Below are 118038 nucleotides of genomic sequence, written 5' to 3'. Positions count from 1 at the left end.
CATTACTGAACCGAAAGCCACATGTTGCTGGTTATTAAATACTGCGAAAGAAAGAATCGACGTAAATGTTTAACATAATATATCGAGAACCAAATTTTACGAAAAAATGTTGAAAAATCTATATATTCATATATAATCAGTATCAAGATATGCATGTAAAAATACATAAAATATAGTTCTGTTTTAGGTAAACATGCAAATACAATTTCTTCGTTCTGGAGTGAAAGCAGTCCGGTGGACCGGCAAACGCAGCGAAGGATGTCCACCTTCAAGGTGAATAGACGAACTTATTAAGATCGCCTGTCCAAAGTAGTAGAAAGTAGTAGTATAACGTCGAATGATGCTGGATACATGCTGCTTCTAACCAAATCCATAAAAAATGTTTGTGAGACGCCGATATACGCCTATGTACACAAAACTAGAAATTAACTTCTAAGACATATATTTGTACTCGATATAAAACATAGTGAACCATACAAAGCAGTTTAATAACTGAAATTTTTGGCTTTTAGTAAAAACACAATGTATATTTTTAAATAATTAGATTACCGATTTATTTATTGAAATTATATTGGTAGGACGTTATACTCATTTTAAATTTTCTTTATGAATTTAAATATGTCTAATACAAGATTTGTGATTTAACTTTCCATCCTTGTTATCATAATTCTAGCCGTCGAATTGTAGATCCTTAAATTTCTACTACTTTTGATTTTGAAAACTTTTTTGACAGCTACAATTCTTTCGAAAAAGGAATCGGTTTGGATCAAACTGATGGTTAGTTTATAATTATAAAATTAGATTAAATGACTGTATTCGTGTTTGTAAAAGCCTCTCGAGTTTTAGTCAGTCAGTCAACATTTCTTTTAATATATTAAGAATTTGTTTGTGTACTCTCTAGTCTACATTAACAAAACGAAATTGCAAGCCAAATATTTGGTGACTAATAATAAAATGCCATATCAAAAGGTTCATTATTTAATGAAATTTTTTCATTTACTTATTACCATTAAGATAAAATAATTAGCTAAAATTTGTTTAATAAAAGATGTGCTTCAAATTTATAAAACATTTACTCTCGCTAATACATTGGCAGTAGTAAAAAATGATTACAATTATTATTTACAAATAACACCAACTTCTCGATAATAAAAACAACACAAACATGATTGAAGTCCCCGTTATTTTGAGGCTCATAGCGGAATTTTCACAGACTCTCTTCAAGGCGGACGTGGATAAATGTTTGATAGTAAATATATTGTGGATACTAGCAAGATCCTCAGATGTCAACTGGTTCTCATTCCTGGATAACACGACACTGTATAGCTGTGAGTGGGGTAATCGCATACAGAAGTTTAGCACTAGATGATTTTTAGCAACTTTTAATACTTGTATCACTCCACCGAAGAAACGATACATTTTGTCGACAGCTAGAAACAAAAACATGAAAGTATTATCAATTGATTTATCGTAATCCAGATCAATCTGACGCTATATTAACTAAACTAAAAAAACAAATACGCCTAAGTCACAATGCTTAAATTCACACCACACTGTGTTAGGATAGCTAACGAAAAAACATCTTGTAAAAACAATTGTCATTTTCTTTGTAAAATAACATTTTAAGACGACTCTCAACTATCGCATTAACTTACATCCATTAGGCACGTCCGTGGGCCAGAATCCTTTATGAGACGTATTGACCTTGATGTGGTACTCATCCCGCCAGAGTCCTTCGTTCCATTCGAGAACAAAATAACGGATACGATATTGCTCGGGGAGGCCGTAAGTTCGACTCACGTACGGGGAATTCGTTATCGGTAGATACGACGTAGGAGGAGTAGGCTGCAAACAAAAATAAAATCATAACTTATTACAGCAACCTTGACCGAGAATAAAAAAGTTTTGACTCGACTAAAAATTCTTGAAAAAAATTGTATAAAAAATATTAATTTGTGTAATCACAGTTTCTAAAATTATATCATTTAACATATATTAAGTTATATATTATTATTTATTATATGATAATGTTTATTATAATAATGTAATTTATTTTATTTGTACATACTAAGTTACGATTAATCAAACCTCCCGCTAAGTAGTCTTCAAACTTTCGAAAATGTACGATGGGGCAGTAAGGGTTTACTTCTGTAATCGTTTGAGAATCTTTATGAAAAATGTATTCTCGTAAATACCACATTCCCAAAAGCGTTTCTATATCGAAATCATGTATGGGTTTTAAATCAGGACAGTAATCAACATTTGTTCCGTCTACTGTTATTGTAAAAAGCAAAACATATGGAATGGTAATGAACTGCATTTGGAATATGTAATTGAAAGTACGTTAATACAAAGGTGAGCTCTTAATTTGTGTAGAAGTGGTTAAGACACAATGTCGCAATATTAATTAAGGCCGAGCCACCGCCTCGCTTATATGACAGATACTTTAAAACATTTTGACCCATTAATTGCACATTAATGACTCTACATCCTCTTGCAAATTGTTCGTAATATGCCTTATAATTTTGACATTTAATTTATAAACTAAAACTCATTTAAAATGTTATATTAAAAACTTAGTTAAACATTATTAGATCAAATTTTTATTTCTGTATTGAAAAACTACATTGTGGGATCATTAAATGAAAAATATTTTTTTTAAGAGAATTGATTTTTTTAAACCAAAAATGTAATGAACTAACAAGTTATAAAAAAAAATCATACCTGTATGTGCACTTCCCTTATGTCAATATGAAAACATTCTTTGGTGTGTTCAATTTTATATTCTCCTTTCGAGTGTGGAATCTTTTCAACGCCGTACCAAACTCCAGATATCTGATCTAAATCTATTTCGCCAAAATACGGAGATAAGTCGTCGCAATATTTGTGATTCTCGAAGTAATAGCTATTCTGACCGTAACACTGAATATACCCTAAACTTAATAAAATTAATATTATTTTCTCCTCCATCGGGATCCAAAGATAATCCGGATAAATGTGAAAAGATTCGGATAAAATGAACCGGGAATACTAGGCGACTATACCCGGCAGGAGATAGCGAACGGATTACTCCGGCAAACTGAATGCAAACGATCTCTGCTTTTGACACGTGGGCGGCCTTTCAAATGAGCCAGTCTCAATTGACAGTGCCACACTGCTCGTAATTTTCTCGTTACATGACAACACTTCCTTAATCACCAATATAATAAACCCCTCATGAGGGGACAACCAGTTTTTTTACTTTAACAACTTGTTCGAAAGAAAGTTGCTAAAAAAAGAAATAAACAGAATAAATCTACTAAAGAAGAATAAAATTGGATTTTCCCGAAATTTTCTTAAATTATACGCTTTTCTCGGCATACTTAGATGCTAGGAATTCAGAAGCGTCTGAAAGTAGTGCCCAGTGAGATCGATACAATATTGTGACGTCAAAGCCGAACTGCTTATTGATCGGAACACTAGCATGAAGGGGTCGTAGCGCCACAAACTGTACACTGTACAACTATAAAATTGTAGACGACCACGTGACATAGGCACGACTATTATTATTTTCACATGAAATTTTTAATTTTTATAACAATCAACTACAAACAGTTGCTGTTGTTATTGCATAGCATTATATTCTTCACCGCTGTACTGAAAATAGCTTTCAAAATCCTCTTTTGTACTATTTAAAATAATGGCGTGTTGACGTCATTCTCAGAATCTGATACGTAACGTATCCGTTTGAACTCGAGGTTAAATGTACTAAGTTATCAGAAATCGCAGGATGTCAACATAAAACACGTAGCAAAAGAAAACTGCTACGAATCTCCTTAAAGGTTATTATATATATTGGCTGCGCTAAATCTCCAAAGGTTGTTTTTAGTGAATGTTAAAATGTATATTATTTACTATTGCAATAGAATAAGCAAAGTTCGTTATTTTTATGTCTCTTAAATGCTTTTATTTTATGTTTTATAGTATACCAGTAAATACCGACATATTACTAAATGATAAATAGAGATATTCTAAATAAGCATAGCCAGTCAAGAAAATAATTTCTTATTTGGACAAATTCAATGATCTTTATAGATAACACTTTGGAATACTACCGCACAAGCTACGTTTGCGTCAATCAACACCATTGAAGCGCTGTTTTGAATTTGTCAAGTTAATAATATTTTTTCAATAACGTTTAAGTTGATGTAGAAGACTTTTGTTACATATGTATGCAGTATTACAACACCTATGATTTGTTTTTAATACTTCCTGATATAATTCAAGGCTCGCGCTCTTCATTCTTTTTTCAAATTCATATCAAGAAAATTATTTTCGGATAGTAAAAAAAAGAAGTTTAATGAACAAGAAAAAATATATTGATTAAAAATGTATCCCATTCAATGCATTTGAAATACTGAGAACCTGTAATTATTTGTTCAGCATGAACTTCTCATATGCAGCTACTTCAAAAAACATTCTCGTGTTTTCATTAAATGTGGCAATGATATGGAAACTATTATTATATGCTATCATATATTTAATGTTACAGATGTGCAGTAAAGACTAAAAGTGAATAAATAATAAGGTTATACAATGAAAATACGCAAATTCGTGGTTTTTCTACTCGTAGCGCCGTAGCACACACATTTTCAGATGTTTTCCACGATGACGTAACGCTTTAGCTACGAAAATGCCAAGGCAACAGAAATTGAAAAGGGTCGACGACGCTTAAAACTTAATACCAAACACGACGCAACGCGTCGCCCCGCGCAAGTTAGTGCAAGTCAATAGGGGAGCATGATAAAAAGAAGGTGACAATAGTTTCCCCCAACTATCGGCCGTGCAAGAACATTATTTTGATGACGTCGCGGCCGGAGAATTTGTGTGACTGATGTTTACTGCTAAACTCTTAAATCAAAATAAATCGTTTGTTTTATTAAAAATTATTTTTTTTACATTTGAAACAGCGTGTAATAAAATTTGCTTGCATTCTCCATAACTTTTTTTCTTAAAAATACTATAATGAATGCTCTAACATATCCCTATTTAAAATATTCAATATTAATTCAATAAAAAGTTCAGAGACTTAAATTTATACTTAAAGCGAACATTTACTGTAATTTTTTAAAAATAATGTCACTTATCAGTGATATATCATATATAATAAACAAATTTTGCATAGATAGCAATATACTAATGTAACAAGATAAAGTTAAAACAAATGTTTTTTTTAAATTGTTACATTTATTTATCCCAATACACCAACAATGTTGATTTAAATATTTTAATACCACTGAAATTTAGTAGGCTTCAACATAGTACTGGGTAATACTTATAGTATACTTACTGGAGGGAATTACGGGTCATTTGTCGGCAAACAAGCTCCTCGATTCTGTATAGCCCTAGTACAAAGGGTCGCAGACGTTGGCGCCATTTTGAGTACTTTTAGTATAGTTTAGGGGTGGTTGATTTCTATGAACCAAAAAAAAAACACAAATGAAGAAAATCCAAATCAATATTACTATTTTTAATTACTCTCTTTTTAATTTAAGACTATATATATAATAATATATGTCGTGTAATAATGTAATAATATATGTGTAGGTTATTAAACTGTTAATGCATTTTCCTAAGATGATTTAAAATTCTAGAGGGTTCTAGATATATAATAATCTAACAAGAATTTTAGAATCATATCGGTAGATGGTGTTCTATAAGTAAATTGGTATTAAATGTGATGAAATGTTATTAATGTTATCGCATAAAGTTTACCGAGAAGAATTAAATATAACGTGGTCAATATTTCTTGTAAGGTAAATATAAAAGAGACGAATATTCAGATTTTGTTCGAAAGTACCTTAAGTTTCAAAATTCACATCAATACATAAGTAAAAAGTTTTAGATTAATAATCTTGCAGAGATTCGGATATTTTGATACCATCACACAATTGATTACTAAATAGTGAACAACAATACAACGGTTATGTATAATCCTCGACCTATACAGTGCACTCCATTATATCTATAAAGTATAATAATACTAAAGCAAAGAATACAAAACAGATTTTTATACAAATTTACTATCATCATTGACATCATCGTGTAAGCCGATAGACGCCCATTACAAAGCATAAGTCTCTCTCCCAAAGATTGTCACGATAACCGGTTTTACGCTGACCACATCGTACACTAGTGGACCTGTTCGAGTGGGCCTCGAAAACGTTTGGGACAAAGCGGCTTATACAAAATTTTCTATTTTTATAATAAATGTAAAATACAGCCGAAATTAAAATTTTTACATGTCGTCGTCTTCTTTCTATGTAAGGCATGTAATTTCATTGTACCTGATTTTTTATTTATTTAATTATTCACAGTTTAATGGATTTCACTTCATCTAATTCATAAGTTAAACGAGAGGCTCCATGCCATTTTAACCGGATAGTTAATGGAAAATATCTTTTGTTGCCATTTTGAACAATAACATTCTCTACTTCATTATATTTTTTCATACAGTATAAGAAAAAGATCAAAACTTGACAATATCAAAACTTGGTATCTGGTTATTTACCTATCGCTAATATTAATGTTTTATAAATCTCAAACGAATCGTAAATTTAGACGACGAGTATATTACCAGATCGTTATCGTTGTCCTTTGATAACTCTGTTTTATTCATAAGTCGTCATCTGGTAGATAATCATTGGTGACCAATGAATATAAACACGATACTAATAACATATCATCATATGTGCTTTTTAAAATTTAATTCCTTACTTAATATATGATAATCGCCTTCGTAGCAGGGTCTACGTTGCTCTACGAATATGCATTCCTACTCGGATACCATTATTTATAGACTAAATACATATACTTTTGTTCCAAATATTAACAAAAATCTTAAACTGTTTAATGAAATTCATTTAAATGAGTAACGTTAAAATAATAACAAAAACTTTATCGTTTGAACTGTACCACAAAGTATGCTCATAAGAAATATATAAAGTTTAGAATTATACCATGCTAATATAATTAATAAAGGAATATTTATTTAGTTTTAAATAACTTTGTTGAGTATATATATGTCTACAATAATAGTATATATATGTCTAAAGTAAAGTCTAAATATAGTATATATATGTCTACAGTTTGTGCAATGGCAGAATATCAAATGTAGGAATGTCTTACTAGTATATCGATGCCCCAATCTACATCTATTTAAAGCTATCTCACTATAAACACGTACTATTATTGTGACCTATTGTTAAAATTTATCTTTATTAATTAAATACTTGTTTTACATCATAGGGCTTAAATAAAACTGAATAAAAAAAAATATTAAGTACCGATCATCGTGTAAAAAGTGCATACAATAAGTAGTATGCGGATATTACGCGTCTAACAAATATTGTGTTTTAGTTTATGGAAGCCATAGCCTTCCTTACACGGCATTTGAGACTCACATTGAAGCCCAAATCTATGACATAACACTCTTCTCTCTCAAGTCTAGTCTAAAAAATAATACTCAAAAAACCACAGAATGAAGCAAAATAAGTCTATTTGCCGATGCCCTTTGGCATTTATCCGTGACCTTTACAGAGGATAAGTCCGCCCGTAGGGGGTAACGAGACTGCCTCAGAGGTCGATTGTACTAGGATAACAGAATTTACAGAAGGTTTCTCGATATTCATTCGATACGAAACATATAAAAAGAACGGCACTTATTTTAAAGTAAAAGGGCGATAAAACGATAAAACTTATAAATAGATTGACTAGGTCCATCTGTTTGTTTATTCTATTTGCCATAGATATTTGAGAATATTTTACCTATGTAAAATATAGAAAATAAATAAATATAACTAAACCAACTGATTTATTTAAATCATATATGTTAAAAGCTAAAGGGTTAAAATCATGTTATAATCATAATAAATTGAGATATAACTAAAATATTACATATTGTTTTACACAAAAAGTAAGCATTACTCCATATACTCAAGCATGAAAATTATATTAACAAAATAACGTATAAATAACAACTCAAAAGGCCAAATTTTTAATCTTATATACCAGTATGTTTACATAGGTACAGGTAGTTTAAGATAGAAAAAAATACAGAATAAAAGATATTCCAGGCAAATATAATCACTGAATAGACTAAATTGATATTAGTTTTCTTTGTCTACACATTATTCCGTTGCTCAACTATCACTATAATGATAGCTTTATCCATATTTATACATGTATATAGATATATAGAGAACTATTAGCAAAATTGAGTTGTGTAACTGGACGGGATCTTTTAATATTTTTACCATAAAAAATTTACAAGCCCTTGATTTTGTTGCATTATTTTATTTTATATACAGTGTTATAAATTAAATTAAGGACAGATTTGACCAACTTTACTTGTCATATGCCTTCTCTTCAAAAGAAAATTAACATATTTTTAAACTACTTTAAATTACTTGAATGAAATATTGAAGAATTTACTTTAGATACAGATTCATTCCAAGTCAAAGTCTGTAAAAACAGGTCTGTTGCGCATGTCTTTTGCGAATAAAATGGTCTACAAAGCACATTTTCAAATAATTATTCGAGAAAGACGCTTTAAATTAAAATAAATGTAAAATCCAGATTATGCAATGAAACTTAAATATAAATAAATATAATTCACAGTGTGCAGACCATTATTTTGAATTGAGAATTGAGCTTTTAAAAACAAAATGAGATAGTTATTTTCTTTATTCGTTTTTACATAGTATTATTTTTTTTGGTTAAGACTACCTTTAACTAATTAATTTCAAATTCATATTGCATGAGATGTTTCTAATGGTAAATGTAATCCAGTGATTTTGTCTAAGTTACCGGGAATTATTTATAATCACTAGTAAACTTACACATTAAACTTGTCAACTGTCGATTGAAAATTGGTCTTGTTTGCTGTTTGATATTATAAGATTATCTTCGACAGGAAGAATGTAGTCGAACAAAAATAACTAACATAGCCTAGCGGATGGGCAAGCTGAAATGGTAGCGGGGGCCTTATGACTCCGTAATGGGAGACCGCGAATCGTCAAGCGCAGCGTACACGTACAAGGTAAATAGACGGCTTGTTAAGGTCGTCCGAAGACACTGAATGCAGACTACATCCTACCGATCTTATTGAAAATGACCTATTTAGTGAAACTATATGTCTTAAATGTTAAAGATGAAGATGGAATATGAATAAGTATGAACTTTACTTAAGAACAATATTTATATATAGGTTCATAAAATAAACGCCAAATTTTTGCATACTTTAAATATCTTCGAAAGATAAATTAATATTTTATTATAATCACCAAGATACGCACTACTACTGATCTGCCCTAGCCCGCCCAAGTGTCCCGTAGGGCGGCAACAATTTTCCACGGGCGTTTCCAGTACCAGGATACCATGAACGATAAGAAGTAACGTGTCTTCCTAACATACTACGTCAGCGTTATACCCAAATTTACGCATGCGCCGTTTTAGCCCCAATATGCAAAACTGTAACGTTTTATTAACAGTTTTATAAATATATTGATTTCAAACAAGACACGTTGCATTATTAAACAATAATAAGTTGACCTGTCTGACGTAGATTAGGGATTAGACATGCTAAAAGATACATTTTTCTTCTCCACGTGCTACCCGTGAAACATTCGGGTAAAAAGTAGCATTTATTTTTAAAACAATTGCTCTGTATTTCACGATTCCTACGAACGTTAATGCTGACGTCAATTTTCATACCTTTATATTTTATGTTACGTAACCCGCTCATAGCTGCCTCACGACATTTCACGAGATTTGGAGGGATGGGGTTTTGAGCCTCAAGAGGGCGGTGTACGACGTCGTAAGTCGTGACGCGACGATGACGTCACTCCAGGGTGGAGGGTGCGCAAAACAGGGGTAGTCTCTCCCCAGTGAAAGTCGGCGGCGTCAGTACGTTTTCAATCGCCATCGTTGTTACTTGCTTGGCACATAAATGTACTTACTACGCGAATAACCTACAACTGAGTTAATAATTTAAGTCCATTTGTGTACGTAGAAGATTTTAAATGGTTTCCGCTACAATTTAAGGTACTATGAATGAAATATATAACATAATTTTTGTCATTTTTTAATTAAATATTGAAAGAACTTTAAAGTATAAAATTCATTACGAGAGTTTTCATTTAAGTTTTTCAAATCATTTCACTTGCTGATCTAATCGTATGGTTTTTAATATATACTAAAGATTTTTTTATCATTAGCAACGTATTAAATGTAAAAAAAACATGTTTAATTAACAACTATTTACCAACAATGTACGAAGGAACAAATATAGCCGGTGAAACTATAATTCATTTTTTTAAATATCCATGGTTTAGAAAAATAAACCATAAAATCAGTGTCATAATCCTTATAAAAATTTGACCTGTATTAACAGGATTAACGAGGACTACGACTTCTATTAACCTAAGCTTTTATTTACAGTCTAATTTCAGCGCCGATGCACGAAAGCAACTAAAAATAACCGGGTTCCCGCGCTCGCGTTGGCCGCGACCGGCTCACATATTCACATACTAGTTACACTATTTCTGTCTGTAAAGCAATAAGATATCTTATATGCGAATAATTTTAAGTGAACAACTCTCGAGTGGACAATGAGAAAAGTTCGCAAAAAGAAACCGATTGTCGCGAAGCGACAGTGAACTACATGTTGAGTGTGTGATTTTTTTTTGTGCTACCGAATTACGTCGCAACTTCTTAAGGTAAGATTTTCCTTTAAACACTAGCGAATTGATTAATCCGGCAAATGTTACAAACAACACAATGTGTTAACTTCGTCGCCTGTTTCTATTGCAAACTTTTTAAGATTATATATTTTAAACCCAAACCTACGTCATACTGGTAGTTAGTACGTAATGAATACAAATAACTCGTGTTCCAAATATTGTAGTGCAAGTCAAGGCGACCATAAACCAATAACATGACAAACTACATATATATCATCACAAAACTATTTTATTTCAAAAACTAATAAACCATAAAAATTGTCTATACCTTATCAAGTTGTTTTAGATGTTTGTATAGAAAATTCATTTCAAAAAAGAGTAAAGACTGTCTATTACTTTTTTATATTTCCTGAGTTTATGTAGTACACATGTTGTATAAAACAGAATCGTTTTTTAATTATTTTTTATGTACTTATCATATTTATAAAAATCATTAGGATTCGTCACAAATGCTTTGCTATACCTGATCAGTCATTAAACATTATTCTTTATGTCAACAGCTTTCCAAATATGCTTGTTAATTTTTTAATTTTTTACGTAAGTTAACTAGGTGTAGATCATTCATTGATACTAACAATTGGTGTTGCCTTAAATGTAGCATTTATGCAACTTTGTTTCGATAAGAAAATATTAAACACAAAATGTTAAATGTGAAAAATGATATTGACAATTTCATATATTACACCTCCACCGGTGGTCGTCCTAACATATTTGGTTTTAAATTATAAAAACCTAGTTTGATATTTAATATGCGGAAAGTAGCACGAACAGTAACTTATTTGCGTTTCATGGATTCACCATGCTGATGTCGACTTTATCATGTTGTAGAGAGAACGGAATACGGTGCAGGGGACTGACAACCCGCAGAGCAGTTTTTACTGAGTTCATCATTACTGAGCCGACTCATCCCCTACCTAACAAAATTTTAATTGATCCTTTCGATGTTCCTTTAGGCACCCGAGAAATGAGATGTCATTGGCCTAAATCCTTTGGTTATAGATTTATTATTTTCCTTCGTACATGAAAAAATTACGAAATATTGAAACTCAAAGACGATTTCTGTTTCCCATTGAAAGTACGTTTTTCTTTCTATCTAAATATTCAATTAGAAACACTTTGCGGTATTTATACTACAATTGTAAAACTACAAATAAACTTTGTAATAAAAACACATTTACCCAAAAACAATTTTATTTCAACAAACATAGTCAAATATTTATAACAACCACTCTAATTTTAATTTTTTATCACATAAGTAAATACATCCATATATAAATTATACATATATATGTACATATACACATGTAAACATAAATATGTATAAATATTTATGTATAGTATATTAATATTAAATCTAAAGTATGTTGTACAAAATGCTGCAACTATTCATATAACATTTGTGATAAATTGTGCGTACTCCTAGTGTCCATTTTTATCTCTTTTTACTTTATTGGTTTCCATTATTACAAAAATATTAAAAATTACCCATAATTATTTAAGTACATAAGCCAAAGTAAAACATGAAAATATCTAAAACATGAATATCAACTTTTCCTACAACTACCAATTTTGACAAAAACAATACATACCAAAAATTAGGTAAGACATATTGTAACAATCATGAAATAATTAAGATAAAAGAATCTAATTTACATATTAAACAATAAAACTTATCTAATATTGCATAATGTGACTAGTTTGTGGACATTCTTTTAAATTTCAGTAATTCTTTATAATTACCGAGAAATTATAACCAGTTGCCAAAATAATATGTTACTGTTTCCTTTAACACCAATTTATTTTAACACAAATTGATGAACTTCACTAAAATGTATGAACAAAGAACCGATTTAGGTATATTCTTTTTAATATAACAACTCTTTTTCAAATATAAATATATATACTTTGGATAATAATGTGTAAAATAATAATGTTTTTTGGTAAATGTTTATAACATTTATAATCTTAAACAAAATTGGAACAGGGGAATGTTGATATTTTTATTGTATTAGGTATTAGTATAAGAAATGGTAACAAACAGTAATAAAAAATATGAAGACGAAAAGAAATTGATTAAAAATCTGTATTTTGATTAAAACACAAATAAGAATGCATGCAAAAAATACAAGAGATATCTAAAGATATTGGAAGACAATATTGCACTTTGACTTAGTAAGAACTACATATTTTATGGTTTTATTAAACATTTCTTTAAGAATTAAGTATTCAAAAACATCATCTAAAATTTACAACTACAACACATGAAAAAGGTTCTACAAAATATATATTCCTTATGACAAAACATTTGTAAATAAACAATAATTTTTGCTAAATTCTAACTCTTAAACATAGGATCTAAATATAAAGTTACCTTAGGCCATATTTCATCTGATGTGCTACCTTTAAATGTCTGTAATATCCCCTTATCTTTATAAAAATCAATTACTGGTTTAGTTTCTCTATTATAAATTTCCAATCGTTTCTGAACAGCTTCAGGCTTGTCATCTGGACGCTGAATTAACTCCTCGCCTGTTATATCATCTTTTCCCATAATTTTAGGAGTATTAAAACCAATATTATATACTCTTCCTGAAGGTAAATGAACCCAACGGTTCCTTACTCTATCTATGATAACTTCAAATGGTACTACTAAATTCAAAACTACATCTACTGGTTGCTGCTTCCACAAAGCATTTGCCTGTGTCACAGTTCTTGGGAATCCATCCAGTAACCACGACTGGGCACTGATTTTTTTTAATTCACTTGTCATAAATTTAATTATAACATCATCAGGTACGAGTTTCCCTTCATTTAAATATTTTTTTACCTCTATTCCAAAGGGCGTTTTCTGTTCTATATGATGTCTTAATTTATCTCCGCTAGAAATGTGTTCCACGTTGTATCTTTTAACAATTCGAGATGATATCGTCCCTTTTCCAGACGCCGGAGCTCCTAATATCAAAGCTTTCAATAATTTTGTCTTTACAGTCATCGTGTCTTTAGTTTTAAACTCTTAATATCAATGTAACCTTTGCCTACGTTACTAAATGTACTTTAGACTCCGCGTTTATACTACTTGTGCGAAATTAAATAACCTTCATGACTTTTAAAACTGATAATTTTTTGGTTTACGCAATAATCTGTTGAAGCTTATCTGACATAACGTAGTATTGGTCTGATACGATGATGTATTCGTCAATATTGTTGTATTACATTATCGTATTGAAGCTTTATTTTCTTATGATAGAACTAAACTTTTATCAAAAATATTAGCACTGCTTATTATTGTAACACAAACTGTCAAACGTGACGTAAATAGACACGTTCGTTTATTGAACGGCGTTCAGAAACTACAAACATTATGTAATTGCTAAGAATGAAGTATGGAATTGTCTTATCGTTTTATTATTTTACTGTTGAATTATTTTATTGTAGTTAATGACGAACGTCGTTAATGGCACATATTTTATGAAACAAAAATTTCCAAAATCTTAACCTGTCTTTAGAGTCGAAAACCTTATGATATTGTGTTAGAGATTATTTGGATCCAATGACATAAATTTCTCCTTTTGCTATTTTAACTAATAATATATTAAGTATATATTTTTCAAAAACTTAAGTCAGATATGCTAAGTCAATACCAACATATCGTTTATTTATTCTTTTCCATAGAATGGCGCTTGTAATGTTACCGTGTGACCTACCTTGGTGGACCTCTGTCCAGCGTCACTTAAAACATCTTCTTTTAGCTTCAGCACCTGTTAAACTAACGGCAAGCATGATGAAAATTCATGACATGTGCAAGTAAGTATTGTAGTAGACGTCCATTAAAATACTTAAATCTGACCTGCATTACGTAATAGTTAAAAGATAACAAAACCATAGGACCACAGATGATAAAAGATATCGTGATAGATCTACATTCAGCAGCGGTGAGGTACAGGTTGTTGAATTTGTGGATAACGATGATGATGTCGAACAACGACATAAAGAATTAACAAACATAATAAATAACCTATTATATCATTTATGTGAATTAAGTTGAAGTTTAACTTATTTAGTTCAACAATTTTCTGTGATAGTTTATTTCCTCCGTTCTTGCCCATTTGTTCACAAACTTTGTAACAATAAGTGCACTCAAAAACTTTTACTTAACAAAATAAAATTAAATTTTTTATATTTTTAACAGTATAGGCATTGATCCAGATGATGACATTAAAGACCCAGACCTTATGAAGGGATTAGAGCAATTTTTGGATGAAGAACTGACAGACGAAGAACGAAGAAATTTCTTGGATAATACTATCAGGATCATGGTTAACAGAGCATTGCATCTTAAAAGATGGCGTCCACCCAAAGGGTTAATGTTTAGCTTACAACAGCAGAGTTCGTATTGCTTCAATAACACAATATATTTGTTTGTTTGTAGAAAAATATATAAATAATATGAGTTATTTTTTCAGGCGAGGTTATAGAATTGGATTATAATTTTTTATCATCTCTAGTAGCTCATGCCTTTTTCTCTACTTTTCCGAAAAGAACGCTCAAAACACATCCGACTTTACAAGACTTCAATTTTACAAATTTTTTTAAAAATCTTCACAGGTAATTGAAACATTTCATGGTTTGTTAAGACTCTCAGGATAATATTTCACACTTGTTCCGCTCTTGCAGAAAACCACAAAGAAACAAATTAAAAAGTTTGCTGTATTATTTTGAATGCTTGGATAAAATTAGCAACGAAGGATCTGTTAAAATTAGTAGGCAGGTGAGAAATTTGATTCTTGTCATGTACAAGTTCATCTGTTTATTGATCATCTAATTGATGATCGTTTTACGATTTTTTATAGGTAATGACTGCCAAGGAATGGTTAACTATTGAAGATTGGTTAGAATGTACACTGCCATTGTGTAAACTGCTTGTAAGACATGAGGGTCGACCAGAACGATGTGAAAGCGATGACGCTCTGAGAATCTGTTTCGCAAGCAGTAGAGTCGGAGGAGACGTTCTTGCTGATGGAGATTCCCAGGTGAACTAATTAACTTTCCAGTAACAGTTTATCAATTTGGATCACAGTCTTTTGTCAGCTGTTTGCAATTTAATAACTCTAATATTAACAAAACTTTAAGAAAAAATATTTTTGTTTTTATATTACAGAAAGGTTCAAAAACGTAACTTCGCTACGGCTAACTTTTATACTATATCTAAGTTTTTCTATGCTGACTATTAATTTAGGTTAATTTTATATTTAATATAGCCTATATTGTTTTTCAGGAATCATTAGCGATGTTGATGATGCCGGAGCTATTGCCAGTTATGCTGTTCGTAGAAGCGCTTGAAGACAACGAAGTTGTTAAAGCAGAAGGCGTCAGATTATTTAGTCGAATAAGTGATAAAAAACAAAAACCGAACATTGAATATCTCCCCGAGCCTAAAACTGTAAGTATGTAAAACCCTTTAAAAATATTGCGATGTGTAGATTCACAGCAAACAGTTGGATAATCGTAAGCTATGGAACTCTTAGGCGAACAATAAACCTTAGGAAATATGCAAAACACAACGTACCAAATACAACGAAAGAAGACAACAAACTGCTAAGTTTAATAACATCAACATCTAGACGGGAAACACATTAAGTGAAAATAATGTGTTATAAAAATTATCATTGAATTTATAGGTAACTGTGTGTTTAATGGACGCCGAAGATTATAGCGCATTGCCTGTCGGTCAGTGGGAAGAAGATAACGTTCTGCGGGAACTAAACAAATGCCTACTAGCATTCCAGCAGTCACCCATGAAAAGTCGCGATGCTCCGCTAAGCCTAGAGAGAAGGCTCTCGCCGATTGGTAATAAATAATAATAATATTATATAATATCTAAAATACACATACGAATGCACAAATATTATTTAAGCTCAAGTAAGAACCAAATTAATTTAATTTTATTTAATATTCTTTAGTGTACACGCTAGGATACAGTTTAAATAGTATCATAATAATAATAAACAAAAGAGTACAAGGGGCGGTTTTATCACGAAAGGTAATCTCTTACAGACAACCATCATATGGAAAAGGTAGATTCATAAATAATGGGTAGACAACGTGTACAAAACATACATATATACTAATATACATACATATAACATGATTATATATATGTATTATATATACTTCTTTATAAATCGCATTTGCATATTTTATCAACGCAATATTTTAAACGATGTTAATAAAATCATGTAAACTGTAGGCAGTATTGAAACTAGAATTAAATATGTGTTCGAATACATCATAAATACAGTAGTATTTATAACACAGCTAATCTATAAACTCTGACATACCGCAGATAACAAAATTTCCTGCTATATAATAATAAGTCACACAAAATACTTTGCGACATTAAATGTTAACCCATCTCTCCAACAATATCAATCTGAAACTAAATTTATTGTAAAAAACAGAAGCCGCCTCAAAACTACTATATCAAACTTCAATGTTGTTAACTTAACAAAATTGTTTTTGTCAATTTGCATCGATTTAAATTTATTAAACTCATTACTTGTTCTAAATCATATTTTTTCACAAAGACGTGAAATATATGGTTATAGAAATTAGCCGTATCATTTTAATGACGAAAGGTCATTGTTTGTCATAATGGAATTAATAGTTTCAGCATATTGTAAGTAACAAAGGTTATTATAAGCGCAAACACTTGCGTGCAATTTAATCGGCTCAAGACGCCTGTAAGCCAAGCTTTTCTGTCACTGCCTTGCAGACAAACTCTGTACCCGTCACTGGACATAACTGAACTCTATTACTCGCCGTTTTAGTTGTCGTTGAGCTACGGTTAGCTTTGGACCTCTGACAGGCCGTTATGGAGTCAGGTTGGCTTCTCTTAGTCATCGTCTCACCGACCACTGACTAATGGCAATCAGAAGTGACATGGGCCGCCCATGGTTGAACGAGGGCTAGGTAGACCCGGTTGCCGATGTCGATTTAGCTGCAAGCGTCTGTAGTTAAGCTTGCTATTTGAAACTATTGACTATTTGCCATTTATGTTTAAGGTTGTGCAAAAAATTATATTGAATAGTATACTCCGCAGAATCAACTACAGGGCCATTTGAAATAAATAATAATGTTGTCAAAAGACATCGCAAACTTAAAAAAATTAACAATAAGAAATAAAAATTGATCCGATAAACATATCGATATAACGATTTTAGGTATCCATAATTACTGTAAAGGTCAAAGAAATTAGGCGACAAAGAAGCCTTCTTGTTTAAACGGATTAACTTGTACATTCACGAAATTAACGTACAAATTATCAAGTATTTAAGCTTGTTACTATGTTTTCTAAAATTAAACATGAAGACACATAACGTATTGTATAAAATACGTGGACGCTCACTCGCTAAGGAATTTAGATATGTTAACACTTGTGTCTGCTTGTACGTTTTACCGACAAGAGCATTTAAGACGACGTTTATCTGTCATGATTATAAAGCAAATTATTATATAATTAAAACGATATGATATTCTACAGATAAAATTTCAGTAGTATAACTTAACATGTGGTCTTCTTTCCAGTACTCTTTACAAACTTCGTTCAATGCAACTAAAACTTATTGCTAAACTGGAAACTATATGAAACGTGAGAATGTATTGGAATCAAAAGTAAATCTACTAATCCCACACAAAGATAACAATATTTTATTTCTACCCTGTATGTTTCCTTAATAATAATCTAACCTGATCTCTTGTTGATAATACTTGTACGTTATCTGCAGGGGAATCGACCAGTCACACCCCACCTGAAGTAGAAGCAACCGTGATGATAAAGCAAGCTTCATCATGCAGTACCATAAACAGTTATAACAGCAGAAGCCCTTCTCCACAAACCTATTGCGCCGCTACTCTTAATTTGAATGATCAAAGTAAGTTTTTTAAAAACAATATCCATAAATATACACCCGAAATTATTGATGGACAACGTTAAGATACAAAATTTCATTTCATGATTTGAATGCATCCGAAACATTAAAAAACTATCAAGCATAGGCATGATAATATTCTAATCCTTTTATATAATAATATAAAATTCATGAACATAAGTTATTACATTATCATTGTGGTCGACAATTGTCAGCGATGTAAAAACTTTAAACAAAGGAAACTTTTTATAAATTACCGTATTTTTTACATGTAATGAAAATTAGTGTACAATTTACTAAATAAATAAATAAAGTTCCATAATATCTATGGGCGATATGTAGCACCAAAAAACATTTGGTATTAATTATGTAAAATAACTTCAGTATTGATAATTAACACTGCTATGATTTTTATTACATGTGGATATTTTTAAAAAGGTAATATTTTTTTCTTTTAATAAAGTAAATTATTACGAACGAAACATCTGTATGTGTCGGAGTGTTTTATACCGGAAATAGGTGTCAATCCCTTATTAACATTTTGCGTATATGCGTATTGCATGTTCTTGCTATCAAAAGCACCTGCATCCATCTGAGCATACTTGTAGGAAGTACATTACGTCATCTTCAGTGACGCATCGAAAAGATAATACCACAAAAACATAATTCTTTTAATATATTTGTACCAATATCGGCGAAGCTCGAATGTATATGCACACATCTGCCTCGGCCTCTACCGGCATCTGCCGACCTACCGGCCCTAAGAAGAATTTCCCTTTTAGATGCGTCGCAGACGATGACGTAATATAGCTCCTACTTACTTTTTATTAAATTGATAATAATACATGTCATTAATGAATGTTACTTGATATTGATTCCTATTCCTTAAGTAACTAAAACGATCAGATTTAGTTCATTGGTACCTACTGGATTTCTGATTTCTTTCTGTTTACTTAGCTTACCTTAAATATCTATCGGATTTATGTCTTGTGATCGTGCACTGCAAAACTTGGACACCGATGTAGTATTATTAAAAATACAAAGCGTTAAAATTGCGACACAGTCCGCACTAAAATATATGTTTAATAATTAGCCGCTGTCATCAGCCCGTATTCTGCTAAGAGTAGCTATGCACGACCATGTAGCTGTAGCTTAATAATGGAATGCTAAGAGTATCTTTGTCCAAGACTATAATATTACGAGAATAGTATAACTCCTATACGGCGACAGAATCTTGACTCATTAATATTTTCCCCTAAGCGTCATTACTCCAATTTCGCAAGGTGTCGCGGCGATACTCCTGTACCAGCAATTTCAAGTCTTTTATTTGTTTAAGCGCTGTCACATGTCGATCTTCCTTTAAATTGTTTCGTAAGTCGGCAGAAATTAAAGTGCGGCTTCTTTGGTCTGCGATTTACTAGTCTCTTTTTAGTTATTACACTTTTATGTCTTTATTCTATAAATATTCTATACTCTTCAGTCTACCCGTATCACTTAAAATAGCGAAATCTCAGACGTGGACAAACGTAATATTTAATATAATATTTTAATTTATATAACTGTAACCATTTTCAAAATCTCTAAATCGTCATCATTAATAATATTCTAAGGTATCATACTACATAATATTCTTAATGATACATGTGACAGTTAATATTAGTACTTATTAATGTTTTTATTTTACTTACAGGCGTAGAACTATCGAAACGCAAATGCTGGTTGTCACCCGATGGAGGAACTTTAAACAATCGACGTGGACGGTTCATCGTGCTCGGTTCGTCGGGTGAATGTCTTCCTGTGACCAGGAGCCCGGGTGTCATTAATCTTGACACTCAAGAGGACAGCCTGTACTCCAGCTGTAATTCTAGCGACGACGAATATCATAGCGCCAATGACAGCTTTGACTACGGTTAGATTTAAAACAAAATTTTGTGTTTATTGCAATCCATAAATTAAATATAAATCTCAAATTAAGTTAAATTGTGAACATTTCAGGCGGTAGCGAAGACGAGGGAAGAGGCGAGAGTGCACGCCCAAATTCATTCCAATACTCTAAGGAATTATCAACGGAGGAGAGAAGACTAAGTTTTGCAGAGAGACTCCGTGACGCGTTACGCAGAGAAGCCGAAAACTCCTGCACAACCAGTACGACAGGTGACTGGTCCACGGATAGTTCGAGCTACGCGGCTGGAGTCAGCATACCTTGTGCAGAATCTAATGATAATAACGTTAGGTAAGTCCAAAAAAAACTTTTTTAGTACACACCTTTTTTCTACTAAATAATACGAAAAAAATGTAATGATTGCATTACTTGTGTACATTTGTAATCGTGATGTGTAACAGAATCTCTACATAATGTCCGATTAAAGTCAAAATTTCGATCAAAAAATTGTATTTCAGATATTATATACTTTCAAAAAACTATTTACAGGTTTTTTTTAAACTTTGTATATTAAATTTAACGGTTTTAACGCTAGCTAATATTCATCTCGATATGCAAAGGTTTTTATTGTTTTTGGAGATTTTTAATATTATTCTACACAGAGTAAAGCGTGGAAGTTCGGTCGGGTTCGTTCTGACTGACCAAGAGATCTTACACGGAAATTCATCCCTGAGCCGACCGCCCCTTGAAAGGAAAGAAACAGGCAATAGTTCAAAATACAGTTTTAGTACGGAATACACGTGAGTAATAACTTTAGTTTAACTTAGTAAAAAAACCTTGATATTTACTTTTTTAAAACCCATCAAATGCTTTTTCAATTCGTCTTCTGTATGTATAATCCATAACAATTTTAAAACAAATAATAAGTCTACTATTCCTCGTTTAAAATATTTTCTAAGCGATATTACTTTTGTTAGTCTGACAATAACAACCGATTAACCCGAGGTCCGCACCTCTCGGATACTCAAATAAAACGCTAAAAGCTTATTGACAATCCAGGCCCTGATTCCCTTTCTGGGGCCATTGGGCGTGGTCATTTTATGGAGCATCCGCTCAAGCGATAAAAGAGTACGGCGGCCCTCCAATCCGATGAAATATCTTTTTAACGACCCGTTCTGAAGTTCCCGGGGGAGCGCTTGACCTGAGTTTATAAATAGAAAGATTAGGCTAAATGTCTAATAAATCCGTGGAAACTAAAAGCAAATGTCAAAAAGCCAAAAAATGACTGAAAATCTCAAAAAAAAAACCGTAATAAAACCACTGTCTAATACTCCAAACACACTTACTTCTCTGTTAGAGCAGTACCTACCTGGATGACGTACCAAAAAAAATTATATCGTATATATTTTTATAACTGGTAGTAACTGAAAGTAAAACTAAAGCACTAATGCCATTACAGCTCTGAATTGGAAGAAGTATACGAACAATTCAATCATTGGCTAAACGATCCCATTGTCAATAATACGACAGAGGAGAATAAGTCCCGAGAACTGGACCCGCGGGACATGGCTGTGATAAGGTATTTCACAATTTTTATGTAATGTAGGACTCTTAAAGCTGGGAATATATTCAGTGCGTATCAAAAACTTAGATAGCAGAAAAGTATAATGTTATCGTAAGTCTCTTAACAATTGAAAAAATTTAATCGTTTTCGTTCTAATACTCTATACTCCAAATGCTTGTGATTCTTCACCTATCTGTTTTTTTTTAATAATTTTATGGCAATTCAAAAGACAACAATGAAGTTAGTAGCAATATAATTTAAGCTTTTGGTTTTTATTTTGTTCTTAACAGATACAGGAAATACGATTTTTTTAAAGATATGTACTTTTATCTTTACCTTGTAACTTCAAATTAGAGCAATTTTTCAACAAATCTGTATAGAGTACGCAATAGAAGCTCTAAAGTTAGTCTGAATCCTCACTCAAAAATTTATTTTAGGAGTAAAGAACCTTAGGAAAGGAGAGGCTCTCTATCCTAATTTAAATAAAAGGCTGTTGTATAAATTAACCGAATACTGATTCAATCATTCCGTCTGCTGGTATTGTCAAAGATACAGGGCTAAATAGGCATGTATAAATATACACTTGCGGGATTAATATCAAATAAAGCTCCCACAGTCGCGCGGCGTATAAGTTATAGACCTGTTGCACTTCAGCGTTTGCTATCGACGAAACATTGAAGTACGTCTTCTGTAAACGACACGATTACTTTGGCGTCTTTAGGGACGCGCGGGTAATCAAACAGCCCATAAAATATGAAGGTTCAAGTGACAGCCACAGCTATTATTAATCAGGCCGGAGCCGCTATATCGCATATTGGACAGTTGTTAATACTGATTTAATACAAAATCTTTTATTATATTTATGATAATGCGTTTCAGATTTGCCGGTTCATTGTTGAAACGCACGCTAAGTGAGTCCATGGCGAGTGGCGCGGCGGGCTCGGGCGCGGGCGCGGAGGCGGCCGAGCTGTACGGGCGCGACGGCCGCGAGCGCGCCACGCCGCGCCGCCTCGCCCTTGCCGCTCGTTCCCTGTCGCTAGAGCTCGCGCGACACCGCCATCGTCTCGCCGCACACTTGGTTAGTAAAATACTAACATCGTCATACCAGCAGATAGACACTTTCTGTAAAGCACAGCCCTCCCCCAAAAGTCGCCACAATGACCGGTCTTACGCTACTCGCTTCCAGCCACTTCGGCGACTATGGCTTGACTATGCCGTCGGTCTACCTAGTAGGGGCCTACCCACGTCACGTCTATCGACAAAATAAGAATTTAGCCAAGTCTTGACACGTTGTACTGAATATGTAATAACTAATTAAGTTATAACAAATAACAGTCACTGAGCTTCTTGAAATATCATCTGCCCACATTGAAAGATGAAGTCAAGTTAATATTTCAGTTTTTCACTATCGTAAGCAGATAAATTTTCGTGGACCCCCAGTTACAACGTGAACCCCTCATTTTTGTCATGTCAATGTAGACTTTGTTGAGTCTCCCATGTACACTTGGGAGTCCGCCTGAACCACATTGTGAACATTGTTTTAGACTGTTTCTGTTGATGTCCGTGCTGTTAATCTAAAGAACTTATAATTTAATCGAACTTGAGCATGCGTAATCGCATTCCATAAGCTATACTGTACCGGAAGAGAAGCTTTTGAAACCGTACATAAAATGTTATCTCTTATTGACTACTTTTAGGTTTTTCTAAATATTTTTCATTTTAAATTTTACTTTATTTAATTGTTACTTTATTGTACATATTATACACATAAAATATTTTTTTATTACCATATAAAAATATATTGGCGGTCTTATTGAATTACTCAATTTCTTATCAAACAACCTTTAAATGAATTGCTTACTAAAATTGTTTCATTTTTTTTTGCAATTATAACCAGGTGCTTTAGTATTATATTTGATTTTAATTTGCATGGTATCTTTGATAAATTAAATTGGAGTTGTATTTATAACTAATTCTTTGGTAGTTACCAATTATGATATTATAACGGATGATTTATAACGCTTTCCGAGGTACTCGTATTTCAATGTAAAGGCTTGTGATCTAACTTTACCATAATTCTACCAATATTTGTAAAAGGTCTGCCCCGTTTAATTTTACAAAAATAAATTCACCAGAGATTTGTGTGCAATGATTAAGTATTTTTATCCTACAAGTAGCCATATTGGATAAGCACAACCTATTCAAGAAATTCATGATTTACTATTTTGACAGAGACGTAAAGTAAAAGAGTCGATACCGGAGGAAATATTAGAGAGCACGCGGGAGGCAAATACGAATAGCGACAGTAACACAGACTCAAACAAATCTACACCTCTCGGCTCTTCCAGAGAGACGGCTTCAAGACAATTGTCCGACCCTAATTTAAAAAAGAAAAAGCTAAATTGGGTAGTAAACATGATAGTAGAAACAATAGAAGAGACAATCGAATGCGAACCCGTTACTCTTGCTATAAAGAAAACGAAGGTTAGAATTGCGTCTGTCTGTCGCTAATACTGAAATACTTAACGTGTTTTGTTACTAACTAGTACTTATTAAGCACTCTTTCCTGAACAGCTTAGTTGATTAAGCTAGTGTACTGTACTTTATTGGAACTTTGTAACAAGGAATGTATACACACATTTTAAAACCGACAATGTTTTAAACTTTTTTTAATTCTTAAAAGCTTCAACAAATAATATTTATCATTTCGAATAGCTAAACAATCCTTGTTATTATAATTTCAACTTATTGGCTAGATATTATCATGTAACACGATTTACGGAAGGTGTGTTTTTGTTTAATGTCTTTTAAACAATCCATGTATTACGGTTTGCAATTTTCTTTAGTATCTATTTAACCATAAGTATAATTACATAAAAAAAACTTTTTATAAATATTTATGTTAATTGGGTCATGTAGAAGGTCGTTGTACTTGGACAACTACGTTACCCAAATTAGAAGGACAAGAACATTGTATGAGGCGACTTTTTAAGCATAATATTTACCAAAATCCACAAACTCCGTTATCATATCACAATGATTCCGTTCAGTTTAAATTCATGCAATGCATTGCATTTACATGCTTCGTTTATCCACCATGCATATTACATATTATATCATATTTGTGCGTGGCAAACACACCTCGGCTTTAGTTATTGGATGTAAGTTTTCTAAACCGCCATATTATTTACCGTGCTCGTTAGCGGTAAACGCTTGTATGTTGGACAAACAATCGGTCATTTGGAAATAAAACCAATATTACACACATGTTCATATCTTTTAAAGTAACTATTTCTCACGCCATTTCGTCACCTTTTTGTTAACATAAACAGTTCCACAATTCTGGTTAAGTAATTAAACTATACATTTATTTCCAGTTAAACGAATTAGCTCACAAAATTGTGTCTGGCGACTCGTGCAGGCCAGTTGCGACCGGCAACTGGGGCTGTGGACGTCGCCAACTTGGACATCCACAACTTAAGCTGTTACTTCAGTGGCTAGCAGCAAGCGTCGCTGGAGTGCCAGCATTAATATATTACACCTTTGGAAACGAGAAACTATTTAAGGTACCTTTGAAAATATTTTAAAAACATAATTGGTAACATGATTTGACTAAACTTTCCTCAGACATTTGTTTACTGGATATTCAGGTTTTCTTATTTTATCGCATTCTTACCGTTTAGTGGTCTTTTTCTACATAGATCGAGCTAATCATAAGCAAAATCGCAATAATCTCGTTTCAGCATCTTAAAAATAAATATCATGCAAACTTGCAACAATTCAACAGGGAAGTGACAAAAATAATTATACACCTTGCTACTTATCTAAAATAAATGCTCAGATTTCACAATGATCGTAGAGATTCAGTCTTTGGAAAAGAGAGCCCACCTTTGTTTATATGTGAAAATTTTATAAAATATTCATAAAAAAACACAGTAAAACCAAATCACAGTAAAGGTATTCCAGTATCAGGAATTATTAACGACCTAACACTGTTTATTGGAGATATGTAAGTAAAGTCTTGCCTTGTCTCTGCGGGTTGGTTTCTACAACCAAGCGGCACTGTGCTTATTTTGGGTCGGGGATAGTCTTACTCAAACCAACTCAATCACACGGAACCCAATCCCAGCAGAATCTTAATGTCGCTGACGATCACAGTGGGCACCTGAGTACTCCCAGATGGATAGCCTGTACGGTACTACCACCGTACTCCAAAGTAATATGCGGGCAGCAGTCTCGACTTCTTCCAGGCAAGCTCTACATTGAGGCCTATCCGTAACACGTAAAGTAAACAAATGTTTGTTAAGAAGACCACGACCAGTTAAGAATCCTGCTACCTGACGCAGTCAGGGCCGCGATAGCCGGAACAGAGTATTGGAGAGCCGGCAGCTTATGGTAGCCATCGCCTCTTTCTTCTATTTTTTCGATTTGATCTGATATAAATAAACTTATTTGTTGTAATAAAAACATTTTTTTTACAGTTAGATACTTTAGTTCGTGTGCTAGTGGATAGAAAATGGACGGTGGGACAGCTAACACGAGCAGTCTTGAAATTTTCTCGTCAAGTCCTTCAAGAGCCCCACGTCATCCCCGAGAACCATTCTCTGTTCGATGAATTAATCGGGATCGAGAAAATGCCCCATGATTTTTAACACTACTTTATTATAAGCTGCTTTAACGACATTAGGTTAAGCAATGACCGCGACGCCCAGCTGTTGCTAATGAAATAAAATATTTATAATTCACATTAAATTCTGAACGTTTGTAGAAACTTTTTAAAGGTCAATCTGATTTACAACGGTTCTATACTAATAGTTCTTAAAACAATTTTTACATTAGAGAGAATATTTTTTTTTCTCAAATGGCCCAAAATTTACAATTGCATTTAAAAGTCTCTACATTAATTAAAGATCAAACAACTACAATTGACTAATATTCGAACTGAATATTTATGCATTTAATACTCCAAATATACATAGGTATTCATATATAGTAATCATTATAAACACAATGTTACTTATATTTGTATGGAATGTGATTTTGGCAGCTGTGTCTTATTTACTGAACTATATATTAGAGCAATTTTAAATAGTGTTTATAATAAAAGCAATATTATAATTCGAAGTATAATGAAACGGACTTGATAAAATATTTTTGTACAAATTATCAATACAAGTGTAATAAAATTATTATAATGTAGGATTTTTATAAGGTCAATATAATAATATACCTGTTAAGGGAAATTTACACGTTAGAAGCAATTATAACTTCTACCTATTTCAATACTCATGTAACGAACTTTTTAACGTTTTCTTATTTAGGATAAACACTACGTACAGGCCTTAAACCTTTGACAAATAACGATGGCGCGAATTGACAACCAAATAAAAAAGATAAAGTAGTCTATGGTTTCTTAGAAGCTGTCTGTATAATCAACAACAATTGAACAATAGTACATATTGTTTTATATAATTGACTTTTTTACTTTGTGTGTTTTAGTATAGCAAAGAACTCGTTTGCAACATAGCTCTACCATGCATTTCTTCTATACACACATGTATTTTGTAATCTATGGACACGTCGCCGTGTTGCGTAACATGAATGTCAAAATTCCAATGTAACCTAAATGTTCTACACGTACAAAGTCTTCCATAGATCGAATCTCAACGTGTCCAAAGTTTTGTTAATTTTTGTGATTATACGAATCTACTAAACCATGAATAATAAATGATTGCGTCTTAGTTATTTTTTTGCATACCTCAAAATATCCTGTATCCCTATTCCACTCTTACTGTGTACAGAACTCCATGAACTCTAGGCTTTTTACTTTAAGCATTTTATGATTATTATTTGTGTAATCATATTGAAACCAGGCAGATACTGCATTTTTATTATAAAGGAAATTGGTTATTGAGTCATAAATGAAAATTGACGATTTATCTTCGCAATTGCCTCTGTTTATCGGATTTGTAAAATAAATTCACAGTACACGTATTGGTCTAGGCCACAAAAACATAATATTTTCAAGAAATGAAAATGCATTTTCTCTGATTATATAATTTAATAAGTGGTTTTGATACTTTAACTAACAAACCATATCACAAGATACATCCGAGCACAATACAATCAAGTCACATAATCTATACTTTAACTGAGGTACCAGTAAAAAATGTTGCAAAAGCCAAGAGTTTATTGTAAAAAAACCATGTAATTTTCTCAAAATTAAAGTATTCACTTTTTTTAATGTTGTGGCAACCAAAGAACATTAATGTTTCTATTGCATATAATGTAATAAATTTATCTTGTGATTCCGGTTGCTGTTTTTAAAAACATGATGAATTGTGTATAAAATGCTGCAGAATTTAACTCACAATTCTTCATATGCTAGGTTTGTGTAGGTTAGAAGGGTCATCTTCATCACAGGGATCCATCTTCATAATCATACACACACAGTTCTTCTGTATTGATAAACATTAATTTTAAATTTACAATGGCCTGTTTTTAAGAATGGAATCCATATTAATACAGATCTGTTGATGTTGCGATGTGATTGTCTTCACAGATAATCTTTATTGACTTACACATTCATATAATCATGTCATTAAATAGAGAAAAAGAGCTTTCCAATGCAATTGATGTTTTATTACTAAAATGTTCATACCTTAATATTCCTTTACACTCTATAGTTTTATAAAATGTATTTTACTGGCCCATAATAGTGACCACTCTAAAAGAAAAGTCCTCGCATTCTACGACCCATGCCTTGTCTATCATACAAGATGTTAAATCTATTTACTAATTGATTAATTGCATTACAGCCTTTTGTGATCGTACCCAGGTAAGTCATGAGGGCTACGTCGTTGCATTGCTGAAAATATAATTACAAAGTGAGTAAGATGTAGGAACATAAAATATTTAGACATAACATAATTAATGTTGTATTTATGAATACCAATATTAGGTGGAAATTGTACTAAATTTAGCATTTAATTGTCTGCAAGTCAGTTGAATGCTAAATTATGATAATTATTTAAAACAATTGAAAAATAAAGTATTCCAAATTTTTACTGCATTGCTCACTAAAAATAAAAATATTAATAATGTAGGATATATTGTAAATACTCACATTATAAAAGTGTGTGCGAAATTGTTGTGAAGTTAGCAGTGGCAGGCGATTGGCTAATGCCCTCGCTTCCCGCAACAACGCTGGTCGGGGTGGCAATGTACCGTCACGTATGGCCCGGACGGTTGCCAGTACAGCACGGACACGTGACACTAGCATCTTAATGGCTGACCTCTGTGCGGTCAAATGTTCAGCCACTGGAAAAATTGAAAAATCAATTTTTCATACCATAATTATAACAGAAGAAATGAATAACAACCTGTTAGTAATTGACAGCCATATCCATTACAACATTATTGCTAATGTAATACGTATGCAAAACAAGACAGCTGGTACAAATAAACTAATATGCTTATCAAAAGCTTCTCTATATCAACATGGGTATTAGCAATGTAAGTGTAAATTATCTTGGCATTAGCCTTTTCGAATTTCCTATATGACATCAAATTATTAACAATTTATTTCAAGAATATCTTATTATATAAAATGTATTATTGTATGAATTATAAAATAAAAGGCTAGGTGCTACAATTACACACATGCTTACCTAAACTGTTCAGTGCAGCTTCACCTGATGACACCCTTGCTACATGATCTACTCCTATTCTTTCTGCTTCTTCTGCAGCTAAGGTGTATGTAAGTGGAGCAAGTAGCATAGTAGCTCGACCATTTACAACATCTATTACTGATTCATACAGCACCACTGGCAGTTGCTGTAAAGTTGTTTATGTATTATAATACACAAATATTTATATGGTCATGCTTTTTTTGATTTAATATAAATGAAACAAAATTACACTTCCATATGTAGTTGCTATATTACAATCTTTTACATTCAGAGTTTGATTTATATTGTGACAATTGTTATTCATTAGTTATAATTTTATATCATGTGTTGTCTGTTGGTACCTTATTTTTAAAACAAAAGTATCACAACACCTTGAGGTACTGTAATACCTGGTGTAAAGATATGATGACGAAAAGTTTATTTAAGAAACCATACAAATTCTTAAATTCCCACCACAACCCTGCTCAAATTTTACTAAACAAGACATTAAAAAATTAAAGGTTAAGTGGATGTGCCTATCTAAATTCATTTTATTTATGTATAACATAAGTTAGTGGCATTTTTTTAAAACTGAGATACCTGCAACATGGCCTCTTGAGGCATGTACAAAAAAAAATTACTCTCATGCCTCATGGAGCTATACACACTACTCTTAGGTAAATTCTGTATACATGTAAAGTTGTATGTTCTTAAAAACTTTGTTTTTCAAAGAGAATTGCGAATGTCCTGAATGGAAAGTGCAGCAAGAGTTGTACACACCACATGGCACAGAACATTGTTGAATGATCGCCATTAACATATTAAGTAGTCATTGTACTTACTTCACCATTTCTGCCAGCAGGATTAAGCATAAGCATAACAGGACATTCATTTATATCACAAATCTGTCTATGAACAGCAATATCTCTCTCTGTTGGTGACTCACCAGTTGTATACCATCCCAAGAAATCCATATCCGAAAACACTTGTTTAACTAGAAAAAGTAAAGTTATAAATTCGTTTTTTTTTTAACAAAAAATTAAAATGCATTTATTCTAACATATGACATAATGTCTTAAAAATAATTAATCATGTAACCGCAAGGAAATTGGAGAAAAAAATCAACAACTTTTAACATTTTTATGTTTCTAATTTTGACAAAGGTTAATAGAATAATTTTTTGATCTTTACTGTATTAACTTATTGTCACAATAACTACATCAATGAAGAAAATAAAAAACTATTTACTTACATTGTTCTTCCTTTAAATTGTAATAATCTCTATCAATAATAATATCACCATCAATTGCACTAAATACCAATTCAAAGGAATTCATAACCTCGATATTGCGTCCTTTTTGTTTTCCAATCAATGCACCAACCACTAAAAAAGTATCTGGTTATAATTCATATTGACAACCAAAAATTTAAAATTAATTATTAAAACCAAATACAATTAGTTCTTGAAATGTTTATAACTTCAATAGGTTTAAATTATTTTTTATAGAAAATTATTAGATAATGTTTAATCAGTTGTTTGAATTAATGCCTATTTAAATTATTCAAATAACTAATTATGTAAATAGGCATCAATCATACCTATATATATATATATATATATACACATATATATATACATGTATATATACATATACGAAGTATACATATATACATATATAAGGGCATGATTTGCTTTGACGATTTACATTTATAAACCAACCGGTTTGCGGTGAACCTTCCTGAGCACGCAAGCGTGTCCAATGTTCTGAGACATTCATGATCACTAATGGATGTAAAGACACTGTGACAGAACCAGCAGTAGCAGTTGTAACAACACTTTTGTTGCCGCCAGGTGTGGCAGGAGCAGGAGATGCTGGGTTAGGCACATCTACCGGAGGTCCTGACGATGCACTCTCAACTTCTACCTCCATTTCAAAATCTATCCTATCGGCGCTAGTCATTTCGCCAAACCTGATGTTTACAAACTTTATTATATACTGGCTAAAAAAATATTGATAACTTAAACAGTAACCACTGCTTTAAAAAATGTAAATTACGTATACGTTCGATTCGATATTGAAAAGTAAAGAAAACCGATTATTTTCCCAAATGTCAGATCATCTGTCAAAACTAGCTCAGGAATAAATAAATGTTAGAATATTCTGTACCAAAGAGTTGCCACAAAACAATTTAAGCCCTAATTTTTTTTTTGCCTATACATATTTTCTTACAGCAAAGTAATTAGTGAAAGCTGTTTTAATAAATAACTTTTTCGCTATAATTATGAACCGCCAACCACCGACAACAAGTTCTAGGTAGAAATATTATCTTGTTTCGACTATCGCTGAAACCAGTTGGCCAAAGGTCCCTAAGTTAGCATGAAGCGTGTGGTAGGTCAGAGGCCAAAGATTAACAGTTGTGGTGTAGACGTGTAGCTTATATTATAGTTGTAGTTATACTTATACTTGAAATTCGAAGAGAAATGAAACAGTGTTGCTTGTTAATGAAATTAGTCACAAACAATGTGCACTAAACTTTAAGCAAATGTATTCCAAATTTTTATGTTATCTGTTGAATGAATTGTTTTATCATGTTATGTACGTCATGTCGTATATTTCGTAAATTGACGCTTCCAAGATTAAAGGTTAAAATCTTTTAGTCTATTCGTAACAAATGATAGTGTTGTTGTTTGTTTTTACTTACATAATAAGAAATAAAATTTTCATTTTAAGTATAACTCTGGCGAATAAAGAGCGAAGTTATGACTCATAACCTACGACGTCTCGTGTTATAAAGAAACTTGCTACAGGTCAGCAGATATTTGTCCTCTTTCATACATTTCTAGTGTAGTTTTTATCATGACATCGGCAGTAACTAAAGCTATCGGTGTAGTTAAAGATGTTTCTCCAATGTATTATAGAATCTTATCCAAATTTCCACAAAACTTTACGTTTTGTTTTGCCTACGGATCAGCCGTTAAACCGCAGATAGGTAATCAAAAAAAACATAATATGATTGATCTGATTTACTGCGTTGAAAACTCGTACAGGTGGCATGGTACTAACATTGAAATGAATCCATCCCATTATTCAGCTCTTCGGTTTCTTGGGAAAGGTTTTATTGCAAGATTTCAAGAAAATTGGGGAGCAAGAGTATACTTCAATACATTGGTGGAAATAAAAGAAGAGGATGTGACCATTAAATATGGTGTTGTGTCACAAAAAGATTTAATAGCAGATTTACTTGACTGGAGTTATCTTTACTTAGCTGGTCGCCTGCATAAGCCTGTGGAAATCATAAAACAGACTAACAGCTCTCAACTACAAGATGCTTTGCAATCAAATTTGAGATCTGCTGTACATACTGCCTTACTCATTTTGCCTGAAACTTTTTCTGAATATGACTTCTACTTTGCCATTTCTAATTTAAGCTATGCTGGTGATTTTAGAATGACTTTTGGTGAAAATAAAAACAAAGTTCGAAACATTGTACAACCCCAGTTATTGAATTTTCGAGAACTTTACAGGCCAATCTTACAGCAGTTCCATGTATATGTTGATTTTTCAACTAATGATTCTCAATGTCATCAAGATATTCACCCAGAAACTAAGTTACATCACCTAATGCAACTACCAATGATTCCCCAACAAAGAATTGTTAAATTTTGGAACCATGGTGGAATCCAACAAGATATGGAAGATGTATTGCGTGCAGTTGCTTATGATATAGATTGTCCTGTTATCCTAAGGCAAATTCTCAAAGATATTGTTTGGCAGTCCAGTGTGAGGCAATCTGTGAAGGGCATACCAACAGCAGGGCTATTGAAATCTATACGTTATAGTGCTAAAAAGATTGCAAAAATGTTTTAACTTTATTTAGATCAATATAATTTTGTTATTAATATAATAATTAAAAAAACTGTTGTAAATTATATGCAATAAATGTAATTAGTAAATAGAATAATTTTGTTATTTCTAAACCTACATTAGTTAAAACCAATTTCTGTTTTTAGGTCCTATAATGCTATCTGATGAATCAAGCAGTGACTCAGAAACTGGGCGCTTTAAATGTCGAACAAAAACTCAAGATGAAAAGGCACCAGTTTCTAAAACAAGAGATAGTGCCACTCACACAATTGATAATTTAAGATCTTTCGGACAAAGAAGATATGAAAGAGAAAGATTTAACAGGGATTTTGAAAGCAGAAGAGGTGAAAGAGTTTTTGATACCCATGCAAAGGATCGACATAAGTATTCCAGGTATTCACCTGCACGAAGAAGAAGTTCACATGAAAGGAGTAGACATGGAGAACCATCTGAAAGACGTCGGCGTGATGGAAATTCTAGAGAGAGATCAAAAAATTATAGAAGCGACAGTAGAGATAGAAGACGTAGATCAAACTCAAAAACACATAGATCTCCTAGTTACACCAAAAACTTAAAAGAAATAGAGAAAAATGACATAGCAGATATAAAACCAAGGGAAATAAGATCATCATCAAGTGAAAATAAGAGAAAAAAATCTCAAGTGTTTAAACCAGGCTCTGTTGAGCAACCTGTTATTAATACTAAGAGTTCTGTTGTTGATGAAGCAGGTAACAGTGATGCCTCTGAAGATGTAAAACCAGGATCATATTACAGTATGATCCCTGCAATTGTAAAAGAGAAATCAGAAGAATCAAGTGAAATAGACTCTTCTGATGATGAAAGACTCCGAGCAAAACTTTTAAACTTAGAGAAAGAAATAAATAAAACAAAAAAGAAAAAACATAAGAGGAAACATAAAAAAAAGACAAGTAAATCCAACAAGGAAAAAACTCTAGAAAACACAACTTCAGTTGAAGTAAGTAGCACTACTGATATTCAAGATGAAATCATCATTAGTAAAACGAGTGGATCTGAAACTGCAGAAGTTACTTCAACACAAAAAAGTGGCCAGAAAGAAAGTAGTGAGGAAGGTGAAATTTTAAGTGATGATGAACCAGAAAGTCCTTTAAATATTGATCCTAATGATTTAAGGCATAAATTAAAAAGATCAAGTACATCTGCCAGTCACTCAGACGTCTGCGGACCGGCCTTACCTCCACACTTAACAAAAAAAAATAACAAAAGTTCCTCTCCAGATATAGAAGGCCCAGTATTACCTCCGCATCTAATGAAAAATCGCCGCTTAGGTATTGTACATTTGTACATTTCTATACTAGATTTAACCATGTAATAAGTATTGTCTTAACATTAAAAAAAATTTGAGGTTTCAGAACAATTATAACCCTGTGTACTTCTGTATATAATAACCTGTGATTTCATCATTTTGTGGAATTTTGTTACATTAATAAAATGATCAAACTGTTTTTTTGTTGAAGGTCCATCAATACCACATGATATGAGAAAGGTGCTTGAGGACAAGAGTCAAGAAATAATAAAATTTGATAGTTCAGATGATGATGTTAGTGTTGTTGGTCCATTACCAGTAGGCTCTGAAGAAAAATGGACAAAAGCGCATCAACGCCTAGAAGAGAGAGCTTTGGATATTAAAATAAAAAAAATTGATGGACTTTCATTGAATAAAGTTGATGTTAAATCCAGAGAAAAATGGATGTTAGAATTACCTGAAGGTAAAACAAAGTATTTGGGATTAGAAGCACGAACATTTAGGACCAAAGAAGGCCCTGATATGAGTGACAGGTAAGGATTTTTTATTAGAAGTAAACAATGTTTACAAACATATGCACATTAGATAGTTTTTACAATTAAAAATTCTTACAGAATTTTAAAAGCTTATCTAACTTTTACTTTCGGTATGGGGGTAATCTTCTCAATTGACACAAGTTACTCTGCTCTCTGGGAGAAGGACAGGGTTATAAGGATCTCTTAAGGAACTCGCAGATACCCCTCAGTACTGTACCAAGACATGTCCTGGGAGGGAGCTGTGGCTTCCCCGGTATCCTCACTGTACTGCAGCAATATGAGGCCATGCAAATGTTGCTGCCCTTCTCGGGTTCGCATTGAGTGGACTATGAAGGTCCCCTCCGTCAACGACCGGAACTTTATGCCCTTTTAGTCGTCAGTTACGACAGACAGGGAATATCTTAGCCCTATTCTAGTGAGCTTAGGCTAAGGTGTAGTAGTAGCCGCCGACCGAGATCGGCCCTCTCCCGAGCCCGCTCGGCGGCGCCCTTTTGCGGCATAAAGCTCTCGCAGAAGGCATCCAGTGCTCCTACCTTACCTAATAACCACCCCAAATGTGATAAAGCATAATTAAATTATACTTTAAAAAATTTTTTCCCTTTCAGTATAAACAGTTTAGTATTTTAATTAATTTTGATGGTTTATACAGATCAAGTTGGACTGACACTCCAGACGAAAAAGCTCGTAAAGCAGCTGGAATTACAAAAGACGAGGATGCAGATGCATCTTTACAGAGGGAAGTCCGACATAAGGAAATTGCTAAAAGAGATGAAGAACAGGATAAGGCTATAAAGTACGAAAAATTAACCATTAAGTATTTAAAATTAGCAATATTTATGCCACTTTTATAGATACCTTGAGAAATAATAGACATCTATGTTAATAAATTTTTTGACCAGGGGTATTGTGAAATATGGAAAACAGTACCATAATCTCAGTCAGCAATTCATGATCTATCATAATCAATGTATTAAGTATTCTGATTGGTCTGTTGGGTCTCTATGCTAGGCATATAATTAGAGCTGGCAACTCTTTTGCAAGAGACTTGAAAGAACACTGCAGCAAGTCTTTGTGGATGACACTGTATAAGTAAACATTTAAGTTTTAAGATATCTTTAATGATTCATTACTTAGCCAAATTAAAATAATGTAAAAAAATTATTACCAATAAATTTTGTCATTAAGCATTCATTTCATACACATAAAAAGCTATTTTCGATCTGCCATCCTGCCCACCTCCAATGCCTAGTAGATGGGAGAATGCAGATCTAGGCCGCTTCTCACCAATCTTATTGGAAATCTTATGGATTCATGTCAAGCAGTGGATGTTCTATAGTTGAAATAATGATGATGAAATAAACTTAACTCGCACTAGAATTTGGAGTGAATTTGTTAGCAGCTACCACAATAACTCAACAGTCTAGTGAAAATTATTACACAAGATTTTCTGGACAATGTTTATATAGGCAATAGTTTGTCGTTTTATAAATCTGTAACAATCACTATGAATATTATCTGTATGGATGTATAGTGATTTTACATAATACTTCCTTTATGATTCCAGAAAACATAAAAAAAAGCACAAAAGAGATGAAAGCCTACTTGAGATGCATCAAAAGAAATTAAAGAAAAAGAAAAAGGTAAATATAGCATTTGTTATTTTAAAATAACCAACATTAATATAAGATTTAAAGCTCCAGTTCAATATAAGACATATTTGCTTAAAAGTATATTACAATAATAATATTATATGCTTGTCAAAGGTATAATTTGGATAGCGAATAACAATTCTTGCTAAAAATAATGTAAAATTAAAGACTAATTCAGTAAAGAAGAATTCGTAGTTTTTTATTTCTCTAATTGAATCTAATGTCGAAAGTTATTTTATTCCATACACACACAACTAAGCTACACATAATAATATCTTTAATTACAGAAAGACGAAAAAGAAGCCGAGAAGCCAGAACGCAGACCATTCAGCCGAGATGTAGATTTACAGGTTAATCGCTTTGATGAAGCACAAAAAAAGTCCATCATCAAGAAAGCACAAGCTCTGGACACAAGGTTCTCACGCGGAGAAGCTAAATATTTATAATGGAGTTCAATTGTAAGCAATATTGTATGATTAGATAACCATTGTAATAAGAAACAATGTTGGCAGTAAAATTTTAAAGTTAAGTTTTTTACATGCAAATTATTTAAATAATCTGTAGCATCAAATTGACACTGTATAATATTGTATTCATTAGTTTAAGCCTTCTCTTATAATTATTGAAGGTAAGACTAAGAACTGTTCTAAATTCTTGAGAATGGCATGGTACTTATTGAAAGAGAAACACATTTTATATTCATCCATAAAAACTATTGCGTGAAACAGCTGATGTGATTACAGTCAGGATTCGACATGTAACTTTTTTAAATTTCAATCCATCTAATAGTTTTTCTTTGTATAAATGTCATGACATTATTATAACATTTATTTTTATTTGTGTACCTGTCTAAAATTTACATTAGGCAATCACATTAGTGAATAGAAAAATGTCTTGATTGATTATTACATAAAAATTTTGATAGATTAAATTTACATACATTCTCAACACATCTGAAAGTCTCATCTACATTTATTATAAATCTTAAATGCGGATAGGTATCATATGTGATGGATAGTAGTCACAAATATTCTTACTGCTAATGAGACTTTATTGTATGATCACGGCTTGGTGTGTCTTCTCCTCCTAAGACAACAATGGTTTCTTTTGAAAAACCTCATCGGTTCCCATGTTGTAAAACTTATAGGTAATTTCTTAATGAACTATGTTAGTGAGCGGTTCCTCCTTCTGGAAGCCATCTAAGTATCACTGCAGCACCTTCTTGTTGGAAAACAAAGTTCTAAAGGGTACTTTTCCGTTAATCGAACGCAAAAATTACAGGCGGATTTACTTAATGACAGATTCATCATTACTTGTTACATTTTTTGCCAACAAATCCATCTTGAAAAAAACTGCATCTTTTTTTATTTCTAGCTTAATAAAAATTATTCTGCGCATATTGATAGAAGTTAAGACTCAAGAAAAAATTGTGCTTAATATATTATTTGTCGATATTCATACGGTCGATATTCATGCTTAATATATTATTTGTCGATATTCATACGGCTAACGGTAAAAGTAACTCTTTAAGTAGGGTAGATTGCTGTTCGTGCATGCAATCACCATTTTCATTTTGTCAGTTCAATACATTCGTAAAATGAATCACCGCGCCGTGCTTTCTTTGCTTAAACCGATCAATTTTATTGGGTGTCTGACCGCGTGCGGGGGACGCCCCGTACTCGTTTACCGATTTGCCGATTAAAATAAACCTATAAAATGTTCGGATTTGAGGATGCCGCAGATTATTACTGGGCTAATAAGGCGTATGTCATGTATTAGGGTGTGTGTAGATGTTTAGTACTAAACAGAAAATTGTATTACAAACATTTTTAACACGTATTGTTACGGGCGAGCCGTACGTTACGTGAACGCTCTATTCATGTAATTATTAACTGGTACAACAATTAGAGCACAAAAAGACGAGAGTTTAATAATAAAACTTAATAATGTAAAGCGAATTTTGTGTTTTGTTAACAATATAATTTTCATAGCCATATTTGGTGATATATGAAATATGGCCTGGGAAATTATATTCAAACATTACTTCCAAAAATGCATATACTATCTTATATAATCATATTTGTAGTAACAAATTTTCTCGATCTCAATTTCCCTACACAGAAGTTCCTTACCCGATATCTTTTGCTATTAACAATGTTTAATAGTCCCTATGATTTTTTTTTCATTTTTATCTGAAATTTCAATAAATAGTTACAGTTATGTAACTTAATGTATTTTTAAATTCGTTGTATGAATGAAAATTTTATTTTGTTTTAAAATTTCGTACAAATATTTTTAATGTAATGTCTTGAATTTTCGTCTAAAAACCGTTAACGCAAAATTGCATGGAATTAAAATATACAATTCAATAAATGATGTCGTTTTTATTCAAAACATATTAAAATAATACCAATATTTTAAAGGTTTAGAGTATATGCTAAAGGTGTTTGTTTTTTTAGTAAGAGAATAGAAGGTAAAGAAAGTGAATAATTTTATGGCAGTTTCTCTTCATTCACATGACTGTTTTAACATCGACTTGAACTGTTGTGCTCTCCTTTTGGGCGGAGGCACAGGTTTTGATTTTTTCGTTTTCACAGCACAATGGTTCTTCTGCTGTCATGTCTGCGTACAACCATGGATTGTCGCAGACTTTGAAAAAGGCCGATAACTGAAAGTAATCATTAGAAAAACATTTTGAGTTGTATTGAATAGTGTATTTTGTTTTGATTACACATAAGCAACCATGGTTTCTAAACGGTATATTAAAAGAGATTGAATAGAATTTCCATTTCTGTTATTAATTTTCATAAGGAAAAGACTTCAGTTTACAATAGCCGCCTTATAACGCTAGCAGCAACAACGGACATGAGTTGTGGGACCTGGAGGCCTTACCGTGTCAATAGCTAAATAAAAACGTTATCAAATACCTTCAGCTCATCAGCGTCCTTGAGTCTTTTACATAAAATTTCTGGGCCTTTAGCTTTAGTAACATTAGCAAGAGCGACACAAAGATTTTTGCACGCCGTCTCTCCCTCCTCGTTACATTTTACCATTAAACCTGGCGACTGAGCTAACAATGGCACATTTTCCGAAGTAATTGTAGCCGTGGAAAAACCACCGCATGTACAGTTTCCTTTTTCTTCAATACTAGACCCGCTGGAAAAAAAAGTAAAATTATTTTTGAAACCTTATAAACTTAACCTTTTTTGCTCTTAATATATCGTTTAGCGCTGTTTAAATTGCAATTACCTTTTTAAAATATCTTCGCCAGAAACTGTGAGTACTAGCATCAACGTAACAAATAAAAATTGATTAAATGAAGTCGTTGCAGCCATTTTGAATGTAGCGCCGAAACTTGACTGGCAGTGATAGCTCCTGAGGCTATTTTATATGCGAAACGTTTTGTGGGACAACCATGCTGCTGGCGGGATAAAACTTACTTAAATATTTTTTTTTAAACTATTTTAAATACCATAATCAGAAGATAAGTTTTTTAATTTTCCATTTAGTTCCATAAGAAATGTTAACAGGATTCGCTTGAAGCACATACATTTTATAATTGGTATAAATATATTTACAGATGCGTCTTTTACGTCCATTTAAAATATCATCGTGTAATAAAATTTTCCAAGACAAAACTCACCATATTCATTTTTAATTTTAATTTGACTAAGCGTAATACAATAGCATTTCTATTTTAGTAAATACATTCAAAATAAATGTCTTCGTAAAAAATAAAATATGGATACCGTTCAGTAATGTTTTGATTGAAAAAATGTTTTGATTAACAAGATATTGTTTAGGTAGCGCTACTTATACAATAAGTCGTTACCCTGATGATGTTTTAATGCTACTTTTGTTCAAACGGACATTCGAGCTACTCTGTAATTGCATGTTACAGAAACTGTAAAATCGAAAAGGTGATATAAATGTAGAAGATATATTACACATGCACTAAATCACAGGATGAAATGAATGATGAAATACCATGAAATGTAAAAAGCATTAATTTTTGCAGATTTTTATGAATTTTGAGTTATTATCTGGTGAGGTACTTATTAACTTTTAAATAAAAAAAATTCTTTGAAAAAAACGCAATCAAAATTCAGCACATTAAATGGATTAATTTGTTCTTTTTATACAAGTTGTCGTTTCAGCCCATAGACGCTCACTGTAAGGTATAGGCCTCCCCCAAAGATATCTATGGAGGGATATACTATAATCGCCTAGTTTGGCAGGAGGGTTTCCGATCGCAGTATGGCATTAAGGTACACAGAGGACGCCGCTGCCTATCCTCTGGAAGCTTGTTTGTGAGCAGTGGCAATTCAATATATTTAATGCACAAATTGTAAATTATATAAGATTATATCCCGGGAATAAAACCCGCGACCTATGATCACAAGTCTCAGTCCTCTACCATTGGGCTACTACGGATCAACTTATATTACACAAATCATTTTATTTTTAATCGTTTCTATTGTTTCTGAAGATGTTAATGCTGTTAGCCCTAAGGCTTTTACAGCTTCATCGGTACTGAGTTCACGGAGCGGAAGGGTCCGTGTACTAGATTAATCGTTTCTCATAAGTAATACTAAATTTATACATAATATCACGCTAACTAGTTTGGATTGCTATTATCCTGTCAACTGCCTATTGACACATCTGTCCGAACTCTCCGGGTACGTTCGGGTCAGATCTTCACGAAATAAGGTAGGCTACATTATACCGAATCTGCTTAAAAATACAGTTTAAAATCCCTTGCTTCGGATTTTCTACAGACCATAGGATTATAAACAATATTTCATTTAACATTTTATCAAATTTTATTCCCGGTACTGACAGGCGCCATGTTGCGGCACACGAAGGGTTATGTCCTTATGCTATAAAAATACATTAGTAATTTCTTCCTTGTTTAGAGCGTTTCTTCAGTTAAGAATACAAAGTACCAAGCTTCTATGGACTACCGCTCCTTTACAAGAAAGAAAAATCCGGCGCCTACCATTATAAAATAGTGGATCATACCATTTTTATGACTGTCTACTATGTATTAATATTAAAAAAAAATCTGTATCTTTCTCTCCAATCATACCATGAAATAAGACATTGGAAGAGCTGTCGCTGACTACAAAATTTGATTTCGAGCACGGAACAACTTTTATGCCTTTGCGGTGCACCGGGCAATTTTTTTGATTGAAAATTGATACACATGAATAAATTTTATCTAACCGTATAGAGACATTACGTAACGACTTGTCTTATTTGAACCCGCTGCCACCTTCACGAAATGCGTTCACTAAGAGCGCGGTACCAACCAGTTAAGAACCTATGATTTTGAAGGAATTCATGATGTGAAAGCTATTAGATGGAAGAGATTTACGTCCACTTTAAGATACTCCTCAGCCACAATTTTTTCCTCGATCATACATCTTTACCTAGAGCTTTGTTCATGGCACACAGAATAACGTATCGCTCTCACTAAACAGAGATAGATGCTTATTAAGGAATCCATTATTGATGAGATCAGAGAAGGAAAAGTTTTCTACGTAACTCATTAAATATTTCATCTTATTGAAATAAAATGTAAATGATAGGTAAAACTAAAACATCTTGATTCTGCAAATCCTGCCGTGTGATGGTGATTTACAGGTGTGATTTAAAAAAAAATCACTTAAAACGCTCTTCGCTGAAATTCTATAAGGTGTTAAAATACAGAAAAATGGAGAAGTGCTACAAAATATTACCGACAGTATATTTAATTATGATGTAATATTATAATCACAAATTTTATGTCATTGCATTTATTTCTAAGCATATAAACATTATTCTAAATTGGAACCCAAGTCTCGATGACGACTTGGGTTCCAATCTTGAAAACATTAACATAAAGGCTTCACAAGATATGTCCGAATATATACTTTAGCTTGGTTCAATTCTAGATAAATATCTCGGATTATACGAAAAAACCTCCTTAAACATTTAAACAAAAATAAATTACCTGTTTGTTCTTTCGATACTTTGAAAAATCTTCTAATCTCCAAAAAAATCAAAACTTTACTATACGATTGTCCATTATTTCCAGAGAAGTTTCCTTCTCCTCCGAAAATAGTTTTTATTGCACTTTCCAGGAGGGCGTGTCTTGGTTTGAAAGGAAGGGTCCATATTTCATGTTACTAACCACTTCGCGTTAGTTTTTTTATGGTTAAAAATCTGTTAAAGCTATAAATATTTTTTCGAATTTTTGAGTTATTTTTAATATAAATTCCATACATACATACAAAAACTTAGTTATTTTAATGTATATTGCATACAAAAATTATTTTTCTTGGAAAAAATATTAATGTTAAGTTACCCCTATACAAAATTGTATTTAAATTTTTCATTTGTGTTGAATTACAAAATGCACATAGCCAGCTAATTTTCGCCAGCTGTGTTTACTTTTATCCGATGATTAATTACTAAATATTGAATAATGTAGATAAGTAGACATAGGACAACAGGTAAAAATAAAAATCATCACATATATTGCTACTGTATTAAAAATGCTACAGAATTGCATTTTTTTTCTTAAAAACAGCCAGTCAATTTTGAACATATCATTTACAATTAATTTTATTTGTATCAGTTATCAAGTACTTATAAAATTAGTAACTCTTTTGAGGGCAAACACAGTACACTTCTCATGTCATCTCTAAATCTTATATATAACTTGTCAAAAAAGTTTGGGAATGAACTGTTTCTGTATTATAGTAAAATCTGTAATGTAGAAGTGACCATAAAAACTGTCTAAGTTTGCTATGAGCTGTAAGATTAGGAGGGTTATAAAGTGAGCCCATTCAGACTATAATTTCTATTAAACTGGGCTCTTCTGGTATTCTTTTCATCAAGTACACTAGTGGTCACTGTAAATAATCCTATATCTTATACAAATGAGTAAACAAAGTATATCAAACAATATGCAGTTTAATAGACAGCAAAATAGTCAAAGCCCAATGTGGCAAAAGATCAATACCATATACAGATTTTTTGTATGACTACAGTAAAGATTTTAATTCTGGAGTTAAATTTTTCAGTTTCAACTCAAAAAAGAGTATATCATGGTGAATATTTTAACTAATACTTTAGAATAGATTTTCCAATATAGAGCAGATTGAGATACACTGTCTTATTGATACTGTTTTGTGGACAAACCTGCATTGTTTTTCTTGGTTTTGTCAATTTCATTAACACAGTTAATTACACACAATTCAGTAAATTAAGTTCCATTTAGAATTCTGAAGAATCTTTTTATAATTTAAATAAAGCCATATTCCAAAGACATACTTGGTATTAAAGCAATAATTATTGACTTTTATTTTTGTACAACTAAGGTAAATTTTCTTATGATTATTGTTGTGTACACAAAACACCAAAAATATTTTTCTTTCCTTATAATAAAAAATTAACACAAAAAGGACCCTCAGTTCACCAGTAAAACATATACAGTGTTCTTTTCCTAGTTTTTATGAAAGAACTGATCTATTTATGTAGTATAGATTTTATTGGTATCATATAATACTGTTACCATTAGATAATATTATCTTTGGGGCGCTGGCTTTGGTTTAGGCATCTTTCCCAAGAGTATTTGAATTTCTTTCTTTTCATCATAGCTTTTCCACATTTCATACAAGTTTATAACAGACCTCACTATTTCTTGGATCTGTAATGCAAAAAAGAAATTAAAAATATTGATAGATATTATAATTAGTTATGTATAAGATGTCTCTTAAATAAAAGTCAAACTGAAATCGGGCGATTGGTGACTAACTGCAGAAAATTGTTCAAAAGATCTGTCACATATTGTTTAAAATTTATGTAGAAAGAGGCAAAAAGCTATTTTATACAAATAAATAAAAAGAAAGATTTGTTATCGGTAATAAATTCACAGGGTATATAAAATACATTCACATTCTTTAATGACTTTAAATTTATAAATGTGTGATAAAGATAATATTAATTAATTTGTTTAGATTAGCCACTACACCCTGTCATCTAATTTCAGCTTAATTTTATGAGTCACAAAACACTTTCTACAATATAAAAAGTACTCATCAGTAGATTTGTAATAAACACACTGTTACAAATCTTCAAAGTTTTTATTGTCACTGAGTGTATTGTTGTAAGGTTAATTTTTTTCGTACAGTTTGGAAGATGTCAACACTAGTATTTTTACAACTAAAATGTGTTTGATCCAACCAAAGTAATAATACAAAGAACTGAGGGTGGTATTGAATTGTATCTCCAAATTATTACAAGGTAAACTATAATTCAACTGCATTACATAGTATTATTGCAAATATAAATAAAATTATACTTTTCCTAACCAATTAATGCTTTTTTTGGGATTTGGTTCATTAGATTCAGGTACAGATCTAATGTTCCATGCACAATTAAAAAGTAATATATTCACCTAAGCAACACCCTCAAGGGAGCTTTTAATCTGATTTACTGTAAATCTGGTCACACTAAAATAAACTCAAGAATGCAAATATACTAAATAAATTAAGAGATAAAATACCTATTAATATTAAAAATGGACAACATAGTTTATAATGAAAAAAAATATTAATAAAAGCTTTAAAATGGTCATTATGCTTATAAGTGTTTAAAATAGTTATGTTATGTAGTGAACAATACTTTAAATAACTAATAAATGATAAAGTTAGAGAGTGCCTTATACCTTATCCATGTCAACATTCAATTCAGCAAACCAAGGTTTTAGATTTTCTTTACCAAGCATCACACATGCTATGTGCAAGGCCCCTATTGCAATCTGTAAACACAAGTAAGTATATTTACAATCAACATGAAAATACAATATGCCAAATGCCAAGAGAAAAATAACCTTTTCCAAATGTTATATTAATAAAATAAAACTTTTTATTATGAAAACATAGCTTCATACATTTAAGGAATCTTAAGATCAACAAGATATTCAACAACTCTAAATATAAGATCATATTACCTGATAAGGAGGATAAAGTAAACTGACATCAGTTCTCAAAGAATCATTAACAATTCTCCATGCATATGTAAGCAGCTGCTCATCTTGTCCTATGTCTTGTACAAACAATAAAAGAGGTCTGTAAGGCTGGTAAACAATAAGGCAGCAATCGAGATTTTCTAAAAGGTAAAATTCACATTCCAAAATATGATTTGTCCTATATGGAAACTCCTGTTGTCCGTATGCATAGCTAAATTTATTTTTTATTACTGTTTGACAAGTAGTTATTAGCCTGGAATTAGAAATAACACCGAACTCTTCAACTTTTGATGCAAGGAAGACGCAAGTAGGAGCTAGTAGCAATGGATCTATACATTTCAAGGAGTTCCTTGCGTAAAATCTTTTGAAATAAACTGTTGCTGTTGCAATGACTTGTTGTCTTAATTTAAGTTGCTCTCCTAGAACCTGTATTATACTAGCAAAGAAGTTAAATATTTTCTGATATTCCTCTTCTGTCAATATATTTAAATCGTGCTGCCGATCTCGTACTAAATCTTGCTTATCTAGAATCCATTGCTGATGATGTGAACTTTGCCAAAAATTCCCAGCCATTGTGTAAAATGAAATGAGTATTTGCTAGAACATACTCAAGCAAAATTATAATGATACTCTATTGGCGCTATTCCTAACAACTCGAACGTAATTTGACAATGACATCTCTTTGTCAATGTCAGTGTCATGTTAAATATTTTTTCGTCTTACCCATAGAGAAATAAGTAATTTTTTCATTCACTACGTCGGTATAGCCCGAAACAATAGTTCTAGAAAATATCATTTCGCACCCAGCAAAGGCGCTCCCTACCAAGCCCCTTTATAGACTGCCTTCTATCCTTTCTTCAATGCCTATTATCTATTCGTAGTTACTCTATCTCTCTCACAACGAACCCGCCCGCCTTTCCGACGGTATAACTTGGACTATGAATGCCATTTTCATTTTTGCAAATCTGATTTGGGCATGTTTAAGATAATTTCAATTAATTTATTTTTTATGGTGGACCTGTGCGTATCAAATCAAATAAAAATAATAAAAAATTAAAATTATTATTATCAGAATTTAAAATAAATATGGTAATTAATATAATTAATATTACAATACATTTTATTATATTATAAAAAATATTACACGTTTTCTCTAAAATAGTATATAAAACAATAATCATAAAAAACAAAACAGGAAAATCATAACATAGCATTAGTAATTGTCATTAACATTTAAAAAGGTTCAGATGGTTTACACATATCCGAAATGTCGAAATACAAAGGCTATTCGGATAATATAATAATAACAATCATTTATGTCCAAATTAAATTACTTACATTCATCAAATAAACTTGTTGAAACAACTGTTCACAAACATCACTGTAAAATCGATTTCCATGATAGTTTAATATAGCGCGTAATAGGGTATAAAATGGAAATAGTACCTGAAATTGAAAATAGTGTAAATACTTGTTTTTGTTCAAATAGTGTAGTAACGATTTGGCAAATCTGTTGTTGTGTTGTTGTGCAAATAACTAAAATTTTCTCAGTTTCTATTTGCAATAAATAACTTATGTTACTGTCAATTTCAAACATTTCACTAGGAAAATAATAAATAATAAATTTGCATAATATTCAAGCGTTTAAAATACAAATGCAAGAAATATTTAAAACATTTTATTGCAATGTTTACATGTCTTTAAGAAAACTACAACACGAAAGTGTAAAAGCCGTGTCACTATACTGTTGCTAATGTAATTGAATGTTATAACGTTATAAATTTTTAAACAAAACTACAATTTTTTCTTAAACTATGCATTAAATTACAGTTGTCGCATAATCCTGACCTCCCCTAAGAGGTAGGATATCTTGAACATCCGGACGATTTCCCCCGAATCCAAAAAGAAAGCTATTTTTTATACTTGAAAATAAAAACACCCTGCTTGTGGTCGTCTTTTGCGTTATAGTTTAGGTGTAGACATGATTCTTATCCTAATTGAAGTGTGAAGTATACTGTATGGCTGTTCCATACAGAATACTTCTACGAATTGCTTATATTGTATGAATAAATTCGGATGAAGTCGGTGCTGTTAGTCTTGTGGCTTTTATAGCTTCATTTGATGCGAGCTTGCGGAACCGGGGTTTGTCTTATACTGGCAAAATTATATATGTAATTAAACACCCGCTGAAATATGATCATCAAGAGCCCTATCAGACGCGCAGCGTATGAATGTCGCGTTGTGACAACGCAATGTTCAGTTGCGGCAGCTTTATTCGAAGCGCAGGTTTCGCGGCTGAATAACTGTGTGATTGTATAGTCTCTAGTACGGCAGCTGCAATAGCATTGCAACGTCAGTCATCATGTTAACAGACTCCATAACCGTTCATTACTTACTCTTAACAAAATACTGTACCTGTAAAAATTATACTGTGACTGTTTACAGTCACCTATGAAATGGTTTTAAAAAGCCAACAACGTTAACAACTTAAATTAGTACATAATTAAAAACCTGGATTTCATTGTACTTAATCTTAATATAACGAAATACTAAACATAGATAATATAAATACTTATACTGAATCTACAGTTATTAAATAGGCAAATCGAAGCAATAAAAGTCCGATACGTCAATAACAATACTACGTATCATGTTTAATCTGAGCACGAAATCAATTTAATGTAACTAATAACTTTAAAATCACAGCATACTAAAAAACCGTGAAATTTCTATTCATATATTAAAGCGCAGCACATAATTATGGCTACTCTATCCACACGAACGAAACCTTTACAATGAAGGCGTTGCTTTTATATTGTGTCCTTGCTTACGTAAACGCAGATGCAGACCTTGGGCAATTGCGTAAGTAATATGTGAAAAATATAATTTAATTATTTCACCTTAAGTTACTCATGCAGTGTAAAACTAGTAAAGCTTGAATGAAAGAAAGCGTACAGTGAGAATGAAGACTATAATATAGATATAGTTAAAATAACGGGAAATAGTCACAATATATAACGGTTGTCAAATATCTCCCTTCCGCTTTTTTGCTCTTTATTCAATGCTTTATAAAAAGTGTTACAGTGATCGGATTTAGTTCAAATATGCGCCGTTTTGTTCGATAATCTGTTTCCATCTAGACGGCAACTTCATAATACCTCCCTCGTAGAAGCCCCCCTCCTTATTTGCGAAGAACTCGGACAGCCACTTTTCACAAACCTCCTTTGAGTTCAACTTTACACCACCAAGGGCGTTCGCCATGGACAGGAACAGGTGGTAATCACTTGGCGCTATGTCCGGGCTATATGGTGGATGGGATAAAACCTCCCATCCGAGCTCCCGTAGCTTCTGACGAGTCATCAACGAAGTGTGTGGTCTGGCGTTGTCCTGGTGGAACACTACACCCTTCCTGTTGGCCAATTCTGGACGCTTCTGGTCGATCGCCTGCTTCAAGCGGTCCAGTTGTTCGCAGTAGATGGTAGAATTAAGCGTCTGGCCATATGGGAGCAGCTCATAGTGGATGATTCCCTTCCAATCCCACCAAACACACAGCAAAACCTTCCTGGCCGTCAATCCCGGCTTGGCCACTGTTTGGGACGATTCACCGGCCTTCGACCACGACCGTTTTCGCTTGATATTGTCGTATGTGATCCATTTTTCGTCGCCAGTCACCATCCGCTTCAAGAATGGGTCGAGTTCGTTCCGTTTCAGCAGCATATCGCAGGCGTTGATTCGGTCCAGAAGGTTTTTTTGCGTCAAATCATGCGGCACCCAAACATCAAGCTTTTTTTTGTATCCAGCCTTCTGCAGATGGTTTAAAATGGTTTGGTGACTAACTCCCATCTCCTGGGCGATGTCACGAGATGCCACATGCCGGTCTAACTCGATGTAGTCCATGATTTGATCGATATTTGTCGTCAGAGGTCTTCCGCCGGCTGGCTTATCCATGGTGTCGTTTTCGCCGGCTCTGAATCGTCGACACCATTCCTCTGCGGTTCGAAATGATAGAGTACCATCCCCCAAAACACCAATAATCTCACGGAACGTCTCTCTAGCGGATTTGCCTTTAACGAAGGAAAACTTTAAAATAGCGCGAATTTCGGCGTTAGTGAACTCCATGTTTACACGTCTATAACTGATGAACGCAATATCCAAACTAATCATGCATAGCGTCGTTTTGTAGGTTATGTCAAGACCTTTCAAATTATGTATAGTATTGCCAGATACGAGCTCTGTAGCGCTTTGTACATAGCCGCGAAATTCAAAAGACAAAAAGGCGGAAGGGAGATATTTGACAACCTATTATAATAAAGTTGCTGGGGAAACTATTGCTTGGCTAATAGCAAGCTATCTAATCCCCTTGGCTTTTTAAAAATTTACATACCGTGCGCAGCAGATGTATCTTTTCCTCCTCCTCGCGTCGTAACACTCAATGCTGAGGATCGTCACCTCCCCGTAGGAAAAGTTTTCTTAGGAAATTATCAATTGGTTGGTTCTCGCGTCTATCTATTATAAGATTTTTAGAGACATTTAGCTCCCCCTCGTAGCCGCCTTGTGCTTTAAATAACGTTGAACTATTTTACGCCAAAGTTCTACCTGTCCAACCATCATACTTTTGCATCTGGGCATTGAATTATCACGAAGAATATTGTCCTATTAGTCGGCTTAAACGACATCCCAAGAAGAGCGGAAGTGGTGATATTCTACATGATAGACTCGAACACTACACGTGTTAATCTTTTACGGCATATTTAAACACATTTACCAGAATTAATGAAACACATAACATGTAAAAGTGGTTGTTGCGCGAGAAAAAGTAACTAAATCAACTTGAAAAAACGAATTTAAATTTTATCGTCTTCATTAATTAATTATTCTTTTCATTTTCAACAGTGAGCGGTGCCCTCTTACATTTAGGTCCTTATGATGCTGTGGTCAAGATTGGAAACCTTTCAAGGTCTTATCAAAAATTGGAAAGTAATGATCTACTTGCGAGCAGAAGTGCACATCAATTAATCGAAGAGGCAAGAAGGATGTTTAAAGAGGGCTTTTATACTTTGCCGCCTTTAGATCCGTATTTTAAGCAAAATCTACCTCCGTTTTACCTCGAGAGTAACGATCTTGTTGATTTATCGTAAGATATACGTTAATTTTATCAACATATCTGTTAGATATTGATCAGTGTTTGGTTATGAGTAATTCATATTAGTTTATATTAATTATTACGCTATATTTCCTTATTTTGGTATGTATTTTGCAGAGGAACAGTGCATATAGAAAATCTTTATGTCAAGGGCTTGTCAAAGTTTCATTTACAATTGATAGAGATACGTCTTAGAACTGGAAGAGTAGATTTACAATTCACAGTCCCGAATCTCAACATTGATGGTAATTCCTACAGTATTCTATATATCATTCTTAAAATATTATATAATCCACGGTTTACAATAATAACAAATTAATAAAAAAATTAAATAATCAAACTGACTCAATACCTCTCCAAAATAATGACACGTCCCACGTACTATGTTATTGGAGTTCGTCTATAATGGAGTTCAGAGAATACATAGATTCGTATTTGTTTTAAAACAGTGACGTTGATGTGTCATAAATAAATTTAAATATTTATTCATGTTTTTTAATTACATTGCATTGTTTTACGAGAAACATACCGAGTCACAGATTAAAAAGAAATCAATTAAGAGTATGCGTAACTACAGCTCTAATGGATATCAGTACCAAAAAAATATAAATACAATAAAGTTTGAAATGTATCAAAGTAATGTATATTATTAGACTATTCTTTTAAAATCTAATTAAAAAGATCCAGTCTCAAAGTTTATACTTTTTAGCTGATCTTCAAGCTGAAATACTTGTGGCTGATATTATTCCCGTACATCTTCAAGGTCATTTGAGGTAATATTTTTCTTTTTTTTATCATATTTACCAACCATTTCGATTTTTTTTGTGCTTTAATTTATTTTTTAAGAAAATATGATTCAGAAATGAAAATATTTCTGTCAATAATTTTAATTGCTCCGACTACGTACAGTGGAAATTAATTTGTTTGATATACGGATGTTATATCTTTGGAGAAGAATTTTTATAGTACATATTGTAATGCAGCTTTACAAAATTATTTTTAAAGTCTATTTACTAACGCGCCATATAGTTTCTAAAGCATTTAGATCGTGGTGTTTCCGCATTCTAATGAAATTTGAGTTTATTCTTTAAGTTTATATTTAAAGAAAAAAACTTTAACATTTATACTTAAATAATATTTAAAAAAGTCACTCTATCAGCCGCAAGACTAAAACTGAAAAGTAAAGGTTTGGTCAGCTCGAACTTTTTTTTGAAGGTGTTATGCTATTATACTTTGCTGTAGTTTCATATAATTTATTTGTTGGGTATTCTTTATCCTTAGGTTTTCAAAAAACAATTATTTTATCAGAATAAAAATTGATATTACACATATTCCACACCTTGTCGAATAATTAAATATTATTTCATTTTAATTCGTTATTTAATTTCGCTTACAGTTTAGTACTCAAAGATGTGTCTATAATAGCAGCTGCCCAGATCGAACCTACAGAAGTTCGTAAAGAAGTTGTTTATCAAATTGTAGCTCAACATAGTCTCTTGCACATTGGAGACGTAGCGGTAAGATCATATTTTCTTTATGTTTTATTTCAGTGAGTGTGTATTCGCGCATTTGTGTGAATTAAAAAAACTACAATTTATAAGCTTTTAATTTATGCTAGTATCCCATAACTTAATTTTTATTGTGAAGTGTTAATATTAATTGGGCTGGCAAAAGATCTATTTTATATGTTCTGCCAAACAGTTTCTGTGAACTCGCCGTAGAATGACAAATTATTTCACTTAAGCATTATATCTCATAACGCCTTGAGGTGAGTACATTGCAAGGAAAAAAATGTGTTGTTCTAAACTGTTATTCGCAGGTTGTTTCATTTACTACCAAGTGATACTAGTTCAATACTGGTTGATCCTAGCTATAAAAAATGCATATACCTTATGTCAAATTGCAACTTTTTTTCAGTATTCTTAATATAAATGTTTTTAAGTGATGTAGACAACGCTATCCTCGGCCATTTTTCATAAACAATAGTTAGTTCACATTTTTTACTTATAACCAGAAGTCAATTTATTCAAACTTTATGTCTAATTAAAACTCGCAAAGTCAAATGTTATAAATCATATTATTTCATAAATTAATTTTTATCATTGTTTCAGTTTCAATTCAAAGGTACTGAATTGGATGCAGGCATTAAACAAATTGGACCTGATTCCGTATCATCTTCTGAAGCCTTAAGCATGCTTAAAAATTCTGTAGATAGATATATAGCTTCTCTTGCTTTGAAACAAGCTAATGAAGTTTTGACTGGAGCAACTGTGAATCAAGTTTTAGCTTACCTGTTACCAGAAAATGTCACCAGATAAATCTCAAGCCTATACAATAAACTTCTGCAATGTAACATAACTATTAAATATAACATACAATCATGCATGTACTGTTTTTATCATTTAAATGGTTAAGTTTCATAAGACCTTAATTTAATTTATAATAAAAATAGCAAGCAGTGAAATTGTGTTTCGCATGTTTAACTTAATTCGGGATTACAATATATTATTATCTACGCAGTATAACATAATAATTTTCAAACATTATTAAGCTAATATAGGCGAGCTATTATTTCACGTTAGCTCGACTATCTATTGTTTTCTTTTTTTGTAGTCAAGTATGAAAATTTTCGATTCATTTTAATTTAGAAAATTTATGTCAAGATTTGTGTATAAATATATTATTTATTTATTTTATATAAATATTTAATTTCCTGTAGCTCAAAATCTTTCTTGACAAATAATTTTGCAATGAACACTCTAAAATATCAAAATAAATAATAATATAACAGTTTTCTACAGTATAAGTCGATTAAGAATTACAGTTCTTTCCGTGGCTGCTGGAATTCTTGTCAATGTCATAATTAAAAATCTTGTCATCTGTCAAAATACTGTAAATACATTTTGCAGCAATCGTTAGACGTTCTTTGTAATGTGAGCAAATGCCTGGGACATGAGGTGACCTAATCTTAAAATAGAAGCAGTCTATAAGAGAATCTCCGTGACATTTTCTACATTTTAAAACCAATTTACAAATTAAAAAATGGGAAGCCGGAGCAAGTTGCAAGATATATCGATTGGTTTAAAAAAAATTACAAGCATTTCATATTTGAAAACGTTGATTCTGGACCCGGCAAAGATACCGGTCACGGCATTTATCGTGATTTTTGCCGAATTAATACTGAACATATTGATTGTTGAAAAAGTACCATACACAGAAATTGACTGGAGAGCATATATGCAAGAATGTGAAGGTTTTTTAAACGGTACATTCGACTATAGTAAACTTCGTGGGGATACGGGTCCACTTGTTTACCCCGCTGGTTTTGTATACATTTATTCAATATTTTATTACTTAACAAGTCAGGGTCAAAATATTAAACTTGCTCAATACATATTTATAGGAATCTATTTGTTACAATTATTAGCCTCGCTTCGAATATATATCAAGACTAAGAAAGTGCCTCCATATGTGTTATTAATTACAATTTTAACTTCATACAGAATCCACTCAATTCATGTTTTGAGATTGTTTAATGATCCAATTGCTGTTCTGTTTCTATACATAGCACTAAACTTCTTTATGGAATCTAAATGGTATTTGGGAAGTATTTTCTATAGTTTAGGAGTTTCTGTTAAAATGAATATACTTCTGTATGCACCAGCATTATTCTTTTTTTATTTAGTGAACTTGGGTTTGAAAGGAACAATTGTACAAATTATTTTATGTGGCTTAATACAAATTGTTTTAGGTTTACCCTTTTTGTTGGTTGCACCTATTTCTTATTTGAAAGGAAGTTTTGATATTGGTCGAGTTTTTAATCACACTTGGACAGTAAATTATAGATTTCTTGATATTAAAGTATTTGAAAACTTTTATTTTCATATTACTCTCTTGGCAATCCACATTGTATTGTTGATAATATTTTTACCGATGTGTATCAAATATTTCAAAAGTTATTGTAGACTCAGATATGTACAAAAGCAAGTACAACCACAAATTGATGCTAAAAATATTGAAATTAAAAAGAGGAGTAAAGGCAAGAAAGAGAAGAAATTCAATGAAGGTAGTAAAGAAAAACTAACAAAAGATCAAGAGACATTTTTAAAATCTTTTGAAACAATGCTACAACAAACAACAAACCAAAATGGGAAAAGGAAGAAAATAGTGGAAAAGTCCGATGATGAGCACTATAGTATTAATTTTGATGTTATATCACAACTGTTTATTTTGCCAATGTTCTTGATAAACTTTATTGGAATAGTTTGTGCCAGAAGTCTTCATTACCAGTTTTATTCATGGTATTTTCACAGCCTGCCTTATCTTTTGTGGTCTACCAATCTCTCAATTATTGTTAGATTTCTTATCCTAGCCTTAATTGAATTTTGTTGGAATACTTATCCAAGTACTCATGCTACAAGTATCATTTTGCATGTTTGTCATGTTACCATTCTCTACAAAATTTACAAAAAGACTTCAATTGAAATGAGAATGGCTTCGAAAATAGAATGATAGATGAACTATTTTATAAGATACATAAAGCAATTGTCATAAATTACTTTCAAATCTAAATCATATTTAAAATATGATTAACTTTGTATATGTAAGAATTTTCATTATACATTATTCTAACTAAAATTTTTTGAGCTGTATTTGAAATACTTTTTTTGCATGTTACTATGATTTGTTTAGCCTATTTCATTATTTGGCTATAAATTTTGCCAGAGAAGGCTACAATTAAGTAAGGAATTTGGTCAGAGTTAGAAAACTAGTTTGCTATATTCACCTCTGAACAAAAACAATACATATGTCTTGGACAGATTGTTATATATGATAAGTATTGTAATCACATTTATTATTTCTATGAAACACTTGTAAGTTAATAATATTTTAATGTACAATTTTTCTGTTTCTTATTTGTATTGATGCTTTATTTTGTTTGTTAATATAATTTTGTTATTATTGGTTGTTTGTATTATTTTAAATTGTTCTCTGCAAATTGGTAAGTCACAAGCATATAATATCAGTCAGCTCATCTCATGTTTAGTGCTTATCCCTTGCTATTAGGTGGTCGTATTTATTTCCTTTTCTAAACTTATAATGTTTTAAACATTTGCAGTTTTCCAAGTCGACCATTAAAGCAATCTTGTTGACTTGACATGTCTCGAATGGATGTTGTAACCCAACACAATGAATACTTCATATGTCTCTTATTCAGTATACTTTTAAATTTTGTATGTGCAGTAATTCAAGTTCGAGGTAATCATGCATGCTGATATTGAAAAGTATTAAGAACTCATTATATAAAATCTGTAATATGTTGATTGCATACTATATATTAAAATAATAATGTTTGCCATATTATTATAACTAAAACAACAATTTAAGCATTTTGAAGATTATTTATTATGAATCAATACAACTACTATTTAAAGTAATGAAATCTAATTATAATCTTAATTTAGAGATAGAGGCGCATAATACTTCCTCTGATATCACAATATCCACCATTACTCTACGTCTCGCCCTCAATCTCCATTACAAAATGTAGCTTGAATACCCATTGTATTATTTCAGGCAACATATCCAATATGTAACAAAGGTACCAAAATATAGAAACAGTTATCCATTATAATATTTTGACACAGTAAGGAATAAATAAATACAAAATAATAAAAAATAACAAAGAAGTAAAAGTAAAGAGCAATTTAAATGCTGTTTGCTATATTTTTAATGATCTAAACAAAACTAATTTCAATATTTAGTACAAGCATGGTATTCAGATTGCATACAGATCTTTATATTTAAAATAGAATAAAAAATTGTGTGGAACTTATTACTGAACTGAACACATTTATACTGTTAAAATTTGTTGTTTTCAGTTATCTAGAACAAGAGTTGAACTATAAAACATAATTATTATTAATTGCTACAAACTTGTGCAGGACCTCTACTTGGGCCAAACTGTGTTATTATAATTCAAACAATTTTGAATATGTGGCACACAGTCAATAATTACCTAATATTAAAATTGTTTAGACAAAGATTCATTATGAGAATATGAGACATACACTAGTGTACGGATACTACCAAATATGTGATACATGACCTATTATTATCACATCATAATATTAAACAATAGATCCTTTCACCTAACATGGAGAATACAACGGCAGCCTTACATGACTGGATTTAGACCTAAAATACATAAAGTTGGTGGCGAGATGGTGTCTACACGAAGCCGAAATTTTTAGTTTTGATAGCAAGCAATAGTTTATGTTTTAAAACATGGCGAGACGAGTATAATGGGATATATAACCGAGAGATACAAGTATTGGCGGTGGGCAAGTGAGCGTCGTCCGCAGGTCTGATGGTCACTGAAGGCATTGGTTGAAAACCTTCTTCCGAGGCAGGCAGTGCTGGTGATCCGGTCCAAAAGTACACCTAAAACAGATATTGTTAATTTTTCCACGCATTTTAAGATTATAATCGTGGCCATTACAAAATATTGACAATTTTTAAAAATTATTAATTACTAGTGATTAAAAATCATGCTCAAATGAATATAAAAACTTACTAGATCCTGTCTTTCAAGATGAGTCATCTTATCAACTATAGCCCAGAGCCAACGTTTAAATCGGACAAGTCGCTCTGGTGGCTCGCCGCTTTCGTCATTAAAGCTTGTGTATGAAACTAGAGCGGCAACATTTATATCACCGACGCCATTCAATAGGAGCCTCAAGTCCTCAGCTGTTAAGCCTTCAAGAGCAGATTCGGGTAAGACATCAAGCACTCCCACACGTATAGCCTAAAAGTAACAGTAAAAACAACAGTTAAAAACATATTAAGTATTTGTTCTGATAAAATTGGTTCATTATTAATACATTCACACACATTCTCAGTCAAAGACACTACACTGTATAGTTGTCATCTCTTATTAGCCCCTTGTCATGCCATGAGGACCCTGAGACATCGTGTATTATATGTGCTGTGGCAAAAGGAAGTCCCAGAGACCTTTCCAACAAACACAAAGCAATTCAATATTATTGCATTACCTGTTGATGCTTTTGTATCAACACTATTTTTTCTATAATGGTCTACCATGCTGTTTCCCTCCCAGACAAACACATAAACAGAAAGTCATGTGATGTAGTGTAAGTGGTACTAAGAGATGTATCACACATTAGAAAAGTATTCAATTATTATTTCATAGTATTACTTAATAATTTATATTATATAAAACTGTTAATACCAATATATATCTGAAAGTACACCCTGTTTCGAGCCTTCACAGGAGTGCTCACTATTGAGCCAAATTAAATGGTGTTCTACAGAAAGTCAACAAGCATACTAATATGCTATTGACTCGTCTGCAGAACAAGGTAGGTCAAAGGATTAATTGGGGAAAAAATCTAAAGAACACTGGCTCCTCAGATCAAAGATTATGATAAATTGTTTTTTGCAGAGACTTCTTATTGAGAAAAACTTTCTAAGAATGATTATAAAAGATTAACTATGAGTTGCTCAAGACTAACAATCAGTACAATACCTTAAGCGAATTATTAAGGGTATAACTAAACATTGAAATAAAATTCCTCCAAATCAAATATTAAAAAATGATTGTACCTCTAGAGCTTTTTCTTGAGAGTGCAACATACGATGTTGTGCGTATTTTCGTACATAGTCGTACACATTGAGAGCTGTCACTTCAATTTCACGCCCACCTGGTACTAGTTCAACACAACCACCTCCTTCTTCTTCACACATTTCCAAACTATAAAAATAAAATTGTAAACAACATTCATTTAGAATTCATTCATTTTTAATTTAAATAATTATCACTTTATTACCATTTCCATTATTATATATAAACTAATCTTTTAATTACTAATTTAATTTTTTTGTGTAATCATTTAATACAAATAATTCATAAAAAATTAATTAACTTTTTCTGGACAATATGTTTGATATGCTAAAAACATAATTACCCAAAGTTGAGATCAAGAGCTGCAAATAATGAGTGTGAGTCGCCTGTTTCAGCATCCACGACGAGTTGCCGTAGGCTTTCATAGACGACAGGGTCGAAGAAAGCGAGATCATGGAATCTTATGGGTCGGGCAAGTATGTATTTCAAAACATGCCTATTTAGGAACATTGGGCATAGTTCATTTTGAAGAAGACACAGCCCAATGATTCTGTAACAACAATATTTTTATATTATTCCAGTTATTCTGTTCATAACAATTATCAAAAATGGAAAGCAAATTTTCAGCAACTCCCTGTAGGGTATTACAGTAATATGAGACACCTCTGCTGCTACAAAAGTCGCCGATTGTCGCCCGATTTTTGTCATATTGCGCAAGAACAGTTATCATAGTGACCTTTGAGGGAGGCCAATGCCAATGCGTGGCAGTGAACGTCTATCGGCGGTCTTATGATCACAATTGCAAGGTATAATGAGCTAATAAAGAAATGAGACCATGAATGAAGACAAACCTGCCGACATTCCTGAAGGCGTTGATACGTTCGGAGGTGGCGCGTCCCTGCCGTGGCGAATAGTAGCCGCGCTTGCCCGGTGAGTAGAAGAGCGGCGCCGCGTCGTCCGCCGCCGCGCCAGACGGCCCCGCGCCCATCGCCGCGCCGCCGCCGCGCTCTGACAGCGAGAACACGTCTAGGTCTGCGGACGCATTCGGTATTGCCGACTAAGTTATAGTTACTAGCACTGATCGCGAGCTCGGTAAACAACGGCGGACGTGGCGAACAATGTCGACGAGGACGCTGAAGATCAGTACCAGTATCCATAACATTCCACATTTTTTCATAAACTAAGTTCAAAGTACATTTAATATCACCTTTGCTAATTTTCCTTCATATAACGTAAAAATTAACAAAAATGTAACATCTTACCTAGTATTGCTTCTGAAGGATGCATGACTATAAGGTCCATAGCCTCTCGTACCTTCTGCCTTAGAGCATCTTCACTCGCAAGTAACACCAATAGTTGTGCTGGTGTTAGTTCTAACAGCATACCGGTAATTTTACCAGCAAAGGTTGGGTGAAGAGAATGCACCTAATTGAAAGACACATTTTAATATGATTTCAAGACACCATACTACTATTAAAATGTAAAATTCTCACCCTTGGATAAAGTCTTTCGCCGAGTTGTGCTTGATGAAGAGTGAGATGTTCATTATGTCCACCGGGTCGATCCCCACTATATCCAGCTCCCTCAGTTCCAGGTGCAGCCTGAAACAAAATTAGAAACATACTATAAACATTAAGCATGGTCACTGACAAACTGACTGATGATAAAGTATTTTGCTAAAGGCATTCTAAATAAATACCATCATAACACCTGTCTGTCGTCAAAGCTAAGAAGTCTAGATCAAAATGTGTTCTTGGAAGTGACATGATATTTATCATAGCCTCGGCCAGCTTTATCCTAAATTATTCACAAACGCGATTTTACCTGTGGAGAGTAGGGTCTCGCATCAACACTTAACACACGTCGAGGTTCGCGTGCAGCAGGAGGACGCGGCGCTGCTCTGCCTGGCGCCCGTCGAGCTGTATCTTTTGCACGGGCCCTTCCAGCTCCGCTACTGGAAATGACAAACATTTTATTAAAAATTCTTCAACTAAAATTTAACAAATATGCATAAGTGTATTATTAACTGTAGTGCACAATTTTTTCTTGTACGTTATACGCTATATGTTAAATTGAGCAAAGAATCTACATGTCCAATGTCAAATTTAAACAGGTCTCAAAACTATATCAATTATCTTCTTTATCCTTATACTTTCTTTACTTTTCTAGTAAAATTGTGCAAATTTTGGGCTTAACGCATTGTAAGTAATTTATTTATTTGTCGTAATACGATATTTTATTTTTGCACAAAAGGCAAAAAATATTTTAGTGGCAAATAACTTAAAAAATAATCATACAATTATTAAGAAATTTACTGTTGATCCAAAATATTTCATGTTTAAAAATCTTCAATATAATTACCGTGTGCCACTATTACTGCTTGCTCCGCTGGCATTTGCACCACTAGAACCAGAAGTTCCATTAGCAGAACTGCTGTTAATCCCGCTGCCCGATGTCGGCTCCAAAGGAGGAAGCTTCTCATTAGCTAATAATGCCTGCCAAAAAAATTGTAATTGGTTAATAAAATAACAATTATTTACCAGTAATCCTAATCTTAAATTGTTCTATAGTAAAATCCATAGTAACACATAGTAAATGTCAATAAATTAACTAAAAATTAATATGACATGTCAATGTACCTCAGCAACACTAGTGTAAAAAGAGCGTGCAACACCGCTGCCTTCGCCAGGCTCGTCCCGGAACGTCACCTTGACACGGTTGACAGCTAACGGTGGTTGGGCACTATGTGCTCGTCGGTTTTGTCCTGCAAACGCACTATTCAGCTCTGCGAACGTCTGCTGTAGTAACTTTGAACGATCACGCTCCATCTATAGAACAAAAGTACAAATTGGGAAAATAATATTCACTCCAACGCACATCATTTTCATTCAATAACGTAATTTATCGATAGTTACTAAATAATTATAGAACTAATGTGCTTGTTTTCACTAGTTACCTATCAGCAATAGATTTACAGAGATGAATAACTATATATAAAATAATATACATGCTTAGATAAAGAAACAAAGTTATTGATTGAATAACTAACACATTAAAATAAATAAACATTATTTTTCATCTGCTTCTAAAAATGTTTAAGTAAAAATTGCATTCAATCATATGAAATTATATGGTTTAGACTGTTTTAAAACAAGAAATTGAAAATATCTACAGTAAGTTCCAGATGAATCCAGTATATTGAAACATTATTAGCTAAGTAGCAAGTAAGCAGACACAAAAGTGCTTAAGGAAACTTCCAGTAAATGTATTATTAATTATTACCTTATGTAAAGTTAAATCCTTTTGTTGTGAGTTGCGTAATTTTTCCATGTCACGTCTGAATTTGACCTCCTTCACAGGGAAACCTCCCAGCTCAGCTACGACGGAACCGGATTCGAGGCCAACATCTTCGGTGAAAACGCGACCAAACAAGTCTAGCGAGAGTCGCCATCGCCCGAGTAACAAATCGTGTGATACAGATGCCCCGAGAGATGGGCAAGTGCGACTAAAAAATAATTTACTTTAGTTTTATGGAAAGTGTATTTGATTTCATTTATCAGGAATACATACACATAGCTGAATAAATTTAGCAAAGTCAATTTATTTAAAAAATTAAATATTTTTTGAAACAGATGTTATTATCGAGATGAACTTAACACAGTTAATAATACGTACGCTTGAGCAGGGGCGTTAAGTACTTGAGGTGGCAATAAAGGAGCCGATGTTAAGCCCGTTGTTTCAACAGTGACATGTGCGGAAATTTCTTGAGACTCCAGTGGGTCTGCTACACTTAATAATTCACCCTGTAAAATGTAATAAGTGAATGAAATAACACAAAGGTGTAACAAAATATTCTATTTCACTGATAACAACTAATTTATATGTATCACAAGAATAAGTACCTACTATAATTTCATAAACATGAAATAAAATTATTACTATTTTTCTATTTTGGTATTAAATTTTATTAAAAAAATAAGCAGTTATGCTTTTTTTTAGAAAAACTTGCTAAATTAGTATACAAGTTTCTAGTCTTTTTATAGAATTTTATTTTATTCCCCATTCAAATCAAAATATCTTACATCTCTAAAATCCGTTTAATAAAAAAATATACAGCAGCTAAACATATTAAAAACTTGTAAAGTAAAAAGATTAGTCCAATTGAAGGTTAAGGTAAAATTTTGATTAAGAAAAAGTCCCCCAAATAAGTGGAGTGACTTACAGCACGTACAATAACAGTCTTGCCGGGGCTGCGTGAGGAAGATGAACGTGGTTCTTGCGCCATTCCACTTGACCCACTAGGTCCTGCCAAATTAACATCATCACGTCTACATAAAATAGAAACACCTTAAATTCCTAGAGAAATAATAAATGCGACGTTGATTAAAAAAAAAAAAAAAAAACAAAAAATTATAATGGCTATAAAAAGGCAACAAGGAAAATAATTTAAATATTTTTATACATCGATTAGAAATCTACTTACCAGGCTTTGGCGAAATAATAGTTTGTTGATGAGGGGCTTCAATAATAGAGCATGCAGTGTCCACGAGCGTATGGAATTCGGACGGTTGGGTGTTCGATTCTTGACGAGAACTACTGCCTGATGTTGACGCATGAGGATGTCTAAGAAATATTTTATTTTAGGATAAGTAAAGCTTTAGCATTTGGAGCTAAAAAGAGTTGGACTTAGGTCTGAATTATCCTAAAGAGATTTTTAAAAAATTCGCGTCACCCACCTATGATGCTTCTTCCTTTGAATCTGTCTGGCTTCGTTCGAATCCGAATCCGATATATATTCGCCATCAGTGTCGATATCCATTTTTGTAACATTGTCTTTAGCACAGGACAAATCCTAGGAAAGAAATCATTTCTTTTAAACACATTCATCAAATTACAAACGGCTCCATAAACCATTCCCTAAGGAATTCCCTAAGGAATGGTTTATGGAGCTCACGTGACTGCAGATTTTGGTTAAATACTTTAATTTCTAAGCCTTTTATAATGACTTTTCATGCCGAATTACAGTACCAAACTCAAATTACAAGATTAGTAACTGCATTTTAACTGGTTCCAATAAAATATTTGAGTTATGTATCAAACACACGAAGAAAAACAAATGAGAAGAATATTTTTTTAATTAACACTTTTTATCCAGTGTTAAGTGATTCAGTAAATGTATTGGCGAACGTATATGGCGAAGGTTAAAAAACTTTTTTTTTAAAATTTAGTTCATATTGCGCACCTGTGGTTCATCCCGAGTCATAGTGTGTGTATGCGTGGGCGGCGCGGACGCAGGCCGGGCCGGCGGTGACCATCCACGGTCTGTACCGCGCGAAGAAAGTCCAAGTCGACGAGGCACCACTTTAAACAGGCAGAAAACTTTAAGCTTTTATCATAAGTTGACTCAATTTCTTTTAGGCCGGCTGCTCACCTTTGATGGACTTCGTGATAAATGTTGTTGTTGTCATAATAAATGCTACAATGCTATTATTATGATGTTATTTATATATTTGTACATATAAGTTATTAAATATATTTTTAGTTAAATTATATACAGATCTTAAAATATTGTAACAACCATGCGGGTGTCTTTACATATAATCGTACTTTTTTTTTTTGTGAAACCGATTATAAATTCTTGCCCTAATAAGTTACGTGAAATAATGTGTCACAAAATAAGTTAAGGCGAGATGCCTTAACCATATAATTTTTTATCGATTTAACTTCTGCTGCTTGTTCAATATGTTTAAAAATAAAAATAAATAATTTATAATATATATATTGCGAATTTTAGGGCAAGTTGGGGTCATTGTTAATTTTTTCTGAACAATATTACATTTCATCAATTTAATTGAACAAATAAAAATTATGTAAATAAAATGATGTTTTTATGACTGTCGTTAGCTGAACATTCACTGTTCTCTTGATTTTTGAATTAGTACTTCAAAAAGGTTTTTTTTTTGGTCTGTCCGCAAGTTTGAAAGGGAAGAGCGTACGCGCTTAGATTGCTCTTGTACCTTGGTTTACTTTACAACTTTGGCTTAGGCCGTTACATTACGTTCAATATTTATCACCATCATATCAGTCGATAAACGCCCGCCGCAATGCATAGGTCTCTTACATAAAACGCCACAATAGCCAGTCTTACCCTACCTGCGTCCAGCGACTTTCCGCGAACTTAGTGGGGACAACATAGCTATTACAATATTACCAGTTCAGTATTAAATGTGTGCTTCTTTTCAATAGCGATGCAATTTTTTTCTTTACTTTGTGTAATTAATATAAACTGTTTTCACTTATAAAAATGAAACATTCATAAGGACTTTTTGCATTGATTTTAGTGAAAAAAGTTGATTCTTCAAATAATATGATTTAATGGCCATGGAAAATATTCCATTCTTATTTACGGAATACATAAAAGTTATAGTAAATCTGGTAAAAGTTCATAATATTTTTTTAAATATCTATGATATTTAAGAAATTATTAATGAGCTATTAGATTAGGATTATCATTACTCAAAAATTTAAATTAATGACATTATTATCTATTACTGTCGCAATCAATGACATGATGTATAATGATAAATACCTTCTAAAGGATTGTTTACTCCTGGTGTGGAATCAGTAGAGGCAGGGACGGTTACGGGCTGGCGCGGCATGCCGAATAATTCCTCCCGACGCGCGTTCGGTTGAAGAAGTTGTGGTTGGTCAGCAAGTGGCAGAGCGTCTTGCATGGTCACTGTTCATTAAAATATATTAATTCCCTTGCACACATTTGGGTAATAACAATTTAAATAAATTAACAATATTTTAAGCGTACGGATAAGAGAATTTCATGCTACCTAATCAATAACAATTTGGCAAAACTTTAATGCATTACAGCGAATTTGAAAAAACGTTTAAGTTGAAAAAAGAGTTTCAGTTGAAAAAAATATCATTTCAAACAAAAATTTGTCATGTGTGACTTACTATTGAAGGGGTCAGGTGGCGGACATCCTAAACACAGAGTAGAGTCTGAACGCTGAAAGAAGGCATGAGTTCGACCGCGTGCGTTCTCGCCTTCTCCATCGGACTCGTTGGTCCCCCCGCCGCCCACGACCATCTCTTCATCGCCTTCTTCGTTCTCATTCTCGTCCTATTATTGAATATATTATGTCCTTATGAATATAAATAATGCAATAATAAAGTCAAATAAATGTTTAATTTATAACAAAGTTCAAGAAGTAAAAGACAATCGACTTATGAAGCAAACTGCATACCTTAAATGAAAATTTGTATTGATTTTAACCCTTTGGGCTCTATGAACTCATATATGCGTTTGGCATGTTCCCCGTTGTGGACGAACGATGCTGATATGTTTTTAATATACGTCATCAGCGTGAACTAGCGGCGCACACAGCGTCTGTCGATTTTTCAATCAATATACAGTGTTTTTCAAAAATAATACCGGAAAATTCGTTAGTATGTTTCATTCTTTGGGTAGCGGTCTAGCATCATTAGTCAGAAAAAAAACAGAAATTCCAGCTTAGATTATACTGTTCCATCAATTAGATATGAAACTGCCGATTGTCTCTTCCCAAAGGTCGATGTGCAATATTTATCGCCGGGTACTGGTACTCGAAATGACTCAGTCAACAGTATTGTTTGGTGGATGTATGTATGTAAACGCCTTAAATATTCAGTAAAATGTAGCTTAAAAGTATTCCTCACTAGCGACTGTCAACATTAGCCGCGCGCTTTTCCTGTAAACCGTTTTCGGCAGCTAGTATTTAGATCCCAAAAGGATCACTTTTAGCCCAAGATATTAAACTTATGTTTAATTGCAATAATTATTATTCGATATATACAATAAATATTTATCTAATATATATCAAGTAGTAAAAAAGAATGCCATGAAAGCGAAAGAAAATGGGAAGGATGTAAGTTTTTATTAGGTGAAAGCGCACGCGGGGACGGAGGGGAAAAAGAGGGCAAATTAATTGGCCAAAGACGTGGCCCTGAAGTTTAAAAGAAGACCAGAGTATGAGAAATGCCACATCTCATTCGTCAAACGACAGCTTGTACTGGCTTGGAACACTTGACGAATGGAATAGGAGGTATATAGAAGGAACAACGGCATCGACAACGCGGAAATTCTTCCCAGACGCCATCGGGGCCTATAGCGCGCTCCACAGCATAATGGTGGACGCGGTCTTGGTCCAGCTCTGCACGGGGCACGGGGGATTCTCCGAGTACCTACATAGGTATATAGGCTCAAGGATTCGTGATTCTGTGAACCGGAATGCCCTGTATTTGGAGGGCTTCGCTTCGAAACCGAATGCCGCATAGAAAAAAGTATAGAGGAGGCCACTATCGCCTCCATTTTGATAGAGAATCTGAATCCTCATCCTCAAATTCTGCACGACAGTAGCCAAAACAGTAATAAATAGGAACACATGATAAGATAAATAGTGCAATAAAAAAATGTTTATAAGAATTAATTATAATAGAAATAAATTAAATATGTAAATACAAATATTGAAAATAAGAGGACTGTGATACAAATAAATTAAACTGCAATAATTGAGAATGGATGAAAGGATATTAGAGCAGAAGAAAAAAATAGACTGAATTATGTAATGAAGAACAGAATGATAGAGATTGTGAAGAATGGAAGAAGAGTATGAAAATAATAAATAGGAAGTGAAAAATTTCATAAAGAAAGTAAAACCCTGTTCCCAACAAAATAGTGGGTGGAACAAATAACAAAAATTATTTATCTAACTCACCGGAGTCCACAGGTGTTGGTGATGATGAGGCTGCGGCTGTGCGGCACGCATGTAATAGACGAGAGCGTCGAGGACGTAAGCAACGTGCTTGAGCGCGGCTACGTCAAGGACAGGAAGCTGTTCTGCGTGCTCAGCGCTGTGTGCACGTAACAGAGACAGGCAGTACGCCAAAAACTCGCGTCGTGCGCTACCTGCTTCTACACCTATTAGCAAATTAAAAATACTTATTTAATGAGTTAATAATAAATTACACTATCTACTATTTGCAATAGGCATGATTCTAGGTAACACTCTGAGGTAGACCTTTTCATCATCATAACCGCCAATACAAGGTCGCCACGATGACAGGTCTTGCGCTGTCCGTATCGAACAACTTCCTGTGAGTTTGACTAAGTAGTCGCGCCATCTATTGAGAGCCCCAACGACCGTCGATTACACGAGTGTTACGCCCCGCCTACTGCCACTTCAGACGAGTAACGTCTTCGTAGACGGACGTCGGAGACCTTAGTTCTTCTGCAGATATTTTCATCTCTGATTCGGTCTCGTAGCGAAACTCCGAGCATAACTCTCTCCGTTGTTTTTTGGGGGACCTTGAGCCCTTTTATAAGAACCATCATAAACAGCAAGTTCTGGATCTATATGTCACCACTGGCAAGAAACACGTCAAAGTCACCTTCTTATCCAGACATTTCGGTATTATTGATGAGACAATTATAAGTTAATAATAATAAGTTTTCTTCATTAAGTAGGTAGGGTAAATGGTAAAATTTTAATCCAACTAATTTCTACCAATTTAACCACATCGAAATTGTAGTCAACACTTGTTTAATTAATTGATTGGTTCAAATAATTACAAAAAAATATTCAGTATTTTTTTGGCTGTGCAAGAAAGAAAAGCACGACTTGTATACCTTGTTCTCTGTCCCTGGCCCGTGGACCCTCGGAGAACCCGATAATTCGAGTTGCCGGCGAGGTGAACGAAGTAGTACGACGAGTAGTTGTCGCGTTCGTTCGGTTGGTTTCCGCATTTACATTACCCGCGTTGTTTGAAGTTAAAGAAGCTCCGAATCTGTAAATTAATGACAGATCTTAATTTAGCTCAATTTAATCAATGTATGAAAACATATTCGAGAATCAACAATTAACACAGTTGAAAGATTAAGACATTACCAATAATTAGTATTTGTTATTATTATAGTAATGTTTTCTTTTTCCATAACGTTAGCTTGTCATAAATTGACTTCTTTGATAAAAATCGCAGTTTTGTTTACTATTTATATTACTTAAGAATACAAGGTGTATATGGACATTCAAAACTAGAACAGCTTTTTTTTTTTAAGCAGTCAGCAAAATTGTATTTATAGATTCGGTATAGTAAATTACGGTGAATTGTTGAGAGGCAGAACTTTACTTGATTGCATTGTTATGAATTATTACCAAACTGTCGAAAAAAATTCTTGTCACTGTGTTCACCTAATAAAATGTTTTCATCTAGAACAAAAGCATTTCTTAGGTAGTAAAAATAAAATATTTTGAAATAGTTTCCAAAGTTTATAACGATTTTGTTATTTTCTTAGTTAAGTTATATATTGCAAATACTTATATATTATTTTATATTTTATATACTACAAAACTCATACAAAAATGTCTAGGATTATTAGATTATAGTTAAAAATAATTATTTTACTATACTTAGAATATACAGTAATTACCTCAACTGAGCTTCAGTGGCATCCATAACGGTAACTAGCCAATCCCATGTAGGCTTGAGTTGACGTTCGAGGTAACACTGCAAGCGTAGTGCCTCCCGGTATGCCAGCGGTACCATTCGTGGCATCGGTAATGTTATACGCTCATACTCCCACAGCAGATCCGCAATTTGACGGATTACAATACCTTAAATGTTTAACATTACTTATTAAAATAATATTTAAAAGGTAAATACGTTTTCATACGCTTCAACATCGAACGATTTTTTCTATTTTTCTATATCTTTAAACAGAATATCTTACTTATTGTTAAGCAATATTTCCTTGACTTACTAATGATGGAAGGCTAAGTTCAGATACTACATTTAATAAGCTATACACAATAATGTACATATAACCTTATTTAATCAGTAAACATAAACATACTAATTTAATTAGTATTCAAAACATATTTATTACACCATAACACGTCATTATGAAATTTTTAATAGTAAATGGACACACTCCCTGTGCATAACTGTATTGTATTTAGCATTACCAAAGCCTACAACACCCATCACTTGTGTCTCAAATATAAGATGCAAGATTTTAATTCCTATAGTTTACTTGTCACAGCATCAACTAGAACTCTTTAATGTTTGCATGCCTCTGTTTAGTTAGCTAAATGAGCTACGTCACCCACTTACCGAAAGCTCGCGCTAGGAAAGATGAAGTGGTGGAGGTAGAATGTGGGTCGTGTGCCCCCGCAGCAGCCGCTGCAGCGGAGCGGCGAAGAGACGCAGGGTCGATGAAGACCAGCGAAGAGCTGCCTGTCAACCGTACGCCGCCCGTGCTGCTCGTTGTACCGCGCGTCGGTTCGCGAGATCTAATTAGATCATTAACACAATATGTTCAAAGGCTTTTTTATTAACCATGTATACAAAATGCTTACTACTTTTTTCCAAGACTTTTTCAGACTACTATCAAAATTAAGCTGGTTGCAGTAGACCCCCTACCTCCAACTACATTTCCACATTCCAAAATTTCGACAAAAATATGAAGATTATATCTAAATATGGATCTAAATTTCGTTGCAGACAAGATATTAATACCTAAAATATTATCTGCCTACATTGACAAGTCAAGTCAAACTAACAATTTGGTTCTTCACTATCAGAGACATATTTTCATGGAAAAACATTACAAATTGTAAATCTTTGTATTTCTGTCACGCCATCGTAAACCTTGGGAACAAATGCTATAAATATACCAAAACATCCAAAAACGCCCATAAGTTTTTTAAAAATTACCGTATGGCCCACTGCATGGAATGCGGTGCGAGGTTCGGCCTGGCGGGAGGCGCGGCACGGCGCTCCAGCGGTTCCCCGTCGTGCAGCGGTGGCTCCGCCTCGCCATCCTGCTCGTCTGTCTCGCCGGCCTCGGAGTCCTCGTCCTCTGGCTGCGTTGAGTCGCCGCTCTCGTCCTCTGGATACATTAGCAGCGATGCTATACCTGTTGCGGCGTTGTGTTACTTTAACATTTCTAACGACGTGTCCGGTTATATAGACCCCGATTTGTTGGCGATGCGTCGTTCAGCGTCGTAGCTTCAGGTCCTACCGTATCTTGATCCTTTAGTTGCTCATCCTTCGTCGAAATTTAATGTTGTCTTTCGTTTAAAATAGATGTTTACATATTTTTGTGCAAAAAAAAAAACTGAACTTAAGAATCAAACAAAAAAAGGGGAATAACTATGGGTTAAATGGACATTGTGCGTGTAAATAAGAATTAACCTACATACCAGCATCTGAACCTTGTGTAGCACCGGTCTGGACGCTGCGTTGTGCTGATTCGGCATTATCTTGATCATCAGAATCACTTTCTGTCTCCACCTCGGCAAGTAAGTCTAGTTCACTTTCACTCTCACCTCCCTCGGCACGTTCTGTTCCATTTTCCACGACTACGTGCTGTTCTTGCCCTCTGTAAGCAAAAGCAAATTGAAAAAAAAAGTGTACTTTCAATTAGCTGTGATTTACCTTGGAAGCAAAATAATCAATTCGACAATATTATTATCTTATCAAGGATATATAAATCGCACAAATTATACTCTAAGCGTTATTATTAGAATATAATTAAAAACAAAATCTGGTTACATGATGGTAACTCAGCGAAATTGTCCCTGTATGTACCTTTCACCCATTGTATCGTCATGTTGGGCATCAGGGGCAGGTACCGGTGCCGGTAATGTGGGCTCATCTGTTTCAGAGGCGTCATCGTCTCCTCCAAGTGCTTCTCCCGCAACATCGTCAGCGTATTCTGTTGCTACGGGAGTTGAAGATCTATCAGGAGCTAGTGTGGAGCTGCCCATGGATGCTCCACTCGTAGTTGCTCCGCGTCCTCCTCCCGTATTGGATTCTCTGTTGACAAAAATTAGCCCAAAAAATGTATAAACATTACTCTATCTAAGCGGAAGGTATTTTCAAAATGTTTAAAGCAACGGAAATTCAGCAGAAATTCAAAATTTTGAGTTGTGAGTATAATTTCTCTACATAAAAAATTGAAGGTGGTTTGTTATGTACTACTATTTTATAATCATAAAAAACAAAATGACACAAAAATACTTATACCCAAAAAATAAAGATACCTGCGGGTGTGCCCAAGTCTCGTGTGTCCGGTGGAAAGAGGTTCTACCCCGAATAAATCTTCGCTGCCATTAACTAGATCGACGTAAGTAGTAGCGAGAGGAAAGGGTGCAGTAGGTCGTACAACGCCAAGGCGAACTGGAGCAAGTAGGGCGTCCGCAGCCTCAACAAGTTCCTCTACTGCAAGGGCTACCAGAGCAGCAAATACACGACGGCAACGAACTAAAGACGATGTTATGGATAAGGGCCTGCAAGAAACGAAGAAAAGTTTTTAAAGGCATTATTTTAGTTATTAAACATAGAAGTAAACAAAATACCCATTGACTTAAATTTGTTCGTCATTATACTCACCCTTTTTTTTTAGCAGCACCGGGTGCCATTTCAACGCTGAAAATAACGAAAATTCTAGCTACGGAACGCACAAACCGACGTGCCACCTCTCGAGCACGTTCAGCACGTCCCGGTACAGAATCGTTTTGTTGTTCTCTTATCAATGTGTGCAATAGTGTATCGAGCATCTGCAAAACAAACATCGAACATTTTTATATTTTTAATGTTGTACTTCAATTCATCTTATTCATATAGTAATAATAGTAGTTTCTCACATCATTGGTGCACTTGACGATGAGTGCATGGGTAAACTTATCAAGCAGCGTGGTTCCCGACTGATTGAGCGAGGGACTTCCGGGTCGGTTATCGCCGTCACTACACGTAGCACCGCACATAACTGCTGCTTCTACAGCAGCCCAGTCACCTAATACACATGAAAACAATATAATTAAACATGAAATGTAAATTTACATCAGATGTAAAAAATAACTGCATGCTCGCCACATATGATGTCTGCAATTAATTTCATAAGATAAATGTAAACGACGTTCATTAGTTTTAACATTTCTTTACATAAAAATAGTACGTATAAATCATGGGATTCCAAAAACAGAAGTACAGCAAGTAGTATCCTCATTTAAAAAAACAGTAAACATATTTTACCTAGTAAATGTAAAAGTGCACGCCTAGCAAAACGCGGTGGCTCGAGGTCGTGGTCGGGCGCGTCGACTTCGGCATCGGAGCCCGGCTGCTTGCGTGGTCCACGACCTCGCCCACCGCCCGCGCGGAACTGACGCTGCTCTACCGCTTGTCGACCAACTGTCTGCACTAGGAACAGCAATATCGATTCTCCCCTAAAAATAACCAACATATATAAAAATCATTCAAGATAGGTTTTTACGCCAGTATAGATTTAAGTATTGTAAGCGTGTAGTTTTGAATATCAACGATTAAATAAATACTTTTGAGGTATGTGAATACAAGACTATAGACCGTGTTGCACCTGGTGATAGACTGCCCCACATTTGAAGGACTTCAGTCTATCTGTGTGAAAGAGCTAAGAGAAAGAATTAAGGTGAGTAACATCGCCTTCTTGGTGAGCGACGGTGAATATGGCGATATGGGGCGCCGTATTCCTAATTTTTAGGACAAGAGGACAAAGTGCAATACATAGTAACACGATTTAGTTACGTAAGACAGGGTGGGATAAGACCGGAATACTGTGATTCATAAATAAAAACAGATAAAATGTGTAATTAATATAGGTGTTTAGTGACAGAGTGACAGGTATTTTGAAGAAAGATGATGAACGAAAGAATATATGAAGCAAAAAGAACAAAATCAAATAAAAATCCAAACTGAAAAAATCATATACTCTTATAAAAAAAAGTCTGTATCCCATGTGTACGGGTGTAAGAGAATTCCCTGAAAACAGGGGCATTAAAAAAATATCACTATAACGATACCTGGAGTTGAAATGTGTAGCCAATTGAGTGTCTCTGGCTAGCCTTGCCAATAAGTCACACCGTGCAGCCCAATTCCCTCCAACAAGAGCTTTGCATCGACATTTTTCCCAACAGTCGCAATAAGCTGTAGGCGAAGTCCGTTTCAATTTACAGTCATGCCCTTTATGGCAAACCTATTTAAGAAATAAAATAAAATATTGTTTATTTTTTATCAGAAATAATTAAGAATTATGTATAATTACCAACCTTGGCACATTCAGTACAACAACAAAGAGATCCTGTGAGTCCACATGTCTTACACTCAAATATGTCCTAGAATCAATAAAAAAAGGTCAATGCATATTATTTTAAACACAAAACATGTCACAATGTCAATATATTTTATAGTATACCTGATTAATGTGTTCTTGGCCAGTCCATGTAAAACTGCATGTATCATTGCAGCATAGTACTAGAAGTGGGGAATGATCAGGATGTGCATTTGGTGGGAAAATGGCAGCTGACCGTTGGTTCTCATCAGCGTCCGTACAAGATCGAATAGCATCCAAAAGCACGAGAGCAGCACGATAGGCTCGTTCCGCCACAGCAGCCATTAGCGGAGTTTGACCCATTCCATCTCTACACAATTTAAATTTAAGTTTAATATAGTTAATGCAGGATGCACTTCACTAGGAAACACCTACTTACTTAGCGACCAGTAGCTGCATAAGATAGGGTTGTAGAACAGAGCTTTCACACAACGAACGCAACGCAGCCAAAGCGTTACCGCGCCGCTCAGCTGGATCAGCGCTCACGGCGCCAGCTCCGTTTGCTCCGCCACCGGATATTTTGCTGCAAAAAAGCGACGTTTAAACAAATCTACATTATTGAAACTGCATGACCCAGAGTGCAATTAACCTGTAGTATAACATCAGAGAATTAAAATGAATATTTTTTTAGCTGTAGACATTTTATTGCAAAAATAAATGACTCATGTACATACATTGGACAGCCCTAGTTGATCTATTTTGTTAACGACAAGTTCAAATATAGATACAAAAACCTAATACAAGAAGGAATTTTACTTATGTAACAACTTTACATACAAACTTACCTATTATTTGTAAGTCCCATTAGACTATCTTCATCACCGGAAGCCTCAAAAGTTTCTGGGGGCCAAGAAATAGCTGGTACAGCTTCTTCAGCATTGGCTCCACTACCACTAGTACCACTGGGTATATTCGGCATTGAAGAATTTTCTACTATATCAAAAATAAAGATGTTAAAAAAGCCTTCATGCATGTTCTAAGATGTTGTAATCCGTATGATTGAACAGTGGTTAAATGGTTGCCATAAGTTATCTTAATATTTTATCTGGCCACAAGAGATGCTTGTGAAAATAACTGGTCAAGATTCATACCAATCTGCTTTCAAAATTCTATATGTACATACATACATACATATATACACGACAAAGATGTTTGGAAATGAATTTCTCTGTTTAAAGTTTGAAATTTTTAATACAATGATTAAAAAATGACAAACCCTACTGAGTTCCTTATTAGTTCTCCTCAGTGAGCGACAATACACAAATAATTTTTGAATTTGAATATATAAATATGTTAATTCATCCATTATCTTAAAACGATTTGCTTATTGCAGTTATGATTTACTTAAAACATTATTGGTTTCTTTTACTTCAGTATATTCTATGCAGTACTAGAATTAGGTATCTTAAAACAATTGAACGTGTAAATAACCTAACTAAAACTATATACTAATGATAATACAATAAGAATTTGTTATTTTGCTTCACTTTGTTGGTTACTAAATTTACTTGTGACCTAAAACATAAAAAGATTATATCCAACCCACATTTTAAATATAATCATAACACACTCTTCATATTTCCATCTGATGCAAATGGGTTAACAATTTACATAAGCAAGTTAGGTAATAAAGCATTTAAGGTGGTGGAAACAATAATTATCTATTTCTTGGCATACAATTTTGTCTAACTACTTAAGTTATCTTTAAAAAATATATTATTTTGTAAAATATCGAATAACTTGTGTTAATTTAAATAAAATAATTAATAAGGTGACATATGAATGTACCAAAACCATATCATAATAAGAGGTCTTGCTTAAGAAAATTTACCTATATCTGGTTCCTTATTTGAAGTTGGTGCACACATATGCACACAAGCATGTAGTATGTTCCTATTTCCATCACAGCGTTCTTGTAGTATAGAAAGTATCTGTTGTTCTGTCGGAAAAATAAAACAAATAAAATTCAACATTTTAAAAATAATATAATATACAATATAATATATATATATATAAATATATATGTACATATATATATATATATCTTTTTTCAAAGTATAAATATATGATTATTAATAAAAACTACCATACTCACTATTATTATCAGCTTCAAGTAAATGCAACAGTTGTCGCACACCATCAAGATCACACCGCAACACACGTGGCATCATAAGTTGAGGCTCCGGTACTATTATTATAAGTGCAACCTACAAACAATTGTAATAGTTATTTATTGAAATCAATAAAAATAAGAAAGCCCTATTATTCATTTTTTCGCAACTCATTTATATATATTCTTAATTCAATCAAATATATTTATAAATAGTTTTTCTAAATTACAGCAAGTTTGTAATAAATATCCCTGGCTGAATACAAAATAAATTTGGATATCACTCCACTAACCTTTAATCATTTTAGATTGATTGTTCATAAATTCAAAATATTTTTATTAAATTGCCATTTACATTACTTTCAAATAATCGATTATTTTTAGATTCAATTATAATCTTAATATACTTTGTTATTTATTGAGCTACTAATCAGCACGGAATTCTGATCTGCTGGAAAGAGCTGATCAGAAACTGAACTGTAGCTCTTTTAAAATAAAATTTATCAATGTTTGATGTAAACATTACAATATGAACCATATAAATAAATGAGTCAACCAAATTCCACACATTTTGTACTATTGAAAACTCTTGAATACCAGAATAGATGATAATATTTAATAATATACTTTTAATTTTAGATTTTGAAACTAAGAAAAGGAAATTCATAAGCATGTTGTAGAATTTTTTTATTAACAAGTACACTGCATATATAAGGTGTTCGAAAAATTATAATAATTGATTTTGTAGTAAGTAACCCCTTCGCTACGTTAGTGTGCTCCGACGAATTGAAGGCGCCGAACGATGATCGTATACTCAATGGTTAAAAATTAATACATCGCGGAGCTCATGGTCAAGTTCTATCACTGACGTCGTTTATAGGCGACGTTCGCAGACGCAGATGGCGTGGATTTCGTCTACAGGCGAAGCTCGAAGTATAAGGGTTAATAACATATACGTACTTGCGACTTGAGCGTGGCATGGTGTGAATGCGCCGAGCCGTGTGGATGCAACGGTAACGCATGCGCGGCGAGGGCGCGTGCAGGCGGTAAGTTAAGCGGTGGCGGCTCGCGCACCATACCCACGCAATCGCGCGCAATCGGATACAGAGCGCCATTCCCGTCTGCCATCATCACCACCGCCTCGCTGCCCTGTTGCAACAAGTTACATACATGGTTGATTGCACAACACTTTTTGAAGCTATTACTAATCTGGTAATCTCTACTTGACAGATTCCATGTTCATTTAGCATCTAGATTTTTATCACGGTTTCTTTATACTAACTTCTTGTTGTTTTTTCATTTCGTATCACAAACTGTCACTGCTTCACAAATAACTCTCAAGAGCTTCTTGTAACCAACCACAAGGAGTCAAAATAAGACTGTCTAAACATATCGTAATAATTTTTCAAAAGCATTGTTTTTCTATTTTATTTAGGAATTTTTACAATAAGTTTTGGGGTGAACATGTTTCATTAGGGCACCTAATACTCTCGGACATGGCAGTATATTCATATAAAAGAAAGTAAGAGACACCAGCAAGCTTTTTCTCCAACAAGGAGTTTCAAGATGGACATGGTCTACACCAGTGTTTCCTAACCTTTTTTGTGCCATGCCCCTCCTCTTAACCCTTTTTAAAATTCTTACGCCCCCCTGTGTAACATATATAATTTCTATATTAAAGCAAAAGGATTAAAATCCATTTTCGAATTGACCCATTTAACAATCAAATTGCCCCCCCCCCCCCTGTGGGCTTGGGCCCCACGTTGGGAAACACTGGTCTACACTAACGAGGAGACAATGGACAATAAATAAGATATTTCAGCATAATTCTTAAACAAAAACTGATGATCATTAAAAGATATTATACAGCTATAAACAATCCCATCTCTTGAACTATTCAATTCAATTGATACTATTCATGTAAGAATCAATACAATCGTGTTAAATCACAAAAAACTTCGAAAGTAGTACCTCTCTACCTTTTCTCATTTCGAAAAAATTCAAGTTAACTTTTTTCAAAATGTAATCAATTCCAACACAAGAAACTGGTTTAATTTTACTAAAATAAAAAAATAATTATTACAAATTAGTTACAAGCTAATCTGACTATTAATACGTAAAACAATAAAAAAATACCTCGGCTGCAGTGGCCAGTTGTATGCCATGTCCATTAGAATGTCCAAGCAATGCAGTGTGGTCCGTAGGGAAAGTGCTATCGGTTAGTGCACGAGTAGCACCTACAGCATACACTGCGTAAGCTAGCGCGCCTCCAGGACGTCGGACGACAGCGTGAACACCACGGCTATCCACCTAAAAAGATAATTTAGTTTTAATAACACAAAAATTTTTAATTTTGTTATTTAACTGTTAATGGTTGCGGTTTAAATTATCAATAAACACTATGTTTATTACAACAACATAATAACTCACAACAGGTAAAAGTATATTAATTATCGAAAAATAAGAATAAACTTACAGCTATAGTTATAACTTGCAACTCTGGTGGCAATGCAACTTTTCTTGGGGAGCGTTGCAGGCAATCCGGTCCGCGAGAACCGGAGCCGCTACCCGCACCCCACTTTACGGCAACTAAATCATCTTTCCGTACTAAACGACAATCTTGGAGCAAAGTCGTCCAGTCATCAGGAGTAGTAGGTGTTATCTCTTTGCCATCTTTGCCCACAGTCGGAAAACGTACAGCAGCATAGGCTCCATCAACCTTCAGCACACGACCCAGAGGCACGCTTTTAACATCCTCGAGAAAAACTACTTCTTTAAGTGGCCACTCTTCTTCGTCACGTTTGGAACCATCATTTGATGAACCCTCTTCCCCGCGAACGGTTACACGTTTAGCGCGTTCTGTAACATTTTATAATAAATTATCTTTTTCACTTTAAAAGATGAAATATATCAACTATGTGCACAAATTATGTTAATATTATGTACATGGTCTCTAGTATTCTTTGTTCCTGGGAAAGTCAAACAGATTTTTGAAATGGACACCTGCAATTTGTAAACACATTTAGGTACTTACGTGTTAACGCCACGCAGCTACAAGTTTTTAAATGCCACTAATGTACACTTTAAATTTTTTCGACTAACCGAACTTAAAAAATTGCATCCAAATTCAACAAGGATTCCATAACCTAACTGCATACGCATATGAGCAACAAAAATGCTTTTTGTTGGCGCAAAAGAGCAACTTTTGCTGCAAAGGCATTAATACGTAAGTATATTACGTATGTAAGTTGCATATGCACTGTAACTCCAAGTGCATATTTTTTTTAAAACTCATGATTCATCATTTAACTTTAATAGGTGTCAAGTGCTATTTTTATTGGTTTCAATTTACGACAAAAAAATCATAAAAAAATTGCACTTACTGTGGGAAGTGCTGGTATCACTACAAGTAGATGAGGCAGGACTGGGCGGAGGTGGCATATCCAAACGATCCGCCATATCCTTGTTGCTATCTTTACTGCCATCTTTGTTACCTCCCGACGAAGATGCTTTTACCGATGACACGGTAAGAGGAGATTGATTCTAACAAATAAACATATTGTATTTTGTTATTGCCAGATCATCCACAATCAGCCACATTAACTCGTTAGATATTTCGACGTTTTACTTACTTATTTATATTTAGCAAAAGTTAGGATATCATTGAGCATTTTAAAATAAATATGTATCTATGCTTAACAATGATTTATTTATAGCAAGTGAATAAGCTTCATTGTACCTATTACTATTTTCCAAAATACTTTTTATTAGAAATAAATATTTGTTATTATATGTATATGCTATATAGATATAGGTCTTTAAGTTTTACAATTATAAGCAATATGAGATGGTAAATTTCGAACATAAATCTTTCATATTTATCATAAATATGTTGCATAACCTCCAATATTTTAATTTTCTTTACATTTTGTCTGTCTACCAGACATTGAAAATTTTCTATGTAAGTGATATACTGTCCATAACAATAAGGTGATCCAAACGTAAAATTAATGGTACTATACTAACACCATACATACTTGTATTCATCTAAGTCTTGAGATTGTAAGTTGTTATACTCATGCCTGGCGTATTAATGCTTAACGGAATCGTCTGCATCTTAATCAGTGTTATCTTATAACATCAGTTATGATTTAATTAATGTATACCTGGATATCTCTCTTGTCTTTATCAGAGATAGACCGATCCAACTGAGGCGGCGGCAGCAGTTTGAAGCGACACATGTCAGATAAATTCCAGGCAGCATTTTGTAAAACGCCTACTTTTGGTACGCCCGAAGACATGTTGAATCCTGTCAGACAGTCAAATGATTAGTTTTTTGTTTTCACATTACTGTTTCGCAACTAAAAACAAAACTAACCAATAATATCTGCCTAAATTTCTTAGTAAGTAGTTCTTAATCAATAAAAGAAATAAAAATTTATCACAAAGAATTAGACAATAACAAAGAGTGCCTAACTTTTATTTTTATTAAATTATTTTATTATATTGATTACATTTTCTGTTATAAAAAGCTAAGATTTTTTTAATATAACATAAGACAATGGATGAATTCACTGGTTTTTTTTTTTTAATAGTAGGTACAAACCAATGGCACCAGGCTGGTACATAGGAGCGTTCTTCATTGTGACGTTTTGGCCTGCTTGCAAGTCTTGTGGAGCAGTCGACGAATGTCCGCGCTGTTGCTTACGGGATCGAGCGCGATGCTTCTCCCACAACCTGGCACGCTGACCCAAAGGTAGGACACCCCTGAGGAATTTGTTATCAAATTACAATATAATAAACTCCAACATATAGTGATTATGTTATTTTCTATCAAAATTCTTCATGTAAACTTCAGTGCAATAAATCAACAATATTTTATTCATTACTGGTTGTCCATCATTTGTGTGGTAGGCACTGCTTTTTGTAAATGTTAAATATGAAAAAAAAAATTGTATTAAGTTTCATCATACCTATGAGTTATACTTTGATAATATGCATTTTTTAATGAATGTCCCCTCAACTTAAGGCTGATAAAATTTCATAAAATCCATTCTTAGCTGATCTTTACTCGGCAAAAAGAATATTCTTACTACATTCAAGTGTTACAGAAATATTATGATACCTAATAAATAATTAAACATTCAATACATACCACCAGTACAGTGCTCCTGATTCCAACCTGGCTACAGTATACAATGAGCAGGCGTGTAATGATATAGCTTTGTCATTACCAAACTCTGAGAATGTCTGTAAAGGATGCTCTAAACGAGGAGCTCCCGGTGCATGTGCTGTAAATACAAAATAATTATATGCATTGTGTGGAGTTGCCTGATACAGTACAGCATTTAAAAAAAAATCTTCATTTACTATTTCGTTATTGCATTATTATCTATGCTAGTACATTTATATTCTGAAGATTGTCAGTTTTACAGTTTATAATATATAAGATATCAAAAACCATGGATTAAGATTTTTGTATGTATAATATAAAATTTTGTAAAGTGAATCTAATTCGTAATTTCCTCAGAGGTGTATCCAAAGTTATAAACACATGGTTATGACTAAAAAGGACTATAAACCAACAGTTAAATTGTTCGTAAAAGCTACACGTGAATTATACAATAGTGATTTACCAATAGATTCATCTAAGAAGGTTGCAATTCTGCCATGGTCAGTCAAGACGGAAACACGAATTCCTGCAGCACTAATATTAATGATACGCTCGCCAGACATCATTCCAAGCCAATGTCCACGGGGATGATACAAACTGTTAGAACTAGAACACTGCAACATAAACATTAAGCATATTAACTTACAATAGTTAAGATCTTTAAAATGATGAAATTTTAAATCTCTTACAAAATGTATTTACAATAATAAGTTTTTTCTTTTTTGTAGGTAATATATAAGACGCCACCAATTCAAAAAAAACTTACGTCATTACGCTGGTATGGATGGGAGTCAGCCCAACGCCACTGATGCAATTGACCATTAGTGGATATAGCAATAAGTTCGCTGTATGTAGCAGCAATGTGAGTGAAACGGATGTTACTGTCCCAGTATTCCAACTCTTCCGACACCCACAGCGGCGACGCTGCCATTGCTGAATCTTTTTTCTTATTCTCAACTATAAAATAGAAAGAAATATGTTTACAAAATTCTGATTATTCATATTAATATGTACTGGATCATAAGTCCACATAAAAATATAATTGTTATACACAATGCAACTTAATGACCTAAGCAGTCAAATTATTTAGCTAATAAGAAAAAAGATGATCACATCTTACGTCTCATTCAAGATATCAAGCATAGGACATGGCACTAGACCAGATGAGATATTTCAAATGACCTAGATGATACTTTACAGCCAAGGTATATGCATTTTATACAGTTTGAGTGTCAAAAAACCCATCAGTTAAATATTCCTATTGCTGCGACGTAACCTTCACTCAAAGAAACCCTCTCTAGAAGGCCCGATGTACATGGGAGAATGCCACATATCTATCAGGTTTGTAATCCTAAGATATGCCTGTTCTGACATGATCTTCCTTTACCACTGTAATATAAGTTGCTTACCTAATATCCGTTAGATAAACGTAAATAAATACAAGTTAGTATTATATGAAACGTGTGTAAATAACATAAAGAAATTTCTTAGACATAAATATAGATATTTAATGGAATCATAAGTACAGATTTGGATGTTAAGAAATAAATTACAAGAAAAAAATAAATTACAATTATTACCGCCGTCCTTATCCCATGATGTGTCTCGAAGTGCTGATTCAAGCCATCTACGCGGCCCGAAGTACTGCCGTTCGCGCCACCTACTGAATTCCGAAGGTCGTTCTTGAGCCGAACTGCTGCTCTCACGGCTGGCTCCAGCGCGACCACCACTCCCACTGCCGCCGCCTCCATTACGACTGAATGATTGATCATTTTATAGTAACGGCCTATGGCTGATATTTTTTTTATATGTCCAGATATCAAGCACACTTTATCCGTTCCTAAGTTTAATTTCAGTATAAGTGTAACAGTTGACTAGTTAAATTTCCAGAAAAATGTCATCTAAGGTGCTGGTTACAGCTGGACATATAAACTAACAAAAACTACTAAACAAAAACAACACCCAATCACAAAATGAAAAAAAAAAAAAACAAAAAAAAAACGAGAAACTGCGTAAGCTTGTCGGCGTGCTAGAGATTGGAGTTGAGGGCTACATCTAAGGGCGGAGGAAAAGAGGCCGAGGAGCGTAGCATAACAGTTGTACCTTCTGATAGCCGCGTACCCGAAGATGTCCTCGGAGAACATCGCGTCGGCATCGATGATGACAGATTGGTCCTGCTGAGTGGCGTGAAAACCGCTGTCCAGAAGAGAAATAAGATCCTCGGGCACATAGCCGTCGCCGCCTTCTCCGCCCTCCGGTTCTTCGCCTTCTTCGTCATCGCGAGACAGCAAGTTGTTTACCGCCAGATTCACGTCCAAATTCGTTCGCTGTGTATTATTACTACATTTATGTGTATGCCCATGTTTTCTGAGGTTAAAAACTAGCAGTTAAATGAATACTTTTATAATTGACATGAATGAAATTACATATTTCAATTATTATTAGTCATTTAAAAAACAAATAGTTAACTACATTTGACCAAAATGATATTGTTCTATCTTTTTTATAGAGTGTATAAATAGTAAAAGATTCAAACATGCCTGCAACTCTCTTATAATGAGACTGCGACTTTTGCCTTGAAGTACAACTTGAGCTTGTGTTACCAAATCTTCAGGAACGAAAGGTGCTGGAACGGACACCACTCGCCCAGAACTTGATGCACCAATTATAACGCCAGTAGCTCGACTGGTTGATCCTAAAAAAAATCATATAGTTATAGACATTTTGTGGATGGAAACGAAAAGAACAGCGTTTTTTTATAAAAGTGGTCGATAAAAAATATACCTTGTGAGCTAGGTGCAGCACGAATCGAGTTTCTCATTATACGAGCTCTAGTGCGCGGCTGTTGCCTAGAGCCACAGCCGCTACTGCTACCTCCCTGTTTTCCTCCACTTGTTCCTCCTCCACCACTGCCTCCTCCTCCATTTCCCCCATTCTTGCTGGCGTCGGCCTTACTTAGATCAAGTCTATCGGGAATGATGGAGAAAGCAGCGCGACATACTGTCCCGTCGTCAAGTAAACAAGCAATATGAGCGGGGCCTGCAGTCACAGCCCGCACACCTCTGAGTGTGCTAAGTGCTGACGACCCAGCCCCTGTCCCATATCTATTCCATCGTTCAGAAACTTCTTTTAACCTGTAATAGAGTATAACACAATTCTAACAACTGGAATAAATTGATTATAATGGAATAGATTATACTGGCTACAAAGTTGTTATACTAATAAAGTATTAAAACTACTTAAGTAATAGATGAAAAACCTTTTCTTGGAAATTAACTAAGTAATTAAACAGGTTATTTGTTTTGCCTTTTAAATCTTTTTATTGACACAGGCCCCTTACTAACAAAGATATTTCATCAAGAAACTCAGTGCTGATTGATAGATGTCTTTTGATAATAATAATAAAAATAACTAAAACTGTAAATATAACCACACATTTAATATTGTATTAGAAAAAGAAGGAATAAAAGTAATGATAGTGTAGTATTTTATTTATAAGTGCATTATTCTGAACAGAATAGTATGGTGAGTTTCCACACAATAATTTTCTTTGCCTTTTTTGAGGTCTTAAATTTTACCTCACAATAAGGGTATTTCTCATTTTTCACAAACATTCCCGTTCACCATTAATAGTCCTTTAGACAATTAATAGTCCTTAACCATTACAATAACAAAACTCTGATGCAGATTGATGGTCTAATTATAAAAGCTTGATTTTCAAGAAATAAAAGTGATGAGATATCTCATTAAAATTAATGAATCATCAACATAACTTAAATATTAGTAATATAGTTTCATTTATTGTTATAAATTTCTTAAAACATGGAATATTTTATCCTACTCCAAGGCATGTTATTGACAATGTTAATATTGATAATAATAAAATGTTAACAATTTAAAAAAGCGTACGAGTGTTGAAACCCATTTGTATAGGGATCTCCCAAAGATCGCCATGATGTTCCATTGAGCTGACAACATTCAAAAACCTTGACTATGTTGTTGGACCACCTAATGCTGCACTGTCTATCAGTTGATATGATGATAATGATTAAGCGTACACATAAAAAAAAGCCTTAATGCATAGCTTATTCGGCAGCTTTTATACCTATTTCCAATCACCTGTATAAAATGATCACTATTATCTCTATTAGAATTTGGTAGGCTAACAACTTCAGGCAGTTTAAAGTCTACAGAGACAAATAGTAAACAACAATGAATTCTTATGTGTAGAATTTTCATTTATTATTTCTGAAACCATTGATTTTTTAAGTTAGGGTAGTACTTACAAATAAGCTTTACATTTGACCCTCTTAAGCTTTTAAACCTATACTCAATGTCCCTGTTATACTATTGTTGTTAAACCATTTTCATTTAAATATGCAATATTATTCAAAGACTGAATGGTGTTGCCACTATTTTTACAATCATTATTTATGTATATGTCACAATACAAGTACTTTGGCTATAATACAGTAAAAATCACTGCAATAACATTTTTCATAATCTTTGTAGTATGAATAATATGTAAAATAAATATGTAATATGTAATAAAAAATGTAATGTGAATAAGAACTTATTCACATTATAAATAGTAATTTTACATTCCTAGTCATAGCCTCAAATGAAATAGTTTTTTTGACTGTTAATCTGTTTGTAAAATGGTCTGGGTCTGTAGTCAAATGGTTATGTAGGAGATTATTGACAGATATAATCAAATTGTTTGACAAAAGGTTATCAAAGAATAAAAAGATATCTTGTCCAGAAATTGAAGATTGTTTTGTTTAATGTATTTTATATTTATACATAAACAAAGAAAATGACTGAATTACAGGAAATGCATAATCTTTTAACACCATAACCAAAAATAGAAATAAACCAAAACTAACCATCTATAGTGGATTGTTTTAGAGTAAATTCTCTTCTTTAAAAAAATTGTGCATTTCATTGAATCATAACTCTACCCAAAATATAAACTGTGTTAATATAAATTCATTATTATTATCAGTTTTCTCGAACTCTGACTTAAGTTTTATTTGCAATATTATTAGGATTAATCAAATTACTTTAGTTTCAAATACATCTCTGACAATTGAAAGTCTCACTACTTGGGTCATTTACCAGGTGCTTATCAAGAATACTTAAATTTTATAATAAGATTTTTAACAGACTATAATTTCTTCTTCCCCCACTTTTGTGTTCTGGAGACAATAATAATCACTCTGTGCTATTAGTACAAAAAACAATTGTTTTCAAAATTACCGTTTAAATCAATTAGTTGAAATTTATAAATAAATTATGAATTACTTATATATATACAACAAAATTGACTCATTGGGCACTTCTTCAATTGTTGAGAGTAACATGAAAAAAATAAGCAATAAAAGAAAAAAAATAAAAAATATTCAATTTATGGGAAACCATCATGACATATAGGAAATTTTATATTGAATAACCAAGAAATTCACATTTTTTTAATAAGTAGATGATTAATGAGAAGGACAATCAAAAATAAATTTATTTGATATTCAACAAAATAATGTACACCAAGCACAGCAACAGTGTGACTGTTGATATATTCCAAACCTCCATGGAATAATAGAAGCCAATAAAATTAAAAAAGTAATAATAAAACATAATTTGAAATAAGGCAATGTTTTTTTTTCTTTTAAAAAGTCCTTAATTAACTATACCTATCTTACTACATTATTATAATATACACTGTCTTTTTATGTTATGAAATACAACATAAAGCTTTTTACAACATCTCACACAGAAATTTTATGTAAACTAAAAAAAGAAAGACACTTTTGCAATCCTGGGAAACAGTTATTATAGATCTCATACACCATATATGCCTCTGACTTATGATTAAAAGGTGAGATCAAATTGAACATTAGACAATAAATGTCACAAATAATTTGAAAAAAAAATGTTTTTTTTAATTTGTTACTGTAACATTCAATATGAGATTCATACAAAACCAAAAATAATATTGATTATTTTATTTTCCATACCAACTTCCCTATGTAATTATAACACAGTTCAATTTACACTTGATATTATTGGCGATACTGATTGATACATTGCTAAATATAGAATCAGCAGTAAAATTATAATATGGAAATTTTTTTTTATACAATATAGCTTTATAGAGATTTTTTTTACCACTTTATACCTCTAATACTATAAATAAATATTGAACCACAAAGCACAAATCATATGTGGTGCAATATGCAGGCCATTCACCGAACCCATACATTAAAGTACCTTCCTAAAATAATAAAGCAGAAACATGTTAAGTAATTACATTGCCTAAAAATATTTATCAACATTACAATCAAGCACACAGTAATTACACTTTAAACATATAAAAATATAGACTTCCTGTTAGTATTTATAACTTTACTGGGTTTTGTATTGCAGAGTGAAGCCAATTAGCCTAAACCTTTTTACTAAGCTCAGCAAACTAAGCTTGAGGTTCCCTAGGAGCCTTGGCCATGTTTACGACAACTTAACTGGAATGAGAGGCCATAAAGTAATGTTACACTAAAAAGACCAGAATATGTTATAAAATATTTTGAATAACTGTAATGGATCAAGATTTATTTATTTAAGACCTAAAATTATGTTAAATACAATATTTTACCTGTCTTAAAATGGTTACTATACATATAAAAGTCTCACAAATTATTTTATTAAGAAGCAGTGATTCTTTATAGATTTTTTTTCTATAAATGTTTCATTTCCCTGAACATAAATATTTACATATAAAATCTTTTAGTAAATTTCAAACCAAACCAGAAAAATGTATAATATATCAGGTGAAAAATTACTTATAGTAAATATTTTGTGAAATAAAATACAAAAGCTATGATCACAAAATATTATATAAACTAACATTAATAGTTTAGGTAACATATGTTTGAAAGCCTACATTAACAATGATCAAGAAGTAAGGATGTTACAATTTGATAAGAATATCAAACTAATATAGATTTCTAGTTCTGTAATTGGGGTTCGCAAATTGATCGCGACATCGTGTCAAGTCAATACAGATTACGCCATTAGAGATCCCAATAAAGTAATGTATATACATATATATCTTTAAAATGTTTAAAGAATAAGTCTATATTACAAGCGAAATAAGATATTTCTAGAAAAGTATAATTTTGTTCTAGAAACGTGGAGATAGGTAAAATTGTTAAAATCAGTGATCAATCTTTGTGTTACTCATCGATTATGGATATAATGGTTAATTTTTAAAGCCATTTTATTAAACATAGATAAATGTTGGAAATATTAGGCGTACCTGTCTATTAACTGATCCTCTGTTCCAGGCAAAGGATGAACCACAAAATGCATAGAAGACATTTCCGTAAGACGATTTGTCTTGTATTCAGTAAAGTACACTCAACATTAGAAATCAACACAATTTATTGGAACAAAAGAACACCACCATCTAAAAACTTCCTGCAACCACCATATTTTATTTCTTGCAATTCCACTCGTTATCGTTTTTCGTTCTCAAATACATGTGAGTCGGTACATGACGAAAAAAGAAAGAAAATATCAACATGGCTTCTGAGACTAAAATGTTGGCAACTCAAAATAATTTGAAGTTATTTTCAGGATTACCAATATAAGAATCCTATTAAATGGACAACGAAACAATCGATTTATTGTAAGATCTGTCTAATGGTGTTTGTGAAATATAAATTTCATTTGCAACAAAATTTATTTGTATTTATTAAAATCATAGCTAAATGAAGCCCCAACCAATATTTACTATATTCGTTTATAATAAAGTATTCCCAAATCCGATAATTTATTGAGAAATAATTTAATTCCCACAGAATTCGCGTCTAAGACAATCGTTGGTGATATTATAAGCACTTTGTTTAAATTATATTTTAACTATTATTGACCTTTTAAGTACTTTATGTAAAGTGAAAAATATCACGTTTCTTAAAGTTTATTTTAAAGTATTTTTAACCTGTTGTACAAAGAAGCATAGATAAATTTAAAAAGAATATTCTAGTATATCTTTAAAGCAAATTAACACTAGATTGAAGGTACTCTTTTAAAACAATACAAATTATATAATATCTTTATTATAAAATTAGGCATAAATTGCAAAGTCTATGCCTATTCATATAGGGACTAAATGGAAAAACAATGTCAAAAATGGCGGCCAAGTCAAAGAAGCGGCTGTCTAAAATTGAAAATAAATTGGAGAAATTAGAAAAATTAGAACTGAATGATATTGTTTGTTCCATTTGCCATTCCATACTTATAGAACCTGTTACATTGCCATGTTATCATGACTTTTGTCAACGTTGTTTCAATGGTAGCATAGAAAATAATTCTTTGTGTTGTCCTCTATGCCGTTTACGCATCGGATCTTGGCTAAGATCAGCTACAAAACAAAAGAACTTAGTAAATTTACAGCTTTGGGATTATATTCAAAATAAATTTTCGAACGAAATTGAATTAAAAATAAAAGGAGAAGACTTAGATTTACCAGAAGGTAAGGAGAAATTTTAAAATATTCACAATGTATACAATAACAATATCTATAACTATTTCACGTCTGGATTATTTGTTTATAATTCAATTGGGTAAACATATTTTTTTAATTATTTACAGAAACACCAATACCTCGCTTAAGTGCCCCTGGTGAAATTAAATTAGAATATGAAGCAGAACTTAAAAGATTAAGATCTGAACGCCTGAGGCTTGAGCAGAAACATTTAGCTGAAACAGAGCTACTAATAAAGTAAGTTGTAATTTCCAATACATTTTCAATATTAAGTAGATATCAATTGATATTATTTTGAAGAATATATAAAACATCATCTAAAAAGCATGTATAAATTTCTACCATACTAAAGTTGCCAGCCCAGAAGCTTGTGTCTCTTGTACCATAAGTAGGAGGTGGGATGTTATTATATTATTAAATATTATTTGAGAAATAATTTAATGTAAATATGTTTTCCTTTAAACATTAATAGACACAATAAACAAACTATTACATTCACATTATACTTATGTAATTTACTAATATATTTTACTAAACATCAAATGTTATACCCCCTGGTATGATATCATTATTGCACATTACTTTGTATTAGCACCTAATGCTACTATTAGACTAGCAAATAGCTAAGGTAATAGGTAATTTGTAATATTTATGTACATTAATTTCCAACCTCCTTTATCACTATGACCACCCACTTTATTTTTTTTTTATTAATGAGGTTAATGTAATGGTGGTCTGGAATATATCATCATTTGTGATTAGACTACCTTTGTATTAGTTGTTTCGATTTTTTAGCTGATTTCTTTCCATTTCCTGTGTTAATGTACAATAGTGAATAAAATAGGATTTATGTAATTTTTTCAATGGTTAACAAATATATACTTCACATTACTTTTTTACATTTCATATAGGAAACTGCAGACCGAAGAAGAGGAAGCACACAAAAAGTATTTAGAATATGTACAACAAGATGAAATTTTAGCAAAAGAAATTCAAGAATCCAATATTAAAGTTCCAGAACCTGACCGTATTACTAATAAATGCTCCAAAGATAAAACAAAGTCAACTCACATAAAACCGAGGCTTAAGGCAAGAAGAATTGATGCCTATTTGACCAAGTTACAAACACCAGTTAAGGAGTGAGTGTGTTCACAGTAGCTATAAATGAAGTTTACTGTTTTCTGATGGGGATCAATTTTTGTCTAATATTTTATGTAAAGTCATATAATATTATATACTATATAGCATTACATTGTCCACATTTGATAATTTATTTCTGACCATGTTACTGTTGGCAAGCTACATAACTTAAATTATTTATGATAAATAGATTTGGCTATGTCTCTGTAATTTGCAAATATAAATAAAGGATATCATACATTTTTCTCATAACATTAATTTTTTTGTTGGAAATTACAGAAGTCCACTATTAGCCAATGATAAAACAAGTCATGAAGGAACTAGTACAAGAAATTCATCAATTAAATCAAGCAATAGACACTCTCCAGAAATTCTTCCTAACTATGGAAAGTTGCTAAAATATTTCTTAGATAATAAAGCCAAAAATGGTATTGGGGTTTGGAATAAAGAAAATGGTGATAGTGCTACTAAGGTATTTCAATTAAAGCTATACTATTAATATTTTTATTACTAATTTTGTACTTTACGTAATGACGGCTATTATATTTTCTTTCAGACCATACCAGTTGAAGGCCCCAGTAATAATAAGGAATTTGACATTCCACCAGATAAAAGTACAGCAAAATCAAAAAGTATGATGCAATCATTATTGGTATCTCTTCCTTTGCCATATACTGGAATATTACAACATAAAAATAGTACTGTTGAAAATAGGAATTTAGAAACTGGCAGTGTTGATTCCATGCAACAAGAATTGTGTTATTTTAAACCTATTGATGGTTCAACACCCACCAGGTTTGCAGCTTCATGTTTTAGTTACACACATTTTTGTTCATATTTTAACTCTAAATATTTTATAACTGAATATATAATAGCATATCATACAATGTATGTCATTTACATTACATATGTTTCATTTAAATGTTTACTTTAATACACTTAACATTGTTAATTTGCGCAACCCCTTTGAGAGTACAATTCATCAAACCTCTTTCAAATTAGATTTAAATTTTGTCATGGAGAAAAAAGTCAGTGGTCTTTTCTGGTATTTTCATAGCCTTAGTACCTGTGCCTATGATATACTGAAGAAAATTGTATTTGTGGTCTTTATTTAATATCTATTGGAGAAATTTATACTTAAAGTAAATCATCATGTCACTATATTTATAAATGTACCTGTATTTTGCCATCAAAAATAATTTTACACCATATTTTTTAACATTTCGCAATATAAAAATTGTTTGGCGTTTTTTTTATATTATGAACAAGGCACAATCTCTTTCAGTTAGGCAGGTTAAAATGGTCTCTGTATAACTATATTTGTATGTATGTATGCACTGTGAGCCGTAACTTACAGATAATAAAAAAATAAATCAAGATTAACATTCATTTGTAATGATTTTTATATAACATTTTCAGTTCCAATAAAACTTTTCCATTGCGAGTGCCCAGTATTCGAGCAGAACAAGAAAAAACTCCTTCACAGCAGAAAACTCCTAGCCGTGACCAATATGTAGAGAGTTTGTGTAGATTACGGAACCTGTCTTTAGGACAAAAATTGCCCTCTGCTTTTGTCATTGCACTCAGTATTTTGCGTGTTAAAAAGGTTAGTCACAAAATTTTATTAAAATACAGTTGATAAATAAAAACATCTTACTTCTGAAACAAACATTGTTACTACTCTAAGCATGACCACATAAAATAGCTGTTGCTGAATTTTCTTTTCATATTTGTTTGAATCCTCTGGAACACAAGACCATACATGTTAAGCTTTGCATTGCAAAGACAGAAATAATGGTATCCAAAGGAACATTTAATATAAGTAATTTTGCTTAAATTTTAAAGAAAATTATTTTGTTCAAGGAAACACCAAGGAAAACTATAACAAGGTCCCAAAATAGAAAAAATGCAGTAAGTCCTAGCATAACACCAGAAGAATTTTCTGTGAAAAAAAATGTTCTAAATAGACATAAACATTCAAATCATGTAGATGGAATAAGCACATTAAACACGGAGAAATATTTAAGGCGCACTAGATCTATGGGGAGTATATCGAAAGATGAAAATGAAGTTACACCAAAAAAGAAAATTAAGGATAGGAAGGTGTCTTCTGAAAGGAAAGTGTATTTGAGAAGCTATTCAAAAAAACCAAATACAAAACGCGAGATTGATAGCCCACCTCTAGTTACGGAAACTGTAATAAATAATAATAAATTAAATTTAGCTGTAAAGAATTTGTCTAGTCCATTGGAGAATTGTGATGTTAAGAATATACTACGAGAACAACTAAGGATTGAAAAATTAATTGAACAAGAGAAAAGTGATTTTGAATTAGCACAAAAGATGGATGCAGAGTGGAATGGACGCAGGCAGTTGCGGAGGGCGGCGGCCAAACGACAGGTGTCCCTGAATTATGCATTGAGGCCCGCTAAAAAACTCAAGGTTTAGTTTTAATTTAAAATTCCGAAAATTGGTAACGATTAAGTTGAAATTTAAGTGTTGTAGGTATACCTTAACAGATTATTATTTTAAAGTAATTAATTGTGAACTACAAATTCCTGCCGATTAAATACATTATATACTTTTTATATATGTAAACCATTTTGTTAAAAGATAATGTTGTTTGTAATAAAACAGTATTCACAATTTTTAGCTAAAGAATCTCACAGCATGCATCAATAAAAGAACAGACTGTAAATAAATCATATGAAATAGAAAACAAAATAGTGCATACTTTAGCAATTCAGAAAAAAAAACTGTTTTCTCTTATCCTCTGTAAAGTTAATTAATACAGTAGGTTAAAAATACATGCATGAAAGGTATATGTTAATTGGTATCAATTGTTAATTGGTTAAAATGTAATATACTAATGTACTACATATAGGTACTCTCCTGACACATTCAAACCTTTCAAGACACTGAATGTTAAATTATGTATGATATTCATTTTGATAAAAATGTGGAACTATATTTATTTTCCATTCATTTATCAGTGTTGAACTGCTTTATGGTCAATACTTAATAATTTTATTTGTATTTAAATCTACATATTTTTGGTGTCATTCTGGAAAAAAATTAGGTCTAAAAAGCAACTAGAAGTTGCATATTTGGCAGAAGAGTAAATAAATTTCTAGCGAAATGTATCGTACTTTGTTATAGTACCCATGCCACTCTCTATAGACACAAAATATCACAATAAATTGTTATTAAATGCCTTAAATGCCAAAAGTAGCAAAAATACCTTCATTACATATTTCAATAAAAGTAATAATTCAAAAATCTAAATATTACTACACAAACTTTCAAACTACAATATCAACAATATATTAATCAAAATATTTGTACTGAACTATTTCTTTTGGTTTTATTATTTACTTTTAACATTCCGTTGTCTCTACATTCAAGAAAGTTATTGATTCAAATAATAATAGTTATTAAACAGTTATCAACGTTATATGTACATTGTAAGCCACTAAGTGACAAGAACAGGCCTTTTACCTGAATTTCGCTAACAGAAATAAAATGTTACTTGTACCTACTTTAAAAATTAAATGTACATCTGTAATCTGCTACATGGTGACTATGTTTAATATCAGAGCCAGATACAGTACAATATATTATAACCGCGCGTTTAATGTAACTAGCTCTAGAGAAGCATGTATAACATTTAATTGGTATCCAAATATTTCTGTAACTTGATTGCATACCACTCAGTAAGTATGCGCCTAAACTGCTACATGAATATTTTTGTGATAATTCTACTTAAAGTATGCCCTTATTTAGCTTTAAAATTGTGTCTCCAATCGTTCTCATAAATATCAATGTTATAACAAAAATAAATTTGCCATACTAAATTTAGTCTACTGTTTTGTCAGTAGAATAGAATTAACAGTATACACTTGTTGTAATGTGAAAAAATACTTGATATAATTATTTTTATAAATGCTTGCTGTGATATGCCACAAGTGAAATTACTAATTACATTTTTTACCATCATAGTTATTGATTTTATTTCATACTTGTGGCAACCGAATTTAGTTGTGATTTATTTCAGTAGTAAAACAATTATGCATGTAAATAAAAATTTTATTCAATGAAAACATTTTGGATTGATTATTTTGTACAGAAATTTTTTGTTGAAAGATGATCCTTGGACCAGTTTTCCACCATTGTCTCAACTAAGCCTCACCCATGTTTCGCCTTACCTGAAAATATTAATTTATAAGAAATTACATTGATAATGTGATGCTAGTTATACACTTGTTCTATTTTTAATCTTGTTTGACTAAATTTAATGTATATTCAATTTGGTCTAAGTAACAAGCTATTAAGTCATTGTTAATGAAGCAGTACTGTTATGTTCGAAATTTTGTAATGTTTCTTGTCTAAAGTTTCATGTAATTAAAAAGCCGATATAAAAATCTCTCATATACGCAATACAAAAGCAGTGCCTTAATATCTTAAAATTTCTAGTAAAATCTGGTTGTACACGGTTTGTCTAGCAAGTTTAGATAACATTACTTTAAAAACAGAAAACACAAACAGTTTTCAGTAAATTATCCACTGTCAAAAATGTTTTTTTCTCTGTGTTTATACATGATTAGTATAGTGACTAAAGACATGTTTTGTTTGGAGCATACGTCAGGATGGGTTGTTTCCAGCAAAGCCACTCCCTTTTCACAGAGCTACATTAATTCAGCTTCAGGATGTCATGCCTCTTCAGTCACTTGGCATAATTAGCAGATGTAAGAATTTAGGCAGCTAGCTGGTTTGGATGGTTAAAGAAAGCTGTTGTTGGTAGGACTTAGCCAAAACTCTGATCTTTTTTTTTGTACCATGGGAAATAGGATATTTTTTTAACCATCAAATTCTGCATGTATTGGATAATAGAGATATTGGAATTGCTGTTCACTCCCAGGGACTGAATCCCATACTGCCCTACATTTTATATATTAATAACTTATAGTTTATAGACAACTTGGTGTTTCTACTCAGTAACGATACCATACTTTGTTATGTTCTTTGTTATATCTTGTTTTCATGTTAGCCTTTATCTGTGAGGTAAAACTATGCGGCAGGCATTTCTTCATTTTATACATGAGTCCTTTGTGCCACACCCTGTCAAAAGGCTGTAGAATATTAAGGAATGTCACAAAGCAATATTCCTTATTTTCAGGGGTCTCTATAACTCTGTCCATCATTATATGACCTGTTCAACTGTTGAATATAGCAACAAAAACTAAATTGAAGATCAGGTATTATATTGTTTTGACTCAAGATAAGCAATATCCTATGCAGTTTAATTTTTTCATAGATTTTTGACAGAATTGGCAGGAGGCCACTTCAGTTGCCATTTTGCTAACCGTTTTACTGGTCTTATAGATCATGTTAATACTCTTAGCTGTTACAGAGGATAGTAAGGTACAATATAGCTTTATGGGGTAGATAAGACCTCTTTGGTAACAAGGCCAAAAAGCCAGGTGCTTTTTTGTTTTTAATTGTTTTCCATACCTCAGATACAGTAGCTGGCTTCAGTGGAAATGTCATCTGATAAGATTGGCTCAGTTCTTGGTCAATGTCACATTCTTTTTGGTTATTACCTGATGTGTTGATTGTGAATACTGTGGCCAAGTGATTAGCAAAGGCGTTTTCGTTTTTTAGAGCAAATGTAGCTCAGCTATTGTTCCTGATCCTCAGGGTCGATTCAAATTTTGGTGGTCTATTGTAGTACTTCCAGAGAGAATGTTGTGTGAATGACTTTGGTGTTAGTGATTCTAATTTGGTAGCAAGAATATCATCACGCCTTTCATTTAATTTTGATCTCAACTTCTGTAATAGCCTTATTGTCCTCTTGTCTTCCTCATCTTTTAATTTATTAATCTATATATTAATTGAGTATTTGTATGTGGGCAAAGATAAATTCTCCCTCTACCAACAATTGATACAATTCAAGCAAAAAACAAAGATTGGTCAGTATTGATCAAAATAAAGAATACATTTTTTAATATAGATACCAGATTGCACATATAATATTTAAATATGAATAAATTATAATAAAAAGTGTAGAAAATGTTTTTCCTAAGCTATCATATTAGTTTCCCTTTAGCCTAAGTGCATTTGATAAAGAATTGAACTATTTTTTTAATGTCACTCATGGAGTCTTATATTAATGCTGAAATAGGAATTTTTTGTAACTAAGGTGTAAAAATGAATACAGTCATATATCAAAACACAATTTTTACATACCCCATGGAACCCTTTTCTCCTAATATGTTCAATACCAAACACTGGCTATTCCAGATATATACTACACTAGTCTATAGAATTGAAAAGGCACTAGTAAGTGCCACTTTAAATTGATTTTCTCATTGACAAAGACTAGACTCCCAGAATCAAAATGTTTTTAATTATAAAATATGTAACATATGGTAAAAAGCCCAGTTCAAAGCCACATCATAATTTAGAGTCCAGACATCCTAAAATCTAAAAAACAGCTGCACTTATTGTTATGGATTTTCTATATACTGCTATAGATTACTAAAGTAAGTAAAAGTTAAAGGCTTGTATACATAATTGCTATGGTAATTTCCAATGAATTTAACTCTTTTAGTGCCGGCTACACTGGTGAGAAATGTCAGAACCGATACATCGACCCGCGCCTCGTAGTGCAAATGAATTTGTAATATGTAAATGATTTATTTAATTATGAGAGAATTGAAAAATATAGTTTTACATTTTAACTCTGTGGAAGACGACCGAATATGGAAGTACCGAAATCTAACATCTCTGTGGCGTTATTTGTGTGGCTTTGGGCCATTATCGAACCTTTTCGAGTTATACTTCATAATAATTGGTTTATACAAAATTATGATGAAAAGGTGACTTTTTGTATATGCAAATATGCTGTTTTCATGAAATTTTATATCCTTTCCATTTAAATAATTTTTAATGAGTATATCAATGTTTTATTCTTTACTTCATCCAAAGTACACTGCTCTTTGAATCATGTAAATATTGTTTCTCTTAGGTTTTTATGCACATTTTCCCAAACCCTTGTGAAACTGTGAAATTTAGCCAGTTATTCTTGCATAGGCACATCTTTTTCACCCAGCACTAAAGGAGTTAATAAACAAAATCTATATTGTCTTTTGGTGCATAAATGGTGACTGTAAAAAATTATGTTTTAATTAATTCACTATAAAAATATGCCATTCAAGTAATAAATTGTATGCAATGTATGTTCTCCCGTGGATTGAAATAGTAATTATAATTCTTTTAATATGTTAAAGTATACCTACCCATATCTTCATCTTTAAACCTGAATTACATTCAAGGTTTAATTATTTTTTGGTTCACCTCTTGCAATAATAACAAGCACCTGCAACATGGATAGACTATATGTACAAGTTAGTTTTTATTCAACATTTAAATAAACAATAAAATCCACACTAAAATATTTTTAGTTGTAAGTTCAAATTGACATCACCATAGACAGATCATACTAAATCACACTCACCACATTGAAGCCACTGCATGGTTATTATACACAGCATTCTTCATTCATAGATGATGGTAAGTGGCAGCGTTGTCTTGCGCTTCACTCACACTGTACACAAGGGTCTCTTCATCCTTTTCTATTAAAGATTAGGCCTTCATTCAAGCTAACAAAAGTTAACATCCATACCCAATATCCCAAAGTGGAAAAATTAAAACTTACTTTCAGACTTTAAGGATAAATTGTGCAGTAATGTATTTCTTTCAACTATACTATCATACTTCCAGATGACAAATATGATGCTCCTACCCAAACTCATCAGAATTAAAACATCCATCGCATTTTACATACATCTTTATTTATCTAAGGTCCCTCATCATACCACATTGCAATATAACACACAGAGCAATTAGACTATGTTACAGAGAAGTTTCAATAATTAAACATTCAAAAAGTTCATAAATGTAAGATATCACTGTGATAAAGCTATCACTATACACAGCTAAGATATTTTAATTAGTCTTAAATTACACCTCTCCTAACACACATCTTCTGGACTAGGGAACTTGCCTTAGGTAAGTCTCACCTCATGTCTGGGTCTTATTGTTGTTACTCCACCCGCTGTTGGAACTGCCTGGACCAGACCCTCCCCCACCATTACCGCCCCAATTGCCAGGTCCACTTGACCAATTTCCTTGGTTCCAGTTGCCTTTACCATTCCAACCTTGACCACCACCTTGATTCCATGCCGATGGTGGACCATTTTGACCCCAGTTAGGGTTGCCATTCCAATTTTTGCCTGAATTGCCTTGGGGAGGCCCTCCCTGCCAGTTATTTGGTCCAGAATTACCAGGACCTCCTAAAAATCCACCCCATCCAGCTTGATTAAGGGCCGCAGCAACAAGACTTATTGGTAAATTAAAATTAGCTGGTGGCCCTCCACCATTAGGATTGATCCCCAAATTTTGCATGTTAAGAGAATCTATGTTACTATTACCTCCATTACTAGAGCCTCCTGAAGGGCCTGATCGATTTCCATCCCAATTTGGCCCATAACTGTCATCTTTCCAATTTTGGTTAGATTTACTTTTGATTTTTGGTGCTGCACTGGAAACTGACACTGAGGCACCTTTAATAACATGATCTTCACCACATAAACTTTGAGCAACTTCAGGGTCTAAGAAAGTTACGAATCCAAAAGCTCTAAAAGGACGAGGTACAAAAACATCTGTTACTTCACCAAACTTTGAAAAGTATTCTCTGAGATGATCTGCTGTCATGTCTTCAGTACATCTGCCAACAAATACCTTACATGGCATTTGGGGAACTACACCTTCTTTCGAATTCGGAATTCGCACATCAACCCAGCGACCGTCAATATTATGCCTTTGAGCCAATGCTCTCATTTGCGATGCATATGTAGCGAAACGTATAAAACCGAAACCTTTAAATGAGCCGTTTTTGTCTCTTTTCAGCTGAACCATTACAACCTCACCAAACTGTTCGAAATATTGTTTTATAGAATCTTCTGTCGATTTCCACGGCAGGCCGAGACAAATTAAATCAGAACAAGTTAATTTCTTTTCTAAACGTTTTGTTTTTGCTGCAGAGTTTTCCGATGACACATCTTCCATTTTCCGTTTGTTTTCTTTGGGAAATACACATATATACAAATTTTTGCCCCAACCGGCCTCACTTGGAGGATGTAGTTTGCCATCGCTTAATCTGATACCTCTAATAGATTTCGTTTCACTGTGTCGATACTTAAGTCCACATGTTCCAGGAAACTGCGCTACGAGCGTGGAAAGAAGGAGAGTTCCATCATGTTCGCAAGGTATTTCTACAGCGTTTGCGTCATCTTCATCTTCGCTTACTTTTATATAATCAAATATATCGTCATTATAGTTTTCATTTCTGTTATTCATATTTGATTATTAGTGATTATTTCGACTTCTTTTGTTACAAACGACAGCCAACAAAATGGCTCCAATAAGAAATACTAATTCTACCAGTTTATTATTATATGCGTTCTGGCAACTTCGGTTTTCTTTATGGTTTTACAATGTGACCAGAACTACATACAATCTACTCTTACTTCGATTAGTACTGCACTTATTAATTAAAGGACATAAATCTGAACATTGTTTTTAAGGAGGCGAGCAAAAATATTTATACACGCTAAAAATATTTTTCTATTAAAATAGAATATTTTTTCTTTTTCTCATGTTATTAATAATGTATATAATATTATTTAAGCATTGTTAAATTTTTAACTTTCTATAACTAATATCATTAACATTAAATGTTGAGGTTGAGGTTGAGGTTGATAGTGACAATCGACTCTATTATAAATTCATGCTCCACTGAATATTGTATATAGTATATAGAATATTATATATAGTGTATATAGTAATAGAAAAAATTATATCAAATCGTGTTCTATATACATGTTTATTTAACTAATAATCATAACAATAACAATTTGATTATATTTTTGCACTACGTTAGAAATAACTGTAACAAAAAGATTTATTTAGAGTTAAAATTTGTCTATAATCGATTTCATCTGGTAACAATCACAAGACATTACAGTGACAGAAAATTATTAAAGTTGACTGAACAAATAACATTATATTTAACTTACATTTAGGCGCGTATATTAATATTGAGACAAAGTCTTTCTAAAACGAACCGGATGTCGCGTTACTAGCTCACCTTGAATTTTGACTTTTAAATATACTAAATTAAAGCCAATCTTGACATATAGCATGATCTTTATTGAGATATCGAGATAGCTTGGACTACAAAAATAACTTTTGATTCTTTATTTCTTGTTGTATACTTGTCGTAATCAACGTCGTAATAAACCGTATTTTTAAACTATTCATCATTCTGATCGTACCGCTGTCATTATTTTTAATACTTTTTTAATATTTTCAATTGCTTTGTTAATTTTAAAAACCATTTTTAACAGCAAGAAAGCGCTTTTTTTTTAAAATATGGTCTGTTAAAATTATCTTTTTTTTATAAAAATTAAGGCACTTGTATTTATAATCCCGCCATATAGTACGTTTTAATGCAATGTAAAAGTAAACTGAAGTACAGAACATTAGATAGAACTCTCTAATTACATATTAAAATAGAATAATGAAATGAAAAGTTATTTTTCCTTACTCTTGCAAACACTACTAACAATATTTTACAATATGAAACTCATTTTCCTTGTATAAATGTTGTGAAATGTGGTTTTGAATAAATCTACTTTTTAACGTTGTCCTCTATTGGATATACGTACGATATATGTAACTCATTCTAGAGTTACAGCAAGTTCTTTTCATAATTATTAATATAACCAAATATTCTTAAAAACTTATATCATTTATGCTAACAAGTTTGCACCAAAATGCCACAGTGTGAACTTTCAATCTCGACGGCTAACCGGTAACAGGTTTTGCGGGTCGCTCAGTATTTCGCAAATTGCTTAACGTTGTACCTACTCACTTGCCTCCTTTGAATATTATAAATACCCTAACCTTTTGTTTCGAAAATGGCAATAAAATATATTCCTTAACTCATTTATTATAGATATATTATCTTTTTATATAGGTATACTGTCACAATATATCTCTTCGATTAAGTTCTCGTGATGTCAAAACGCAAAGGTTTATTAGCGGTAGTTTTATTACTAATGGATGTGCCTTATGAAATCCACATGACTCATGAAGCATATTATAATTCCGTAAAATAGTATTTTGTAGTGGTCCGTGCTGAGGCTCCCTCGAAAGCTTCAAGCTTTGTAACCTTAAAAGAAGTTTTTGGCTAGGCGCTCTATGCGCTCTGTTACTGCAAACCCAAAATGCCATTTAAACTGCAGTGACAGTCCGGTCCGAAAAAATGAGCATTATTAGCCCTTTGATGGCGGTTACGAATAGTTATAGAACGTAGTGCCTACTATGAATGCACGATGATACACTACAAATCAGAAGGTTAATAATGCCTTTGTGCTTGCTTCTATATCAGTAGAGGAGTCAAGGGTTTACGATGGGTCATACTCTCTACCGTCCATGAATCTGCAGACTAGTACTATAGGTTTAGCGGTATAGGCGTTGAAGAGGAAGAAAATTAAGTAAAGTACGAGCTGAGCAGGACTACTCTCGTTTCCTTGGTTCCATATCAGAAGTTGCCAGGGGGCCACGGATCCTTTTTTAGTTACTGCTTAAAGAACTTCGTATGTGTACTAAAGCGTTTTCCTGGTTTAACTATAAAACATTAGGTACATTTTTTGGACAGTTTTAGAAGCCTATAGTCTGAATATTCACTTTCACGCGCCTTCGAGGACTATTAAAAAAGACATTTCCCTCGCGTAAAACATTAAGTTGTGCCATGATGGCGCTGGTCATTTACGTAATTTGCTAATTATATCGCTATTAAAACAGCAGTAAAATTAGGTTAAACATCGTATTATGTCGTACATCATTAATATATCACATTTTTTGTATATTAGTACATAATTAAAATATGTCTACTACACAGTTTTTATATGTTTAAATATCGCTTAATCTTACTAAAGAATTTTTAGAACAGACTAACCAAGGTTGAGTGCTTTTCCTATTGAAGGTCATACACCAGTTCCGCAACATTTCTATCTCGATATTGAACAAAGATTGCAGACCGTGAGCGTTCCCTTCACTAGCGCTCGCCCAGCACAGCTTATGCTGTGTCAAGTTGACAGGAAGCATGACCAAGGCGAACGTGCTACGTTGCACCAATTTATATGAATTATTCATAGGTTTCATACGTTACCTGCATCTTATATTCAAAACAATTAAACGGTTGTAGCCGTATCAAGAGAAATTTGTTTTTAATTTATATGTAACTATCTCAGTCTGTTAGCACGGAAATTTTTACAAATGTTTACTGGAATGAAGATGGAAGAATAATTCACAAATAAACCGCAAAGCAAAGTAAAATTGATCAATATAAAGAGGAAGCAATATCGTCAACCTACAAGGGTTAGGGACACCTAACAGATTCGCATTCGTAATTTATTTGACTAAAAGTTAACTAAATCTCAAACACGCTTGAGTGTGAAAAACAGTTTGTTTACTTGATGATAAAGATTCATCTAACTCATTACAGTGTTATTCAAGTATTTCCTCAAAAATTAGAGGATTTATCCTAGCATAAAAATTGTATTGCTGTTTGATAGAATTTATTCTAAAGAATAGTTTAATAAAAATGTGTAAATTATATAAATAAAATATTTTTATTAGATTAAATTGTGAACCTAAACATTATTTTTATGCATAATAAATAAAATTTACGTCTTAAAAACCGTCGGTAGTAGTAACAATGGTTTTTAAGCGTTAACAGTTTGCTTCAGTTGCTATTTTGGAATGATTATTTTTGTCAGTAAAGATTATAAAAGATTGTTTCAAATCAAATTTATTAATTTATTAAAGTACTATTAATAGGTTAAGAGGGAAGATTACAAATGGCGTAACTATAGAACTACGTTATTGTAAAACCGTAAAATTGTCCAGAGATCAAAATACTTTTAATTAACAATACAAAGAACATTTTAACTCTAAGTTATTACAGAATAGATAAGTTGAACGTGATGACGTCTGTAACTATACAATATGGATATTGAATTCTTGAAGATTTAAAGGACCACAACGGATTTTACAATTAACTTTCATTTTAATTCTGGGCGCATCTTTGATGCATAACTTTTTCCGCTTTCTTTGATATATTATACTACTGTCTATAACCTCGTAAAAGGTCGAGTGGCTCACGATTGTCAGGTATATAGATGTTTCTTTATTCCCACGAAGATGAACTAAAATAGTAATCACGAAAGGCCATTGTATTTATCGAGGTTCGTGATTTTAATTTAGATGAGAAGAGAGAAATATCTATTCGGAAAATATTGGATTCGAATGTTAGCAATCATGAACCTCGCGGACAAAACAAGGAAACAAATGTTTATTTTTCGAATGGGATTTGTTAAGCATTTTCGAAAAGTTAAGGCATTATACAACGTAGGTTTAAATATGCATTTATGCATAGACTGCTGCCAGGTTCGGAATGTTGATTCTATCGAGAAGAACCTGGCAAAAAGCTCAATAATTACACTTTTAATGCTAATTTTACAATTTGTTCCTGTTAAATCGCGAAACTCCGTAGAAACGAAACGCTAACCCGAAGCTGTGTAACGGTATTCGTGGCTAATGTAAGTCAAAAATTGTCTTCGACCGAGATATATTTGTCTTTTTTTAAATTGCATTTCATTGTTATTCTTAAGTAATTTCTAAGATAAATTACAAATATGAACACTTTATAATTAACTTAATGAGCATATACTTAGTTGTTGAATATACTGGAACAATTTAAAGTTCGGTTACACTTATTGTTATGCTGCGAGTGTGCCGCCGGCCGGAGAATTTTCGCCGCTGTCGCCCCACTGGCGTGTCGCCGACTCTGTATTAACTATATGTATTATTTAGTTTTCTTACAAAAATAAAGAACTTACCTAAAACCAATTGTAAGGCATTGTTTCGTATTGTTGACATCTTCACAAATATGAATCATATTTTAATTTTTCATCGAATGGTTTATTCGTTTTATCTCTTATTTATAATATTAGAAACTGATGAAACGGGACAGTTACTAGATAGCATGTGATACTGCCATTTCGTAATAGTGGCTGTGAAACATTTTGTAATGTATAATCCTCTGTAAGACTATAATTTAAGTCAGGATTTACTCCGAACATAGCTACGCTTTGATCTCCGTAGGATTAGACGTAAATCTTATCTTAACAAAAATATGAAAAAAATATCTGAGTTAGTTGAGCTATTTTCGAGTTTTGAGCAAAGTAATTGGCATTTATTTTTTTATAAGATATTTTGGCGATCTATTTTTATATCATAAACCTAATTTTATATATATACTATATACATAAACTCATTTCATGTTTAAAATGAAATTTTTCTGCATAATGATTCGTTTATATACGAAGACATTAATGGAATTAATTAATATATATACGTCTATTTTTTAACGGTGTAACGGTGGTAAATGTTATGGAATTAGTTGATCAGTAAATTTTTTCAGTTCATTTCTTATGTAATGATGTAATGCGTTGCATGAATTGGTTGAGAGAATATTATATGACTTTAAAAAATCAACAGATTGTTTCGAGTCTTTAGTGTGTCATTTTTACCATTGCGGCCGTAGGACGTCCACAGTTGGACATAGGCCTTCCTCATATATTTCCAACAGGACCGGTTTGAAATAGCCTGCATTCAGTGTTTTTCGTCGATCATCGAATCATTTCTATGTGGTCTTAATTCCAAAATTTTAAGGCACCAGCGGCCAACTGTTTTGCGCGCTACGTGATCTGCCCACTACCACTTCAAAATTCTTATCCACTAGGACACTTGCGTCGTTCTATAGATCTCCCCATTCCTTATTCTATTTAGTAGAGATTTCTCTATATCTCTCCTAAGCATACTTCTCACCTTTAGGGTGTATGGGCAATTTTTACATTTTTTTTTATTTGAAAATTGCAAATACGCATCAAATTCTGCGATGGTTTGTTTTTGAGTAAACTTGATTGTGTATGTGAACAACATTTTTATTCGAATGAAATTTATTTAACATGTGAATTTAGTCATTAAACGTTAACATAAATATTTCAAAATGTTTTTGTTTCTTTAAAAAAAATAATTGCGTATATCTATTTCGATAAACAAATGGAGAACGATAATAAAGAGAAGAGACGAGGAATGATTTTAACATTAACAAAATAATTTAGCAAATTTTAAATCCTAATTAATTTATTAAAAAAGTTATTTCGACAAAAATTATCGTACATGTACAACTGAGAAGATATCTGTCTAGATCGACGCTTATGAAAAATATACCGTTTGGTATTTGTAATGGCGTAAGGTGAAATATTTAAGTGCTAGCTGCATGCGTTAAGATACTAAACTTTAAAATAATATTTCGCAAAGTAATAGGCAACAGTTGTTACTTTCGTTTGTGTCTTAACTCGTTAATGTGTATGAAGCAAGTAAACGAAGCAATGCGGTAAAAATAATTAACTAACTACCTAACTACTGTTTTGCAGAAAAAGATTGCATACAATATAAGTTGAATTTATTAGAAGCAAAATTTGTGGCGGTAAAAATCATAAAAAATATTTTTAAATGTCCAAGATGGAAACGATAATAAATGTCATAATATATATATATATATATATATATATATTTAATTTCATATCACTCGAAAGGTTTTTAAAGTAGTTGTACTTAAGACATTCTTGTATATAAGAAGTTACTACAGATGATTGCGTTGTGTCGGCTTGGCCAGTGACCGCTAGTGACCGATGCAGCCAGCTAACTTTGTGTTACATACCAACGTACGAAATATATTTGGCAAGTAAAGTATTTAAATGAGTAAAAATAATATCTCACAATGGACAATTCACTGTACAGGATATTTTGATTTAAAATGCGTATTGGAAATAAAAAAATTAAATTTAAGGGATTTAAAAAACGGTTTTCATACGGTTACACTTTTACAATGTATATCAATTAAAATAAAATACCTTTTAACTATAATGTTTCGACGAAATTCTAGTATATGTTTATAATATCGAGAGTTTTGGATTAGCCTTGCAGTATACATACGTACACATATGTAACACGTTTGAATAAAAAGAGTGAAGAGTACCTTTGTCGTTCCTTTGTTTTGTGCATTTCAAACTTTAGAATTTATTTGTTTTGGTTTATCAATTAATTGTCATATTTTGCTATCTTTACAATACAGTAAGTGTTTTTTCCATTAAACGATAACATTATATTTACAAAACCTTTTTCGTCGTAGATAAATCCGCTTATTTTTATACCTCATTGTTATACGTCTTTTATCCTTATAATTATAGGTTGATAAATGGCGTTAAAATTGTTTTTTTTTTTATTTTACGTCTTGATTTATTTTTACATTTTCAATCTTGCATCTATAAAAAAATATTTATTAGTTGAAAATGGTAAAAACATGTGTTACATATTTTTGGCATAGTTTTTTTTTTACATTTCATATTTAACTCAATATAAACCTAATTATCCAAAAATTTGATAAAAAAGCATGGAAGACAATGAACAAATCTTGAATAAGTTTGTGTAAGTCAGGGCAACGGTCTCGCATACACCCACATCTGTGTGTTGGTATTACACACCGTCTGTCGGAATACATGCCTCTCTCTGTTTCACAACACGACCCAGTTCATGGCTAACACACACCACTCCCGCCAAGTGCCGACACCTCTCGTTGCCAGACTGTTTTCTGTACCTACATACGTTCTATTCGAACTGCAATTGATGTATTGGGTAACACAATGTCTACAAATACTAAACTTTCAGTCACGCCAATTGTGAAATAACCCATGTCAAAGTTTCAAAATCAAAATTATGACGAGGTTAAGTCAATTTTGATAAAAAAAGTAATAACTTGTTAATTATTGTTTAATACTAAATGTGGAATAAATATTTTAAAACAAAAATAGAGTTTTTTTAGCAAATTCCATTTATGCTTTCGCATCTGAAAAGGATAGATTCATAACAAATTTTTACGAAATCAAGATAACCTGCAATTATATATTATAATTTTAATAACATTTCTAATTTATTAAAGAAAGTGAATTAAGAAGTATTAATAAGCTATTGGTTTCTATTACATGTAACTTTCTTTCTCTATTTAAGATAGTGTCTAGGGTTCCAGATGGGTCCAAGGTTCCAGTGCAGCAAATTGTTTTTTTTTACTATATAATTATATTTAATAAATATAATTTAAAACATGTAGCGTGTACGTTACAATCAGATTTTCGATATAATCTAATCATTACCAGTATCGCTGTGTTTTGGAAAACATCATACTACATATTGTACTTATTACGATGCGTATAAAACCGTATATTATAGGGAAAACACAAATCGTGATATTTTTCAATTTGATTAAAGTCTAAAAATTATGATTCATTGAATTGTACTTTGCCAAATGGATTATCATGAATTGCGAGAATTTTGACAAGCATAGAATTAAAAAAAAACAAATGTTTTCATCATTTGTTCGTAATCTCGGAACGATTTAAATATTCAATAAACAAATTAAATTATTTTATCATCATGATTTCAGCCGCAGGACATTCACTACTCGACATACGTTTCCTCATAGATACCAATAGGACGACACTAAAAAAGTTGATAGTCCACCTTATGAGTGGACGTTCTACGCTTCGCTTGCCGGTCCGTGGTCTTCACTCCATAACCTTAAGGCCCAATAAGCCATCTTAATTATAACAACTCATATCAAGCGAATAATTATCATTGAGTGAATACTTGGTAAGGATTTGCCCTAATCTGTGATAAAAATCAATCGGGTAAGAATTTAAAAAATCTTCGCATATTCGTTGTGAAGTAGCATAGATGGCGAAGCTAAATAAATATCATCATATCTTATCTATGACAAAGAATCGGTGGATATTCTTTTATCGCCAAAGGTACGTCTGATTGTCGCGAGTACTAAGAAGTGCTTTGATCTTGAAACTTTATCAGATCAAAGCACTTGATAAAAGGTAAATTGAAAAATACTACTTAAGTAGATTTACTTGTTAATACATAAACCGTTTAAGAAATATATATTAGTGATATCATCACCAAATTATACTTTTAACTAAAATCATTCTTCGTGTTCAGTGGTATTTAAATAAAAATAAATTATTTTTTTCCATTATATTCATAATAGTGAACACTATAGGCAAAATTTAACCTAAAGGTCGACTTCGTAAGTGGAAATATGTAGGTACTATCAATACTTCCTCTTTAACTTTTGCTCTAATTTGCATGGCGTATTATTGACAGATATAAACAAAAATACAGTAAATACTTATTTATTAATTTCTATTATTACAGAATGACTGTAGATTTTTTTTATAAAATTAACTAAACATGCACCTAACACATAATAATATATATATTTTATTTATAAACTAGGCATAGTTTCGACAGAGTCCGATTGTTTTATAAAGATGGTGGTAAAAATTTTAAGTAATGTACTCTTATAACAATTTTGTAATTTCATTATACCTAAGAGTTACAATCGAATAGGTTGTTGAAATTTACTTCAGACTGGTCAAAGAGCTTGACTGGAGTAATTTTACCACGTTGACCGATAGACGCACTCGAATCAGCTGGGCGGCGTTTCCGAAATTCAACCATATCCTTTCCGTGCGTCTACCAAGTGCCTAAAGACAAAGGTATTTTTCTTGTTTATCCTCTCTTTTGGTAAGGCTCACGAATTAAGAGTCACACAGCAAGCAATAGAATATGTCATCTAGGGGAATAAAGTCTTTGTGTAGGACATATGTATAAAACCCTTCCTTTCTAATGTATCATCAACGTTAGAACAGCGAACAGAAGTACGCGGATGGGGAAAGCAAGGGACCGCTTAGGGTGTAATGCCTATGGTCTTTGGTTAGTACCAATGTCCAACAGCGGATGTTCGTAATCTGATAATGATGATCACTCTAAAGATGCTATTACGCATTATTCGGTAAAGTCCCTTTATTGTTCAGAGTGGTCGTAGTATGACAATGATATATAAGATTATATGAAGTATGTACTTTACTGTGATTATCTACCGTTAATAATTATAGCAAAATTTTAAGAGGTACGCGGTGATTTCAAACAATCGAACCCATATTTCTGCTTTATATTCTTAACTCAAGTGTAAACAATCCAACCCATGAATAATAAACTTTATTACTAACGTAGATACTTACTAGAGTATTAACACATTTTAATATTCTCGTTCTAAAAATAAGGGAATTCATAAAAATAACGCTATTTTAATTATTTTTTACATTTCCGTGTTAAATATTATACACAGTAAATGCAACATTTTAACTGATGAAAATTAGGTATTTCCATTAATAAAATTCTCCTTAAAAGCATATACATTAATTGTGTCAAATTCCAATATCTTCATTCCACCATGAAATACCAGCTGAAAAGTCACTTTTAATGTCATAGGGTCGTGCACTTTATATTTGAAATTTTAAACTATTCGCAAATTTAAAATAACTTTGTTGTGGCCTTTGTCCAGAGTCACGTAGTCATGACCTTTTAAAATTCATCTATTATAAATATTTAATTCGTCCTGGCTCTTTATTAGCTCACAACCAGTTTACACGTTTGAAGGTGAAATAACAGAATCCACAAGCACTTATACACATTCGAAATATACGTTGCTTTCCGGATATTTTCGTTTTAAATAAATGTCGTTTGTAGTATTAAAGAGCACCATTTGTCAACGACTGATCAAAATTATTTCTTTATTCTATTTTATAAAATTTTTGCGTATTTCTGATAGTCGAATTTCCACTATTTTTTTAAAAATACCCTGCAGTGTTTTTTTAAAGTCATTATGAAAATATAACATATTAATTTAAAATTAAATATATGTTAATAATGAAAATAAGTTGGGGTAGTTCCTATTAGCAGAAAAATCCCCAATGAACATTCTTGAAGGTGCCAGTAAACATCGTTAACATTTTGAATATTATTGTTATAACGGTCCGTGGGAACTCTATATGAATATCGGTTTTCATTCCTATTAATACCATTTAAAAATTATTGTCAAACAAAAAAATACGTACACCAAAGTTTACTTTAACGAAATTGATATGAGAAAGTAATTAACAAATAAATTTAATTTTTTAAGATTAATCTTCAATTTTTACACAGTGTATTTATGTGATTAGGGTTTAAAAAAAGGTTTAATGTCGCTGAAAGTTAGAAGCTTCCGAGATCGTCCCGGTGGAATCTGTTATTATAAAATTACTGAACTAATTATATAATACCTTTATCTGTTTTAAGGTAGCTAGCGCAAACAAACAGTAAAGCAATTTTTAATGAAGGATGGATAGATGAATGGAAGGGTAGGGACCAACATGTGAAAATCTTAATTTAAATGGCACAATTACTTGCTTCAGATAAATTTGTTGTCAATTTCGAAAAAGAAATATTTAGTTTTGTTTAGTAATTTCTTTATGGACAAATGATGTTTGAGTCGCCAATAATACAGAGATTGGAGGAAGAGACCTTTATGAATAGACACTACGAAGACATTGTGGCTTTCTAAATTGAAAATTTCTAGATCGATTTTCTATCGGAGATAAGAGACGAGAGTAATTTTGCTATCTGACGGTACGGATGGTATGGCAAATAATTCGTAAATCGAGTATAATCAAAGATAAAATGGAAATGGAGTAATATTACACCGAATATTCGGTACGGTTAATGTATGACTACAGCCGACAATCACATTTATTACCGTCTGTAAATACGCTGTGTTTCTCCTACTAGTGAGTATGCATGCAGAAAATAAGCAATTGTTTTTCTCGAAGATAGGTACAAATTCGCTTCAAGTAAAGCGGTAGCGTCCAAGGTAAAATGAAATAATATCTCATTATAAATTTCATGATATTTTAACAATTAGTGTTAATGTTTTAATTGACCTATAAAGTAATTGATGTATTGCTACATAGTTTAGTAATTAACATGTTTTATGAACATAGTTGTTTTATAGTGTAGTTGTATGACCTTTTTAATAGTATTTTGTTCTATTTTATTTACTAACTTTCACTGTGTAGCAAACATTATTGATTAATTTTAAAAATGGAAGCTAACGCAGACATAACTAGCTGACCTGAAATAAGAATAATTGTATAATAAAATTGTATAATACATTAATAAACTAAAAAAAATAGGTAGCAGCAGTAAATTTTTGTAATATTTATAATATTGTTTAAAGGAAAATTATGTTTTCGTAATATTTATGTTCTTCAAAGGGGTGTAAAGATATTTGCGATTTACTGATATTGTACTGGTTAATAATAATATATTAATAAGCATATTTTCTTTCTACATTTAATAATCAAGAATGTTTAAAACAAAACACAATACTGGTGGTAAAGAATTTCTGTTCTTTATTTTTTCCAATACTTTGATCGTTTAGGTTGCTAGGTTAATTCTAAATATTAATAACAGTTTATTTTATTTTTCTTGTTTAAAAGCAGTATAGGCAACTCTCACCTATTGACTTTAGTTATGATGCTTTATGTAAGAGTTGAACAAAATTGTTTCGACAAACCAGCATGACAACATTCATTTATATAAACAGGGTATAAAAAATGTGAAGCTGTCTAAAATTGTTTATTAATTACTAAAGTATCCAATTTAAAAAATTCTTTCCTTTAAATATCTCTCAAATTTAAATCGCGTCTTCGCGGAATTCGTTTAATGCAAATGAGATTTTTATTTAATGGGGCTCGACAGGTAGTCCGCAAATGGTATTTGGTACTATTCTTCAACCGACCAGAAAGTCAGTTCCTTATAGCAAACCTTAAATTTAGGTTAAACCCAAAAGAAATATGTACATGGTTATGAATTTAACGAACTCGTGGCAAGTTCTAAAAACCATGAAGGCTACCAGTACGAAACAACGGAATATGAATGAAATAGGAAAAATGTTTTGACACATTTAACGTTCCTGTATCTCGCTATATGAGTTTAAGTTTTAAGGTCTAGTTAAAAATTAAATGTGGATAAATTAAGATAAGAGCAAGAAGGGCCCGAGGTACACTTTCCTTTCTATATTACTTATACTTAGCAATAATTAAAAATATCCTTTTTAGATTCTTCATATTTTATTATTTACGTAAAAACAATTTATATGTCATATGGAAGAAATATTTTATTTTTAACGTTTTATACTTTATTTTACTAGGATAGCCTGTTGAACAGTATTTCGAATTTCATGTAGGCTTTTCTGAAACCAAAATATACAATGTATCAAGTGATTCCAATGCCCTGATTAATTTGAAAGATTATATTATATAACCTTTGAATAAAAAATCCCAGGTAAACCTGTGTTTCTGTCATTTTATACTGTAGTGGCTAACTAAAGATATGGTGTAAATAAACATAATTAAATCATATATATTTTTAATAGTTTAATGTAAAATATACATTTTTATCATTATAATAAACTTTTAAACATCTGTTAAACAGATCATTGACAATTTAGAGATAATAAAATTAAAATATATTACGTAAAATAAAATTTCTATTAATGGATGTGCGTAAAGTATTGTTTGTTATAAAATAACATAAGTATCACAAGAAAGGCGTAGTAATAGTGCCGCGATTTGATAACAATACTAATGTTTAAACAATTCAAGAATAAAATATCCATATAAAGAATAAATTCTGTATAAAGTAACAATTTGAAAAAAAACACTGAACTATATATTATTCTTTGACTAGTGACTCGCTCAGGACATTATAAAAATGAATAAAACACCTCACTAAAGCTTCAGTATGTAACTACTGTACACTTTGTATTGTCTATATAATGAATGTGATAATATCGCTTTGTCAGTGTCTATTATTTTTTATTTTAAAAAAATTAACAAACATGCAAGAAAAGATAAATGCACAACTAAGCAGTCCTTAATTTAGATTAGAATTTACTTGTGACCAGAAAAAATATTTGTTGGCAGTTATCATTTACATTTCCTCATTTTTACTAATAAGCAGTATTGATAATCAGATTTAAGCAATAAGGACTTCCTTTTCTGTGATAAATGTAGTAACAATGATTCAATTTAAAAAAATAAACACAATATTGTCTTGTATATAGCATGAACACAAATGATAATGTGTATTATCACTATAATACCTTATTACTATAAATTTGATACTTAAGTACTGAATATTATATATATTTACACAACTTACTGCACTAAAATCATATTACAAAAATAGGTTATTAATCTCACAATGAGTGTGACAAACATATAAAGACTAAACAAGAGTTACTAATATTTAGTATAATAAAAAGTTTTTGTTTTGCCTAAAATTAGGAAAAAAAAATAAAAATAGTATGTAGATAACTGTTTCATATAATGCACAAATTTATGCCTACAAACATAATAAAGATATGCCTTTGATTGGCGAAGCAAATTGAATATACTGATGTAATAAAAGGAATGTTCAACAGAAAAAGATTTAAAAAACTTGTGTTGGAATGTCAGCAAAAAAGAAGTATATTAACACCTAAAATGTGAGTTGATTAAAAGATTACCTTTAAAAAAGAAAGTTTCTATGTTGAACATTATGTTAAGTTTGGTACACAGATTACCTGTTCCAAGAACACTATTTCAAATATTTTAGTTATGATGCTTTATGTTAAAACTGCATCAACAGATATTCTACTACTAAACATTGTAAGTATATTATTGGTCCATTAAAACTGTGTGAATTCCTTGTTTTTTTAATAATATTACATAAGTGTAGGATGCAACTATTATATATGGAATTAGTAAAAAAGAAATCTATTTAACTTATTAACTAAAAACTTTATAGAGAGATCGCCAATATTATACACATATTTAAAAGTTTTATTCTACTGTGACAGATTTAGCAAGATTTCTTGGACAATCAACATTGCAACCTCGAAGGACAGCAATATGATAAGCCAGTAGCTGCATAGGGATAACAGTTAATACTCCTTGCAAACAGTCTACAGTTTTTGGCACCTCAAGGTACCTCGATGCCAGACTCATTGTTTCTGTATCACCTTCTTCGCATACAACAATTGGTCTACCTTGTCGTGCTGTTACTTGTTGCAATGCATTCATACATTTAATATAAACTGGATCACGCATAACTATCATCATTACTGGCATAGAGTCATCAATGAGAGCCAAGGGTCCATGCTTCAATTCACCTGCCATAATTCCTTCACTATGCATGTATGTCAATTCTTTTACTTTTAATGCACCTTCTAAACATGTCGCAAAATTGTATCCACGACCCATAATAAGTAATGAACGCTGGCGGTAGAGATCTTCTGCCAATGCTTTAACTTTATCATCTAAAGCTAATACCTGCTTAATTTTTGTATCCAATTCATGTAAGCCAGCAATGATATCAGAACGTCTCTTTTGGAGTGAGATGCGATCTTCACTAATTACAAGGGCAAACATTACCAGAGACACAAATTGTGAAGTGTAGGCTTTTGTTGAGGCTACACCAATTTCCGGTCCAGCATTAATGTGAACACCGCAGTGGGATTCACGGCATATGGAGCTACCAACAGTGTTTGTTATACCAACAATAAGAGCACCATGACGTTTGCAGTAACGAAGAGCCATTAATGTATCAGCTGTCTCTCCAGATTGAGATATGAAAAAACATACATCATCTCTAAAAACAGGTGTATTTCTATCCAAGAAATCTGATGCTAATTCCACCATTACAGGGAGTTCAGTCAATTCTTCCAAAAGTTGTCGAGTTGCAACTGCACTGTGGTAACTAGTGCCACAACCAATCAACATAAGCCGCCTGCATCGTTTAATCTCTGGTACATAGTCTTTTATACCTCCCAGGGTGACTGTACCATCTGCAAAGTTAAGACGACCTCTCATAGTGTTTACTATAGATTCAGACTGCTCGAAAATTTCTTTTTGCATGAAATACTCATAGTTTCCTTTCATAATTTGCTGCAACTCAAGCTTAAGAGTTAATATTTCACGTTGGTGTGGGTCACTACTGCTGCCAGACATACGATGAATACTGAGGACACCATCTTTAATATGTGCTACATCATCATCTTCAAAGTAAAGTACTCTATTTGTGTGTTCAATAACAGCAGAGGCATCTGAAGCAAAGAAATACTCAACATCCCTTTCTTCTTCAGGCTCAAAATGTGCATGGCTATTGACACGGGGTACAGAGGGTACAACTCCTCTTGTAGCCTTATTATTGGTGTACATAATAGGTACATGATCACTTGATAGACGGCGCCTTGTTTTGATCCCAACTAGCAAAGGGCTACCACGTCTGGTAGCTACACATTCATTTGGAAAAAAGCGTGATTTAAAGCACAAAGCAAAAGCACCTTCAAGTTGCTGAATTACCTGCTCGACTAGTTCTTGAAAGCTGTAATCTTTATGTTGATTGTAGATGTGATCAACTAACTTAGCAATGGCTTCAGTATCAGTTTGGGATTCAAATGTATACCCTTTATTTTCAAGGAATGTTTTAACTTCTTTATAATTTGTAATAATTCCGTTATGAATAACAACGAAAGCGTTATCTTCTCCGGAACGTTGCGGATGTGAATTGATTGCACTTGGTTCTCCATGGGTGGCCCAACGTGTATGTGCAATCCCACAGTGAGAATCTACACTATCTTCAACAGCCAGTTCAACACTGCGTTCTTGCAACAACTCTTCGAGAGCAGCTACTTTCCCGCTTCTTTTAACTACCGCTATATCTTTTTCATCAGCGGCATCAACAGCGACGCCCGCAGAGTCATATCCACGGTATTCTAACCGTTTTAAACCATTAACAAGCAATTCCAATATCTCTCGACGAGTTTTAGGCGTAAGATGATTAATGTACGCGAAAATTCCACACATCGTTCACGAAGTAGAGCAAATAAGTAGACCCGAGCGTACAAATCCGCAACCGACGACAGACTGTGAGCAACACAAAGTTAAACTGATACCTAAGACCTTCGAATAACTCCTACCACGAATAAGTTACTTTCACTTGCGGCCGAGCATACGTCATCATGTTCGTTATCGCAAATATAGTGTAATAGCGTAAATATCAGTAAGTAGCGGCTAAACCAGTCTGTGATCGTTTAACAGTGACAAAAATTGACAGACTGGCCCTTTCTGTCAGATAAGTGTCAAAATTGTTGCTAAAAATGTCTTATCTGCTTTAAACCCTTACAAAATTAATTGAATTATTTATTATATAATTATATTATTATATTAAATTTATAAAATTAAAGAACGCATATTTTATAAAGGTGTTATTTTATGTAATAAAGATATGAAATTTAAAAAGGTTGAAAAATTTAAAAAGCGGGATAAAATGTTATAGAGATTGACTTTTAAAAAACCTAACAGTCGGTTTTTTTGCAGTTATCTGTAATCGAAAAAGAACTTAATTTTTGCGTTTATTAGATTAATAAACAATAAATTAACTGTTTAAATTTATTTTCACAGATACAACAGATATTTAGCAAAATTTTCAATTTTCAAGTACTATACATTTAAACAATTTCTTGAACAAATTAGACGGAGTCACAAGTTTATAGGTTGTTTACTCATATTTTGTTTGTTGACAATGTCAATTATAAACGATTTTTAAATCAATATTAGAAAATGGTTGCACAATAAACAAGTTTTTATTAATTAATAAGTATTTTTTATATATAGCACAAGCGCTATCAGGTTTCTGTTTAGTGACGATCTTGTTAGTTGCTA

At 32.5% G+C, this 118038-nt stretch overlaps 14 protein-coding genes across 30 annotated transcripts; 6 read left to right on the top strand and 8 right to left on the bottom strand.

Moving 5' to 3' along the window:
* Positions 1-1085: 1085 nt before the first annotated feature.
* Positions 1086-3232, bottom strand: LOC137929805 (uncharacterized). The gene is made up of 3 exons (XM_068772912.1): positions 2725-3232; positions 1656-1845; positions 1086-1430 (listed from the first exon to the last, which is right to left on the bottom strand). Exons 1-3 carry the CDS (start codon positions 2968-2970, stop codon positions 1123-1125), a joined length of 744 nt encoding a protein of 247 aa, XP_068629013.1. The 5' UTR covers positions 2971-3232; the 3' UTR covers positions 1086-1122.
* Positions 3233-10548: 7316 nt separating this feature from the next.
* On the top strand, positions 10549-27896 carry LOC137929363 (uncharacterized). 2 transcript variants are annotated; one of them, XM_068772267.1, is made up of 17 exons: positions 10549-10757; positions 14454-14585; positions 14971-15167; positions 15245-15386; positions 15456-15549; positions 15632-15811; positions 16057-16221; positions 16460-16628; positions 18566-18712; positions 20400-20618; positions 20705-20942; positions 21254-21391; positions 22051-22170; positions 23035-23233; positions 24388-24639; positions 25533-25721; positions 26637-27896. In XM_068772267.1, the coding sequence occupies exons 2-17, from the start codon at positions 14455-14457 to the stop codon at positions 26805-26807; spliced, it is 2751 nt and encodes a 916-aa protein (XP_068628368.1). In that variant the 5' UTR covers positions 10549-10757; position 14454; the 3' UTR covers positions 26808-27896. The 2 variants fall into 2 exon arrangements, with proteins under 2 accessions (XP_068628368.1, XP_068628369.1); XM_068772268.1 differs by lacking the exon at positions 24388-24639.
* On the bottom strand, positions 12926-14063 carry LOC137929713 (GTP:AMP phosphotransferase AK3, mitochondrial-like). Its single transcript, XM_068772780.1, has one exon. It carries the CDS (start codon positions 13771-13773, stop codon positions 13117-13119), a length of 657 nt encoding a protein of 218 aa, XP_068628881.1. The 5' UTR covers positions 13774-14063; the 3' UTR covers positions 12926-13116.
* A 310-nt stretch (positions 27897-28206) lies between the features above and the next one.
* CSN6 (COP9 signalosome subunit 6) lies at positions 28207-31950 on the bottom strand. Its single transcript, XM_068772167.1, has 6 exons — positions 31546-31950; positions 31078-31209; positions 30668-30819; positions 29826-29991; positions 29282-29475; positions 28207-29023 (listed from the first exon to the last, which is right to left on the bottom strand). The coding sequence occupies exons 1-6, from the start codon at positions 31784-31786 to the stop codon at positions 28883-28885; spliced, it is 1026 nt and encodes a 341-aa protein (XP_068628268.1). The 5' UTR covers positions 31787-31950; the 3' UTR covers positions 28207-28882.
* Positions 31951-32405: 455 nt separating this feature from the next.
* LOC137929295 (NKAP family protein CG6066) lies at positions 32406-39482 on the top strand. Its single transcript, XM_068772166.1, has 6 exons — positions 32406-32634; positions 33838-34998; positions 35188-35509; positions 36162-36305; positions 37077-37152; positions 37449-39482. The coding sequence occupies exons 2-6, from the start codon at positions 33846-33848 to the stop codon at positions 37605-37607; spliced, it is 1854 nt and encodes a 617-aa protein (XP_068628267.1). The 5' UTR covers positions 32406-32634; positions 33838-33845; the 3' UTR covers positions 37608-39482.
* Positions 32644-33824, top strand: LOC137929297 (phosphatidate cytidylyltransferase, mitochondrial). The gene has a single exon (XM_068772168.1). The coding sequence runs from the start codon at positions 32684-32686 to the stop codon at positions 33692-33694; it is 1011 nt and encodes a 336-aa protein (XP_068628269.1). The 5' UTR covers positions 32644-32683; the 3' UTR covers positions 33695-33824.
* Positions 39483-39562: 80 nt separating the features above from the next.
* Positions 39563-40502, bottom strand: LOC137929788 (uncharacterized). Its single transcript, XM_068772893.1, has 3 exons — positions 40411-40502; positions 40089-40317; positions 39563-39829 (listed from the first exon to the last, which is right to left on the bottom strand). The coding sequence occupies exons 1-3, from the start codon at positions 40494-40496 to the stop codon at positions 39674-39676; spliced, it is 471 nt and encodes a 156-aa protein (XP_068628994.1). The 5' UTR covers positions 40497-40502; the 3' UTR covers positions 39563-39673.
* A 3195-nt stretch (positions 40503-43697) lies between these two features.
* Positions 43698-46880, bottom strand: CycC (cyclin C). Its single transcript, XM_068772911.1, has 3 exons — positions 46163-46880; positions 45878-45970; positions 43698-44857 (listed from the first exon to the last, which is right to left on the bottom strand). The coding sequence occupies exons 1-3, from the start codon at positions 46751-46753 to the stop codon at positions 44735-44737; spliced, it is 807 nt and encodes a 268-aa protein (XP_068629012.1). The 5' UTR covers positions 46754-46880; the 3' UTR covers positions 43698-44734.
* A 2052-nt stretch (positions 46881-48932) lies between these two features.
* Positions 48933-53708, top strand: LOC137929802 (uncharacterized). Its single transcript, XM_068772910.1, has 6 exons — positions 48933-49042; positions 51074-51314; positions 51441-51568; positions 52033-52096; positions 52720-52840; positions 53435-53708. The coding sequence occupies exons 1-6, from the start codon at positions 48976-48978 to the stop codon at positions 53639-53641; spliced, it is 828 nt and encodes a 275-aa protein (XP_068629011.1). The 5' UTR covers positions 48933-48975; the 3' UTR covers positions 53642-53708.
* Positions 53709-53809: 101 nt separating this feature from the next.
* Alg3 (Alg3, alpha-1,3- mannosyltransferase) lies at positions 53810-56285 on the top strand. The gene has a single exon (XM_068772909.1). It carries the CDS (start codon positions 54366-54368, stop codon positions 55833-55835), a length of 1470 nt encoding a protein of 489 aa, XP_068629010.1. The 5' UTR covers positions 53810-54365; the 3' UTR covers positions 55836-56285.
* A 420-nt stretch (positions 56286-56705) lies between these two features.
* On the bottom strand, positions 56706-89032 carry hyd (E3 ubiquitin-protein ligase hyd). 11 transcript variants are annotated; one of them, XM_068772822.1, is made up of 50 exons: positions 88760-89032; positions 84235-84584; positions 83991-84145; positions 83554-83777; positions 83022-83206; positions 82217-82407; positions 81914-82064; positions 81433-81568; positions 80884-81044; positions 80444-80586; positions 79661-79820; positions 78754-79136; positions 78414-78587; positions 77238-77426; positions 76263-76374; positions 75999-76106; positions 74953-75100; positions 74547-74690; positions 74252-74477; positions 74106-74171; positions 73860-74032; positions 73057-73247; positions 72669-72817; positions 72415-72581; positions 72066-72311; positions 71611-71838; positions 71223-71401; positions 70735-70936; positions 70132-70310; positions 69449-69632; positions 68648-68805; positions 67737-67939; positions 65938-66103; positions 65558-65707; positions 64211-64347; positions 63705-63820; positions 63452-63591; positions 63191-63273; positions 62644-62771; positions 62251-62473; positions 61608-61796; positions 61330-61463; positions 60793-60922; positions 60462-60569; positions 60231-60393; positions 59820-60000; positions 59312-59518; positions 58950-59097; positions 57901-58131; positions 56706-57767 (listed from the first exon to the last, which is right to left on the bottom strand). In XM_068772822.1, the coding sequence occupies exons 1-50, from the start codon at positions 88819-88821 to the stop codon at positions 57555-57557; spliced, it is 8574 nt and encodes a 2857-aa protein (XP_068628923.1). In that variant the 5' UTR covers positions 88822-89032; the 3' UTR covers positions 56706-57554. The 11 variants fall into 11 exon arrangements, with proteins under 11 accessions (XP_068628923.1, XP_068628930.1, XP_068628925.1 ...); XM_068772829.1 differs by having other exon boundaries at positions 59820-59976; XM_068772824.1 differs by having other exon boundaries at positions 60793-60919.
* A 551-nt stretch (positions 89033-89583) lies between these two features.
* Positions 89584-95063, top strand: LOC137929488 (E3 ubiquitin-protein ligase rnf168-like). The gene is made up of 7 exons (XM_068772458.1): positions 89584-89977; positions 90097-90226; positions 90901-91128; positions 91409-91601; positions 91686-91924; positions 92549-92735; positions 92993-95063. Exons 1-7 carry the CDS (start codon positions 89626-89628, stop codon positions 93575-93577), a joined length of 1914 nt encoding a protein of 637 aa, XP_068628559.1. The 5' UTR covers positions 89584-89625; the 3' UTR covers positions 93578-95063.
* A 131-nt stretch (positions 95064-95194) lies between these two features.
* LOC137929466 (TAR DNA-binding protein 43-like) lies at positions 95195-100621 on the bottom strand. Of its 6 annotated transcripts, XR_011108837.1 has the most exons (4): positions 99211-100621; positions 98646-98763; positions 98428-98507; positions 95195-96993 (listed from the first exon to the last, which is right to left on the bottom strand). XR_011108837.1 is itself a non-coding variant. In XM_068772433.1 (2 exons), exons 1-2 carry the CDS (start codon positions 100547-100549, stop codon positions 99212-99214), a joined length of 1200 nt encoding a protein of 399 aa, XP_068628534.1. In that variant the 5' UTR covers positions 100550-100621; the 3' UTR covers positions 98811-99211. The 6 variants fall into 6 exon arrangements, 1 of the variants encoding a protein (XP_068628534.1); XR_011108836.1 differs by lacking the exon at positions 98646-98763; XR_011108839.1 differs by lacking the exon at positions 98646-98763 and having other exon boundaries at positions 99622-100621.
* Positions 100622-112709: 12088 nt separating this feature from the next.
* On the bottom strand, positions 112710-117400 carry LOC137929477 (glutamine--fructose-6-phosphate aminotransferase [isomerizing] 1-like). Its single transcript, XM_068772445.1, has one exon. The coding sequence runs from the start codon at positions 117178-117180 to the stop codon at positions 115156-115158; it is 2025 nt and encodes a 674-aa protein (XP_068628546.1). The 5' UTR covers positions 117181-117400; the 3' UTR covers positions 112710-115155.
* Positions 117401-118038: the final 638 nt, after the last annotated feature.

This window comes from Battus philenor, unplaced genomic scaffold (assembly GCF_028537555.1).
Source record: "Battus philenor isolate CCGP_79_NKW_IND1 unplaced genomic scaffold, ilBatPhil1.0.hap1 SCAF_5, whole genome shotgun sequence".
In the NCBI taxonomy this organism is placed as follows: Eukaryota; Metazoa; Arthropoda; class Insecta; order Lepidoptera; family Papilionidae; genus Battus; species Battus philenor.
This window is presented reverse-complemented; position numbering and strand designations above follow the sequence as displayed.

Bases quoted from the DNA above. Each gene is read 5' to 3' on its own strand.
- LOC137929805 (XM_068772912.1), bottom strand. From the start codon at position 2,970: ATGGAGGAGAAAATAATATTAATTTTATTAAGTTTAGGGTATATTCAG. The intron at 1,846-2,724 runs GTATGATTTTTT...TTTTGTTTGCAG, and splicing joins TAAGGGAAGTGCACATACAG to CCTACTCCTCCTACGTCGTA. The intron at 1,431-1,655 runs GTAAGTTAATGC...TTTTGTTTCTAG, and splicing joins CACGGACGTGCCTAATGGAT to CTGTCGACAAAATGTATCGT.
- CSN6 (XM_068772167.1), bottom strand. From the start codon at position 31,786: ATGACTAGCGCCGATAGGATAGATTTTGAAATGGAGGTAGAAGTTGAG. The intron at 29,992-30,667 runs GTAAGTACAATG...ACAACTTTACAG, and splicing joins CTGCTGGCAGAAATGGTGAA to CAACTGCCAGTGGTGCTGTA. The intron at 29,024-29,281 runs GTGAGTATTTAC...TTATATTTTCAG, and splicing joins TTCGCACACACTTTTATAAT to CAATGCAACGACGTAGCCCT.
- LOC137929802 (XM_068772910.1), top strand. From the start codon at position 48,976: ATGAAGGCGTTGCTTTTATATTGTGTCCTTGCTTACGTAAACGCAGAT. The intron at 49,043-51,073 runs GTAAGTAATATG...CATTTTCAACAG, and splicing joins TGCAGACCTTGGGCAATTGC to TGAGCGGTGCCCTCTTACAT. The intron at 52,841-53,434 runs GTAAGATCATAT...TCATTGTTTCAG, and splicing joins TGCACATTGGAGACGTAGCG to TTTCAATTCAAAGGTACTGA.
- hyd (XM_068772822.1), bottom strand. From the start codon at position 88,821: ATGTCTTCTATGCATTTTGTGGTTCATCCTTTGCCTGGAACAGAGGAT. The intron at 81,569-81,913 runs GTAAATCACTAT...TTGTATTTACAG, and splicing joins CTTCTTAGATGAATCTATTG to CACATGCACCGGGAGCTCCT. The intron at 71,839-72,065 runs GTATCTTTATTT...TTTTGTCAACAG, and splicing joins AGACTTGGGCACACCCGCAG to AGAATCCAATACGGGAGGAG.
- Alg3 (XM_068772909.1), top strand. From the start codon at position 54,366: ATGGGAAGCCGGAGCAAGTTGCAAGATATATCGATTGGTTTAAAAAAA.
- LOC137929466 (XM_068772433.1), bottom strand. From the start codon at position 100,549: ATGAATAACAGAAATGAAAACTATAATGACGATATATTTGATTATATA. The intron at 99,484-99,621 runs GTAATAGTAACA...GTGGATTTTTAG, and splicing joins AGGAGGCTCTAGTAATGGAG to GAGGTCCTGGTAATTCTGGA.
- LOC137929713 (XM_068772780.1), bottom strand. From the start codon at position 13,773: ATGACTGTAAAGACAAAATTATTGAAAGCTTTGATATTAGGAGCTCCG.
- CycC (XM_068772911.1), bottom strand. From the start codon at position 46,753: ATGGCTGGGAATTTTTGGCAAAGTTCACATCATCAGCAATGGATTCTA. The intron at 45,971-46,162 runs GTAATATGATCT...TTGTGTTTACAG, and splicing joins TACTTTATCCTCCTTATCAG to ATTGCAATAGGGGCCTTGCA. The intron at 44,858-45,877 runs GTATAAGGCACT...TTTGCATTACAG, and splicing joins TGAATGTTGACATGGATAAG to ATCCAAGAAATAGTGAGGTC.
- LOC137929363 (XM_068772267.1), top strand. From the start codon at position 14,455: ATGGCGCTTGTAATGTTACCGTGTGACCTACCTTGGTGGACCTCTGTC. The intron at 21,392-22,050 runs GTGAGTAATAAC...ATGCCATTACAG, and splicing joins AGTTTTAGTACGGAATACAC to CTCTGAATTGGAAGAAGTAT. The intron at 23,234-24,387 runs GTTAGTAAAATA...CTATTTTGACAG, and splicing joins ATCGTCTCGCCGCACACTTG to AGACGTAAAGTAAAAGAGTC.
- LOC137929488 (XM_068772458.1), top strand. From the start codon at position 89,626: ATGTCAAAAATGGCGGCCAAGTCAAAGAAGCGGCTGTCTAAAATTGAA. The intron at 89,978-90,096 runs GTAAGGAGAAAT...AATTATTTACAG, and splicing joins AGACTTAGATTTACCAGAAG to AAACACCAATACCTCGCTTA. The intron at 91,602-91,685 runs GTATTTCAATTA...ATTTTCTTTCAG, and splicing joins ATGGTGATAGTGCTACTAAG to ACCATACCAGTTGAAGGCCC.
- LOC137929295 (XM_068772166.1), top strand. From the start codon at position 33,846: ATGCTATCTGATGAATCAAGCAGTGACTCAGAAACTGGGCGCTTTAAA. The intron at 34,999-35,187 runs GTATTGTACATT...TTTTTGTTGAAG, and splicing joins AATGAAAAATCGCCGCTTAG to GTCCATCAATACCACATGAT. The intron at 37,153-37,448 runs GTAAATATAGCA...CTTTAATTACAG, and splicing joins AATTAAAGAAAAAGAAAAAG to AAAGACGAAAAAGAAGCCGA.
- LOC137929788 (XM_068772893.1), bottom strand. From the start codon at position 40,496: ATGGCTGCAACGACTTCATTTAATCAATTTTTATTTGTTACGTTGATG. The intron at 40,318-40,410 runs GTAATTGCAATT...TTTTTTTTCCAG, and splicing joins GGCGAAGATATTTTAAAAAG to CGGGTCTAGTATTGAAGAAA. The intron at 39,830-40,088 runs GTATTTGATAAC...GATTACTTTCAG, and splicing joins AGGACGCTGATGAGCTGAAG to TTATCGGCCTTTTTCAAAGT.
- LOC137929297 (XM_068772168.1), top strand. From the start codon at position 32,684: ATGACATCGGCAGTAACTAAAGCTATCGGTGTAGTTAAAGATGTTTCT.
- LOC137929477 (XM_068772445.1), bottom strand. From the start codon at position 117,180: ATGTGTGGAATTTTCGCGTACATTAATCATCTTACGCCTAAAACTCGT.